General features: G+C 35.1%; 12 protein-coding genes across 33 annotated transcripts; 3 read left to right on the top strand and 9 right to left on the bottom strand.

Moving 5' to 3' along the window:
- Window positions 1–36,266: 36,266 nt before the first annotated feature.
- LOC112293748 (ABC transporter I family member 1) lies at window positions 36,267–38,809 on the top strand. The gene is made up of 7 exons (XM_024543550.3): window positions 36,267–36,719; window positions 36,941–37,019; window positions 37,228–37,301; window positions 37,432–37,542; window positions 37,800–37,886; window positions 38,080–38,198; window positions 38,442–38,809. The coding sequence occupies exons 1-7, from the start codon at window positions 36,546–36,548 to the stop codon at window positions 38,482–38,484; spliced, it is 687 nt and encodes a 228-aa protein (XP_024399318.1). The 5' UTR covers window positions 36,267–36,545; the 3' UTR covers window positions 38,485–38,809.
- Window positions 38,810–39,100: 291 nt separating this feature from the next.
- LOC112293747 (putative membrane protein At4g09580) lies at window positions 39,101–42,713 on the bottom strand. 14 transcript variants are annotated; one of them, XM_090257026.1, is made up of 5 exons: window positions 42,420–42,713; window positions 41,102–41,512; window positions 40,622–40,892; window positions 40,109–40,279; window positions 39,101–39,709 (listed from the first exon to the last, which is right to left on the bottom strand). In XM_090257026.1, exons 2-5 carry the CDS (start codon window positions 41,410–41,412, stop codon window positions 39,557–39,559), a joined length of 906 nt encoding a protein of 301 aa, XP_090113152.1. In that variant the 5' UTR covers window positions 41,413–41,512; window positions 42,420–42,713; the 3' UTR covers window positions 39,101–39,556. The 14 variants fall into 14 exon arrangements, with proteins under 14 accessions (XP_090113152.1, XP_024399315.1, XP_090113155.1 ...); XM_024543547.2 differs by having other exon boundaries at window positions 41,102–41,413; window positions 42,420–42,702; XM_090257029.1 differs by having other exon boundaries at window positions 41,264–41,413; window positions 42,420–42,582.
- Window positions 42,714–43,166: 453 nt separating this feature from the next.
- LOC112293744 (uncharacterized) lies at window positions 43,167–47,463 on the bottom strand. Of its 2 annotated transcripts, XM_024543537.2 has the most exons (12): window positions 47,257–47,463; window positions 46,678–46,724; window positions 46,403–46,527; window positions 46,085–46,179; window positions 45,719–45,924; window positions 45,370–45,558; window positions 44,966–45,040; window positions 44,538–44,747; window positions 44,172–44,325; window positions 43,834–43,885; window positions 43,531–43,677; window positions 43,167–43,421 (listed from the first exon to the last, which is right to left on the bottom strand). In XM_024543537.2, exons 1-11 carry the CDS (start codon window positions 47,356–47,358, stop codon window positions 43,541–43,543), a joined length of 1,392 nt encoding a protein of 463 aa, XP_024399305.1. In that variant the 5' UTR covers window positions 47,359–47,463; the 3' UTR covers window positions 43,167–43,421; window positions 43,531–43,540. The 2 variants fall into 2 exon arrangements, with proteins under 2 accessions (XP_024399305.1, XP_024399306.1); XM_024543538.2 differs by lacking the exon at window positions 44,966–45,040.
- A 5,272-nt stretch (window positions 47,464–52,735) lies between these two features.
- On the bottom strand, window positions 52,736–54,591 carry LOC112292986 (glucuronoxylan 4-O-methyltransferase 1). The gene is made up of 3 exons (XM_024541998.3): window positions 54,007–54,591; window positions 53,315–53,633; window positions 52,736–53,105 (listed from the first exon to the last, which is right to left on the bottom strand). The coding sequence occupies exons 1-3, from the start codon at window positions 54,448–54,450 to the stop codon at window positions 52,942–52,944; spliced, it is 927 nt and encodes a 308-aa protein (XP_024397766.1). The 5' UTR covers window positions 54,451–54,591; the 3' UTR covers window positions 52,736–52,941.
- Window positions 54,592–55,139: 548 nt separating this feature from the next.
- On the top strand, window positions 55,140–58,417 carry LOC112292985 (uncharacterized). Of its 4 annotated transcripts, none has more exons than XM_024541997.3 (4): window positions 55,140–55,566; window positions 56,459–57,181; window positions 57,446–57,859; window positions 58,184–58,417. In XM_024541997.3, the coding sequence occupies exons 1-3, from the start codon at window positions 55,252–55,254 to the stop codon at window positions 57,815–57,817; spliced, it is 1,410 nt and encodes a 469-aa protein (XP_024397765.1). In that variant the 5' UTR covers window positions 55,140–55,251; the 3' UTR covers window positions 57,818–57,859; window positions 58,184–58,417. The 4 variants fall into 4 exon arrangements, with proteins under 4 accessions (XP_024397765.1, XP_024397763.1, XP_024397764.1 ...); XM_024541995.3 differs by having other exon boundaries at window positions 58,091–58,417; XM_024541996.3 differs by having other exon boundaries at window positions 58,078–58,417.
- Window positions 58,418–60,962: 2,545 nt separating this feature from the next.
- Window positions 60,963–64,529, bottom strand: LOC112293490 (Golgi SNAP receptor complex member 1-1). The gene is made up of 6 exons (XM_024542961.3): window positions 64,165–64,529; window positions 63,478–63,973; window positions 62,461–62,685; window positions 61,928–62,098; window positions 61,592–61,705; window positions 60,963–61,360 (listed from the first exon to the last, which is right to left on the bottom strand). The coding sequence occupies exons 2-6, from the start codon at window positions 63,541–63,543 to the stop codon at window positions 61,247–61,249; spliced, it is 690 nt and encodes a 229-aa protein (XP_024398729.1). The 5' UTR covers window positions 63,544–63,973; window positions 64,165–64,529; the 3' UTR covers window positions 60,963–61,246.
- A 663-nt stretch (window positions 64,530–65,192) lies between these two features.
- LOC112293489 (very-long-chain enoyl-CoA reductase) lies at window positions 65,193–67,620 on the bottom strand. Its single transcript, XM_024542959.3, has 4 exons — window positions 67,396–67,620; window positions 66,761–66,800; window positions 65,890–66,638; window positions 65,193–65,624 (listed from the first exon to the last, which is right to left on the bottom strand). The coding sequence occupies exons 1-4, from the start codon at window positions 67,480–67,482 to the stop codon at window positions 65,556–65,558; spliced, it is 945 nt and encodes a 314-aa protein (XP_024398727.1). The 5' UTR covers window positions 67,483–67,620; the 3' UTR covers window positions 65,193–65,555.
- Window positions 67,621–71,975: 4,355 nt separating this feature from the next.
- LOC112293200 (very-long-chain enoyl-CoA reductase) lies at window positions 71,976–74,034 on the bottom strand. The gene is made up of 4 exons (XM_024542368.3): window positions 73,648–74,034; window positions 73,295–73,334; window positions 72,423–73,168; window positions 71,976–72,159 (listed from the first exon to the last, which is right to left on the bottom strand). The coding sequence occupies exons 1-4, from the start codon at window positions 73,732–73,734 to the stop codon at window positions 72,091–72,093; spliced, it is 942 nt and encodes a 313-aa protein (XP_024398136.1). The 5' UTR covers window positions 73,735–74,034; the 3' UTR covers window positions 71,976–72,090.
- Window positions 74,035–74,301: 267 nt separating this feature from the next.
- Window positions 74,302–77,703, bottom strand: LOC112293201 (mitochondrial uncoupling protein 1). The gene is made up of 9 exons (XM_024542370.2): window positions 77,242–77,703; window positions 76,444–76,662; window positions 76,042–76,120; window positions 75,697–75,830; window positions 75,439–75,537; window positions 75,178–75,282; window positions 74,953–75,033; window positions 74,715–74,801; window positions 74,302–74,583 (listed from the first exon to the last, which is right to left on the bottom strand). Exons 1-9 carry the CDS (start codon window positions 77,326–77,328, stop codon window positions 74,551–74,553), a joined length of 924 nt encoding a protein of 307 aa, XP_024398138.1. The 5' UTR covers window positions 77,329–77,703; the 3' UTR covers window positions 74,302–74,550.
- A 12,852-nt stretch (window positions 77,704–90,555) lies between these two features.
- On the bottom strand, window positions 90,556–94,123 carry LOC112293820 (preprotein translocase subunit SECY, chloroplastic). The gene is made up of 7 exons (XM_024543695.3): window positions 93,502–94,123; window positions 92,639–93,024; window positions 92,201–92,500; window positions 91,972–92,061; window positions 91,749–91,872; window positions 91,268–91,431; window positions 90,556–91,026 (listed from the first exon to the last, which is right to left on the bottom strand). Exons 1-7 carry the CDS (start codon window positions 93,830–93,832, stop codon window positions 90,790–90,792), a joined length of 1,632 nt encoding a protein of 543 aa, XP_024399463.1. The 5' UTR covers window positions 93,833–94,123; the 3' UTR covers window positions 90,556–90,789.
- Window positions 94,124–102,442: 8,319 nt separating this feature from the next.
- On the top strand, window positions 102,443–108,320 carry LOC112293419 (uncharacterized). Of its 5 annotated transcripts, none has more exons than XM_024542789.2 (13): window positions 102,443–102,540; window positions 102,855–102,996; window positions 103,109–103,335; window positions 103,471–103,595; window positions 103,808–103,880; window positions 105,013–105,247; window positions 105,590–105,662; window positions 105,904–105,976; window positions 106,325–106,444; window positions 106,634–106,815; window positions 107,255–107,465; window positions 107,659–107,754; window positions 107,951–108,320. In XM_024542789.2, the coding sequence occupies exons 2-13, from the start codon at window positions 102,900–102,902 to the stop codon at window positions 108,119–108,121; spliced, it is 1,683 nt and encodes a 560-aa protein (XP_024398557.1). In that variant the 5' UTR covers window positions 102,443–102,540; window positions 102,855–102,899; the 3' UTR covers window positions 108,122–108,320. The 5 variants fall into 5 exon arrangements, with proteins under 5 accessions (XP_024398557.1, XP_024398558.1, XP_024398559.1 ...); XM_024542790.3 differs by having other exon boundaries at window positions 102,478–102,540; window positions 103,431–103,595; XM_024542791.3 differs by having other exon boundaries at window positions 102,479–102,540; window positions 103,427–103,595.
- A 717-nt stretch (window positions 108,321–109,037) lies between these two features.
- On the bottom strand, window positions 109,038–112,815 carry LOC112293418 (nucleolar protein 56). Its single transcript, XM_024542787.3, has 9 exons — window positions 112,694–112,815; window positions 112,351–112,552; window positions 111,952–112,166; window positions 111,616–111,773; window positions 111,283–111,470; window positions 110,885–111,137; window positions 110,589–110,737; window positions 110,281–110,469; window positions 109,038–109,831 (listed from the first exon to the last, which is right to left on the bottom strand). Exons 1-9 carry the CDS (start codon window positions 112,694–112,696, stop codon window positions 109,416–109,418), a joined length of 1,773 nt encoding a protein of 590 aa, XP_024398555.1. The 5' UTR covers window positions 112,697–112,815; the 3' UTR covers window positions 109,038–109,415.
- Window positions 112,816–142,848: the final 30,033 nt, after the last annotated feature.

Here is a 142,848-nt window from a genome sequence, read left to right as displayed (position 1 = left end):
CTTGCAAGGGACAAAATGTGCCATCTTTGTAACCCGATCTACCATGACAAAGATGCTCTCAAATAAGTTCATTGATGGCAGGTCCATGATGAAGTCCATGGAAATTGAAGACCATGGTCAACGTGGAATCGGCAATGGCTGTAGGAGTCCATAAAGGCAATGTCGAGGATTCTTAGATCTTGAACAGATGTCGCAGGAGAGGACAAAATCTTTCACATCCTTCCACATTTGGGGCCACCAAAAATCTCGAGAAATAAGCTCCAAGGTCTTGTTGAATCCAAAATGTCCTGCAGCTGAAAAATCATGGCAAGATTGAAGAACTCAGAGTCGTGCTGGTCCTTTTGGGATATATAACCACTCTTCAAAGTATAAAAGATCTCCCTCCACCTTAAACTTGTCGTCATTGGCATGCTGCTTAATATCAATGGCTATTAAATCTTCAATGGTCATGGTACATACCTGATTTAGGAAGTCAACATCAATTGGCACAATAATAGCACAAAGCTGAAATTTATCTCGCTTCAACAATGTCATATATTGTTGATCAAATGCTACTTCTCCAGCCTTTGGTACAAGATACGATCTCCTCGATAAGGCATCAGATAGTCCTTGCTGCTTTTCAAGTCGATAAGTGATAACCAAATCGAACCTAGATAGCAACATATTCCACCGAGCTTGACGTCGATTTAGAACTTGAGCCGACATGAAATACTCCAAATTCTTGTGATCTGTGTATACGGTCACTGGGTATGCAGCTCCTTCAAGAAAATGATGCCATTCTTGGAAAGAATCCACTATAGCAAGAAGTTCCTTATCGTAGATCTCATAATAGATTTCAGCAGCAGAGAACTTTCGAGAATAGAATGCAACCGGATGGAGCTTCTTGTCTTCTCCCATTTGTGAAAGTACAGCTCCCAAAGCAAAATCCAAAGCATCAGTTTCTAAATAAAAGGCTTTTGTAAAGTCTAGATGTACCAAGATTGGAGCTGTAGTAAATGTGGTCTTCAGGTCTTGAAACGCCTTCTTCGCTAAAGGTCCCCATTCCAGCTTATCCTTGCATGTCAACCGAGTGAGTGGAGTAGCAACTTGAGAGTAATTCTTGATGAAGATCCGATAGAAGTTGGCAAAACTAAGAAAGTATTGTACGTCTGTAACCGTCTTTAGAACCTCTCAGGACAAGATTGCTTCCACCTTCTTGGGGACCATCTTCAAGCCTTCCATAGTCGCAACGAACTCCAAAAACTCTATCTTTATTTCATGAAATAAATACTTCTCTAACTTGGTATATAGTCCTCGCTCGCGTAGTTTCTCCAAGACCAAACGAACGTGCTTTTTATGCTCTTTCTCATTTTTGGAGAATATCAAAATATCATCTAAATAGATGACAACAAAATTATTAAGGTACTCTCGAGAAATGTCATTCATCATATGTTGAAAGATCGCTGGAGCATTGGTAAGACCAAAGGGCATGACATTATACTCAAAATAGCCATACCTTGTACGGAATGTTGTCTTCCACTCATCTCCTTCCTTGATTTGTACGAGGTTGTAAGCTCTCCTTAGATTAATTTTTGTAAAGATCCTTGCACGTCCAAGTTGTTCTAAGAGACCAAAAATCAAGGGTAATGGGTAATGATTCTTCTTTGTTACCTTGTTGAGGCCTCGATAGTCCATGCACATTTGCAATGAGCCATCTTTCTTCTTCATAAATAAGATGGATGCTCCAGCTGACGATTTTGAATGCCGGATGAAGTTCTTGGCTAGATTCTGGTCGATGTACTTCCACAACTCCGCCAACTGCATCTGCGATAGATTGTAGATTGGGCCAAAAAGCGGTTGTGCTCCTTCCTGCAAGTCTATGGCACAATCATATGGTCTGTGTTCCAGTAGCATGTCGACATTCTTCTTTTGAAATATGTCTTTAAAATCTTTATATTGCTCAGGTATACTTGTTGTCGAGATCTTCTCTCCGGTAGTTGGAGCCGCATAAATGACAAACGATGTGTCTTCCTTGGATGATCTTATAAACGTTCTTGTTCCAATAAATAAGGATTTCTCTATTCGGGATTTTCTACTAGGCTTGCTCTTGGATGGTTTTGTGGGAAAGGTCATCTTCCGCAACTTCCAATCTATGGATGGGTTATGTTTTTTCAACCAAGAAAGACCAAGAATAATAGGATTTGATGGGGTTCTAATAATATTGAAAATAATATGACTACTATGGCCCTTAAACGTCACTTCTATAGGTTCTGATTCATGGGTGACACTACCAGACAATAAAAGTCGCCTATCTATGACCTCAACGTGAATAGGTTTGGATTTTTGTACTAAAGGGATCTTATGACGCTTCACAAATTCTTCATCTAAGAAACAAGGAGATACTCTTGAATCTAATAATACCAAGGTTCTCAATTTCTGAGGGCCAATAAGCAAAGGGATTGTAAAGCAAAAGGTAGGTTGAGCAGAAAGAAAGGAACTTGGTTGTTGTTGCGATATTTCACTGTCCAGCCACACGATTCCTATTGTGGCTGAGCATCCTCGTTTTCCTGAACAAATGTGCCCCTAGTCTTGACAATATGTCGATTTTGCTTCTTGGGGCAGTTTCCAACTTTGTCGCCTTCTTCACCGTAATACAAGCATAGACCTTCCTCCATACGTCGCTTTTTTTCTTCTAGGGTAAGGGATTTGACACGTTGTCGTATTATGTGCTTTCCTGCTCGAGAACGCGTCGGGCGTCTGGCTGTAGAAGGTAGTATGGAGATTCGTTAATATTCAAGCAGTTTATGAATTTTTGATTGTTGGAATATAAATAACTGTAAGAATATACCATAAATCTATATGGATGTCCTTCGACTGCTCGCCAAAATCTTTTTTGTCCCAATCGGTAGGTCTCTAGATGTTACAGAGAACCCCGAACAACCCAAAGTGCTAATCTTTGATACCGCTTTATACTCACAATCTTGTATCCACTGACTGTCTCGTTAGATTAATCCAATAAATTTCATTCACTTTGCATACTCAATCCTATAGACACCCTTTTAATTCTTCATCACAGACGTAACTCGATTTCATAAAACAGTCAAGAGTAATTACATCCACTTCATTAAAATCCCGATTCACCAGTACAACACTGACTTCAGCAACGATTGCCTCAGTCTTCTCAAAACCCTATGAAGAAAAAAAATCCAATTCTCTGTCTTTTTTCCCCGCCCTCGAAGCATGAAGCTAGCTCTCCGACCTTTCTTCAAAAACCCTTATTCCCTCCCCTTCATTTCTTAACCTATCCTCCCCTTTAACCCTAATTCTCCCCTCTTTCAACCCTAGCCTGTGAATTTCTTCAATCTTCCATCTTGGATCCAGAATTGGCTCTTGCCGTCAAAGCTTTCTCTTCCATTTTTACCTTTAAGAGATCCTTTTATCGAAAGGACGTTCTTGGAATGGCACAAAGGACGGAGCAACGTGAAACGGAATCGGAGCCCCGTAATCGGGACAACATTGAGTCGCCCGACCAATTCAGGTCTCATATTGGGTAAGAGGCCCGTAGTAAGACTTGGATGTTCCCACAATTGGGTCAAATTGGTCCTTCGCGTCAGATTGGCTAAGAGGCCCGTAGTAAGACGTGAATTGGATGTCTTGAAATTGGATCCAATTGGCCCTTTGAACTAGACTCACCCGTCGTTGAATTGGTCCTTTTCCTTCCTGCTGACTCCCGTTATTGGAATCGAATGGAGCATTTCAGTATGCCCCGGCTGATTGTAACGGGGTGACTGAACCTGACCTCTCAGTATTTGTACTGGAATTGGTCGTTGCTCCCAATATTCGAGGTAACTGAATATTAATAAAAGTCCTCTTTCTTTATATTTTCACAATATACTCGTGTTACAATACGACAATGTATCACATCAATTTGCATGTCTTCTACCTCTGAATGTGAATTCACGCTGCTTGCCGACATAGTTGGGGCATGGCGAATTGTATGTTGTCTTGAATGTTGGTCTTGGCGACGTTAGAATAGGCGATTATTGTACTTCACAGCTTGGCTAATAGCTTTGTTGAGCGTTTGTAGATCAAGAAGAGTTAACAGTAAATCCTTCACATCATCCCTTAAATCCCAATAGAATTGACTCATCAACGCTTCTTTGTCTCAATTGATGTCGCATGCTAATTGCCTGAAGTCTGATGCATAGACTGATGTAGAGTGCATCCCTTGTCATAGTGACCGGATCTTTGTTGTAGCCCATTGAACCTTGTCGTGTTCATCAAATGCTTGTGCAAACGCCTCCAAAAAGGTTTCAAAGTTGTTTAATATGGATGATCATTTTTCACACAAAAGAGCAAACCATGATAGAGCTTGCCTTGTAAGTAAGGTTCCAACAAGCCCAACACGTGACTCCTCCGTTGGATAGCATTCGGCTTGTAAAACTGTTATCAATGTGATTTGATTAACGAATCTTCGAAACTTGGAATGTATACCATCGAACTTGTCCGGATGGCTAACTCGGAGCTCCTTATGTTGTAAAACGAGCGGTGCTTGTCGAACCTGATGCAAAGTTGCTTCTCCAAGTGCAGAAGTTTGAGGCTGGTGCAATCTAGATTGTGCCATCCCAGATACTCCATCATTATGCAGCCTTGCCACGACTCCTTCAATCTCTGCAGTTCTTTGCGATAATGTAGTGAGGGCATTCATGATAGCATTCAACTTGGACTCCAAACTTTCTGTCATACTAATGTCTTGGCCTCCGACCATTCTAAGAGAAGGACAGAAATGACTCTACAAGAAGACAATATTGGTTTAGAGGAGGGTACTCCGCAACCTCTAAAATACCTTAAGAACTTCAAGAAAAGGGGTAATCTACTCTCTCTAAGAAGAATAAGACTCTAATATTGTAACAAAAAAAATATCAGTTTAGAAGAGGGTAATCCGCAACCTCTAAAATGCTAGTACACTTCCAAGCAAAGAAATAATCCACACTCTAACGAGGAAGAAACTAGCTCTGATATCTGAGGTGAGTGAAGTCTCAACAAACTGTCACAGATCTAGAAATATAGACTCAAGATCTAACAAGAAGTTTAAGAAAAATTGGCAAGAATTAGATTAATCAGATGAATACAAGAACAACACCAGAAAGGTGAGCTAGAGCTCCAAGAGATGTGTTGTCGAGACTGAAGAACTCTTCAGCCTCGATTCCAATATATACTTCTATTTAAGAAGCTTCTCAATCAACTTCTACCAACTAGAAAGCTTCTAGAAGGTTCTAGAGACTTGCTTTTAGAAGGTTCTAGAAACTTATCTCTAGAAGGTTCTAAGGACTATGTCCCTAATATCTTCTACCAACTAGGAAGCTTTTCAAGCAATTTCCATCAACTAGGAAGCTTCTAGAAGGTTCCAGAGACTTGCTTCTAAAAGGTTCTAGAAACTTGTCTCTAGAAGGTTCTAAGGACTATGTCCCTAACACTTACTATAAGTATTTTAATATGTACTTGTTTCTATTGTGGTGATTTTTTACCATATTATAATCTCCTTGCCTCCACCATCCATGATGTTGCATAGAATAGGCTTGAAATAGGACTAATCTATCTTAAGAATCTAAGACTCTTCTAATCTACAACAACATAAAACTTCATTATAACGTAGGATAAAATATACCAGAACAAAATTAAACATAATTAAATAGAATAGGACACAAAAGTCAAAACTGTGCAAATGAAAATAGAACAAAACAAAACTGAAGAAGAAGATGCAAAAACAAACTTTACTAAGAAAGAAGGTTCGAAGCCATACGTGACAAAATACCCCATAAGGCCTTAGCCAATCTTATTTATACTTTATTCTACCACCTTGGATTTTTTAGAATATTCCTAAATAATAGATCCTACTTAAATAACTGCTTTAAATTCCTTTTAAAAGCTTTTATGGTAGACCCTACCTAAATAATTGCCCTAAATTCTTTTCAGAATGTTCCACGATAGATCCTACGTAGTCCACTAACCTAACTCTAATTCTAGAAACTTCCATAACTTCTCAAACGTGTTTCTAACTATCTATTCTTATGTGTCAATAATACAAATATCTTATCTATACCCTATTATAGTTAATCTCCTTCCACTAATGTAGAACATCCTCATTTCACTCCCGATAGTATTTCCAAATTGTCTCTTAGCAATATGTGAGGTTTTGTGCAGGTTTCCATATTGCATCGTGGATGGGATAACCTTTCCAAAGAACTTTGTACTGAAGTTGTAGATGTCCACTACCATGGCAAAGGTAGGTATACTCTAAAATGTTATTTACTTTATATTCTTCTTAGTGATCAACTACAACTGGTAGTGGTAGTGGTTGCTGTCAATCCAAAAAGCACTTTGGCTTGGTATGAAATTCCTTCAATTGGAAAACATAGAAGATTGGATGAACCTCAATATGTAGCAGAAGCGTGAGGTGAGTTTTTGTACAAGTTTTTACATTACATCATAGATAATATTGCCTTTTCAGAGGACCTTATATTGAAGTTACAAATATCTATTACCATGATAAAGGTAGAAGTGTTCTAAAATGCTATCTATTTCATACTCTCATTGATCATCAATGACAACCAATGGTAGTGGTGGTTGATGTCAATCTAAGAAGTGCCTTGGTTCAGTATAAAACTATTGAAAAATAAGTACTATGAAGTTACAGTACTTAGCATCACCAAGGTTGCATACAAAGAAAGTATGGAGTAAGATATTTCTCACTTTCAATACCTAATATTTATAAATAGTAATTATTGCCTCAGAAGATAATTTCTACTCTTTAACTTTTATACACATGGTCTTAGGATTCTTTGGCATCTTATTAACTATAAAGCTATCCTATGCCAAATACTAATTATTCTTACCTAATCTTTAGATAATCCTTAATTCATACTTTATTCTCTTAACTTTGATTTTTGGTTCTTAACCTCATCTTATATCCATAGCATGTTTTTTTAACCACCAATAGTCAATCTTTTGATCATTAATAACTTATCTAAGGTAATATCTTGTACAAGGTAACTTATTCTATTTTCATTTTTATTTATTTATTTTAATACTTCCACTTTGCTATTAGTTAAAAGGCTTTTAATTCTAATGCCTTTATCAATATGTGATGTCTATTCTTTTCTAAGTGTCTTTGTCAACCTATGAGCAAGCATGTCTTTTGTTGCACAATACTTCATATCAATCTCTCCTATTTCAATTTCTTTCTTATAAAGTGATGTTGAATGTCAATATGCTTAATTCTTGAATGATACTTTGAATTCTTTATAAATGCAAGAAATCTTTGATTTTCACACTCTATTAGAGTTGCTTTCATTTACAATACTCCAATGTCCTCTAGAAGTTGTCTTATCTATATTGCTTCCATTGTACTATGACTTACTGCCATATACTCTGCATCTATTGTTGACCTTGCAATTATTGGTTATCTCTTGTATTTCCACAAAATAGCTCCTACTCCAACAAAAAATACATATTCCATTGTTGATCATCTATCTTTTGTATTTCTAGTCCAATTCGCATCACAATAACTATGCAAACTAATGTTATTACCTCCAAGGTACAATTTGAGATGCAAAGTATCTTTTAAATACCTCATGATCATTTTGATGGTTGCATAATGAATTGGTTCAGCCTTTAATATGTATTGGTTTACAATACTCACTACATTGCATCCTTGTACCAACCATTATATACACAAGTGAATCCACTACTGCCTTGTATAGAATACCTTGTATTTGACCTTCAACTTCAACAAATTCTTCATTTGTAAGCTTCATCAACTTCAAATTGGCTTCTAAAGGTATCCCAATAGGCTTATACTCTTGCATATTGAATTATTTCAAATATTTCTTGAATGTACTTATTTTGGCTCATTGTAATGGTCTTCTTAGCACCATCTCATATAAACTCTACTTCTAAATAATAGTGAAGCTCTTCCAAATCACTCATCTCATATTCATTTTCTAATTTTATTTTTAACTAATTTATTATCCTCATAATATTAGTTAAGATGACCAAATCATTGACATAGAGGATGACAATCAATATGAGCTCACTTGATTGCATGACATACAAAGAATGATCAGATTCATTCTTTTTAAAACTTTCACTCACAAAGAATGTATCAATGTGATAGTTTCATATCCTTGAAGATTGCTTGAACTCATATGAGGCTTTTTTAATTTACAAACAAGATGTGGTTTGTCACTCCAATTGTAACAATAGTTTTAATGGTGGTGAATTTGGCCATGAGAGAAAATGTTTCATTGCAATCAACACCATCAACTTGTACATAGCCTTTGGCAACCAATCAAGACTTGTATCTCATAACATAGTCCATTGCATTTCTTTTGATTCTAAATACCCACTTACAACCAATTAAAGATCGATTTGATAGAAGTTGAGTCAATTTTCATGTTCTATTATCCATGAGTGATTTGTATTCTTTTTTCTTAGCATTATCCAACTTCATAGCATCTATGGATTTCATTGTATCACATAAATTCAATAGATTAGCTAGGAGTGTAATATTGATATTTTTTTTATTTACTTGACAAAAGATGTGGTTCTTCTATCATGCACCAAGTTATTTTTTATTTCTCAAAAGTTATCTCTTATCACTTAAAAAAGCTTCACCTTTTTTCATTTTAAGGTTTCTTTTAATCTTCTTCTCTCTAAAAACTTATTTCTTCACATTCAAAAGTTGGTACTTCTCATCATCATCATCTTCAACATCCTCATTGTCTTCATTATTGGTTCTAACTATTATATGTATATTATGGTCTACCTTCTTTAGCTCTTCATCTTGATTTAAATTTCTACCATCATCAATATCATCATCTTTTTCTTCTTCATTTGTTGAAATTAAAGATGTATCCATAAACACACCATTACTTCTACTTGGATACATCTCCAAATGCTCATAAGCACTCTTATGCTCCAAAAACTCTACATCATGATTCTTGATAATTTTCTTCATTTTTGAAAACATTAGTCTATATGCCTTGGTACCTTCACAATATCTAACAAATACATATTTTGTATCTTTTACATCAAGTTTGGACCTCATACAATTTGGTACCTTTATATAGAAAATGCATCCAAAAAACTTCATCATGAAATATAAGATTTCTTCTTATTACAAGCTTTTTATAGAATCATTGATGTAAGTGTACTTGTTGGGCATCTATTTCTTGTATACATTGCATTTACCATTGCTTCTATCTAATATTCATGTCTAAGATTTTATGCATTAAGCATACTCCTTGCCATCTCTACAATGGTACAATTTGTTCTTTGAGCAATTTTATTTTGTTGTAGAGTATAGGAAGTAGATGATTATCTTGCAACACCTTGAATCTTCAAGAATTCATCAAAATATTTTGACATGTACTCACTTCTATTATCCATGTGCAAAACTTTGAGCTTGCATTTATATTGTTTTTCTACAGGATCCTTAAATTCCTTAAACCTTGAAAAACATTCACTCTTAACTTTAATGATGTAAATCCATACTTTTCTTGAAAAATCATTAATAAATATGATAAAGTACCTTGCTCCTCCAATTGATGGTCTCTTCATTGGTCTACAAACATCAAAATGCACAATCTCCAACAATTTGTATATACATATTGTAACTCCTCTAAAAAATGAAGTCTTTTGCTATTTTCTTTATATACAACCTTCACAAGCAAGTGTCAAGGTATTATGGCTAAATGTCATGGACATATACATGTAAGCTACTAATTACTTATGTTTATAGATAGAAGTAAGTAGAAGTAGATAAAAATAAATTAATTCTATAATATCTTCTACAAAAGCTTCCTAGAAGTTTCATAGGTACTGCTTTGACTTTATAGGTGTCTATAATTGACTTTTTGGATTAAAAAAGTGGTCAACAAGTTGGCCATGTGCCGCACATATTATTAGCTTGAAGACCAAGCTAATTATGTGGCTCACAAATAGAAAAACTTACCTTGTAAGTCAAGGCATGTGTTCTATAAAATCAACACATATTGGAGGTCATATAGAACATTGTCATATAGCCCCTAGTTAGATAGTATATATAGAGATAAGAGTAAAGCCCTCTTTACTCTTGTCAACTCCTTTCTTGCTTCTAAGCTAGTTTTAAGAGTCTCAAGTTTCCTTGTCTTTTGGCAATAAGCCATTCTAGTTTCTTTTTAATATACGTACTTCCTTATTTTTATTTTTTTACTCTTTCTTTGATATGGATTTCATTGCTTTATGCATCATCTTGTAGTTCATGTCTTTGATAAATTGACAAGAATATACTTATAATATCAGAGCTTTGTCTTATCTTGATTAAGAGTAGATTATCTCTTTCTCATGATAAGACATAAGTATATTAGAAGTTATAGATTACCCTCTTTTAAACTAATATTATTCTTAATATTTTCTTTGTCTTCAAGTCCTTTCTTCTATTTGTCTTGAGTGGTATTAGGTATTTCTTTGAGTGTTATAATGGCAAAGCTTATTGAAATGAAGAATGCAATGGCACAAATACAAGAGCAATTGAGGGAATTGATGCTTGCGATACATTAACTTAGCTTACCACCACAAAGATCAACAAGAATGGCAGAAAGTAAGGATATAGAGATGATTAGAGCTACTTCAACATCTGTACCAAATCATATCTGTTGATCCACAATAGAACATTCTTCAAATGTTAGAGAACCAAGAGTTGCTTTGCCCAAGAAGTTTGATGGTAAAAGATGAAAAAATTCAAGGATTTCAGAATCAAGTATAACTTGTGATTGAACTTCAATCTCAAAGCTATCCAACTTTAGGATCATAAGTTAGATTCATTAGTACATTTCTTTTAGGTTCAGTACTATTGTGGTTTTCATCTTTTCTTAAACAACAAGATCCAATATTGCATAATCTAGAGGCATTTTTGGCAGAATTTTGATCCATGTATGGAGAATATGATGCAACTTGTGTTACAACCAACAAAATCTATATTTTACAACAAGGCAAATAATCTGTAATATTATATACTTCATATTTTTGATAACTTGCAATTGATATTAAGTAGAATGATGCTATACTTATTAGCCAATTTTTCTATGGATTACAATATGAAGTAAAGAAATTGATGCTCAACTTACCTGACCCTCAAACATTGAGTGAAGCAATTAACTTTGCTATGAAATACAACAATCAATTTTTTGAATTTTGATGTGAGAGTAGCACGAATGGGCCTCAATATTACTATAATTTGATAGCAACATCAACATCTCTTCAACACATACATTTAGAAGTAGAGGATATGCAAATTGATATGATACATTTTAAACCTCTTACCAAGCAAGAAAAGATTCATCGCTGTCAAGAAGGATTGTGCTTATATTATAGAGAACCTAAACACACTACTCAACATTATCTAAAGAAGCGACAAAATCACAAAATAAAGAGCACATCTATCAAAGAAGTCAATGTGTCAAAATACGAATTTGTCCAGCTACAATAGAAACCGTGCAGGTGAAATCTTGTACAATTTTTAATGAAGGTCCTATCTTCTCCTCAAAACCTTCTCCTTATTTTATAATAGATGTGCATTTAAGACCTAATAATTATAAAGCCTTCACCTTGATAGATTCAAGAGCCTCAGCTTATTTCTTAGAAGTAGAATTTGTTAAAAGTCATAAAATATCATTAGTACAAAAAACCAAACCTGTTCATATAGAAGTCATAGATGGTTGTCTATTGTCTTTTAGAGATGTTACTCATGAAATACTTCATATAGATGTAGCAATAAATGGCCTTATTATTTGTGTAATCTTTAATATAATTAGATCTCCTTTTAATCCATTCATTTTAAATTTATCATGCATAGAAAAATGTAATCCTTATATAGATTGGATTTCTTGTATCCTTAATTTTTCTAAAAGCATAATTAAGAGTGAAATTAATCTAGTAGAAAGACATAAGTCTAGTACAATTAAACCTATGTTTGTAGGTGCAAGAGCTTTCTTGCATGCTATAAAAGAAAGATCACATTGTGTCATTTATGCCATACGTGTTTTTAATGATGTGAAGATTGCAAGTTGAATTCTTAACCAATATCAAGAATTTCAAGATGTATTTCAGAAAAAGAATGCGGATACTCTTCCAAAATATTGTTCCTATGACAACTCAATTGACTTCAAGAAGGAGCACAACCGCCATTTGGACCAATCTATAGTTTATCACAAAATGAATTGGCTGAATTCAAAGAATATGTTGAAGAGAATCTGGCCAAAAATTTCATATGCCATTCCAAATTACTAGCAGGAGGTTCAATCTTATTTGTGAAGAAAAAAGATGGATCATTGTGAATGTGTGTTGATTATTGAGGACTCAACAAGATCACCATCAAGAATAGGTACCCTCTATCTTTGATATCTAGACTTCTCAATCAACTGAATCAAGTTAAGATCTACACAAAAATAGATCTATGGAGAGCATACAATCTAGTACGTATTAAAGAAGTAGATGAATGGAAGATTATGTTTTGAACTAGGTATAGTCATTTTGAATAAAACATCATATATTTTGGACTTAAAAATGTACCAACAACTTTTTAACATCTAATGAATGATGTTTTTTGAGATTTTTCAGACAATTTTGTTGTCTATTATTTGGACAACATCTTGATCTATTCTAAGAATACAGATGAACATAAACTTCATGTTCATCATGTATTATAAAAATTAAAAGATGTAAGATTTTATGCCAAGATAGAAAAGTGTCTATTCTATACTATTCAAGTCGATTTTTTAAGATACATCATTTCAAATGATGGACTTATGATGGATCCTAAAAAAGTTCAAATGATTATGGATTGAAAAATTCTAAAAATGGTAAGAGATGTTCAATACTTTTTGGACTTTGCCAACTATTATCGGATCTTCATCAAAGACTTCTTTCAAGTTGTAACTACACTTATATGTTTGACTTGCAAAGACAAACTTGAGTAGAACAAAGAAGTTGAAGCATCTTTTGAAATTTTAAAGTCAGCCTTTATTTTTACTCCAATCTTGTATCGTGTGAACTTTTCTAAGCCTTTTTTTATGGAAACAAACACATCAGACTTTGTTTTGGCTGTCGTATTATCACAAATGGGAATACATGGTAAATTTCATCCAATAGCTTTTCATTCCAAAAACTTTTCAACAGCCAAGATTAATTATGAAATCCATGACAGAAAACTTCTTGCAATCATGGATTCATTTTAAGAATAGCATCATAATCTAGAAGGTACTTCTAATCCAATCACTATATATATATATATATATATATATATATATATATATATATGAATCACAAGAATCTTGAGTACTTCATATCAGCATGTATTTTAAATTTTTGCCAAGGCTATTGGAGCATGTCATTATCAAGATTTGATTTTAAGATTACATATCGACCCGAAAAATAATAAGGTTTGTTAGACACCCTTTTTAGACATTCTTATCTTGCACCAAAAGAAGAAGATGTATCTTTTGATCACTAAAAAAAATAATTCTCTTGAAGCCAGAGCATTTTAATCTTCAAGTAATGAAATCAAAATTGATTGTTGATTCGACCTTTGTGAATTAAATCCAATCAAGTATATCTTCTGATCCTTATGGGCACAATATCAAAAGTCTTTCTTCCAAGTCCCAAGATACTTCTAAGTTTGAGTTCAAAAATAACCTACTCTATTTTGAAGGTCGAATATATGTTCCAAAAAGAGAAGCATGATTATGTATTTTTAAGCATGTCACAACTTTCTAGCAGCATAACATTTTGGATACAACAAGACTTTCGAGCTTACATGCAGAGATTTTTGGTTGCTACAAATGAAGAAGGATGTGAAAGACTTTGTTAAGTCATGTGACATTTATTCAGGATAAAAAACTACTCATCATTGACCTTACAGTCATTGACATAGGCATATAAGCCAGTAATTACATGTATAAATAGGTAGAAGTAAGTAAAAATAGACAAAAGTTATTTCTATAATATTTACTATAGAAGCTTTCTAAAAGCTTTATAGACACTACTTTGACTTTATAAATGTCTTTAATTGACTTCTTGGATTAGAAACATGGTCAACAAGTTGGCCATGTGCCACACATATTGTTAGCTTCAAGATCAAGCTAATTATGAGGCCCATACATAGAAAAACTTGCCTTGTAAGTCAAGGCATGTATTCTATAAAGTCAATATATATTGGAAGTCCTATAGAACATTACCACGTAGCCCCTAATTAGATAGTATATATAGAGACAAGAGTGAAGCCTTCTTCAGTCTTGTCAACTCTTTTTTTGCTTCTAGTCTAGTTTCAAGGGTCTCTAGTTTTTTTGGCTTTTGGCAATAGCCATTCTTTTTTCTTTCTTAATATATATATATATATATATATATATCAAATTATTTCTATTTTATCATCTTTCTTTGAGAGAAGTCTCACTTGTTTATTTATTTTTATCATATTCTTGTCCTTGATAGATTGACAAGAATACACTTACAATATCAGAGTTTTGTCTAGTCTTGATTAAGAGTGGATTACGCTTTTCTCTTGATAAGACATAAGCGTATTAGAAGTTGTGGATTATCCTCTTCTAAATTGATATTGTCCTTAGTATTTTCTTTATTCTCAAGTCCTCTCTTCTATTTGTCTTGAGCGATATTAGACATCTTTTTTTCTAAGTGTTATCATGGCAGAACTTTTTGAAATGAAGAGTGCAATGGCACAAATGCAAGAGTAATTGAGGGAGTTAATGCTTGTGATGTATCAACTCAATTTATCATCATAAAGATCAACAAGATTGGCAAGAAGTGAAGATATAGAAATGATTGGAGCTGCTTCAACATCTGCATCCAATCATGTCCCTTCTCCTATGGTGGAATGTCCTTCCAGTGTTAGAGAACTTAGAATTGCCCTACTTGAGAAGTTTGATGGCACTAGATCAAAGTTTAGAGGATTTATCAATCAAGTACAACTTGTGATTCAACTTCAATCCTAGAGCTATCCAACTCCAAGATCGTAAGTTAGATTCATTGGTATGCTTCTTTCAAATTCAACATTATCATGGTTTTCATCTTTTTTTAAACAATGAGATCCAATATTATATAATCTAGAGGCTTTTTTGGTGGAGTTTCAATCTATGTATGGACAACATGATGGAATTCGTGTTGCAACCAATAAGATCTGTATTTTGTGACAAGATAATTGATCAGTAATGTTATATGCTTTATAATTTCGACAACTTGCAACTGATATCAAGTGGGATGATGCTGCACTTATTAGCCAATTTCACTACAAACTACAATATGAGGTAAAAAAATTAATGTTCAACTTATCTGATTCTCAAACATTGAGTCAAGCAATTGACTTTTCTCTGAAGTGCGACAATCATCTTTTAGAATTTTGATCTGAAAACCATACAAGTGGACCTCAATGTTACTATAAATCAATGGCAACACCAACATCTCTTCAACACATACATTTGGAAGTAGAGGATATGCAAATTGATACAGTACGTTTCAAATCTCTTACTGAGCAAAAAAAGATTTGTCGTCATCAAAAAGGATTGTACTTATATTGTGGAGACCTAAGCACATTGCTGAACATTGCCCAAAGAAGCGAAGCAACCATAAAATGAAGAGTACGACGATTAAAGAAGATAGCATGTTAGAAAATAAATTTTTCCAGCTACAATAGGGATTGTGCGGCTGGAACCTTGTACAATGCCTAGTAAAGGTCCTATCTTCTCCTCAGAATCCTCTCCATATTTTACAATAAATATTATTTTAGGACTTAAATATCACAAAGCCTCTATTTTGCTAGATTCAGGAGCCTCGAAATATTTCGTAGATAAAAAATTTACTAAAAGACATAACATATTTTTAGTAAAGAAAACTAAACATATTCATATAGAAGTCATAGATGGTCGTCTGTTGCCTTTATGAGATGTTACTCATGAAATCCTTCTTATAGAAGTAGCAACTAATGGTCATAGTAGCTTTGTAATATTTAATATCATTAGATCTCCTTCTAATCCAAACATTTTGATTTTATCATGGAAAAAAAAATATAATCCTAACATAGATTGGACCTCTCGTAGTCTTGGTTTTTTTGAAAGTATACCTAAGAACATAGTTAATCAAGTAAAAAGTCATAATTCTAGTACAATTAAACCTGTATTTATCGGTGCAAGACCTTTCTTGTATGCTACAAAAGAAAGATCACCTTGTGCTATATATGCCACACTTGTTTCTATTGGTGAAAAGACTTCAAGTGGCATTCCAAGCCAATATCAAGATTTTCAAGATGTGTTTGAGAAGAAGAATGCGGATATTCTTCTCGAACATCATTCTTATGACTGCTCAATCAACCTTCAAGAAGGAGCACAACTACCATTTGGACCAATCTATAATTTATCACAAAATGAGTTGGCTGAACTCAAGGAGTATATTGAAGAGAATCTGGCTAAAAACTTCATACATCATTCCAAATCTCCAGTAGGAGCTCTAATTCTATTTATGAAGGAAAAAGATGGATCATTGCGGATGTGTGTCGATTATCGAGGACTCAACAAAATCACCATCAAAAAAATATATCCGCTATCTTTACTATTCGAATTCTTTGATCAATTGAATCAAGCTAAGATCTATGCAAAAATAGATCTACAAGGAGCATACAATCTGGTATGCATCAAACAAGGAGATGAATAGAAAACTATATTTAAAACAAGGTATGGACATTTCGAATACAACATCATACCTTTTAGACTTACAAATGCAGCAACAACATTCCAACATCTAATGAATGATATCTTTCTAGAGTTTTTAGTTGATTTTGTTGTTTGTTACCTAAATGACATCTTAATCTATTCTAAGAATATAGAAGAATATGAACTTCATGTTCATCATGTATTACAAAAATTAAGAGATGCAGGACTCTATGCCGAGATAAAAAAATATGTATTTTACACTACTCAAGTCCACTTCTTGGGATACATCATTTCAAATGATCGACTTGTGATAGATTCTAAGAAAGTTCAAACTATTATGGATTAGAAGATCCCAAAAACGGTAAGAGATGTCTAATGCTTTTTGAGATTTGCCAACTACTATCGGATCTTCATCAAAGACTTCTCTCAAGTTGAAGCTCCAATTACATGTTTGACTTGTAAAGACAAACTTCAATAGAATAAAGAAGCAGAAGTAGCATTTGAAGCTTTCAAGACATCCTTTATTTTTGCACCAATCTTATATTGCATGAATTTTTCTAAGCCATTTTTTATAGAAACAGACGCATCAGACTTTGCTTTGGATGTCGTATTGTCACAAATGGGAACAGATGATAAACTTCATCCAATATCTTTTCATTCTAGAAAATTTTCAGCAGCCGAGATAAACTACAAGATCCACAAAAAAGAACTTTTTGCAATCGTGGATTCATTTCAAGAATGGTGCCATTATCTAGAAGGTGCTTCTAATCCAATTACCGAATATACGGATCACAAGAACCTTGAATATTTTATGTCAGCACGTGTTTTGAATTGTCGCCAATCCCATTAGAGTATGTCTTTATCAAGATTTGTATTCAAGATCACTTATTGACCAGGAAAGCAACAAGATTTGTGAGATGCACTCTCTAGACGATCTTACTTTGTATCAAAGGAAGAAAATATTGTTTGCGATCAATGACGAATAATTCTCTTGAAGCCAGAGCATCTTCATCTTTGAGCAATAAAATCAATACTAACTGTTGATTCAAGTTTCATTAAGCAAGTTCAGTCAAGTATGTCTTCTGATCCTCTTATTCATGATATTAAGGAAAATCCTTTAAAGTCTCATCATACTTCCAAGTTTGAATTCAAAAAAAATCTACTATATTTTGAGGAATGCCTATATGTTTCAAAAGATGAAGCTCGATTACGTATTCTTCAAGCTTGTCATGACTTTCTAGCAGTATGACATTTTGGATACAATAAAACTTTGGAACTAATATCCAGGGACTTTTGGTGGCACCAAATGTGGAAAGCAGTCAAAGATTTTGCACAATCTTGTGATATTTGCTCAAGATCAAAAACTCCTTATCATCTACCTCACAGACTTCTTCAGCCATTATCCATTTCAGAACAACCATAGTCTTCTATTTCCATGGATTTTATCACGGATCTTCGAATCTCAGATTTTTATGGCTCTATATTCATGATAGTAGATCATTTTACCAAGATGGCACATTTTGTACCATGTACAAAATCTATCACAAGTGAAGAAACAGCTAAGCTCTTTCTTGATAATATCTATCACTATGATGGATTATCCAAGGATATTCTATCAGATATGAGAAATCAATTTGGATCAAGATTTTGGCGAACTCTTTTCAAGATTCTAAAAATGAATATAAAACTATCTTCGGCATTCCATCCTCAAATTGATGGACAAACAAAGCATGGTAATCAAGTTTTACAGCAGTATTTAAGATGCACCATTAACTACCAATAAGATGATTGGACAACTCTTTTGTCATTGGCAGAGTTTACTTACAATAATACGATACATTCTTCTACAAAAAAAATACTTTTTTTTGTCAATTATGGTTATCATCTATGACTTGATACTTTTGTTTTTTCAAAAGTTGATAATCCTACAGCAAAAGATTTGGCAAATCATTTGTCAGAGCTACATACAAAAATAAATGCTCAGTTATAAGAAGCTCAAGAATAACAAAAGATCAATGCAAATGTCTATTGAAAGAAACAACCACCATTCCACATGGATGATAAGGTATGGTTACTTCGTCACAATATGAAGACGACTTGTCTTTGTGACAAGTTGGACTATCAAAGGCTTGGACCATTTTCTATTTCTGCACAAATCAATCAAGTTCCATATTGTTTATACCTATCGGATTTAATAAAAATCCATCTAGTATTCCATATTTCTCTTCTTGAACCATACAAGATAGTGGACGTATCAAGAAGAAGACAAGCTCTACCTCCTCCTATAGAAGTAGACAATAATAAAGTGTTTGAAGTAGAAGAAGTCTTAGATTCAAGGTGATGCCGAAATAAATTGGAATATCTTGTCCATTGATACGGATATGATATTAGTGAATGCACATGGAAGCTTATAAAGAATCTTGCAAATGCAACAAAGACAATGGATGCTTTTCATCGATGACATCCATCAAAATCAAGATAAAAATCTTTCTTATAAAAAAAACAAGATCTTAGCAAGATAACTTTCTACTTTTAATCCTTGTTTATAGCTTCTTTGTAGTTGTGAGGCTTAAGAGATGGAGAATCAACAACCAGCAAATTTGACTGAAGAGCCTTCATTTTTTGACCTGCCAAGGAAGACATTACGATTGTCACAACCTTCAAAATGATGCAATCGAGATGAAGATCTTCAAGAACAACATATTCTTCCTCAAATAGATGGCGATATACAATGCATTTGCTATCACGACCTTGGAAGGGACTTCCAATGTTTGGTGATTTTAAGTAGAAGTAGGGACAACTCTTGACGATGTTCCAAATGTTTTATTTGAAGGAAGTTATGAAGGCTTCAAAAATAATCAAATAATTGGGTGGTCTTGCCGCCCTGATATGAGAGACTATCAATAGTTGAGAGGCTCTATCAATCATCTTTGAGGAGAACAAAGATTAGAGTATGTAACAAATACAATTCATCACATCATAGATTTTTTCAACATATGATGACTACTCCTCGTAGAACTTGTCTTTAGAAGGGAGGATAACATCACGTAAATACACATGTAAGCTAGTAATTACATGTATAAATAAGTAGAAGTAATAAAAGGAGGTAAAAATAAGTTAATTCTAAAATATTTATTATTGAAGCTTTTTAGAAGCTTTATAGATACTACTTTGACTTTATAGATGTCCTTAATTGACTTTTTGTATTAGAAACGGGGACAACAAGTTGGCTATGTGCCACACATCTTATTAGCTTGAAGATCAAGCTACCTATGTGGCCCATACATAGAAAAACTTACCTTATAAGTCAAGGCATGTGTCCTATAAAGTCAACACATATTGGAGGTCCTATAGAACATTGCCACGTAGCTCCTAGTGAGATAGTATATATAGAGACAAGAGTGAAGCCCTCTTCAGTCTTATCAACTCCTTTCTTGCTTCTAGTCTAGTTTCAAGGGTCTTTAGTTTTCTTGTCTTTTGGCAATAGCCATTCCAGTTTTATTTTTAATATACATATTGAATTATTTCTATTTTTTCATCTTTCTTTGAGAGAAGTTTCACTTGTTTATTTATTTTTATGAAGTTCTTGTGTTAGGGACATAATCCTTAGAACTTTGTAGAGACAAGTTTCTAGAACCTTCTAGAAGCAAGTCTCTGGAACCTTCTAGAAGCTTCTTAGTTGGTAGAAGATATTAGGGACATAGTCCTTAGAACCTTCTAGAGATAAGTTTCTAGAACCTTCTAAAAGCAAGTCTCTAGAACCTTCTAGAAGCTTCCTAGTTGGTAGAAGTTGCTTGAGAAGCTTCCTAAATAGAAGTATATATTGGAATTGAGGCTGAAGAGTTCTTCAGTCTCGACAATACATCTCTTGGAGCTCTAGCTCACCTCTCTAGTATTGTTCTTGTATTCATCTGATTAATCTAATTCTTGCCAATTTTTTTTGAACTTCTTGTTTCATCTCGAGTCTGTATTTCTATGTCTGTGACAGTTTGTTGAGACTTCACTCACCTCAGATATTAGAGCTACTTTCTTCCTCGTTAGAGTACAGATAACCTCTCTGCTTGGAAGTATATTAGCATTTTAGAGGTTGCGGATTACCCTCCTCTAAACTGATACTTTTTTTGTTATAATATTAGAGTCTTATTCTTCTTAGAGAGAGTAGATTACCCCTTTTCTTGAAGCTCTTAAGGCATTTTAGAGGTTGCGGAGTACCCTCCTCTAAACCAATATTGTCTTCTTGTAGAGTCATTTCTGTCCTTCTCTTAGAATGGCCGGGAACCAAGACATTAGTATGATCGAAAGTTCGGAGTCTAAGTTGGATGCTATCATAAATGCCCTCGCTACGTTATCGCAAAGAACTGCACAGATTAAAGGAGTCGTGGCAAGGCTGCATAATGATGGAATATCTGGGATGGCACAATCTAGGTTGCACCAGCCTCAAACTTCTGCACTTGGAGAAGCAACTTTGCATCAGGTTCGACAAGCACCGCTCGTTCTACAACATAAAGAGCTCCGAGTTAGCCATCCGGACAAGTTCGATGGTACGCGTTCCAAGTTTCAAAGATTCGTTAATCAAATCAGATTGATAACAGTTTTACAGCCTGAATACTATCCAACGGAGGAGTCACATGTTAGGCTTGTTGGAACCTTACTTACAAGGCAAGCTCTATCATGGTTTGCTCCTTTGTGTGAGAAAAGATCATCCATACTAAACAACTTTGAAACCTTTTTGGAGGCGTTTACGGAAGCATTTGGTAAACATGATAAGGTTCGATGGGCTACAACAAAGATCCTGTCACTATGACAAGGGATGCGCTCTACATCAATCTATGCATTAGACTTCAGGCAATTAGCATGCGACATCAATTGAGACAAAGAAGCATTGATGAGTCAATTCTATTGGGATTTAAGGGATGATGTGAAGGATTTGTTGTTAACTCTTCCTGATCTACAAACGCCCAACGAAGCTATTAGCCAAGCTGTGAAGTACGATAACCACCTATTCCAATGTCACCAAGACCAACGTTCAAGTCAACATACGGTTCGCCACGCCCCAACTATGTTGGCAAGCAGTGTAAATTCACATTCAAAGGTAAAAGACATGCAAATTGATGTGGTACGTGTCAAATCCCTTACTCTAGAAGAAAAAAAATGGAGGAAGGTCTATGCTTGTATTGCTGTGAAGAAGGCCACAAAGTTAGAAATTGCCCCAAGAAGCAAAATCGACGTATTGTCAAGACTAAGGGTGTATTTATTCAGGAAAACGAGGATGCCCAACTACAATAGGAACCGTGCGGCTGGACAGTGAAATATCGCAACAACAACTAGGTTCCTTTCTTCCTACTCAACCTGCCCTTTGTTTTACAATCCCTTTGCTTATTGGCCCTCAGAAACTGAGAACCTTAGCATTATTAGATTTGGCAGCATCTGCTTGTTTCTTAGACGAAGAATTTGTGAAGCATCAAAAGATCCCTTTAGTACAAAAATCCAAATTTGTTCACGTTGAGGTCATAGATGGGCGACCCTTATTGTCTGGTAGTGTCATCCATGAATCATAACCTATAGAAGTGACGTTTAAGGGCCATAGTAGTTATATTATTTTCAATATTATTAAAATCCCATCAAATCCTGTTATTCTTGGTCTTTCCTGGTTGAAAAAGCATAACCCATCTATAGATTGGAAGTTGCGAAAGATGACCTTTCCGACAAAATCACCTAAGAGCAAGCCTAGTAGAAAATCCCGAATAGAGAAATCCTTATTTATTGGAACAAGAGCATTTATAAGATCATCCAAAGAAGGCATATCATTTATCATTTATGCGGCTCCAACTACCGAGGAGAAGATCTCGACAACAAGTATACCTGAGCAATATAAAGATTTTAAAAACATATTTCAAAAGAAAAATACTGACATGCTACCGAAACACAGATCATATGATTGTGCCATAGACTTACAAGAAGTAGCACAATCGTCTTTTGGTCCAATCTACAATCTATGGCAGATGGAGTTAGCGGAGTTGCGGAAGTACATTGACGAGAATCTAGCCAAGAACTTCATTCGTCATTCAAAATCGTCAGCTGGAGCACCCATCTTATTTATGAAGAAGAAAGATGACTCATTGCAAATGTGCATGGACTATCGAGGCCTCAACAAGGTAACAAAGAAGAATCATTACTTGTTATCCTTGATTTTTGGTCTCTTAGAACAACTTGGACGTGCAAGGATCTTTACAAAAATTAATCTAAGGGGAGCTTACAACCTCGTACGAATCAAGGAAGGAGATGAGTGGAAGACAGCATTTCGTACAAGGTATGGCCATTTTGAGTATAATGTTATGCCCTTTGGTCTTACCAATGCTCCAGCGGTCTTTTAACATATGATGAATGACTTTTTCCGAGAATACCTTGACGATTTTGTTGTCATCTATTTGGATGATATTTTGATATTCTCCAAAAATGAGAAAGAACATAAAAAGCACGTTCGTTTGGTCTTGGAGAAACTATGCAAGTGAGGACTATATGCCAAGTTAGAGAAGTATTTATTTCATCAAATAAAGATGGAGTTTTTGGGGTTCGTTGTGACTACGGAAGGCTTGAAGATGGACCCCAAGAAGGTGGAAGCAATCGTGTCCTGAGAGGTTCCAAAGACGGTTAGAGATGTACAATGCTTTCTTAGTTTTGCCAACTTCTATCGGATCTTCATCAAGAATTACTCTCAAGTTGCTGCTCCTCTCACTTAGTTGACATGCAAGGATAAGCTTGAATGGGGACCTCTAGCAAAGAAGGCGTTTCAAGACCTCAAGATCGCTTTTACTACGACTCCAATCTTGGTACATCCAGACTTTACAAAGGCCTTTTATTTAGAAACTGATGCTTTGGATTTTGCTTTGGGAGCTGTACTTTCACAAATGGGAGAAGACAAGAAGCTCCATCCGGTTGCATTCTATTCTCGAAAGTTCTCTGCTGCTGAAATCAATTATGAGATCTACGATAAGGAACTTCTTGCTATAGTGGATTCTTTCCAAGAATGGCATCACTTTCTTGAAGGAGCTGCATACCCAGTGACCGTATATACAGATCACAAGAATTTGGAGTATTTCATGTCGGCTCAAGTTCTAAATCGACGTCAAGCTCGGTGGAGTATGTTGCTATCTGGGTTCGATTTGGTTATCACTTATCGACTTGGAAAGCAGCAAGGACTATCTGATGCCTTATCGAGGAGATCGTATCTTGTACCAAAGGCTGGAGAAGTAGCATTTGATCAACAATATATGACATTGTTGAAGCGAGATAAATTTTAGTTTTGTGCTATTATTGTGCCAATTGATGTTGACTTCCTAAATCAGGTATGTACCGTGACCATTGAAGATTTAGTAGCCATTGATATTAAGCAGCATGCCAATGACGACAAGTTTAAGGTGGAGGGAGATCTTTTATACTTTGAAGAGTGGTTATATATCCCAAAAGGACCAGCACGACTCCGAGTTCTTCAATCTTGCCATGATTTTTCAGCTGCAGGACATTTTGGATTCAACAAGACCTTGGAGCTTATTTCTCGAGATTTTTGGTGGCCCCAAATGTGGAAGGATGTGAAAGATTTTGTCCTCTCCTGCGACATCTGTTCAAGATCTAAGAATCCTCGACATTGCCTTTATGGACTCCTACAGCCATTGCCGATTCCACGTTGACCATGGTCTTCAATTTCCATGGACTTCATCATGGACCTGCCATCAATGAACTTATTTGAGAGCATCTTTGTCATGGTAGATCGGGTTACAAAGATGGCACACTTTGTCTCTTGCAAGAAGACATCGTCCAGTGAAGTCACAGCAAGACTCTTTCTCAATAATGTGTATCGATATCATGGACTATCCGATGATATCGTATCAGATCAAAGAACCCAGTTTGTATCAAAGTTTTGGAGATCTCTCTTTGAGATACTAAAGGTGGATATCAAGCTTTCTTCGGCTTTTCGTCCTCAAACTGATGGCCAAACGGAACGGATGAAGCAAGTCTTAGAATAATACTTACGATGTAGCATCAACTATCAGCAAGACGATTGGACCACATATCTACCGCTAGCCGAGTTTGCATATAACAACACACTCCATGCGTCGACTCAATACACACCATTCTTTTTCAACTATGGGTATCATCCAAAGCTTGATTTATTGAGCCCATCAACAAATAACAATCCAGCAGCTGAAGGATTTACGAAACAACTATCAGAGCTTCAAAATACGTTGAAGCTTCAATTACAATCCGCTCAAGAATCCTATAAGGCATCTGCAGATAGATTTCGGAATCAAGCACCTACTTTCAAAATTGGAGATAAAGCATGGCTTCTTCAACGGAATATCAAGACCAAGCGACCATGTGATAAGTTGGACTATCGAAGATTGGGACCATTTATCATCCAGAAGCAAATCAATCCAGTGGCGTACCGTCTAGAATTACCGGCTTCTAAGAAGGTACATCCAGTCCTTCATGTTTCTCTGTTAGAGCCTTATCAAGAGTCGTCTTTTCCTAGAAGAGTACAATGTCTGCCACCTAGTATTGAGATCGAGAACCATGAGGAATATGAGGTTGAAAAGGTGCTGGATTCACGACGAAGGTGGGGTAAGTTAGAGTATCTTGTTCATTGGTGCGGCTACAACATTAATGAGCGAACATAGGAGCTAGCTGAAAATCTTGCCAATGCGCCGCATAAGGTATAGGAGTTTCATCAACAACATCCTCATAAACCTAAGCCGATTTGACGATAGCTTCTTTCTGAAGCTTGCTCACCCAAAAATATAAGAAAGGGGGAGAGCACCACCAAAATTCGTAGTTGATGTAGTTATTTTCTCCAAGATAAAATAGAATTTTTTCAGTAGCCATAGTTTGGTCTTCTAATATGGATAGCTAAGAGATAGATACTATGTCAATCAGATTATCTCAACCGACTAGCTCTTGAAGGCGACCCCGAGATGAAGAACCGCCTACACCACGATGACGACGGAAGATCACTGGTGATTGTATTTGAGTCCGAGCCTGCTTACGATGGTCACCGAGAAGGCGTGTTTGCAGGACAATTTCATAATGAGGACACGAAAGTTCATGCTTGGTTAGAAGTTGAAGGAGTAGGCCACTACCGTTGGCTTCAAGGGCCGATGAACCACTTGCCTCGTGAACAACAATTGGAGTTCATAGCAGACGTTATTCGACAGATCTTCATTTTCTTGCGTTGATACTGATCAACAACATTGCTTCTCAGAGACCTCGAAGCTAAAGGAAGGGGTGATGTTAGGGACATAATCCTTAGAACCTTCCAGAGACAAGTTTCTAGAACCTTCTAGAAGCAAGTCTTTGGAACCTTCTAGAAGCTTCTTAGTTAGTAGAAGATATTAGGGACATAGTCCTTAGAACCTTCTAGAGATAAGTTTTTAGAACCTTCTAGAAACAAGTCTCTGGAACCTTCTAGAAGCTTCCTAGTCGGTAGAAGTTGCTTGAGAAGCTTCCTAAATAGAAGTATATATTGGAATCGAGGTTGAAGAGTTCTTCAGTCTCGACAACACATCTCTTGGAGCTCTAACTCACCTCTCTGGTATTGTCTTCATCTGATTAATCTAGTTCTTGCCAGTTCTTCTTGAACTTCTTGTTAGATCTCGAGTCTATATTTCTGTGTCCGTGACATCTTGTCCTCGATATTTTATCACAGATCTTCCAATCTCACGTTCTTATGACTCTATATTCATGATAGTAGATTATTTTACCAAGATAGCACATTTTTTACCATGTACATAATCTATCACACGTGAAGAAATATCTAAGCTCTTTTTTAATAACATCTATCGCTATGATAGATTATCCAAAGATATTATATCTGATTGGAGAACTCAATTTGTATCAAGCTTTTGGCAGACTCTTTTCAAGATTCTAAAAGTAGATATAAAACTATCTTTGATATTCTATCCTCAAATTGATAGACAAACGGAGCATATTAATCAAGTTTTGGATCGATATGTAAGATGTACTATCAACTACTAATAAGATGATTGGACAATTCTTTTACCATTGGCAGAGTTTATTTATAATAAGACAGTACACTCTTCTACATGAAGTAGACGTTGCCATTTCTAAGGTCTTTGATAATATGTTTTGCATCCAATGTCTTGATTAAACATCGATTCTTATTAAATTGAATCGTACACCACGTGATATAAGTTTCCTCACCAAAATGAGGTTTTTTTTCATCTCTAACATATGTAAAACTTCCTTCAATATAATCCTCTTGGTTTGGTTCTTCACAACAATTTCTACAACAATAGATTTAATTTCAATGGCTTGTACCATGACATTGTCTCCCAACCAAAATTTGATTGTTGAAATTTCTTCATAAGTATCAAATGAATATTTATATGATATCATGTACTTAGTAGTACTCCAATCTATAATCTACTTGGACATAGCAACTATGGAAGCTCCTTCACTTGCTATGAAAGGATAGTCAACTCTATCAAAGTTATCACGAGCATTGTTTGCATTCTTAAATTTCTTTTCTTGGCTTTGTAGCAATTTATAGCAAAGTGACATAGTTTTTTATAATTATAGTAATTTTTTGTATTACTTTTTGAATTATTACATTGATGATAATAACTACTTTTGCCTTATCTTGAAAATAGAGCCGAATCATCACTTTGAAGCTTTTTTTTTCTTCTTAGTTACTTCATAGACAAGCCTTAATGTGACATAATTCATAGTAAGTTCTTTCATGTTGATAGACTCCAATGCCACATTGAAGTAGTTATAGGAGTCAAAAAGGCTCATCAACAATGTCAACACAATGTCTTTATCATCAATTGGCTTGTCAATAATTGCTAGTTGATTTATAAGTACTTTTATCTTGTTAATATGAGCCATGAAGTCATCTCTTTCTTCTATCTTTACTATTAAAACTTCTTCCTTTTCCATAGAATGTTGACAAGGTTTCTATTCTAATAAATATTATAAAAATTCTTCCATGCTTCTGCTGGTCTATTGCAAGCAATTACATGTGAAAATTTGGCATCATCCAAATTTGATACAACTATACCAAAAGCCTTCTTTTTACAACATTTACACTCTTTTTTCATCTTGATATCAATTTTGTCACTTGGAAGCTCTTCACTTTCATCCATGATGTCTCAAAGATCCAATGAAGCCAACAAAAGCTCCATTTTTTTCTTCCAATAGAAGAAATTGTCACTCCTAAACTTCTCAATCACTCTCAAAGCTTCACCCTCACTTAAAGCCATATCTAAGAAAAAGGTGTATCAAAGAATTAAAAAAAGAGAAAAAAAACTTTCAAAATTAATAAGAATGTGTTGTTGCCTTATAAATCCAAAATACCTTTTTTGTAAGTGAATTAATGATATCACTCTTTAATCACTCTGAACTTTATTTATAAGACTTTTTATAATTCTTATACTTTATTTAAACCTCTTGTATAAGCTTTCCTACTCTTTAATCTCCTCTCTTCTTTCGTAAAATACTTCTAACTTCAAAAAATACTTTTCATTACTATAAGAAGATTTCAAGAAAAGTTTATAATATAAAACTACAATATTAGATTACAAATGATATAAACTACCAAAGAAATATAACACTAGTATTTTAAAATATAATTCTAAGGTAATTAACAATCTCTAAGTTTATTAATATACTTAACATCAAGTAAGAGCAAAACTACATCAATAACTAGATACAATAATAGAACTATATGATATCAAATCCTAACATCAGCAACAACCAAAAGTTCTACTCTTCTTAATAAGTAAAACTTCAAAGAACTTCAAAACTCACAACTAAAGGTAAATGGGCCCATAACCTATTGAAGAACAAGTACTATAAAGTCACAATACTTAACATTAGTAAGGTTGCAAACAAAGAAAGTATGGAGTAAGATATTTCTCACCTCTAATAGTCAATACTTATAGGTGGTGGTTGCTCTCTTAGAAGACAACTTCCACTCTTTAATTTTTACATACATGGTTATAGGATCTTTTGGCATCTTACTAACTACAAGGATACTTTATGCCAAACACTAATTATTCTTACTTAGTCTTTGAATATTCTTTATTTTATACTTTATCCTTTTGATTTTAACTCTTAATTCTTGACCTCATTCCATATCCATAGAATGTCCTTTTTAACTATCAAAAGTCAATCCTTTAATCATTAGCAACTTATCTAAGATAATATCTTCTACAAGGTAACTTATTTTGTTTTTATTTTTACTTACTTATTTTAATAGAAATTCCTTGCATTAAAAAATTTAGAAGACCGGATGGATCCAAATCTATGGTGGAAGCTCAAGGCAGTAGGCAACATCATTAATCATTCCAATAATACAGAAAAGATTCAAGCCATTCATGTACTAGCTTATGGACTTAAGTTGATGTAGCAAGTAGAAAGTTGGTATTGAAGAATAATACTTGATCACCTTCTTGGAAGATTTATGTTACACGTGGTTATCTACATATTGCTTCTATCAATTCTATGTGGTAAAGAAGTAGCATTGTGCCTCTTGCAAGGTAATTGTAAGCCATTTATAATTCTTTTATTCTTAGATTATTGGTATGAATGAGATGATGGAGAGCTGCTAGTATAATCGGATGTTAATCAATGTTAAAGAAGAATGGTCAATGATTGGTACTTGCTTGAATACTATCATTATAAGCAAACTCCAAAGGCATCATATATTCATTTTTGTTATTATGGTGAACTGCTAGAAATACCTATAGCATATCTTACAATTTACACGCTTTTTTGTCCATCCATTTAAAGATAAAAGATTGTGGATTTGATAAGTTGTGTGCCCAGTAGCTTAAATAAGGCCTACTAAAAACACTCCATAAAGTGTGAATCTTGATCAAAAATGATGATATAAGATAATCCATAGTGATAAAAGATATTATCAAAGAAAACTTGTACAAGTGTTGGAACATCAATATTAAATTGCATTATAGCTAAGTAAAGTTGTTTTAAAATTTGGTCCATAAATACAACAATTATGGTATGATTTTGAGGTGTTTGTAGCAAACACATAATGAGGACCATAGTCACTTACTCTCAACATGCCATAGATAGTAGAATTGGCTGCAATAGCCTAAGAAATATTATGTTACGTCCTTTCTAATATTGACATGACTAACAAGAGCACAAAAAAGTTCAAACATCAAGGTTCAAATCTATCCAAAATCATATCTTTGAGATTCATTCTAAAGTCTTTTCATGCCCTAGATGTTGAGATATTAAAATATTGTGTCCTTCTTAAAGAATGCACGTCTCAAATATAGCATTATCAAATATATAAATCTATTTTTTGAAATAAAATAAGCCATCACTAAGATTGTAATCTTGATATTATACATTATTCACCTTGAATCAATCGCTAACCATCTTGAAATAAGCCTCCTAATACAAAGTTTCTTCCTATTATGCCTCTTTGGTTAGATTTGAAATGACATTATTAATGGTAGTAACTTTTGTCTTGTCTCTCAATTCAACCTTGAAGTCTGATCTTCATAATAAGTTATCTGGTATAGAATATTATTGCCCTTGCTTGTACTTAAGCTGAATGTTAAAAACTTGCAATTGTTCTTCTTAAAAATGATGTCATAATTTCATATTTTTCAGATGCAAATCATATAATAAGGGTCAATGGTGAGTCCAAACAATCACTAGCTTCTCTAACAGATAGTGTTGGTAAGTCACTTGGAAAAACATTGTAATATTCAAGTATGAGTTATTTTGCTTGCTCTACTCTTTTAATTGTCTTTCTCACCATTAAGGCAAAATTTAGAACCACCATATTTATCAGTTATTTATATTATATTTATTTCTTCATAAAGATTATTCTTACAAGTAAGTTTTTAGCCACAGATCATTTTGGTATCTCACTTGATGTAGACATACAAAGAATCACCTTGCATCTATTGTCTTTGAATGAAATCAACTTTGTTAGCTAATTAACTTGCTTATTTTCCATCTTTAACTATGGCATATCAAGGATAACATCATATGTAAGCTTTGTTATCTTAAAATTTTCTCTTAAGGCATAAGTATCATTCAACCTTAAGATTTCTTCTTCACATGTCTCATTTAATATATTTTATTGGTCATCAGCCAGATATATACTTCTTCATTTAATCACCTTGATTTTAATTCCAAGTTAATTAGTAATCTTACTGAAGATGCAATTTTTTGTAGGATCGTAAGTACTTGATAAGGTTGTTTTCTTACTCAATCCACTAGACACACCAGTCAACTCTTCAGATAATTGTTCAAGGTCATATCGTTTGTCTTTGAGAGATAATAGCTATGCTTAGTATTGGCCTTTGGTGCTTTTACTGAAGAACTCTGTTTTTCTACTTGACTTTTTTATTATCTTGGTGAGCCTTAAGATTGTGAATCCACCTTGATTTGTTGGTACCTAAATTTTGATGCTTTGGATAATCTTCAATGTGATAGCCTAGCTCTAGGTAATAATAACATAATTCCTTATGTGCCAATATTTATTGTGTGTGTGGTGTCAATGGTCCTTGCAAGGTATCAATCTCCATTCAAATTGGTTATTGAGCCATAGTATTGAATAGTGGCATAAGACTTTGCTCTATAGGTCATGCTCAATAATTTTCGAAATCTATAGCATCAACCTTCTCTGCAATCCTAATTGCTTCTACAAATATTTGTGAATCTTTTAATTCTACATCTCACTTAATCATAAGTTTCAACCCTCATACAAATTGATCAATCATCTTTGCCTCTAAAACATTGCTAATTTGGAGACATAGGGACTTGAATTAGTGTCATAAGATGTATTGTCTTGTTTGAGAATGCACCAAGCATGTGGTTATAAAAAATGAAGTTGTATTTTACAAATATTCAAGAAATCCTAATAGGTTTCACCCATATAAGAAGAATGTAATTTTAATTTTAATTCAAAAGTACTTAAAGCTAGTACAAAGTACTCAAAAATATTCTTTTTAGAAACCTCAACCATATGTAAACTCCGATTGCCTTATTAATTAGGTAATTTTGACTTTTCTTTGCATGCTCTAATCCTAGTTAATGAACTTTGGTAAGTTGTAACTTCTAATCTAATCATCCATTTGATAAAAAAATTTATACACAAATGCCAATATGACTCTTCTATATGCTAAAAAAATTTAGTCCAATCCAACTTACAAATTGTAAGAAAAAGTCCAAAAACTACACTAACGTTACTTAGCTGCCAATTTGAAAGTTGATATAGATATTCCAATAGTGATTTCTCCTTCTTCACTTATTAACTTCAACTCAAAATCAATATATAGTTTGATCTTAAAAGCTTCTACCACTATGCCAAATTTCACCTTAATCCAATTAGTAGACCTTTAGATATCATAAAAATCCTATCCAACTTCAAACTCCCAACTTCTAATATCTTCTTATACCAAAACCTAGATATCTCTTAATTGCATTATTAAATTGATATAAAATTTTATATGTACTTAATATACCTAATCAACCAAGCAGTATCAAATTTTGAACTATAGATGTGATACCAGTTGCACAAACTAGCCAAGAGTATTAATCCTAATTATATTGTATAAATTCCAAATCACCAATACAAATCCTAACTTTAAATAATAATTGCAAATTCATTCAAAGCCCTCTTAAAATAAATCTTTTACTTTCAAAATTAACTTGAAGCTAGTTCACCAATCCTAATTATCAATCTTTAAATCTTTCTCTACTTTGCCCAAAGCAATTGTTTTAGTGGCTGAAGGTCAAATTTCGACCTTGTTCTACAAATGGTTGACTCTTGAGTATCTATCTAACCTAACTTAGGGATTTTTTAGCCCAACCTTGCCTTCAATTTAATCTTAGTATCAACTATGCTAGTTATTTATTATTTTTAACTTATTTTTATTAATTCATGGTCTTTTTAAGATAATAAAATAATTTCTACAATATTAAAGATAAATTTACCAACCAATCTTTAATTTACTAGCTATTAAAATAAAAAAATAAATTAAGTGACTTTTATAAAAGCCATGTTTAAATATCTTAAATTATTATTGAATCAAGATGATTAAATATTAATTAAAATTTTATTTTTGATTATATTTTTAATATATAATTGTGTTATAACATGACAATGTGAGATATAATCTTACATTGATCTAGATTGTATAAGATTAGAAAATTGATTGTGTGCTAACTTCTTTATATTGATGGACCAAAATTGATTCCTAGGTTTGGTTTCAAACTCCTTCGAATTACAAAATCTACCTTAAGCTCCATAGTTTTTAGCTTCGTGTTGCCACCAAATAGCTATCATATCTCTCAAATAGCTAGTTGCACACATAATTCCTTGAATGGTACTTGTTGGAGATAGATAGAGGTATTGTCATACACTAAACAACCATTAGCATATATCTTCTTCCTTTGAAGTTTCAAAATATATTTTAAACTTACTTAATTTCAATTTAGCAAGTGTCAACTTTCTTGTACTAGAAGCTTTCATTTGTCCTTGTAAAATAGCTATCTATTCTAAGAGGTGTTGCACCTGCGCCTCCATCTAAGCTTGCTCTACCATGTCTTCCATGTTGCAATTTCTTTTCCAAACTTTGCTACTATAATACCTTCTATCCTTTTAGTTGAATTCTTAAAAGCAGCTTATGCTAGCCCCAAAATAGTAATTGGTGTGATTACAAAAACTAACCTCTAACTAAATAATGGCTATTAATATACTACTAAAGAACAGACTAATATTTGCTTTGATATCAATGAAATGAGACTGAATTGTCTTAAAGATCTAAAATCTTGTCAATCTATAATAACATAAATTTCATCACAAAGTAGAAAAAAAAAAATCAGAACAAAATTGAATAGAATTGCATAGAATAGAAAATAAAAGACAAAATAGAACAAAATATAATATAAAATATAAACCAAACTTTACTAAGAAAAAGACATTGAAGCCATATCTGACCAAATGTCCCAAATGGCCTTAGTTAGTCCTATTTATACTTTGTCCAACCATCCTAGAACTTTTTAAAATATCCTTAATGGTGGATTCTATCAAAATAACCACTCTTTTAGAAAAATTTAGAAGTAGGCTCCACTTTAGTAACCACCTTTAATTCTTTTAAGATGTTATATGGTAAGTCCTAAATGAACCATCAATTTAGCTCTAATTCTAAAAACTTCTAAAAACTTTCCAAAAACAACTCCAATTACATATCTACACATGTAAATAATACGATTATCTTATCCATGCTCCATTATAAGCTATGAATATCCTAAGCTATTATATTAACTTAAAATCTAGACATAAGTAAGACTGAAGGACAAGAAGAAGAAAGAAGGGGGGTTCAATTTTCATTAAAGATGGAGACAATAAGATATTATGTGCAATTAGATAGGTGGTATAGAATTTCATATTTCTTATCTATTTTATAATAAAATTAATATAAATAGATAGAAGATAGATTACTACCAAATGTTGATTTTTTACTTCTAATATTTTGATAATTCAAAGGTGATGGACTTTGAATAAGAATGTTTTACCAAAAGCATCTTTTAGAGGGAATCAAGAAATAACTTTGCCAATAAAAGTAATCTTAAGGAGATTTTGATTTTACTAGCAAATAGAAGGAATCTTTTATGTTAACTAAGTAATTCTATTACTATTAATATTAATAGTAATAATTTTTACAGCTTGTCTAGATATAGCTCTAAGAATCAAATTGATCTAAAGTAGGACCAAGTCCTATAGAACTTATGGGATAGTTGGTGATAGAAGGTATAGAAGAGATAGTCCATGTATGTGTGGTAAGTTGTCAAAGCATCGTAGTGAGGTCTTTGGATAGTCACTTAATATTTGATGATGCATTTGATTGAGAACAAATATATCTTTGGAAATCTTTCTATTTAATGATGTAATACCATCAAATAAATTAATGATGTAAGTATCATAATCTATTGAAAGGAAGTTGCTTATTGCTATTAAAGTATATAAATAAATATGAAAGTAGAATAAGTAACATTATAAATGATATTACTTTAGATAAATTGCTATTAATTAAAGGATTGGCTTTTGGTATATAAGAAGGCCAAGAGATAAAGTAGATCACTGGACAAAAGATCTTAAGAGTATAAAAAATATGCTGAATACATATTTTTATAATAAATAAAATAATAATGAATATTCTTCATAGAATATTGGATGGATGTATTCATCAAAAGTTGGAAGTTGTTTAATAAGGTAGCAGCCACTACCTATAAGTAACAGGTGTTAGAAGTAAGAGATATCTTAATCCATACTCTCTTTGTATGCAACCTAGTTGATACTAAGTATTATAACTTTATATTACTTGTTCTTCAATAATTGCTAGTTTTTCATGACCGAATAGTTAGAAGAGTCAAATTCAATGGATGATCTATTCGAAATTATTTTGATCATCGTGCCTATTGATTGGATCCTTTCTCTTATTTCTCGTAAAAATTCTCATGTTTGTGCTAGCATCTAAAGAAAAAATTTGTCTTCTATGACTATGTTCCAATCCAAATATGTTCATACTTTTAAATCTTATACCTCCATCTATTAGTGACTAGCTTTGTTGAAGAAGAAAGAATAGTTTGTAAGAGGTAGCTCCATTAATTCAAATACATAACACATTAAGGTGCCTTCGAGCATGTATTGCTATTGATCAATCTATTGGATTGATTTCTATGGATAAAGTATGATACATTTGCTACCAAGACCAAGGTTGGTAAATATAGTCATTTGTAATTGTTTCCAACAAGAGTGTGATACATTTACTAACAAGACCAAGGTTGGTAAACATAGTCATTTGTAATTGTTCCAAGCAGGAGTGTGATACATTTGCTACCAAGACCAAGGTTGGTAAATATAGTTATTTGTAACTGTTCTGAGCAGGAGTGTGATACATTTGCTACCAAGACCAAGGTTGATAAACAGAGTCATTTGTAACTATTCCCTACAGGAGTGTGATAAATTTGCTACCAAGACCAAGGTTGGTAAACATAGTCATTTGTAAGTGTTCCCAGCAAGAGTGTGATACATTTGCTACCAAGACCAAGATTGGTAAACATAGTCATTTGTAACTGTTCCTAGCAGGTTGTTCTTTTGCTTTAGTAGGTGTATGGTGTTTTTGTGGAGAGGATGATGTGAGTGCCTTGTAGTTCTCCCTGAATCAAGTTGAGATATTGCTTTAGCGTGGTGTAGATGATTGGCCAGATTTGCATTCTTTTTTCATCCAATTCGTACATTCGCAAGCAACTATTATCATCCGATGGACGACATAAATTCACAAGTTAGAGCCTCGCCGGACGTGCAACCGACGAAAACCCATTTCACGTGACTGGCAGTTGATGCCAGCTCGACCATTCCGGGTGGAATTCGTCATGGTGACTGTGTTCCCAACCCGAGAACAAGGGAGCATGCGTTCCCACTCATCGAGGCTGCATGCTTTTTTCTCCCATCCTCCGAGAAGTTCGTCTTCGAGGTTTTGCTCTCTTTAACAACACTCGAATTTCCCCGTGTTTCTATTTGGCTCAGGCAGCGGTACGTGATTTCGAGTTAGCGATCGAGGAGGATGCATGGGTCCTGATGATGCGTAGAGCGTGAATGTCGATCGGTGTTGCGCGTGCGAGGAAGAAGTATTGCGATAGGAAGGGGTTTGGGGTTTTAGCGGCGGGTGTGACAGATTGCTGTGTACTGTGAAGAATTGCGACGCAAGTGTATCTTAGGGTTTGGGGAAATTAGTTGGTGGAATGGCAACGAGAATCAGGCGAGGGCCGCCTGCGCCCTGGCTTCTGGGAAGCGGACTTGCGTGCATGCGAAATGAGCAGGTGATTGTTCGGGATGTCAACTTCACGGTTCATCGAGGCTCGGCGGTGCTTCTGACGGGACCTAATGCTTCGGGGAAGTCCAGTTTCCTCCGCTTGGTATGGTGCCCTCTACTCTAGGGATGATGGTAATTGACGTCGATTTGTTGTTAGTGGTAGTTGGCTTTTTTCTTTTTTTGTTTCGTTGAGGCAGTTTTTCTGCTCACAATGTGTACATACGTTCTTGAATTGTGTCCTAGAACTGGAACTTCGATTATTTCATTTGTATCTACGTGAAAACCATCTTGTTGCATCGCTCATTGTGCTGGTTCACCTGACAGTTGTGCGGATTCCTAAAGCCTAGTGCCGGTCGACTCTTTTGGGATGGCAATGATTTGTCTCAACCTGGTCTCTATGATTGTAAGCTCATTTTCTTCTACCTCTTCCATGGATGTCTTGATATGAATTGTTCATGAATTTCAGAGTTTTCCCCAAAGGTTCGTAGGCATATGATTGAGTTTGAACTTTCTTATACTTTTGCATGTATTTTAATGAAGATAGCTAATTAGCTGCTTTAAGTAATTGCTGGTGTTCGTGGGGAGCGGCCGTGTGGGCATGTGAAGTACAGTGTACCGGCCCCAAGTACATTTGATTGCTGCGAAAGACGCCATAAAGAAAGCAATGACAGTATATGAGAATGTGGTGTGTTCTCTTTCTAACTCTCTACATTACGAATTAGCACAATAAAACTGAATATGTTTTTGTACATGTTAGCTGTTACGCATGTTGTGAACTGGTGTGGTGTTTTGAGAGGTTTGTGAATTGAGCGCAGCATTTTTGGGAGGTGCTGGAAGGTGGTGAAGGACGAACACAATGGGCATTGGATAGAATGGGTTTAGGACCCTTTGCTCAAGAGCAGGCCGTCGTTCTGTCAATGGGGCAGGTATTTGCTCATCGGCTAGGAATTAATTTGGAGACGCTTGGTAGCTGTTGAAAAGATCTCTTGTCTAAACGAATATATCTTCACTTGTGAACTAAGTCGCAACACTGCCACAGTGAATTCTCTGGCTTATCCAAATAATTGGACGTGAGATATTATCCCAGCAGAGTGGTTCGAAGAGAACATTAGAGTTTTGGCACTGTAGTTGATAATGTAAGTAACGTTCTCAACGACGATACCTACACGTTTCATTTTTGCAGAGGAAGAGATTACAGCTTGCAAGGATGCTAGCTGTACCTAGACCATTGTGGCTATTGGATGAACCCTCTGTTGGCCTTGATGTCGAGGTAATGCACAAAAATGTGCTTTTGAACTTGTATATTTGTGCCTACATGTTGGCTTTAGATTTCGGATTTGCCGAACTCCTCATCTAGTGACGATAATGAATAACAAGGCAATGGTTGTGGCATATTCTGCCTGGTACCATTGATTACAGAATGACATTATGGAGGACTTTTAACTCTATTTTTCCAATATTAGGGCGTTGAGATTCTCGAGGAAATAATGGCTGAGCACCGCAGCAAAGGAGGAATGGTGTTTGTTGCTACTCACGTCCCAATAAAACTCAAAGATGCAATGCATTTGAGACTCCCTCCCAGGTATGTTTGAGCTGTAAATCCTATTTGCTAATTGTGTAAGATTGCCTTAGTCTCAACACCTCGATCGTGTGTCTTGTGTTGGAAAAGATCTCTCATTGGCATGGATATGATGTAGTTTGTTGGGAATTTGCGGAAGGGTGTAGTTTGCTATTTTCACCAGTTGACAAATTTTACACTTGTATTCATTTTGTAATTAAATGACCTAATTGGAAGCATTTATGCTACGACTGCCTGTCATTTTAGGACCCCACAATTCCGACAATATAATGCTGGGGATTTCGTTTGAGGATTTCAAAGTCTGCTCGAATGTTTTATTCCATGCACAACGGATTTCAACTCTCGAACAGGCCAACACGCTCGCACCGTAAATGTTTAGAAATGCCTCACTAGCTATTTATCTAGTGGCTTTCCTTCTGTCTACGAAAGGGAAGATTGGATAGATTGAACTCAGTAGTAGCACATGGTGCAGCAATTAAACGTCACTTGAATTGGGTAATGAAGATGCAAAACTGACGTAGTGCTTTTCATATCTTCCATTTGCCCCGCCACCGTTGTATGAACCCTGTTTTGATCAAAGGTGCAAATATATTTGCCAAAAAATTTAACAATTACTCTGTTGCAGCAACAGAAACTGCCCGTATCACAAATACCGTTGAAGTGTGTATGGATATACGTACGTGTTTAATATGTTAAAATCGTTCGTTTGCACTATTAACCGACAACTGCAAAAAGAATGTGCGGCACCACAAGATAGTGTTCATTACATGTGATCGGACCCATTCATTAAGAAAAATGTACAGATAATTACAAGGTATATTCTACATTCTAGTGTGCAATTGGAATTTACCCAAAACCAGTGGTTTTCATTCACTGGCCTGTTAACAATCGTCTGGTTTATGAGCTACAGGTCAATGGTGTTCCTTAATTGATGAGCTGGCGATCATATCACCTTGGATACATATGTCATCATCTAATGGACGTCTGCAAGAATCTGTTTAATGAGGCTTTATTTTAGCCTGGTTGCAGGGTATAGCGTGCACTTCTTTCAAGGAAAGTATCCTACCATTATCTAAGTGTATGTACGATATTTAAATCTGCTGAACTAGGTTCCTAAAAAATGAAGTAAATGAAAAAATAGGACATACAATGTTTCTCAGGGTGTGCATATCCTTTTGGTAGGCAAGTCGATGGGACAGAGAAATCCACATTCCTCTATGTTCAAAGGTTGCAGGTGAAAGCCACCCGACACACAGACTAATCGTAGCGTAAGTGTGTCGTCACTCCTGTCAGAAACTCGATGTTGATGCAAGGTTTGTACGTCGTGGCAAATAAATCAGCAGAAAAGGGACCAGTACGAATCACCTGATGTGAGGCCCGTCAAATACCTGGGATTGAGATCTTTTCAATATCGTTGGCACAATGGAAACCAGGCCAATGCAGAACAGAGCAGATACAGTCTTGACGTCATACAGCTCATTGAAACTGCTGAGGGTGTTCAGGGCTAAACCGGCCTGTTGGGTTCACAGCATTGTTTAAGTCAGCAGAAAGTCAAAAAGATAGCTCAAGGTAATTGCGCTACCAAACAGAGAGCAATTTAAAAATTTGTGCCGACAGCACAACTATACTCAGCACTACCGCATTGATGTTAGGAAACAAGGTTAGCATACTGTCATCTGAACACGTAAAATAAACTAAAAATAATTAAGAAAATTAATATGGTCATTTACCAATTACTCATCACAAAATGCCAAACAATGTATGTCGCATTTGACAATTAGAAGCTGAAGAATTCTAAGATTAGGATGGTGGGATCCCAAGAGTCAGCTGGGGCATTATTTAGTCCACAAGTACTCTCTACAACTAGCAACATTGTTATAATACTTCTCCAGAAGTCAGCTGAGATGTCTTACTCGAACAGTCACAAATGTGGCAGGCATCAAACCAATAACTGTAGCCCCAATGAACGTAGGATAGGGAACATTAACAATTGGAGAACAGACGTTAATAAAAGTATTTGGCAATGTTGGTGTAACCCTTAAAAAGATCATGTAGTTGAACAAGTACTCTCTTCTTTTAGTGACCTGCACATGTACACATCCGTCAACTGAGAACTTGCGAAAGGACTCGGCACGGATTCAATGAAGAAATTTCAAAGCATTGTATCCATGTATGCCAAAGAATCTCTACTCAATGGCTAGCGGCGATTTCGTAACAGAGACACTCTATCAGCAAATTACGAATGTACACGAGTAGCCAGATACACGTGATTAGAAGGTATCGAAATCTGATTAAACTAATGATACAAAATTCTAGGCATTTGGATGCGCAGGTTGGTCACACCACCCCAAGACGACAATTGCAGGTTCGAAATTGTTTCTTGCATACAATCAGCGCACAGTTGAGATAATGATGGAAAGACAAACCTCCCGGGTAAAAAAGTTGAGTTTGTCAGCCCACAACCACATAGCAAGGGGGCGGCCAATAAGTCTGGATAATAAATAGCAACAAGAAGCTCCTGCGGAAGCCGTGAATATCACAAGCGTCATGCCTTGGACCACACCAAACAGAGAACCCGCCAGAAGAGACATTACGATTGTTCCAGGGATCATAAAAGTCTGCATAAATATGTAGACTGTGCAGTAACCCAATAACACCTGTAGCCTGTAGTCATCTGTGTATTTTGAGACATAATCCCTGCAGAGACATATGCAATAGAATCAATTCGTAAATTCAAATCGATCAGTATAGTTTCTAAACACCAATTGCTTTCGAGTGAGACGAAATTACCTCAATCACAATCAAAGAGGTTCGCTCTACAGTCTAAAGAATGACCAATAAAATTCATATCGACGAAGACAAAATACCAGCAACATTACAAGTCAAACACATTCATATCGACTCACGTCAAAGTGCGCAACTCTGCAACTGTACGAGGAAGCTTGAGAAAACTTGGATCCACACTAGGCATAGTGACATATACGCATAACAATGCAATTGTGAACATCCCAAATATGCCAAGCACAACACTCGTTTCAAACGTGGTCAAAGGCAATTGAGATGTGCGCCTTGAATCCCCGTTACTTATTCCTTGATTAGGTGGAAGCAGCTCCTCCCCAGTGGTACTAGGCTTCTTCATCACGTCCGTGGGTACGGTAGCCTTCTCCATAGTGACGAGTGCGGCGAGAGGGAAGGGACTAATAGTTCTTGGTTCCATTCTGTTGCAACGTGCAGGAAGAACACAAAATTGTAAACATTTCTCTCAATATTCTATGCATTCATTGAACGAGAGATATAAGATGTCAGCCAAGCATAACCTGCAAAGCTTCCCACCATTGCACAGTAAGATTTCTCGAGATCGATCTCAATATAGAAGGGTACAATTTCAAGTATACAAGAATATCTTGTGATCGAAGACAACTAAGAGCGTCTAACTTACATAACCTCAAGCGTGCACGTGTTTCTCGTCTCGTCAATGGAGCAAGTTACTTCCAAACTTAAGCTAGGCACAGGCTAAGAAGTTCGTAAGGACAATGAAGTATACAAAGAGGCAGGAGGGCAACCTAAATGAGAGGCAAGGAAGAGCGAAGCCGAGAATGAATTACAGTGCTGAAAAACACAGTCGAAGACCGAAAATTTGACCAACTCAGAGCGCAAGATTGCGACAACAAAAGAGGACCCACACAGACCAACAGAGAGACGATACACAATCACAGCGGCAGAAGATAAAGGGAGAGCACAAAGTAATAGGAAGAAGCCTCGACGGCGTCTGCTACACCGTACACACACCTACGCTGTAGTAAAGTCCTTCCACCATGCGGGACAACAACAACAACAACTCATATAATTCCCCGCTACTTAGATCGTTCAAGGCTCCTATCCCTTCCTGTTTCCTCTCCTCTACACCCCAAAGATCCGCTGATCTCCCACCACTATCTCCTTCACTCGGGAATCTGCCGCATCAACTTGCAACCCTGATACAATCCAACACCATAGGCACCAATTGACCGCGCCTTCGCTGCCAACGCGCCCTTAACACGACATTATCCAAAGACGTGGATTCATACTTCCTACCGCCGTCTCCTCCACGCAAACGAACGCTTCAGCCGAGGATCCAAAGCGAAAAACAACCAATGCTGAGAAAAACGTGTCGTGAGGTGAAAAATGGTGCCCTCCGTTATTTATAGCACGTTTCCGCAGGAACCAAAGGGAAGCATGGAAAACCTTGCACTCGGTGTCTCCCTTCAAAAAGCCGAAAGCTGAGATGCAATTAGATGTGCGATTTACTCTGTCTCCTGCCTGCCGCACCTCGACGTGTGTTCCACCGCTAAAAGCAGGCCACAGCATTCCAAAAATTAAAAGGCTCTGGAGCCAGTCGATCCGATGCCCCCGCTTAGAGTGTTCCGACCATGTGGGAAGCCCTGGAATGCAGACACAGCCGCGTCTACGAACGGCTCCGAAACTCTAGCTTACTGTTCCATCTCCCTGCAAGCAGCGGGAGATCAGCAATCCATCACAACACAACTATCTAATTTAGGGTGTGGTGTGGTATACCATTTAGATGGAGTCGACACAAGACGGTGAAATGTTTCGCAGTGGATTCTAGCGAGTCTCCTCCAGTGGCACTGCATCCATTTTTATTTACATAGATTCCTTGGCGATACATCGATTCTTACATTTTGCGGTGAAGCAACATGCAGTACACTAGAGATTTGAAGTTGAACACCTAGGTTTGTCGTTCAGACTCAAGTAACAAATCTATTGAGATTTACTGCAACTGAATCGAAGGCGTGACGGGAAGAAATTTGGTTTGAGAGTTGAACAAGGCGAGTCATTACTACGGTGTCCTGAAGATGAGAAGCACCGGGAGAAGCCAGAACTTCGCAGTGGTAGACGCCTTGCGTTAGGATGAAAATGAAGAACGAGGAGTTTGTAAATTTGGAGAAGACGGAAAACCAAGCACCGATCAAGTGTCAGTAAAACGTAACCCACCATTTTGCATTTATTTAACTGAGGGCATGATGTACCCTTGAGACTGAATCAAGACAACCGGACTCAAGCTTGTCCTTTCCTTTGGAATGACCAACTAATTTACAGCAAGAAAATAGTTCCTGATGTGATGCTATTGATCAGCATATCCTCGTCGTCATCAAACATTCAACTCCTTTGGCAAGCCTGGAAACCTTCTGTCGACGAACTCCTTGTACTTCGACCTAAGAGCGTTCACTGCAAGTACACGGGCACGTTCAGCGATGGTCAAAGGTTTGGCACACGTTGGTCTCGTTTAATAATAACACAGTCGCTAGCCAAAGGACAAAATAAGATGTTTACTTACCTTAAAGACCTTATTGAGGTGTCTTAGATTCAGAGACAGGGGCAGCGCTTGGCTGCCCAGTACCTGCTGTGACAGAAGGCTTCTTCCCCTTGCTCTTGGGCAATTTCTCCGAAACTGTTGATTCGATGTAACTCAGGAGGTCATTCTCTGCAAGTCCACAGTGACAGTAACAGGCATGGAGCCTGGTAAGATCCCTCACACAGCAACCACAACATGCTGGTTCACCAAGGAATCGCCAGTGGCAGTGTTGAAAGGAAACCGCATTGTGATGCATAAGTTGATCATACAATAAAATCTACGTACCTGCTAAGACGCTGGCGTTTACCAAAAACGCTGGAACGTTTGTGCTCTCCAACTGCGTAACATACGACCAAATCGTATATAAACACTAAACCCATAGAGAGAACTATTCTCTACATAAATAAACAGCGTCAGGAGATATCGGGAACTGTAGATATGTAGAGTTAATAATTAGAGATAGACGATACGACCTAAATTTGAACTGTAACTGTTTAAAATGGCGGCGTTAGTCGGCTGAACGCCATCAAGAAGAATACTACTCGAACAACCAACATTAAAACAAGACCCCTCAACTTCATTTACAAACAAAAACGACAATCAGTCCAGATAAAAAGGTGTACCATTGCTGTAAATCCCTTTCCAAGCTCAACTGGATCCACTGACCCTGGACCTGCTTGATAACCGGGTTGAAAATCATCTCCATTGTAGCCTGCTACGAACAATGCTCCCGCCTTTTCCGGCGTGACCTTCGAGATTTCAGGAATAGCTCCAGAACTGCACACACAAAAAGTAATAAACAAATAAACAAATTTGAATAAATAAATAAATAACAGGATCTTCAAATAAGCTCTTAAACCAGATCCGCAAACAAAAAAAGACCATGAAGTCTTTCCACACCTAATGAGCACTAGTGAATATTAAAAAATGTAAAAAAAAAAAAAAAAAAAAAAAAAAAAAAAAAAGTCAAAAGCCAAAATGTTGCAAACCTGTCGGCGGTTACCAACACCACGGAAGAAGGAGCTTTGTAAAGGTTGGGAGCCCCAGCGTCTTTGCTCGCAAAAAGGCGGGCCACCCCTTCCTTGCTCCAAACTACACCAAGATCAGGCGATACTGCTGCTTTCAGAACTCCAGCGTTCTTTTGGATCACCGACTCTGGGGCAAATACGACGACTGTTGCTCCTCCCTGAATTACGAGCCTGCAACCTCCCGCCAAAATATTTTACGTAAATGTTTTATGATCCTGTAAAACTGTGTTTTACGTTTATGTAGACTTGTAAACGATTATGCAATTACGATTGTATTCAGAGAGTTTCTCTCACCCAATGTTTGATCATTAAAATGTTCATCACCTTGAATTTATTACAAATTAGAGCGAATCCAATCAAACCGACACAAATATGTGCGTGGTTGTAACCTTGTTGATGTATTTTCACAAAATATAGTATCATACCGCTCCTGCTTGTACTTCAATGCTAAATTTGACAATATACTGACAATACCCCAACAGCAGGTGAGGGTGAGGATATCAAAGCTAATACATAATCTCAGTAGGTATCTATGACATTTCAAAGTTTGTTAAGTTTGATGTTTTAAAATTTGTATTAATATAGAGGTCACAAGTACGAAGAGCACCATGTATTCACTTGATCTAATAAATATTATTCTTTTTCATTTAGCCGATAATAATAAATAAGTTTTATTTTATTTTATTTTCTTCGTTTTCTACTTTGGGATAGTTATGACCTAGTATAAAATAAGGCATGCGTTCCACAGAAATATTGTCCATGTGTTAAATCATTAACAGAATAGCATACTGACCGTGCTGACAGCGGAAGGGCATCTCGAGACAAGACACTGGGTGCCGTTAAGGCAGCCAAAGCCTTTTTGATAGTTTCAACATCTGTAAATGCACTCCCCACCAAGATCATGGCCGAGCGATCATAATCGATCACTACAAAGGCTGCCTTATCCTCAGCAGAAAGTCCAACACTGCCAACATCAGATGGACTGCAAGGCAACACCACATCCGACTTCTTATTATTAATCGCGGACCAGTAACTCTTACAATGCGTGACGTCATCGCTGAGAATGAATGTAATCTTCGAATGATAACAAGTATGAGCAAAGGAACTTCAAATACATGCCGGGATTTATAAGGTGACGATACCTGTAGTTTGATGCAATGTAAACTGTAAAAGGAAACACTTGTGAAGAAACTTGGCGAGTAGGAACTGGTTCTAGAATGCTTCGGAACAGCAATGCACTTGACGGATTGTCAGAAATGGTCCGCACTTTGGCATCAGACAAAGGTGATGAACCAACCGCACCATCATGGACATAAATCTTTTGAGAGTTGGCAAGGAATGCTGTCACCTGCATAAATGACCTCTTTCTGTTGGTTCGATACAAATATAGAGCAATTGGAAACAGATAACAGACCAATACAACCAGGGTTATCCCTACAATGTCCACATACAATCTCGTAAAGAAAAAATTTGAGCACCCAATAGCAAGATAACTTTGGCACACTCACCTCTTTGAAAAGTCGATTGAACTGAGCTTTGCTAATATCTGTAGCTCCCGCGGTGTATGAACCACGAGCATAAACCTTGGTGGTTGAACTTGGCTCTGTGGATGATGAATGACGTGAGCTGTGTTAGAGCTGAAAGTGCAGCTTCTAATACAGACGATAAAGCTATGCACTTGGATCACCCTAAAGAACCCTCGCATACACATTTGCAACAACTTCGAAGCAACATCTACAATTTTCATGATACTGAAGAAGCGATTCTTATCAAGTGACTTTTTATGCTGAAATGGGTGTTATATCCAGTGCGTCATGAAGCTGTACTTGGAATACTAGCATTGAGCTTCTTCAGCTCGGACCCTCTCAGATTACGATACGCCTCTCCTTTTGGTGCAATGCCCTTGGCGCAAAGAGCCCAGTTAAGTGCATAATTCACTCCTGGACCCTCCCTGACAGCAATGCGCACAATCTTCAGTACTCTAATGACAACCCCATGATTGTCATCCTGATTAAATGAGACAAATAAGAAGTATAAAATTACATATCACCGAAAGAAAAGAAAAAAATCATGTCGAAGCAAATGGAAACATTGAGCAAACCTAGGGAAGATGATTTGTTGATTTTGTCCAGTGGCTGACTCTGCCGACTGCAAACGAGCAACCTTCACATTAGAGAGCACTCGTGCGAAATGCATGACACTCCCACAGCTTCCAAATGCCCCCAGTATAGTTGTACATTGATGATCAACGCTCGTACCGCAAATTCATTGTGAAGGTACGAGCGCGTAACAAAATTGAATAGAAAATAAGTCATTACACGAAACCCAGAGTTAAACGAAGCGTCCATGGTGACAACACGTGACATTTCAGTGGACAGCATCGACAACGACAAAAGCCAGAAACCCTAGCGACGACTAAAATGCGAAATTAACAAGACCATTACATCCCCATTTCCCACTTCGTAGTTCGAAACTCCTGTCATTGAACCCTAAAAATTACAAAGACCCACCCACATTCCACCCCGGATCTAATAAAAGACCTTACTGAGCACTAATTCGCAGGAAGGATCTCGTCCCGGCAAACTTTCCACGATCGAAACCCTACACGAGCCCCATCCATGCCCGACCTGCGGAAAATTGAGGTAAAGGGCGACTGACCCCTCAAATGCGAGGCGCATACCTTCTCAGCGGCGCCTTGAGCAGCAGCAGAGGACAGTGGCGCCGAGGCGTGTGTGTAGCGCGAGGAGAGGAGCGCGAGGCGCTGCACTGTGACCCTCCTCATGGTGTGTCCCTCGATAGATCCTCCTCCACGAGCCCTGGCGAGACAAGGCAGCAGCAATACACACACACACCCACACACCCTTCGGTTGCTAGCTCGGCAACCCGCCTCCGATAACTACAAGCCCTCGGAAGACAAGAGCCTGTCGCAAAAAAGAGCTTGAAGCACGGAGGCCGACGGATGGATGGATTATTGTGTAGATGAATGAAGAGCTTGGTTGAATGAATGTGTGTGTCGTCGATGAGGTTTATGTATTTCATCCATCCGCGGATGTTGCTGTGAATCAAGTTAACCCTAATTCTCCTGCTTTGTCAGGCTCGGGGCTTCATCCACTCATGTGTCGTAGATTTAATGTTTATGGTTTTTCCATGTAAAATATAATTTGTATATTGAGATTTTAGGAGATTTTTTTCTGATTTTTTTTTTGAATTATATGTTTTTTTGCATGGTTTTGCTATGTGTTTGATAGAAAATAATAAGATGAGTGTGACAAAAGATGTTGAAGTGTGCATGGAAAGAAACCTGGCCAGTTACTTTTAATTGTTGATTATAAAATTATAAAAAAATAGATAAAAATATTTTTGAACACTGTTAATTTTTATAAAAAAATACAAGTTCATTTTGAATAATATATAAATACTTTTTATATAACATAATACATAAATATCCTAAAATTTAATAACTATACAAACTTGTGCAAAACAATTATGTTACATTCAAAGTAAAACAAGGGCTCTTTATTCAATACTTTATGACAATAGGTATTAAAATATTAAAGAAGTTATATATAGGGGAACGAATGCAAAAGTACTTTCAAATTAGGAAAGGATTTGAAAATAATTACATATAGGGGAACACTTATGTTATCCATTGGTAGAGGGTATTAATGAAGGACCATCAAAGACTAAGTAACCCTAAAAATTGTTGTGCTAATTGTCTACTATGCTTTATTGCCACTCTTCTCTACACCTCTCCATATTCAAATTGTTTTTTATCTTAAAAAAATACAAAAACTTCTATGGAGGTAGGTGATAAACATGTAATGTATAGAAAGTAGACATCTTAAGATGCTACGACAACACTAGACAAATCTAACTTTTTAGAAAATAACCTATAATCAATTGAGAACATAATTTGTGCAAGTACAATGCAAAAGAAGGAGTCTTACAATCATGACTAGCTATAATATTGTGCAATCAATTTCTTCCAATTGCACTAAGCCATCACGTATAAACAACCCCTATGGATTATTTTTGCATCTAGTATTATCATCAAGCTTAAGAATGAGCTCATAATCACAAGTTTCAAGACTAACAATGTATTTAGCATACAAGTTTGCATTATAGGAGGTGGTGGGCTCACAATTCAAAGCATGAGCAATATCATCATATATAATCTCTTCATCCACAACATTAAGGCCACTAGACTCTTAGATATTATGAATTCAACAAAGAAAGTGGAAAACTGTCCTTGATGCAATGGTGATGTGATATCGATCTTTTCTTCTAGAAACATCTAATTGGATCACTATTGCCTATTAAATGCTACCAATAGGTTGATTGATGTGATTTATGGCTTAAACAGTGTTTCCATAACTAATTGCTAATTCATTAGATATAACAAGGTGATGCTTCCATGAGGAGATGCAAGTCAATAATGGATTGGAATATGCATGTTATTGTGCCTTACAACATTGCTTTAGAAAAAAACTTGGATGACAAACATTAAATTCCAATAAATCTTTTGCAATAATAGATTTCTCTTTGCTCTTGATAGCAAATGGTCTTACTTCTTAATGAGAGGTGTATATGCATGTTTGGATGCCATGCTCAATATTCAATTGATTGCTAAAAATTTAAATATGAAAAATTTTTAGGCAAAGTTACAATGTAAAGTGATATGAGTACTTATAAAGTGTGATTGTGATTCTAGTTCAACTACCCTCATCTTCTATAAAAGTACTAGCTACATCAATGGCAGTGCTTACATATATAAGTATTATGATCTTTTTTATGAAAAATACCATAAGTGACTTAGTATTTAGCATCAACTTTTCCATGGCTTTAAAGACAAATTTTGCAGAGATGGCCTACTTGCTTAATCTTAAGAGATGGCCAATTCATGTTGTCATCACTCAAAGTTTCAGTGCCAATAGATATAACAATGCTAGCATACATAGGACAAAATTTGCTTAACATATAAATTTGGTGTAGAAATTATTCAACCCACTCTTAGGATTTCATTGCTCTAGTATATGTGTGGATGCATGGCAATTGATATTCTTCAAACTTTCTATAGGAACAAAAGTAGCCAACAAGATTGATAACTCGGAACATACTACTACTACTATTATTATCACTGCCATAAACCTCAAAAACATATGTGTCTATTTGGACCATTAGCCATGTTCAACCTTTCCTAGCCTTTGTCTAAAGTTCAAGTATTGTTGACTATGGCAAATGGTCTATAAGCTCAATGTACTCTTCTTGTTGGATAAAGAAGAGGCCACATGATTTGCGGAAAAGCTATACAAGAGCATTGAATGGCTCAATATTGCAAACAAAAAGAATCCATGCATTTGTTATGTTTGACATGTTTGATGTGAGCACCTCAAAGCATAAAATCTTAGTATGGCTTAATATCCACGTTTCTGCTAAGATTCCATTGATATTTGCATAAGCCTCAGCATGCATCTTCTTGATCTATGCCATGGCAAGTAGATAAGTGACTTTGATGAATGCTTTGGCAGCAATTCAAATCTTATCATTTAGCTACGTTTCATAATGGATATTTATATTCTTCTCAATGTGGTAGATACATGTTGTATTTGCTGCCATGGAAAGCATGGATGCAATACTATTCTTAATGCCTTTTTTTATAGTCATTGACCACTAATTGCATTGGTGAATTAAAGAAAGACATTACTTCTACCACCTTTGTACAAAACCATGTCTAATTTTCAATGTTCTCAATTGGTGCAATGCCAAAGGGAATTGGAACTAGGTGTCTTTTGACATCAATTACTAAATACATGTCTTTGTATGTAGCTTTGGAATAGACTATATCTAATAAAATGATTGGATGGTAGTGTGTCACGGCAGCCTTCTATACCATCAAACAGAGAAAGGTATGTTTAAACCATCCATGGTTGTTAATATTAAATGCAAAAGAAGTTCCAGGATTAACAACTTTTAGCTTATGAAGGAAGCCATAGATCTTTTAAAATCTTATATTGTACTTACCAATGGAATATTTTCTATGGGCCTCTTGGCTATGCCAAATTGCTGGGTATGATGTATCAGAACCAACTTACATCCTAACATGGTTGGTGATGTCTTGTGGATATAGACCATAGCTGTTATGGACAAGAAGTTTGATAATGATAGCTAGAGCATGTCAAAAAAGCCAAAAAAAATCAAAGATTATCATACAATTCTCATAGTAGGGTATAAATTTGATAATATAAAGTAATCCATGCTTTTAATAATTGAAAGAGACATAGAATGCACACCATCTAGCATCATTCTTTATCAACCCGTAGATTGCCACAATGTTAAAAGGCTTATTATTTTTGAAATGGTATGGAGCAGACACCTTTTGAGCATATGCATTGAGCATTGCATATGCTTCTTTTGCCATTAAAAGAATAACACTAATATGAACATCCATCTGATTTAGATACCAATCTTCATCTTATTATAATTTTTGCAATTTCTTCCTTCTATGTAATTAAGACAAAGATGCAAGTTAGCAAATCTGAATTTTACACTAATATCATGTTAAGCTAAAGAAGATTTGTTATCAAATTGATACATGTGATGCTTGCAATAAGTATTGTCAAGGTCAACCATAACATCAATTGCCTTTGATTTAGGTAATTGGTTGGGATTACCCTTCTTAAGAAAATAGCTAAGCCGGGATAACTAATGCATATTGTAATAAATTAGCACTCTTTTGCTAAAATTTCACCTTTCTTCCTTGATTCCATGCAAGAATGTCAGAATAGCCAGTTGAATTGCCTACCTTGATGACACTTATTATGAGAGCAAAAATGAAATTCTCTCTAAAAGGAGTATAGTAAAGATACTTATTAATTAATCAAGCTATCACAAAATTAGGAGAAATTAATCACACAGCATTATACCTTGTCGCAATTATTATACTCCCTCATGTATGTTATGCTTCTAGAGATTGTGTTCTCAATTGTATTAGATTAGTCTTTCAAATATTAGATTTGTCTAGTATTATTGGAGTATCCTTAGAGGTCTACTTTCCACACATTGCACGTTTATCAACTATTGGTGAAGAAGCTATTGCATTGTTTAATACAACAAAGAAGTTTTTGTATTTTTTAAAATAAAAAAATAATTTGAATGCAGAAAAAGTGTAGAAAAGAGCAACGGCAAAGTGCATCAAACAACCAATACAATAATTTTTAGAGTTTTCCTGATCTTTGACAATCCTTCATTAATGTCTTTTGAAAATAGATAACATGAGTATTCTCCTATATGTAATTATTTTCAAATCCTTCTTTGATTTGAAAGTACTTTTGCATTTATTTTCCTACATGTAAATTCTCCTAAAATATTGGCTAGTATTTTTTTTGTTTAAAGTCCTATTATCACAACATTATTATAGACAACTATTCTACTTTATTTTTTTGCAAATAAAATGAAACTCTAAATAATTAATTAAATTGAACTAACATGACAATCAATAAAGCAATAAACTTTTTGATTGTTTCATTATAGTAGAAACAAATAAATATAAAACTTAAAATTATTAATATCATTGTTTATATAAATTTAAAAATTAACCCAGTTAAATAATAATAATGATCATCTCAAGAAGTAGAAGATCCATTCTTGATGCAAAAATATTGTGCAAATTTTTACATCAAATTTTTAATATTTAATATTTAATTTCTTTTTGAAATTCTATAAAAAAATTATTAAATGAGAGTAATAAAATCTGTGAAATTCTCTCACGAAAAAAAAACAACATGAAAATTGAATCTTATCAAATACTTCATAAAATATTACATAAATCAAACTTTTGACTTGAAATATTAATACTTTAATGAAATATAAATAATACTGTTCTATTTAAAGCACCATATGGATAGTATACTACTTTTCAAATATCTCTTGCATTTGTAATTTTTTGTTTTATTAAAATACTTAAATTATCAAGTATAAAATTTTAATGAAGTGAAAATATTTCCATCATATTTCTCAGATAATATATATATATATATATATATATATATATGCACCAATGCATATATTTGAAAAGAAAAAAACTATCATTTGAATCAACAAGTTTGATGATAGTTTTCCAAACCCATAAATCTTTTCAATCTTAAATTTTAAAATAAAAATTTGAAAAAATTGCCTCACTTTGATTGATATTCACGTCTTTCCAGACTTCCCATTGTATGCTTCGACATTCACAAATCTCAACAAGCTGTTTGAATGTTTCAAAAGCAAGCAGCCTGCACATATATCAGAGCGGCACTTATCTGCTAGGAAGTGAAATGAGATGCAGGTAATATTGAATGTTTCCAAGTTATGAACCAGAAAGACTTCAATGGGTTTTATCTGAACAAAATCGAGTCTTCCTGCCTGGATATACTTGGAAATGCCAGAGGTCTCCAATGCTCTTCACTAGATTGGTTGCGCACAAAAACTCTTCACTGAACTGCTTCTCGAGTGGCCTTGAAACGTCATGAAGAAAGATGTCTGTGTACTCTGAGATCACAGCAAACAAAATACATCCTCACACGGCAGATTTGTAACACAGAAATAGCATAGAAAAGTCGAATTTGCTAAAAATCCCTCTCATATTTAGTGTGAAAGAAAAGCATAGGTGACGATTTTACTGATAGTTTGAAACACATCGTTTAAATAAGGGGATGTGAATAAAAGCTATCAAAATCGTTCAATGAATTTCTTTTTACCTGAAGCAGTTCTTGTGTGCGCTACAACCGCAGAAGTGAAAATAGGGCTCATTCGTCCCGGAAAGTTGGAATACTTAGGATAGCTTCGGGGTCCGTCAATCATAATCACATCCCATTGCACAGAAAGTATTTCTATCGGCAGCTGACTCATGGCCAGAGCACACTCGGAGGTTTCAATTGGCTGATATGGTCGACATTTAGTTGAGATAGTCTCTCTTGCCTTCTGTAGCAAGTCCGATGCATCTTGTAGCGTTGTGCTGTATTTAACTTTGTAGATCTCTAGCTCCGGATGCTTGACTCTCATGCGATCAATCCACTCCTGTGTAATGCAAATAATGGAGGTTTCAGCAACGGTAAGAAAAATTGTGGAGTCGATGTGGTGATTGACACACTATCAGAGTAGCCATGCTTACGTGCACCTCATTTGAGAATACGCCAGCCGGCTACATCAAGGCGGTTGACAGGCAGACGAGGTCAATTGAACATTTGCAAAGATGATAACTAGCTTTTTGGTATACATCACAAATCCAGCACCACTATCAGGTCACCGGGAGTTCATTTGATCAAATTAACTCCAACAAGTGATGAATACTTCAAGGGAGTTTTCAGAAGTAATGGTTTCTACCGCTACGACATAAGATAACAGTGGAACAAAAATCGAAATCAGAAGACAAAATGTTAGAAATAGATACCTGGCTCTCGTCGAGGAAGACAGTACGACCTCCGTAGTTAAAAGTGGCCCACAGCAAGCTGTCATACCACATTCCAAACACAAGGAAATTGCACGGTGCACGTTGCAACAGCACTCCCAATGTCATTGCAATCTCGTCCTTCGATTGCTGCGGTAGTTCTTTTGTGGTGGCAAAATGTAACAGAGCAAGCGCAACGTCATGCGGCATAGCTCCGCCACCCCCTCTCTCTCGTTCATGATCGTTTACTTGAGGTCTTCTATCTCTTTCACCTCCGAGTTCTTCAGCCCATATCAGCTCCTTCGCAGCGGGATTCCACGTAGCCAGCCCGAAAAACACAGCCAGTAATCCGACTGAGAATAGAAGAGGTGCAATCACAAACAGTGTCGAGTTTCCCTTCTTTGAGCCCTGTGCCGACTGGAGAACGGTTCCCTTCGCCATCTTCATGAATATAATGTGGCCTATACTTGCGGTGATCAGTTCGGACGAGACATGATTCCGTAGACGTCCAAAAACACTACATCGTGAGCGTTGCCACTCTGCAAGATGTTTATCAGCTAACCTTGCTTCGTTTCTCCGTATCCATCTTAATCACGAGGGCAGGGCACGGTAATTCCGCTAGCATTGAACTCAATATGAACTTTGGCAGCCTGCAACCAGCAAGCTCTGCTTGCAGGAATATACCTGCCCCACGTCTAACTCAAGTCAGCGAATAGACGGATTCGAATCACACAGTAGCTATACACATCCTCACATGCACAGATCAGTAGCGAGATGCGAGAGTACACAACTGAAACGAGATGGCGTGGTTGACAGGGATCGAAGGCGGCAGCAGAATTCACACATGGCGGAATTCCAACTTGCCAAGCAGCACCGTTTCACGCACCATCTCTTTCGTCTCTTGTCAATTCGGTGCCTGGTCTGACGATGATTTTGGGCGGACCATATTCGTCCCTACATCGTTGACCATCGCCTCCCCTCTAACATCCTCCGTCCACGTTGTGGCCACCGTCGTCCATCGTCAAGCAGGGTTTTGACAAGGTATGCACTGCTGTAGGATTGAGGTCCGGCGATGGTGTGGCGTGTTCGCCTGGGGAGGTGGGAATCACCATTGGGTTCGCACAAAAGTTTCATGATGCTTTATTTCGATGGGGAGAATTTACGTCGTTGTGGTCACGTCAGAAAGTTGGAAGGAAGAAGCCGAGGTTGGCGCGGTAGCGGTGCGTGAAGGTTGATGAGGCACCCGCCATGGCTATGGAGGCTGCGGAGTTCAGCTTCCTGTGGGAACCGACTATCAATTCTGACGTGCTTCGCCTTATTCTCAGCCGCTTGCCGCTCTCCTTGATTGCCAGGACCGCTTGCGTTTGTCGTAGCTGGTACATAGTCGCCACAGATCCAGAATTGCTCATGGGGTGCTTCAAGGTGGAGTGGAAGCTTGCGGACGTGGTTGGTAAGCCATCGGGAAAGCAATTCTTCGACCGAGGGTTGCATCGGTTCGCAATTTCGCATCCTCTGCAACGATGGGATACTGTGGACAGCTTGGCGGTGAAGTATGATGTCGAGGTCAGTGATCATCTTTCTGTCTGTGTGTCTCTGTGCTCTGTTCTGTGCTCCTGTATCCCTGGAGAAACATGCTCTATAATAGCGCATTTTTTACGTGTGCTGAAAGTGAAATTGAGGAATTTGGAGGCTCTCAAAGTATGTTTTGGATTTATTTCTCAGAACCTACTTCAATTAACTAAAAAATGAGAGGGTGTATATAACCACTCCTTTTGTTTGTGCATTGATTTTCTAGTGAATAAAAATGAAATCCTGTCTTTTTGTACGTGACCCTGCACTAGTTGTCTTTATTGAAATCTCGTGGAAAATTAACAGCAGTTGTCCTCTTTTGTCCATGAATGTGACCTTGTAAATGTCGACCGACAGCTTACTTGGACCATTTGCTAATTGGAGTGTTTCATTCTAACTCTATTATTCCTTCAAATAGATTGGACCACTACTATATATATATATATATATATATATATATACATATATGTATTGTGAGGTTGTGAACCTATTAACCCGTTCATGTTCATCGGGAATCGCTCACCCCTCATCATGTATTATGACGATTGGTGTAACGATCAGAACGATAAATTTCGGAAGAAAATTGAAAACAAGGTTGCAGGATGCTATGGTGTGGTCGGTCTATCGTGTCCACTTGGGGATGATTTGGCTGCTTCTTAGGGTCAGTAACTGTCGACGGCGGTTAAAGGGCTATTGTATCGGTGTTTGTTCATGTCACTAATGTGCCTGTCCGATATACTATGTTATCATCCATCTGTAGAAGAAAGAACGCCTAGATCATTGATAGATATGATTTTTCAAACAAAGTCGCATAGATTTACTCAAGTGGAGTTTAATTAAGAATTCTACACAATGATGGCTTATCATGAGTGGTATTAATTTGCAGGCTTCCGAGATTAGAATGCTCAATAGAATGAGCAGCGATCATGACGTACATCGCCGCAAACGGCTGTTGATACCGGTAAAAAATCCGCAGCTTCTGGCTGGGAAGATATGCTACATTGAGTCCGATGAACACTCGAAGTCCGAAATGGCAGTGTTATATTTGCAAGGAGAACGAAACAAATCCGAAAACGCTCAAAGAATTGTTGAAACAAATATTTTTCAAGGCGCAAGCAGTTCAGCAGGTCCTAGAATGGACCAAGTCAGCGCAATTCCAGATGTATTAACTGAAATTATGACAGAAAGAGGTGATATGGGAGGAAGTCATGCTAGGTTTCGAGAAAGAGTTGTAGATAAGGCAAGCTATTTTACAAACGCTCAAGAAAAGGGTAAGCAAATTGAAGGTTTTGAGAACAGAATTTTTCCGAATCAAAAGGTTGAGGGCAACGCTTCAGCTTTCACGGATGATTTATGGAGGATAATCTTGGAGCTCTTGCCAGTCACTGCGCTGGGGCAGGCTGCATGTGTGTGTCGCCTTTGGCACACCATCGCAACTGAGCCTGCTGTGTTAGCAGCTGCGTTCATGGCACCTTGGGGACTGAATAAGGTTGTTGGAACCCCGCTTTCCAAAACCTTTTGGCGCGGCCAGCTAGGACAGTTTGTTATATCTCACGCACTGCAACGTCAGGATACAATTGCAGGCTTGGCTGTGAAGTACGGAGTGCAGGTAAATTAATCGTTAATCAGTTTATCGACGCTGAGAGTGAGTTATTTGTCATTTCTGAATAGCATGTATTGTTGGGTACCTAATTTAAACGTTAGAGGTATGCAAATAGCTTGGAGTGTTGGAATAGTTTTGTTGCTTCTAAGGTCAAGCATTGCAAGAGAATGCTGTTTTGGCCCTCTTTGAATTGAAGATCGAGGTCACAAGTATTGATTGGTTTCGTGTCATTTTCAGTAACAGTGGCGAAGCTTTGTTATCATGGAACAGGTGCAAGGGATCCGAAGAGTTAACAATATGATGAGCGACCATGGTATTCATTCGCGGGAGCGTTTGTTGATCCCAGTCTCCAGGCCTGAGTTACTTGTGGGGCAAACCTGCTTCATTGAGATGGACGCCCACGCCAAACGAGAGGTTGGAGTGCTGTATCTGGATGGGTCAAAACCCAACAGGAAGGACGCTGCGCGTGCTGAAGCTCGGGCACAACGCAGGCTGAAGACAGAAGTCATGGAATCCTTGAAGAGGAGTATGAGGGTCGACGACAGTACAGCTCAGTATTATCTCGCTCTTGCTGAAGGAGACGTTCGAGGTGCCCTGCAGGAGTTCAGCGAGGACCTTCAATGGGAACGCACAGCACAATAAGCTTGTGCTGTAGCTTTCAACGGATCTCGCACATTGCAAATGGTACTTATTCCTGCCAGCTGCACATGACAGTAATTGAAGTAGTAGTTCTATCAGATTGTAAATACCCATTCAAACTACCACCGTACTGCGTCTCATATTTACCCATTTGACTTGACGACCATTCATATCAACAGCTCAAAATGTGGTGTTTATGCAATTATATCATCATACAAGCTGAAACTCTTTCACGACCAAGGAACTGATTTCCTGTGTAAAAGTTTTGTGTTACAGGGTTATCAGAGCAACAGCATTGAGAATCTATTGCTTAACGTATCTAGTAGTAAACCATGTTGAATAGATGTTGAAACAATTTTGATTCTGCAGGCTTACCTCTCAGCTCACACCGCCACGTCGAGGGGCTGCAGAACGGACACATAGTTCCGTTATCATTTCTACGCTTAAAAACCCCTATTTTCACTGACCAGGCGTTCCTCTACATTCGGCAGTCAATGACATTCTGTACTTAAAGGAGAGATTAGGTTCTTATAATTGTTGTATACCTGTCTCGGAAATTTTAAGTTGCAACGCAATTTCATAAAGGCCAAAACATTTGTTCCAGGAGCGAATCCTACAGTAACTGCTAGATCATTTGTTAATCTCTATTCCTAGCCTCACAATTTATGCTTCATTTATTTTATTTTTTTATTTTTTTTGAAGTGGGAACGCTTGTGCTATCTAAAGGAAAGACCTAGTGAATGAGTTTGAAAGCTTTTTGATGACACAATTTTGGCTACATTTTGTTTAAATTATTTCTAAAACCAAGAGCATTATATGTTAATTGTATCAATGTAATTTTTAGCATGATTATCATCAATGTCATAATTTTGTAAAAAGAAACATACAGATTTGAAAAATAATAATAAAAAAATTTAAATAAAACTTCATCAAAAGTTTTAATTATTGTGAATAAGACACATCAATATGAAGAATTATGAATATTAATATTATATACAAAGTATATAGTAGTTGGGATAATAAATAATGATTCATAGATTGGAAATAAAAAGTTGTATGTAGAAGAATATTTTATTTATTTATTTATGAGTTATTTTAAACTCGTAAAACATATATATATATATATATATATATATATATTTCTAATTCAATATATGTAAAACTAGCTAACACAAACAAATTATTCAAGCCTCTTCCTAAAGTCTTTACATTTGTGTTTTATTTGAAGTGTTTATAGCATTCTCCTCATTAATTAATATTGTTAGTTGTAGAAAAAAATATAAATTATCAAATGTCATTAATTATCAAAGATGGTGCATCAAAGATAGGATAGAAATCATTTTTACTAGAATCATGTAATCTAGGCTACTTGCTTTTGACCACTAGGCTTTGCCTTGCTCAATCACATATAGCCATGTGATCTTTTTTAATTATCTTTGTTAATTTATAAAATTCAATAAAAATAAATAAATTATTAAAAACCAAAAGTTATTGATAATGCATCATGGAATAGAGTTGGTTTTCAAAATTTTAATTAATTATTGGAGATTATTAGTATGGAAAAGATTAATTTTTATGAGGAATACTATTTATATAAATGGTTTCCAAACCTATTAATATGACACAAGTATTTCACTATTTTATATTCTTAATCCTTGGGAATAAACTTTGCTTAGTGCAAATCAAATAAAGTTCTTTAAAAAATTACTTACAATTGTCTTAGTAATATTTAGTTTGGTAGTAATTTAATGGTCAACTCAATTCTATGGCATGTTGAATAATTATCTTTCTAGTTTGAACCAAACATGGTCTTTTTGATATTAAAATAGTAGAAATGTCAATCTTTTGCAAAAATGTTGTACTTGTGTGACAAGGATTCAAAAAACTAAAGTGGACCTTTACTACTTTATTGGTTTAACAAAACACACACACACACACACACACATATATATATAGATGCTTTAGGATATTATATTAGCTTGAAGAAGCTTAGTTAATAATTGTCCTCTCATCTTCTTGTCTTAATCTACCATCTTAGATAATTAGTTGGACACAATTATAAAGATTGAGATTGCATAATTATTTAATTACTTAGTAGAATATTTTGTTATTTTTAAAAAAAAATAACTAAAAATAATTTATTTAGATTAAAACTAGTTATGTTTTTAAAACTTAAAAATTATCAATTACTACACTAAATTGTAAGAAGATAAGAGCAATTATGTGGTATTAATTGGAGATGAAATTACTCATGTTTATGAATTAAATAAGATTTAAGAAATAACTCTATGTAAAAAAATTACTATACATCTTAAATATGAAAAATGTAAGAATAGTTACCTTTGATACTAATAGTACCATTAAAGAAATAACATTGTCAACCGCGTTTTGTGTTTTTGAAAAAACAATAAGAGCTTTTACTATATTCTTATTTCTCAAATTATTGCATAATTAAATCACGTTAAAAACGAAATTGTGATGACTTTTTTAAACTATAAATTTGCTTTAAATTTGTATTGTTCAAAAACATCTTTACAACAAAGTTTCTTAGCTATCTTTGCATTCATCATTTTATTTTACTTAGCTTAATTTCCTGCTATTATAAAACTTCATTGAGTAGAAATGTATTTTCAATTGAAGTAAAATTCAAAAATAATAAGAATAAAGCTATCATGCATCTCCCATCTGTAACAATATATATATATATATATATATATATATATATACATATATTTATAATATCTCCTTCACTTTTCCCGTTGATTCACGTTGATGATTCAGAATGTCAGAGAATTCTTTGCTTTGCAATGATATAGTTGAGCATTTGAGCTCTTTATAGACTGGTCCAATCCGTTTTAACCACCTACTGAAGCCACCATTGCCGAAACCCAAAGAAACAATTATTTTCTTTTCACCAATACAAGAAAGGCCTTATTATAGGACTACTTCTCAATGCGAAATATAGTATGAATTTAATGACACACCGCCATCTATAAGTGGGTGGAGGTCATTTTTGTTTCCAGCGATGTTTTTAGGAAAGTAATTGCAAAGAAACAAATTGTCGAGTTATGTACCAAAATTGGAAGTTGTATGATTTTCTGTACTAGTCAATAACAAACCAAGCAATAAGTGTAATGAGACTCAAAGGTTGCAAAGCAGAGGAATACAATAACAGCGCCAATTTACAATCAGCAAAATAATTTGAACCCTTGGAAGGTTCATGCAAACTTATTACTACGTTCGGAGGTCTCAGTGTGAACAAAGATTGGCAAGGTCAAGCGATCAGTTCAACACTGTTCCACTCTTGATGTCAAACTTCGATCGTGACAATGAGAACCATCACGAGCATTCACTACCAGGGCTGAATATAGTAATGTCTGTCCACATATCTAATCAATCAAAATCTGGGAGTGTACTGACTCGAAATGCAAATCACTTAGTTATCCAGTATAAAAGAATTAGTATAGTGCACAGTGATGCAACAGACCCAATGATGATCGTATCACGTGACCTTCTCCTTCGAATGGCTGTCAAAACCCCATTTACCTGCCACGACCACCAAATGTCATGAACAGATTCAGTTGGTCAAGTTGCAATAAGCCTACAATCTTCTGCTCAAATTAGCATTCGAGTTTGCCCTAAACCTCTATGCTACAAAGGAAATTGGGGTCGACTCAGCAATTTTGAATATACAATTAAAAGCGTACCAATATCATCTGTAAACGATCTGGGAGCTCACAAGAGGTGTGAAGATGACCAAGAGCTCAAAAGGCTTACCGATGGTAACCTGCTACCGATGGTGTTTATTTTTCCCGAGATGTCCCCGAATGTGGACCGTTGATATCTCAAGGCACTGAATGTTTCGTGAGCATGACCGATCATAGAATCCATCTACGCATGGAGCACCACAGACAATACCGTTACAAACTTGTTTCCAATTTCGATTTGTACACTCCCAATGAAACTACACTCGATACATTAGGTTCAGTGCTTGATTGTCCGCTAAACCTGAAATATCCTTTTAATGAGAACCAAATTTCGCACAGGTAAAATTCTACCTATCCAAACGGAGAATCAACTCATTTCTGAGCATTACAAGATAGCACTTGGTACCTGAGAAGTACTCCTACTTATTGCCCCTTGTTCCCGCAGAAGAGCTTGTTGTTGTAGACCAAAGCCCCCATCATCCATGACGCTATTTCTCTCATCACCTCTGCTAAAATGTTGCAATAGCTCTGCGTGTTCGCGGTTGACTTTTGCGTTGACACGGATCCTCGCAAACTCCTACGAAATCGAAAACCACAAGGACTATGCTATAAAAGCGCCGGCAACCAACAAGGCGAGAATGACAATGACACCTTGCCTACTTATATTGGTATCCAACGATGGCATTAAGGGACAACGCAACAGTAAATAACTTTGACTCTTGATTACCACAGATGTGATATATGATGTTTAATTCTCGTAGTTTAGATGGTAACCCAGCCAATAATATCTCGAGATTGAGAAACTATCATGACTGCAAAACTTACAAGACTTAAAAAGTCGCTGGGACGCAATACAACCAGTGAATAATCCCCTTACCCTTGACAGTCAATTCAAGGCATTATTAAAGAAAAGCATATCAGAATGTTGGGAAACTGCACCTGACTTAATTCGTGTAAAATGTTCCTGTGTCGTGCAAGAGTGTGCGAGAGGACATCGGAACCTGCATTTGAAACCCAGTTTTGCATGTCCTTATTCACTTCATTGAGGTGCTGCAGCAGTTTCTCTATTTCGGCCTCACTGCCATCTCCCTGACCGTCTTTTGGTGTACCGATTCTTCGAAATGATGCTAGCTTCACGTCAAGCTCACTTTCCAGTTTCCTTGCCTGCAAGTAGAAGAAAAAGATTGTATCGACACCTTTAGACAAATATGTGGGCCTGTACGAAACAGCGGCATTACATTTGAAACTTGTGGCCTAAAAAATCTACAAATATTCGACGCAATTAGTAGAACAGAAGAATAAAAAATTGCATGTCCATGGAGGAAGATGGAGGATTAAGTTGTCAAACTACTTGAGACTTCAGTACCGCCCTTGATGTCGCACCGTATATGGGGAAAAGAAGACAAAGGAAAGCCATCGACCACTGTTCCAATTACAAACAAATGGTTTTTCTATAATTATGGTGTTCGCTCGTAAAAGCTAAGGCACAAAAAGATAACCTTCACATTGAGGAAACTATCCCTTGAGTATTGACATGACAAACAAAAATATAAAAAAATTGGGGTAAAATTCAATGGTCAAGAGTAGAACAAAAGGCGACATCAAAGAGAGTTCGGTGATGCTTTGGCGTGCTTAAAGAAACCCCACAGGTCTACCTAATTCCTTGCGCATGTCGGAAGAACAGAGAAGAGCGAACGAAGTAAAACTCTCTTAGATATTTGCTTCATTGTTTTCCTTAAAAATCTTCCGAAAGCGTATCAGATAAAATGTACCTTGAGTGCACGTAGAATCCTGTAGTGTCTGAGTCGGTCATCTCCAAATGAAGGAAATTAGGTCACAAGCACAATGATATCTACTTCCTTCGTTGCACAATCCGCATTGGACTAATCGGCTTACTCCAAATCGACCATTAGCACAAACAAGGCAGATGATGTATTTGGTTCGGTGATCTCCTACCTGTTTGCGTAAATCATCCCAACCAGCATTTCTAGCCTTGGGCGACCACCCAGCTCCCGACGCCATCGCCAGGTTGACTCCGCCCCTGGACGTCCTTACGGAAGCTTTTCCTTTCTCCACGCCACTGATCGCAAGCACGTCGTCGGGGAAGAATTGATCTCTATGTAGAACTTACCGTCACTTGAATCATCGTAGGCACCCAACCCTCTCCCAACTGACTGCTCACCAAACCCTCCTCGTAGAAGGCGCTGAAGCACTAAAACGCGAGATCTACCCTAAACACCCAACACTAATATCACAACCCTTATCCCACACTGGTGCAAACAAGCCCCGCCTCGGAGGCGCTAATCACCAAACGACCTCAGCGCCACCGCAGATACGATCCGTGACACTTCCTCTTCAACGAAAATTCTCGATACGCCACAGTTAGAACCCAAAAAATCAACAGCCCTCAGATCGAAAGCGCTCGACCCAAACATGAAGGTAGCAGAAAGTCCTGCGTCGTTCACACGAGTAGCGATGAACCACGGCCATGAGTAGTGCGAGACTTAAGACAGAGAAAACAGGAACAACACAGCGTGTATTGATTGATTGCAACAATCAGCGTGGGACAGAAGTGGGGTTCCTTGCAGGACCTCAATAAAGGAGCGCACGAGATACCCTCACACAAGCTGTGTTACCACTCACCTCTTTCCCTCCCCCTTTGTTTTACACACACATGAGTAAAGCCTCGCCAGTGGACCCTGTCACTTTGTTCCGTTTTCACGGCGCTGGCATCGCAGGCTTGGAAATTTTGGAAGTGGGTTTGCACCGGCAGCTGGCCTAAGGGGATGCTCCTCAACAGTTGAACTGATGGGTAAAGATGGGTATCAAGGGGCAGAAGTCTAGAGTCCTTTTGTGGGCGTCTCAGAGCAGCTTCACAATGTTTGCCGAGGCTCCGGAACGTTCGGATCATGTCGTTGAATGCAGTATACATGATGTTTAGGTTTCTTCTCCACGATCTGGGCACGCTGGCCCATCATCGCTGACTATTTCATATCCGTCTTTATGACCTATCGGCATGTGAAGGGCTTCTTGCGATTCCTGGGCTTGATCACTTGAACCTACATCCTCCGAACAGTGTCTGAACAGTGTTCTTCTACGTTTACAAGTGAAACTTTTTTCGTGCTGGACAGTGTCTGAATGTATTCTCATTGCGAACTTGGTATTCATAGCAAATGTATTGATTGCACTTACTGATACATACTACGGCTTAATGGAGTGTGGAGGGAGTTGTAACTTCGACTACAGGCTTGGAAGATAGCGAATTTCGTCGTGGGAATGAATTTGACAACGTCCCTTCAGAGAACAGGGTTACTTCGGAGCACGCAAGTAATCTGGTCGAGTGGACACAAATCCACAGCATGGTGAGATGTGGGGCCCCGAGGATTCCTGAACTAAGCGAAAGAATCGTTCCAATCCCATGGCACTGCGAAGGAACACTAACGAACCATAAGTGTAATAAGTTAATCAGTGCTTATTTTAAATCACACATGCTTAATCAAGTTCGTAGAAAAGAGGATTACAGTTTTCTTTCGGCTTTTCAGACTGATCGACTGATGGGTAGATTCAATCGGCGTGTGATACCGTACATGTATACAAAAATGAAGCTGTAGCTATAAACACTAGGAAAAGAACAATGAATTCCTGCTTCAATTGTACTGGGATGCTGAAGGTGAGATAAATCCTCTTATCACAATTGTATTCAAGCGATCTGAACGCGTGCCACTTGAGTATAAAAGTGATCAAAAACATGCCAATTGCACCGAAGTCATCGTTTACTTTCTGCTCTCACCAGAGGACGTATAAATGAGATGGCATACAAGCGACTGCGCATTGAAAGAAGAAAATGCAAATGCTCTACCAAATACAAATTAAACTGCTTCTCCATCTGCTTCTTTACACAAGCAGAAGTATCAAATAAATCGAGAATCACGCTTTAAAATATCACTTAGCTGAATCCTATACAAAAGCTCATATGTTTCGCCCCCAACTAAGCTCAGAGGTAAAGACAATATAAGAAGTCCCAGTTTATCTGCTCACAAAAGCGGGGGGAAGATCACAAATCTTCGAGGGTACTTCTTCCGACCATCTTTCCCATCAAACGTCTGCACAGATGTCATCTCCCAGAATGTCATTAGAAATTGGACAAAATCGGAAAGCATTAGGACTACTAAATACTCCTTCCACATTCCAGTTAGAATAACACTATTGAAAATTGGGTCGTGCAATACAAGTCATATCTGAGAGAGGCAATAATAGTCTTTGTAGGGACAATCGAGTCGTCCATTATTTCACGTACAGATCATATGAACAAGAAGGGACACAGAATACTGTTGGAATGAGTAGTTTAAATCTACAACGAAAACTCACCTTCTTCAAGCGCTTGTGTTTCTGAAGAGCCCACACAGACATGATGTATCCTGCCGCTGCCAGGAAGAGGTATCCTGCCACCGTCTGAGTCGCAATGTTAAACCCAATCCACTGCCAAATCTCGGTGGTATAGTTCGCACAAGTCACATAATTGAACAGGAAACCGTAGGGTATCTGGTATCCTCCCTTTCCATCCGGAGACCTCAAATTCTTCAAGATGATGTGACAGTAGAAATTGGAGAGCTGGCTCACGATGGAAATTGCCAACCCCACGTACATTTGCTTCTCACTCACAGGGGTGTACAATGGATGGTTCACAAAGTAGGCAATGAGGGCCCCGAACAGCCAGTAATAAGCACAATTCCGGTAGACGTTGGAGAGAGGGGAAGTGGCATGACTGAAGCGGTGGATGCAAAAGGTTTCAAATTCTCGTTTGGCGTAGTGGAAGCACCATGCATATAGAGCGTACGTCTGCACGGGGTGGGTGACCTTGCGAAGTGGAAGACCAACGTAGGTGTAGATTTGAGGGAAGAAATAAAAGAGAGGGTAGATGACTAGAGGGCCAAGGTACTCGAAGCAGAAGAGTATTTTGTAGGATACTTGGGGACCTAAGTCTTTGAATACCACCTGGGGCTGATCAGAAGAGAGCTGGTCTTTCAGTTTCTTGGACTCGTCTACTGGAGTCGGACGGCTCTGTCCGGGTTGGAGAGGCAGAGTGAGTCGTTGCCTCTCCAGGTAGAATTTTTTATCTGCGCCGACACCATCAAGACAGACCACGTCAGTATTGCAATTGCATTGCAATGGAGACGACGACGGTAAAAGAAAAGAAAGACGCACGCAAAGCATGTGTGCATTGATAATGAATACTTACTTCGGCTGTAAATGACCTTCTTCAAATCCTCCAATGTTGCCTGCATTTCATTTCGGCCAAACAAAAAATGTCACAGGAGGAACTCATCTCCAGGCTTCATCTCATTATGGTAAAAAAATAAAAATAAAAATAAAAATAAAATCAGCAACCAACCCAAACGAGGACATCTAAAGCCCATAAAACCTCTGGATGCCTATTTTCCAGACACAAAGAACGGCCCCCAAATGGAGAAAGTGACCACCCACTTCATGCTAGTTGAACATCGGCACATTGGTCATAACTACCATACACTGAGTCATTGAGTAAGAACAGCGCTAACGCTATGCTGAATAACCACGTCTATGTCTGGCTCTCTTTACAGGGGCAGACACCCAAAGCCAGTAACCTAAGAAAGCGTGCTCAGATCGTCACATCGGCAGCATTCCTTTCAAAGTAGCACACTCAAAAACACGGAGAGGATAAGAACAAAAGCCAATCACTGCAACACACACTTCTATAACCAGACTTAGCCAACATTGACCCAACACTCAGAAGTCGGCTCTTTCTCTATGGCCCAACATGAGAAACTATCGTCACTCAAGACTGAAAAGCAACGCCCACCAAAACAAAACACGAAGCTCGCAGGGGGTTCTGACCTCTGAAGAGACTTCCACTCCTCCCTTGATAATCTCTTTGCCATTCCGACCCACCACTTGAACAAGCAGATTCTTCTCGGTCCCCATTGTCCACCGCGCTGGGATTGTCTGTGTCGCAACGCTCAATACATGGGACCCTAGAGCTAGCTGCAAACTCGAATCCTGACTACGTGATCCCCCAAATGGAGATTCAGGCAAGAGCTCAAAATGGAGATCCTGGAGGATAGAAGACCCACTGGTGAGTTATCGCTCTCTCTCTCTCTCTTATTATCTCCTCTCCTTTTGGCGACAATGCCGATGCGAAGCCGCAGAACACGCACGAATCTCACGTCCTCCAGCCGCCGACACACGACTGCGGCGACGTCAGCGACCTAAATGGTGCTGAGCGTTTAAGAAGCATTTTTCGTGGTGGTAGGTGCCACGGAGGTCGGGCCTCTTTATGAAACCCGGTTTTAGGGTCATCATCTGGGGAGTCTCCCACAATAGTGGATGTGTGATTCTACGGTTGATGCATTTTCTTTAAGTTATCGTTCATCCGTCTATCTCACCAGTAATTTGTTGGGGAAATATCATATATACCCCTCAAATATGCTAAAATATCAAGAACATCCATATATTCTTGATAATAGCAAATCTATCCCATACTTTTGTGATAATAACAAATGTATCTTCAAATATAAATAAGGTATCATCAAACTTCTTTTTTTAGTCATCATCATAGCCCAAACCATGTACATTTTGTTGTACAAATTTTGGCCTTACTCAATTTTCATCTTTTCGACAATTGCAAATAATTTGCCTCCCTTTCTTCTCTCAATTTATAGAGCGCAAGGATGATATGACTTGTACACTTTAAACTTGTCAACATGCACAACTGATTCAACCACATCTTTGACACGCCTTCAGTAATGGATTGGCATTAAGAAAAATGTGCTAATCGAATCCTTTATACACTGCAAAACTCTCACAGCTCATAGCATGAATATAATATAAAAACATCTAAAGTGAGGAGTAATTATTTTTCTCTCAAAGGTGAAGAGAATAGTTTCATGGACGTTAAGATTAAAAGTTAACAAATTAATATAAGATTTGACTTGATACTAGCAACTTGTGATTGCGAGATCTAATTTTTTGTAACTTAGAGCTTTCACGATTTGGAGATGGAGATAATTAGAAAAGGTGTTGAATAAGTTGAGATTCCCTCTCATGACCTTACATTTAGCAAGTATGTATCATATATACAAAAGCATGAATTATACAAGATATAAATACTATATTAGAATCAATATCAAATCAAAGCTTACATCTTTTATTTATAGCTGCGCTTGAATTACATGAGAGGGTAAACCTTACATATTGAGGTTGTCAAGATTCTACAATGGATGCATGATCCATCAATTTTTTTCCTCCAACTTACTTCCATATAGAAGATGTCATCTAAATTGGCCATAACTTGCATAATCTAAAGGCCCTTCTTGAGCATCATATACTCCACCATGCAAAAGTAAGTTCCTACAACAACTTAGTCTTTTATTGGGATGTAATTCTATTTATATTGAAAAAAACTTGATAATGTAACAATTACTATTTTGTGCCTCTTGTAGACTATATGAAAAATTAACAAAAGAGTTTGTTTGTATATGAATGGAGATGAACTTTCAATATTTAAATGTGATAAGTAGTTGGCCATCACTCTATACAACAGATTGTCACATAAGATGGTTAGTAATGAAGGAATCATATGGAACTTGATGCAATGCTTGTGATTTTAATCCAAAAAGGCAAGCTAGATTCTGCTAATCCCTTCAAGATCCCCATGGCCTAGATTATTGGCAAATAAGCTGCTTTGTAAAGTAATAGAATTAAGTCATATATTTCAGCAAGGCATTACCACGTGCACTCTATTGTCATGTTGCCTTGAGCTACTGTAAAACCTATGAGATTACCCAAAAGCCAAAAATTAGATAAGGTTGAAATCTTTGTAGCGAAATGCATATAGTTTGGACCTTAAATGAAGATTAAAAAAAAAGATTGGTGGTACCTTATTACATTTGAGGATACATTTGCTATTTTTACAAAAGTAAGGATAAATTTGACATTATCAAGAATATAGAAATATTCTTGATATTTTAGCATATTTCAAGGATGTATATGATATTTTTCTTAGTTTGTTTGGTATTAACAACTATGCATTCGTGTCCAACATTCTCTTTGAAATTATAAATGTATTTGAGAGTTTGTTTCTTACATCACATTTTCACTTAATTTTTTGCAACATTTTTTTTTTAGTCAAATTATTGGGAAATAGGAAACACAAACAAACAATATGATTATCAAAGATATTCCATGCTTTTAACTACTCTCTTTCATTTACAATTCCTATCATTTTTTTCTTTTTATTTATTTTTTATTCAATCCAAATGACTTGAAATAATAAAATAAAATTTTATTTATTTAAAAAAATTGTAAAAATTATTATCATTTCAAAAAAAAACTTCTTAGTATTTTGATGTGAATTAACATCTTTTTTTCCAACATACACACACATATATATATATATATATATATATATATATATATACACACACACACACACACACATATATATATATATATAGATATTAAAATAAGTAGATAAATAAATAAATAAATAAGATATTATTAATACTACTACAATCTCCCACTTATTCTATATATTCTTTTAGTAATTTTAATTCTAATCTTAAAAATTAATTATATTTCTATTATATATGTGGAATTACTAAAGCAACACCCCTTTGGATTCTCATGATTAATTTAGTCTATCTTCTATATTTCTTCCATATTTCCAACCTCAATATCCAATTCTCAATCCATCGTCTTCATTCTTTGTTTTTAATTTCCAATCCCTTTTCTTGTTTCTTGTTTCCAACACTTGTCTTTCATTTCTATTCTTATTTTATAAAAAATAATATACAAATTTTAAAATAATTCATGTTTTTTACTCAAGAAGTCAATCCTAAAATTTAAAGCTTTTAGCTATGGATTTTATACATAATTTCTATTTCAAAAGACTTGTATATATTAAATTTTAGTTGAAAAGGTTTAGATTCTATAGGTACACAAAATAGAATTAAGTAAGCCAATTTGTGTTTAAATTTTAAAAAAAAAGTCTTATCTTCTAAATATAATTAAAAGATTGCAATGCAATATCAACTATGTTTTAGTCACAAAATAATTTTATATATAAAAAAATCTTTTTTCAAGGTTATTGTTTCCATTTACAATAATAAAGAATAGAAATAAGAGATGGGTGTTGGGAATGGGGTTAGAAACAAGGGACTAGGGACATAGAACAAAGATGGAGGAAAGAGGGGATTAAAACCGGAGATGGGATGTAGACTAAATTATTCATAAGAACCCAATGAGATGTTGTGTTGATAATATAGAGATGTTGCTTTAAAATATATATTTTAAAAACATAAAAAATGATTGTGATAAAATTAAAAAATAATAATAAAACTTTGACTAAAATTTGAAAAAATATTTTCATGAAGTTGAGGTGGTAATAGCAAAAATTGTGATGACATTAGCAATATCCAATAAAAAACATAAATTACGATACAAAAGTAATACTTGATTTAATTAAGATGTAGTGTTAGTACTTGAAAGAATCAAGAATATCATATGTTGTTAATCTTGTTTATCTTTTAGGTGAATATCTTATTTGCTTTAAAAGTTATTTTTTGCTTTTTTTAAACTTCCAACATTATAAGAAATTGAGCATTAAAAATCAACTAGGAGTGTATGCTCCATGTAATTTCCATATATTAGATATACAGCAAACACAACAGATTTAATTATGCACTAACAACATAAAAAAGAATAAAAGAATAAAGCAACAATAACAACAAGTGTGTAGCTAAATTTTGATGAAACTCTACTTGATCCAACTCGGGTTAGAAGACTCATATTCCCACCAACATGCATTTGTACTACAACTCTCCATGGTCTACTTATCATTGTCCCCATACAATATATTTTTTGTATAAATGTTAGGTATAATTAAATCATAATCTGATGAGTTTTTTTTGCTTTTGTTTTGGTTTGTTTACTGACAGATTGCAGAGTATGTTGTGGATTAAATGGGTAGAAAAGCAACAGAGAGTGCAAAAAATGCATCATTCAATTACTAAACCGTTAAGGCCAAAGTCTCCAATCATTAAGGTTCTTAAGATGAAAACTGTTATTAAGGAAAATATATTTGCCTCCCTTAATTTGTAGTTTACAAGATATTCATAAAGGAATCTTTACACTTGTGAAAGAGGAAAAGAATTCACAATTTTGAAGTCTTTTCATTGGTTTAAATCAATGACGCTTCACATAGCTAGCTTTACATTTAGAAAAATTAACCCTTAAGCCCTGAGACATATCAAAGTGAGATTAATACTAAAGATACCAAATTATTGATGAAGTGTTAATAAGAAAAAAAGAAAAAAACAGGACATGAAGAAGAAGAAGCACAAGATGATGAAGCCTAGATTACGAACTGACACCTTCTCACGACCATTAATTGAATGTCACGATGCATTCACTACCACTGAAGCAAAAATATTTATTATATTGCGTATCAACCACCAAACTAGTGCTGCAGGGTACATCGAGTAAATCAGTGGGTCGGTTGATTTATGCTGCAATGGTATCAAAACAATGTCTTTAAACAAAAGGGGGTAAAATAACATATCTCTGTGGATACTTCCCACGCCCATCCTGGCCATCGAACATCTACAGAGACACACAAACAAACAGTAATGATATGAGCTACAGAGCCCAGTTTCAGAGGGGCAGAACCTCTGACTAACAATTCCACACCACAATTAAAGCCACTACTATTATGAAATATATAAGTGCTAGATCAGCAGCTCGTGAGAAAAAGCTGATTGATTGATCTAACTTCCTTAATGTTAAGATATGAAACATGTAGACAGAATTCAAGCAATTGACAGAAAAGGATGGTGGTTGATAGTTTTTTTTTTTTTATAAATTACCTTCACCAGCCGACTGTGCTTTTGGACAGCCCAGACAGTCATGATATACGTCCCTGAGGCTATGAAAAGGTAGCCCGCCAGGGTCTGCGTGGCCACATTGAATCCCAACCACTGCATGATTTCGGTGGTGTAATTTGCACATGTCACGGAGTTGAATAAGAAGCCGTGGGGGATATGGTGACTGTGCTTCCCCTCTGATTTCCTCAAGTTCCTCAGTATGATGTGACAATAGAAGTTGGAGAGCTGGCTCACAATGGAGATGACAATCCCCACGTACAATTGGGTTTCCCCCACAGGATTGTAGTTGGGGTGGTTGAGAGAGTAGCCAATAAATCCTGCAAATGCCCAGTAGTAAATGCAGTTGCGGTACACATTGGCAAGAGGGGAAGTGGCATGGCTGAAACGATGCACAAAAAGCGTTTCGAGTTCACGCTTGGCGTAATGGAAGCACCAGGCATAGAGGGCGTAGGTCTGGGCAGGGTAGACGAAGGTACGCTTAGGCAGACCAAAGTGAGTATACACTTGTGGGTAGAAGTAGAAGATGGGGTAAATGATTAATGGGCCAAAATATTCAAAGAGGAACAGCGATCTGTATGACACTTGGGGTCCCAGATCCTTGAATATCACTTGCGGGCGATCCGTGGTGACGTAGTCTTTCAGTTTCTTGCTGCTATCTATTGGTGCGGAGCGCCCCTGACCCTGGTGAGGCAGCGTGATTCTTTGTCTGTCTGGGTAGTATTTTTTATCTGCATCATCATGGGTGGGAAGCAATGTTATCGAGCATCACATTCTTCACAGTGTGTATAAGGATTTGTAATCTAAGAGGGAAGCATAAGGCAGCAGTAATTGTAGTTAAAAAAAAGAATACTCACTACGTCTCTGTATAGCTCCTTTTAAATCTGAAAAAGTTCCCTGCAGATTAGCAACACAATTCAATGTGAAGTTGAACGAAAAAACAGGGCATAAATAGTTACAGTGAGCGCAGAACTATCAAACACTGAAGATTAGATGACCACTTGAAGAGAATAACCCGATCTATCACGAGTAGAAAAGTTGTGGAAGTTTGTGACCTACGGTTCAACAGCGCCATTCAAGAAAAAGAAGAAAATAAAATTAAAATTAAAATAAAAACAAGCAGTAGTGGAAATGCACAACTTACAAATCAAAATCCAGTGCACCAGAAAGACAAGCAACGGGGTTCGGGCATTGCAAACCCCTCGCTTACCTCCTCAGGCACTTCAACGCCACCCTTGAAAATCTCCTTTCCATTACGGCCTAATACCTGAATCCGCAAAGACCTTTCGGTCCTCATGTTTGAAATTCACTTTCACAGACCACCAACAATGCGAAAATTGATTCTTACAGTACTAATGTGTCACCACTTTGGTCGTTCGCAACCTATCACTCAACAACAATGTCGATGGCCGCAGCATGCATTACGATGACAATGACAAGTTGTCATAAGAGAAAAAGGAAGAGAAGTTCTGCGATAAAATATGCCTGGCGAATATGACACATCTCAAATAGCAATCAGATTCCGTGGAATCAGCACAGTGCTTCAGACAATGTGACTAGTTCTCTTTCGTTCGCAAGAGGTGCAATTATGCTGCAAGTTACATTTCTGAAGCAAAAGAAGTAAAATCTCGGATTTGCAAGCTGCAGTTACAATGCATATAAATAACTTCCAATCAGAGGATAGCTGAAACGTGACTCCATGGAACATATCACATTGGCAGAATCAAATGTCATGTCTAGGTTTAGAGACATACTTTCATAAATACGTAAGTAAAAAATGAATAAGGGTTTTTGAGATACAAGCACACGAGGAGAAAGCAAAGATGATAAATGTAGGCGGACAACGAAGACAGCTAGAAAATGGTGACCTCAAAAAATTATTGGTTTTATTAATGACTTGGACGATTGCGAACAATTTTTTTAAATAAACCTCCACCAATACCATCTATAGGAATGTTGCCACAAAATTGGAGTAGCCGAGAATATTTGACTCTTCATTACCTCACTTTCCTTGCTGAACCCTAAAGACAGTCGAATGATGATACCACTAGAACGATCCTACGCCTAACCCTTTTTGGACAAAGAATCCAAGTTTCACAACAGAGACCCAGTTCTATTCGTCCTTCGGGAAGAAAGCCTTCTTGGTCTGCAAAACAGTCCAACTACTTAGTTAATTTCCTGAATATAAAGAAATAAAATCAAATTATGATTCAACTTTGTTGAAAGTATAGTCTGATACGCACACCGAAGAAACTAGGATATTCAGCGGGAACAAACCTGCTCCAAAGTCAAAAACATGATAACGTTCCAGGAACCAAGTCGACCAAAATTGGGCCAGAACCCCTTGTAAAAAGCTCCAGCACCCTGTACACCAAATTCACAACGTCACTCACAGCAGACAAAATAACTGGAATAGGCAATTGCAGCTGCTCAAAGAGAACCGAATATTTGTGGCAATCTAGGAACATCGAAGGGTCTGAAAACATCACAAAAAAAGGGAAGTGGAGGCACGGACGTCATTCTTAAACGTCTGGACGAAGCAGTCTATTGTGCCCTTGTAAGCACCCTGCCCTCCTCCCATCATTCTAGACTTCACCTGGACAATATTACATGATCAAACTTCAGTAATGCAACGGATTATAAGAAACTAACAAATTTTATCGAAGTAAGAGTCTGCAAGTCCCAAGTTTCTAGGCAATCCAGATACGAGGTCTACACAGATAGAAATGGAGACACTAACCACATCAACAGGAGAGCCAACGCAAACAGCAATAAAGCCAGCTCCCAATCCGGAGAGGATGTGCGTAACAACGTTGTCTGTAAAGCCAGGGAGCTTTAACAATGTCTGCAAAGCTCAACTTGTCATGTTAGTAAAACAAACGTCCTGCCCGATTGCGTAGTGCATTTCCTGAATTAACAATACAACACCAACTTTCCTAAATAAAAGAGCAGAAAATAAAACAATTTATCAACAAAAATCAGGATAAGGAACACGCCTAACCTGCTTGACTTGGTCATAACTGGCCAACTCCGCAGCATTGATGATAGCGTTACGAGCGACATTTGGACCAAGCCCAGTCCACAATTTTGTGAATCCTTCCTAAAACACAAGATCCTTTTAGTTAGCGTGGAAGCTGGAAAGGAAAACAAGACCATCTCAGAGTTCATTGAAAGTGACGTCAATCAAGAAAAGCTCTGTATCATGAGTGTAAATTAGAAAGCTCAGATTTATTAAAGCTATAGATCATGGGGCTCAGACCTGCTTGACAATGGTCGAGTAAGCATTCATGGCACCGCTGTAGCGGCGGGGAACACCAGGAGGGAGCTTGCCCTCGGATTGAAGACGCACTTTCACTAGATCTGTGGGACTCGCCACACAAATAGCCAATGCACCTGCAGTTCAGACCATAAAAAATCATGGTTATAATCTTCTCTGATATCAGACATAAGATGATAAAAAAAATATGAAAAAGTAGAGAGAAGAAACAGAAAGTGGAAATTTAGATTTGAATTATTTAACAAAATAAAAAGTGAAGAGGAGGAGGAAGAAGAGAAAATCAATATACACCATTGAGGAGGGCACTTCAGAGGAGCGTGGCCCAACCTGTAGTAAGACCAGCAGCAATCTTCTTAATCAGTGGAGCATCTCCTACGTGATCTTTTCCTATGTAAACGTTCTTAACCTGCTCCCCAGATTTTGCATTGGGTAATAACGTTAGCACATTGAAGGCAAACGTATAACTGAAGCTTCAAATCATAGTCTTATCGTAACGCCCACCAACACAGGCCTCATTCGTGATAGGTAACGCATGTCAACCTTCAACCTAAAAATTTCCAATAAAAGCGACTAGACGCCTCGAATTTTTAGGAACTTCGCGATCCTCACAACTTAGAACATTTTGCGAATTAGGCGATGACTACATGCGCGAGAACCAACTTGATGCTAGCAAATGATCTCTCAGGCAAAGACGTTATATACTGATAAGTGAAAAGAAGAGAAACTTACCGGTTCATAGAGACCAATTCGAAGACCCCCGAAGAGGCATTGCCGGTGAAGTCCTGGAACAATACCCTTCCAAAGGGAGGCTGCCCCTTCTTCCCTTGCTATGGTGGCCATGGTCCCGAACATTCCCCTGTACTTGGGTGCAGCATTGAGTTCACCTGCTAGCGCTTTCCCTTGCAGCTGCAACCTCACTTTGGCCGTATCTAGAGGGATTGTACAAGTCTGCCATGTCCAACGTCCTCGTTAGCTCCCACACCACTGAATACCAATCTACATAACGCCATACATTCACTGCTCATGACCGAACTTATTTTTGCAGTTTGGAGCTCAAATCGTTGCTTAGAAAATTGAAGAATACAATCTGAGCAGCCGAACACTTCCTCGCTCTAAACACCACATGGAAAGCGTTTAAAATCATGTATGAGTGCTCTCATGTGACCCAATTTCGCAAGAAAAAGAAAAGGAAAAAGAAAATTACAAGTACTTAAGAATATTTAATGAAAAAAGGAATGAAAGGAATGTGTAACCCAACAAGGAAATAATAACCATAGCAACTCAAAACTGACGATCTCCACAGAACAGAACAAATCCGACAAATTATAACCGCAATCGGCACCTCACCAATTTATTTACTGGTTTTGTTTTGTTTTGTTTTGTTTTTTTTAAAAATCTCATACGCTAACAATCCGTGGAAACTGACAATAAAATCCGACTCGTGTGCAACTTCACCCAACCCAACTAAGCTGCGAGGAATCGCAATAAACCAAAACCACCCAGAGGGAGAGAGAACAGTGCTAGCACCTCGGCCCAACAAGCGCTGAATGCAGACGCAGCGAAAGTGCCATAAAGTGGTATGGCCTTGGCCGGCTTGGCATCACCCCCGGTCATGTTGACAGAATGAGTGCTCCCGGGGTGTGGTACTAGAGGAGATGGACACAATAACAAGCCAGGGAAGAAGAGTGCATCCACCGAAACAGAAGAAATAGGCGCAGGCACTGCTCCTATACCCAGGATCCACCGCAGTGAGCAATCTCTGGGGGACCAAAGGAGCACGACGAAGCGGCCAGGTCGAGCGTTCTCACGGTGGGAAGAAGAAACAGGGACCACCGGCAGTTGTCGATTTCTGCTGCCTCGGCATTCTACGCGACCGAAAGAACCGATCGCTTGGTGTCGTTTGCGTGATTCTGAGAATCTCGTGATTCCGAGGACATTCTCTAGAACAGGGTCACCTTGGAATCGTCAAGAGGAAGTTGCACCTGACCGAATGGTTTCTTCGGAATAGTTTATTGTTCGTTTCTAGTATGCCCTTTTTATTTAGCAAAACTGAAGGGTTTTCAGGAGCAAATACTGCGAGGAACTGTGAGTCAGCACATCCTCGGCGAAGTAGTAGATTGGTTTGATTTCAGGCGGTCATTAGTGGTAAGCGCAAGAGCCTAAGTGGCATGCTCTTCATTGCAACATTCATGAGCAAAGCTTTCCTAATTAGCCAAGTGAATCAACCAAGAGCATGATAAGTATGCGAAAGCATCAACGTCCTCCAATGGCACAAACCATCCTCTAAACGAGGCTGATAGACTCGAAACAACGCCAGCACAGGCTTCATAATCAACTGATTCGAACACCCTGAATAGCTGTATAAGTACATGTATAACTATGTTCCCTATGTTGAGAACCTGGTGGGAACATAGGGGGTGATGTTCAATACCCCCTCTCACCCCATAAGTTCTAAACAACAGACTTAAGAACTACGTACTTCTATCTGAAAAGAAAGTTTTCAGCTTCATGTAGTGACACTAAACCTTTGTATCTTACACACTTGAAGTGTTTTACTAGAGGTTTGCATTCATTCCAAGAACATTAGATTCCTATTCTACATCCTATTTTGACTACATAGAATTTGAAACTCCTAAAACATGGTGAATGATGAAGGTAGGTTGAAGCTCTTATTGGAACAAAATAGTTGATGTTGGAGTTGGAAATAGATCAAACTTGAGGTTGAATGAACAAAGTGTCTATACTTGTGAGGAGGTGATCAATTAAAGTTTTGAGTAAGGCTAGGAATGCCTCAATAAGAATAAGCAAAGATTCCCTAATAGATTAATTGTTGCAAACAACATCAATCATAGCAGAGGGTAGTATAAGAGAAAAACGACAAGTATTTAACATTATATAAGAAGGCTTGTAATACACACAAGGTTGAGCTTGCTTCTAAACTTCTCAAACAAAGATCGATCAAGAAGCTTTGTAAAGATATTAGTCAATTGCTTAAGATTTGAAACATACTCAAGTACTAGTTTGTCATTTCAACCTTTTCACAAGTGAAGTGGTAGTGGACAACTATATAGTCAGTGTAGTGTCATATTACATGTGTTCTTATTTGAGAATGCACGGAGTACCTAGTTGTGGAAGGTAAGTAGAAATGCAACAACAATTGTATCAAGTCCAATAAAATCTTAAATAAACTTTAAATAAATCTTAATAATCCTAATCAAATTTTGACCAATTCAAAATAAATTTAAAAGAAGTTATAAAAGAAACACAATGAAGTCTTAAACTAATCTTAAAGAAAAATAATAAAAAATCTTAAAGAAATATAAAAATAAATCTTTAAAGAAATATCAATAATCTTAAAGAAATATTAGTAATAGAAACTTTTAAAAAAAATAATCTTAAATAAATATTAAAAATAAAAACCATAAATAAATCCTAACCAAATCCTAATTTAATCTTAACTCAAATCCTAATGAATCTTAACTAAATTCTTGGTCAAATCCTAATAAAAATCCTAATTGAACCTTAACCAAATCCTAAATCAAATCTTAATTGAAATCGTAATGAAATCCTAAATCTTAGACAAATCCTAAACCAAATTCTAAGCAAATCCTATGTCAAGGACAAGAACTCGATGAAAGCTAAAGAGTAAGTGAGACTTTTCTCAAAGAAATAGGACAAAATAGAAATATGTATATTAAGAAAGAAATTAGAATGGCTATTGCCAAAATACAAGAAAACTAGAGACCCTTGAAACTAGACTAGAAGCAAGAAAGGAGTTGACAAGAGTGAAGAGGGCTTCACTCTTGCCTCTATATATACTATCTAACTAGAAGCCACATGGCGATGTTCTATAAGACCTCCAATATATGTTGACTTTCTAGGCCACATGCCTTTGCTTACAAGGCAAGTTTTCTATGGATGGACCATGTAGTTAGCTTGTTCTTTAAGCTTCCAACATGTGTGGCACATGGCTAACTTGTTGACCAAGTTTCTAGCCTAAAAGTCAACTATAGACTCCTATAAAGTCAAAGCAGCGTCTATGAAGCTTCTAAGAAGCTTCTCTAGAAGATATTACACAATTAACCTACTTTTATCTACTTTTACATACTTTTATCTATTCATATAGGTAATTATATGTATGTCCGTGACATTACCCCCCCTTCTAGGGACGAGTTCCACGAGGAGCGGTGATTATATATTGAGAAAATCTAATATGCGGCGAATTGTATTTGCTACATACTCTGATCTTTGTTCTCTTCGAAGATAGTTGATGGGTCCTCTTAGCCATCGATAGTGTCCCATTCCAGGGCGAGAAGACCACCCTGTTATTTGATCATTGTTGAGGCCTTCATAACTTCCTTCAAATAATACATTTGAAACACCATCAGGAGTCGTTCCTATCTCCAATAATATCACCAAACATCGAGAATCTCTTCTAAGGTCGTGATACCAAATGCGTTGTATCTCACCATTTATTCGAGGAAGAACATGTCGTTCTTGAGGATCTTCATCTCGGTTGCGTCGTCTTGAAGGTTGTGACAATCGCAATGTCTCATCCGGTAAGTCAGCAAACGAAGGTTCTTGAGTTGAATCCGCTGGTTGTTGGCTCTCCATCTAATTAGCGTCACAAATGCAAAGAAGTTACAAACAAGGATAGGAAATTGAATGTTATCTTGCCTCAATCTTGTCTCTTTTATAAGAGAGGTTTTCATCTTGGTTTTGATGGATGTCGTTGATGAAAAACTTTGACTTTAGCTGATGCATTTGCTAGATTCCTGGATGGCTCCCATGTGCGCTCACTAATATCATATCCGCGCCAATGAACAAGATATTCCAGCTTATTTCGGCGCCGCCTTGAGTCTAATATCTCTTCCACCTCAAATTCTTCATTATTATCTACTTCTATAGGAGGCGGTGGCATTTGTCTTCTTCCTTGTATATCCACTGTCTTATATGGTTCAAGAAGAGACACGTGGAATACAAGATGGATCTTCATTGACTCTGGTAGATGTAACCGATATGCAACTGGGTTGATCTGTTCAGAAACAGAAAAGGGGCCAAGCCTACGATAGTCCAATTTGTCACAAGGTCGAGTGGTCTTGATATTGCGACGAAGTAGCCATACCTTATCACCCACGTTGAGTTGTGGTTGCTCTTTACGATATACATCTGCATTTATCTTTTGTCGTTCTTGAGCTTTCTTCAACTGCGCCTTCATTATTGCATGTAACTCTGACAACCGATTTGCCATATCTTCTGCTGCAGGATTATCAACTTTTGAAAAATCAAAAGTATCAAGTCGTGGATGATAGCCATAATTGGCAAAGAAAGGTGTTTGTTGCGTGGAAGAATGTACTGTATTATTATAAGCAAACTCTGCCAATGGCAGAAGGATTGTCCAATCATCTTGTTGGTAGTTGATGGTACACCTTAAATACTGTTCCAAGACTTGGTTTACACGCTCTGTTTGTCCATCAGTTTGAGGATAGAAAGCTGAAGATAGCTTTATGTCCACTTTTAAAATCTTGAAAAGAGTCCTCCAGAATCTCGACACAAATTGAGTTCCCCTATCCGATATGATATCTTTAGGTAATCCATGATAGCGATAGATATTATCAATGAAAAGCTTAGCTGTTTCTTCACCTGTGATAGATTTTGTACATGGCATAAAATGTGCCATCTTGGTGAAACGATCTACTATCACAAATATAGAATCATAAGATCTTGAGTTTGGAAGATCTGTGATGAAATCCATAGAAACAGAAGACCATGGTTGTTCTGGTATAGGTAATGGCTGAAGAAGTCCGTAAGGTCGATGTCGAGGAATTTTTGATCTTGAACAAATATCATATGATTGTACAAAGTCTTTGACTGACTTCCACATTTGTGGCCACCAAAAATCTCTTGATATGAGTTTCAGAGTCTTATTATATCCAAAGTGCCCTGCTGCTGGAAAGTCATGACGTGCTTGAAGAACACGCAAACGTGCTTTTCCTTTTGGAACATATAGGCGTCCTTCAAAATATAATAGATTATTCTTGAACTCGAACTTAGAAGAATCATGAGACTTGGAAGAATTATTCTCGATATCATGAACAAGAGGATCTGAGGACATACTGGACTGGATTTGCTTGAGAAAAGTTGAATCAACAGTCAGTGTTGATTTCACTGCTCGGAGATGAAATTGCTCCGGTTTCAAGAGGACCGTTCTTTGTTGCTCAAAAGCTGCATCTCCTTCTTTTGGTGCAAAATAAGAACGTCTAGACAGGGCATCGGACAAACCTTGTTGTTTTCCTGGCCGATAAGTGATAATGAAGTCGAATCTTGACAAAGACATACTCCAACGAGCTTGACGACGATTCAACACGCGTGCTGACATGAAATACTCGAGGTTCTTGTGATCTGTATACACAGTGACTGGACTAGAAGCACCTTCTAGATAATGACGCCATTCTTGAAAAGAATCCACGATTGCAAGAAGTTCTTTATCGTGGATCTCATAATTGATCTCAGCTGCTGAGAATTTTCTTGAATGAAAAGCTATCGGATGAAGTTTGTCATTTGTTCCCATTTGTGATAAAACTGCACCCAAGGCAAAATTCGATGCGTCTGTTTCCATAAAAAATACCTTGAAAAAGTCAACACGATATAAGACTGGTGCAGAGACAAACGATGTCTTCAAGGCTTCAAATGCTGCTTCCGCTTCTTGATTCCATTGGAATTTATCTTTACTAGTCAAGCGTGTAAGTGGAGCTGCAACTCGTGAGAAGTCTTTGATGAAGATCCGATAGTAATTGGCAAATCCCAAGAAACATTGGACATCTCTTACAGTTTTTGGAATCTTCCAATCCATGATTGTTTGGACTTTCTTAGAATCCATCATAAGACCATCATTTGAAATGATGTATCCTAAAAAGTCAACTTGAGTAGTGTGAAATACACACTTTTCTATCTTGGCGTAAAATCCTGCATCTCTAAGTTTTTGTAATACTTGAGGAACATGTATTTCATGTTCTTCAACATTCTTAGAATAAATCAGGATATCGTCTAGGTAGCAGACGACAAAATTGTCGAAGAATTTACGAAATACATCATTCATGAGATGTTGAAAAGCAGCTGGTGCATTCGTGAGTCCAAAAGGCATGACATTGTATTCAAAGTGTCCGTACCTGGTTCGAAACGCAGTCTTCCATTCATCTCCTTCTTTGATCCGTACTAGATTATATGCTCCTCTTAGATCTATTTTTGTATAGATCTTAGCTTGATTTAACTGGTCAAGGAGTCCTGATATCAAAGGTAATGGATACCTGTTCTTGATTGTGATCTTGTTGAGTCCTCGATAGTCAACACACATTCGTAAAGATCCATCTTTTTTCTTTACGAATAAAATTGGAGCTCCTGCTGGAGATTTTGAATGGCGTATGAAATTCTTCGCTAAATTCTCGTCAATATATGTCTTGAGTTCAGCCAACTCATCTTGCGATAAACTCTAAATTGGTCCAAATGGTGGCTGAGTTCCTTCCTTGAGATCGATTGAACAATCGTATGGGCGATGCTCAGGAAGAATATCTGCATTCTTTTTCTCAAAAACGTCTTGATAATCCTGATATTGACTTGGAATGCCACTTGAAGTCTTTACGCTTTCAGAAATAGGTGCAGCATAAATAGCAAAAGTTGATCCTTCTTTTGCTGCGTGTATAAATGCTTTTGCACCTATAAGTGCGGGTTTTACTATACTAGACTCATGGTTTTTTACTTGATTAATAGAACTGTTACTAATGCTCCGAGGAAAATCAAGTTTACGAGAAATCCAATCTATTCGAGGATTATACTTTTCTAACCATGATAAGCCTAAAATTACTGGATTAGAGGGAGATCTAATTATATTAAAAATTACGCAACTACTATGACCATTTATTACTACATCTACAGGAAGTGTTTCGTGAGTTACATCTCCAGAAGACAACGAACGACCATCTATGACTTCTACGTGTACAGGTTTAGTTTTTTGTATTAATGATATTCTATGACATCTAGCAAATTCTTCATCTAAAAAACAAGCTAAGGCTCCTGAATCTATCAAGGCAGAGGCTTTGTAATTATTAGGCCCTAAACGCACATCTATTATAAAACAAGGAGATGGTTCTGAGGAGTGGATAGGACCTTCATTAGAAGTTGTACAAGATTCCAGCCGCACGGTCCCTATTGTAACTGGACGTACTCGTTTTCCGACATACTGTCTTCTTTGACAGCCGTACTCCTCATTTTGTAGTTACGTCGCTTCTTTGGACAATGTTGAGCAGTGTGCTTAGGTTCTCCACAATATAAGCACAATCCTTCTTGTCGACGACGAGACTTTTCTTGCTCAGTAAGAGGTTTGAAACGTACCGCATCAATTTGCATATCCTCTACTTCTGAAGGTATGTGTTGAGGAGACGTCGGTGTTGCCATTGAATTGTAGTAACGTTGAGGCCTACTTGTGCGACTCTCGGATCGAAATTCAAAAAGTCGATTGTCGCACTTCACAGCAAAGTCAATTGCTTGACTCAATGTTTGAGGATCAGGTAAATTAAGCATCAATTTCTTTACCTCATATTGTAATCCGTAGAGAAATTGACTCACAAGTGCGGCATCATCCCACTTGATATCAGTTACAAGTTGTCAAAATTGCGAAGCATATAATGTTACTGATCGATTGCCTTGTCGCAAAATACAGATCTTGTTGGTTGCAACACGAATTGCATCATGTTCTCCAAACATGGATCGAAACTCCGCCAAAAAAGCCTCCAGATTATCCAATATTGGATTTTGTCGTTCAAGAAAAGATGAAAACCATGACAATGCTGAACCTGAAAGAAGTGTACTAATGAATCTAACTTGTGACCCTGGAGTTGGATAGCTTTGGGGTTGAAGTTCAATCACTAATTGGACCTGATTGATGAATCCTCGAAACATTCTGGGAGAAGGGACATGGATTGGTGCAGATGTTGAAGCAGCCCCAATCATCTCTATATCTTCACTTCCTACGATTCTTGTTGCTCCTTGTGGTGGTAAATTGAGTTGATGCATCGCAAGCATTAACTCCCTCAATTGTTCTTGCATCTGTGCCATTGCACTCTTCATTTCAACAAGCTCTGCCATAGTAGCACTTAGAAAAGAGAAGATGTCTAATAACGCTCAAAACAAATAGAAGAGAGGAATTGATAACAAAGAAAATACTAAGAACAATATCAGTTTAAAAGAGGGTAATCCGCAACTTCTAATGCGCTTATGTCTTATCAAGAAAAAGGGGTAATCCACTCTTAATCAAGAAAAGACAAAGCTCTCATATTGTAAGTGTACTCTTGTCAATCTGTCAAGGACAAGAACTCGATGAAAGCTAAAGAGTAAGTGAGACTTTTCTCAAAGAAATAGGACAAAATAGAAATATGTATATTAAGAAAGAAATTAGAATGGCTATTGCCAAAATACAAGAAAACTAGAGACCCTTGAAACTAGACTAGAAGCAAGAAAGAAGTTGACAAGAGTGAAGAGGGCTTCACTCTTGCCTCTATATATACTATCTAACTAGAAGCCACATGGCGATGTTCTATAAGACCTCCAATATATGTTGACTTTCTAGGCCACATGCCTTTGCTTACAAGGCAAGTTTTCTATGGATGGACCATGTAGTTAGCTTGTTCTTTAAGCTTCCAACATGTGTGGCACATGGCTAACTTGTTGACCAAGTTTCTAGCCTAAAAGTCAACTATAGACTCCTATAAAGTCAAAGCAGCGTCTATGAAGCTTCTAAGAAGCTTCTCTAGAAGATATTACACAATTAACCTACTTTTATCTACTTTTACATACTTTTATCTATTCATATAGGTAATTATATGTATGTCCGTGACATCCTAATCAAACTTTAAATCTTAAACAAACTCTTAACAAATCCTATAGTAGATTGAAACATCAATATTTAATGATATAATTGTTAATATTAGTTAAAATTTTGTTCACTTCTTAATAACTTAGATAGAAATAAGTATAAGAAAGATAAAATTGATTTCACTTACCAATTGAAAGAAATATAAGATAATCCAATCAAATGTTGGATGGCCTCCTATTTCAACATGAATGTTAAACTTCCAGTGCCAACATTTTCTTCTTGAAATATTGAATAAATCTCAAATTTCACTCAAATGTTGCAAATCAAGTCTAATATCTATATAATTTTTTTTTATTTTAATCCAATTGAAAAATTAATAAAGATCTTAAAAATACTCACTGACCTTCAAACTCTAATTTCTAAGACCTCAATCTAGAAGAACCCTCATATACTTCAATCTAATCATTTGATTAACTTCAAAATTTGAATAAAAATTTATAATTAATACATCAATATATTTTCCAAATTTTATTTGTACACATACTACAAAACTTAAAGAACTCTCAAATTTGTAAACATATTTTTATTTTTCAAACTTTATTCCCACCAAGAATATCACTAATTTTGAAAATTCTTCAAAATCTCAATATTGGTTCAAATGATATGAAACCAATACCTAAGAACCTTTCTTCAAGTTTTCTCTTAAATTCTACTCTCCAATTTATTAAAGAATCTCAAAGTCATTATATGGATGTAGTTTTGTGCCTTGGAGTCTGATTTTATCTCAAGTTGACAACATGTTCTTTCCCGATATCAATTTTAGGTAATGTTAAGTAAGTTTTATTTTAACCTATTTTTAACTCTCTTCTAAATATTTTTATATAAATTTCTTATTGCATTTATTTTGATTTGGTTTATTTATATCTCTATAAAGTAAATAGAAGTTTCTTCTATAAAAAGTAATATTAAGACTAAATCTTACATTACCTTTCTATTATTTATCTTTATTTTTCTACTACATCTGTATTTTTTTTTATTTTTTATATAGTCATGTTATCAAATGACAATAGAAATTTATTCTAAAATTGAATACCATGCAAATATAACTAATGTTATCTTAGTAAATATAGATCAATTATTTGATATAGAAGTAAAGGTCTTAGAATAGTATGGAAATACAATTTTGGAATTTTTGGCTTAAGGATAATATTTTGCTTCAAAAGATGACAATTCTATTATAGATTATTTTTTTAAATACTATGTAATAAAAAACCTCTCTAGTCAGAAAATAAAATCTATAGTTGACCTAAGATCATGTGAATTACTAATTCAATCAAAGTTAGCATATTTTTGTACCATGTTGCACTACTCTTTTATTGAAAAAAATACTAAAATCCTTAGTACTTCTTATATATCTTTGTGTTTGTTTTGCAATAAAAAGATGAGGTAATTGTGGTTTATGCATAAATCTCTTATATATGTTTGTAGAAAAATTGATGTTAAATCATATAATAGTGAGATGTAGTAGGAATTGTACTAGTCCTCAATAGAATATGAGGTCATGTTTTTTCTCCTTCATATTTGTGGTAAGTTTATTCTACTCATTTATTAGCATAATTATTGGTTGGTAGTGCTTCATATTGTATGTTTCAAGAATCTTCCTTAAATAATTCTTTTGGCTGGAAAAAAATATCTTTTTCTATGCAAATACATTTTGCCTTCAAATAGATTAGTATATCTTCTTTTGAAAGTTTAATCATAGAAAATATTGAATTTAATTTTATCTTAAAAGCTCTAATAGAAAAATTTGAGTTATCAACCATGACTAGGTTGTCCATACATAAGATCATAAGAATGATGTTTAGATCTTCTACCTTGTTGTAGAAATTGTGGTCACCGATACTTAGTTTAAATCCAATCTTTTTGAAAAAATTGTCTCTCTTTGTACCATGATTTAAGAACTTATTGTAAGCCAAAGAATGCCTTACTAAATCTATAAAATAAGTGATATTTTCTTAAAACTTGGAATCTTTTTTGTTGTGTGATGTATACTTCTTCTTTGCATGGGCCATGTAGAAAAGTAGTAATTATATCCATATGTGCAATAGTTTAGTTGTTTTGTAAAATAATGGATATAAGTGATTGTATTGTTTGATATGCTAATACAAGTGTAAAATTTTCTACATCCATCCCCTCTTATTATTCAAATTCTTATACAATAAGTCTAGATTTATGCTTTTGAACTTTACTTGGAGTTGGTTTTATTCTTGAGAATCCAATGAGTTGAGATTTTATTTTTACAAAGAAGAAGTTTTGTGACGTACCATATCTTGTTTTTGATTGTGGAATTGTATTCATCTTTAATTGATTTCTTCTATTTTAGATAGTGCCATGCTTCATCAAAGGTAGTAGATTTCAATTAGATTGTTGATGCTATTCATACATAGTAATCCTTGAATCATCTTAGAGGTTGAGTGGTATGACTTGCTCTTGTGGTTTTTTGTGTTGTCCAACTTAAATTGAGTTAGATCAATTGTTGCTATAATAATCTATTGGATTGTAATACAATTAGATTCTATTTCAAACTTTCTTATTTAGACTTGGTATATATTGTGGGATTCTAGTTTGTGGTCGTCGACGATATTGCATGATGGAATTTTATAAATTGTGGAATTAGGGAGGTAATAGATGGCATCTAATGGAGCGTGATTGAAGTACCAATATTATAGGTTTACTCTCCACTTGGCATGCCAATATTAAGCATATGTTTTCTAGTAATTGTAGAAGATTTTGGATTAGATAAAATAAGTGATAAATTTGATTTTGCTACATCATGTTTATGCTCTATTAAGAAATAAGGATATAAATCTAGGTTTGATGATAGATAATTACTATGATAAAATCAAGTTTTTTCAAAGATTACATCCTTTGAAACAACAATTTAGTTTGTTGATGGTATATAAATCATATAGGCCTTTGAATGATCATCATAGCCAATTAGACTTCCTATAATGGATCTAGATTCTTATTTTTTTTTCACATGAGGATCTATATGCACATGCAAGGAAATTTTGAAAATTTTGAGATGGGTTAGATTTGGACATTTACTAAAAAAATATTTTTTTAAGAGAGACTCATTAACTTTGATTGTTGTTTGATTTAGTGAGTAGACTATAGTTTTAGTTGCATCGAGCGACAATAAAATTGAAATGTGCTTTGATAGTAATATTGTTTTGATCCTTTCAAAGATTGTTCTATTTTGCTTTTCTATACCATTTTGGTAGAAAGTATGGTCTTATATTAGCTATCATAATATACCATGAATCTTATAGTATTTTAAAAATATAATAGAGAGAAATTTGTCACCCCTATTTATCTTCAAACTTTTCATACATTGACTTGTTTGTTTCTCTATAATTTTTTTGAATTTGTAAAATCCCTCAAAAACTTGATTTTTTCTATTTCAAAACATAAATCCACATTTTTCTACTATAGTCATCTACAAATATTATGAAATATTTATTTCTTGCAATTGAAGGGATTAGAAGAGATCCGCAAATATTTGAGTGGACCAAACCTAACAACTAAGTAAATCATGTTGTTGTTTTTGTTGGTATTAATTCTCTAGTCTATTATCCCATGAAACAATATTGACAAACTATAGATTTTGCTGCAAATTTTGGTATACCATAACAGCTATCCTTTAAGGCAATTTTAGTGAGGGTTGGAAATCCTATGTGCCTTAGGTGACAAAGCCATCAATACAAGAGGAAGTTTGGATATTGACTAGATGAGGTTTTTAAGTCTAGTTGATCTACTAAATTTCAAACTACTAAGGTAGGTAGTTTAAAATTATTACTATTATTAGATTGAGTATTTTGGAATCCCATGATGAATTGACTACCATTATAAGTGAATTTACACAATTATGACTTTTCATCCAAATATCCTATTTTTATTAACTTCAAGTATTGGATTCTTATGAGAATTGAATATTATTCTTTGCCAAAAATAATGATGTTGTTGCTAATTATAACAAACTATTCCATCAACATCATGGAATATAAAAAATATTTTAAAGTTTATTAATATTGCATGAGAGTGCATTCTAAAAATAAAATATTAAGTATATATTCTAAATTTTCTCAAGGATAGGTGATAGGGCTAGTTGAAATAATTTTTAAAGATGTGAGTTTGGGTTTTGAAGCAATCTCCTTGTGGTGATGGAATTGGAGCTGACACTAAGTAATCTTGAGCTAGATGTCCAATTTTGTGCCATCTGTGATACTCTATTTCCTCCATTCTCCTTTAAAAGTTGTATCAATCATCTTGCTAAGGGTCGTGAAATACTCCATAACAGTGTTAATATTGGATGGTATTTTTGATGTGGAATACAAGGGCTTCAAATAGACGAAACCAAGATGTGGAATACAAGGGTTGCATTTGTGTGATCGGAGTCTAAAATCTCACTATCGCAACGGTGAAGTGTTGCACAATCTTTCGTGCAAATTGAAGCCAGGCCCATCGACAGCAACATGGCAAATTTCGGCAGATGCGAAAAAAATGCGAGCGGGTTTCGGGTAGAAAGTAGTGCTGCTCATGTAGAACCTGAGGGTTGTTCAAAGGTTAAACACAAAGGGCTCCAGGATGGCTATGGACATGCAGCCACAAGGGAAACCAAACGGCAACCTCAAAACAGACCCAGTGACTCAAATGGTGTTGAACTCTTCACGACCAACTCGTACTGGAAGAAGATACATGAGTTTCCGAAGGCATGAGTGTCAGTTGCAATAGATTCTTACAGCAATCCATTCAAGCCCTAAATACAGGCTTGATAGCTACAGGCTTGCATTCTAACCAACAGACTTAACTTAGGATTAACAGAGTTTATAGACATGAAGAATCATCCTGCACTGAAGCAAGTTTGATTGTGAGGCATATATTGTTGCTGATACAATCTGAAAAAATGCAAATTTTAGTGTACAAAGCAAGAATCATCTTTATTCCGCATAGTTCTACACAACGGCATATCTAAAAGCTAAAAGCTCACACATACCCTTCAGTAACCTGTTCCACACTTAAGGATTGGTCCATTATCAGCTTTGCTGATGGAGAACTCAATCAATCTAGAAGAAATAACCTCAATAAGGCCTTCTTTAGTTCTGGACTCGGCTACAAAATGTAAACGGATGACGGACCCATTCCCACTACTTGGGTCCGTTCAGGTTATCCACATCGTAAAATTCAATCGTCTTGTACTTCTGCGACACAAGCTCGGCTTGGACTTTTCGGGCTGTATCAGTGGCAGAACCTACAAGAATGAGAACAGAGGTGCCTGCAAAGCCGCGGAAAGTGGTCAAATGTGTAACACCTTCAACAAGAAATGGAGCCAAGGCCATGATACCAAGGAAAGCTGATCCAAGCACAGATATGCGCCCCAACGTCTGCACAAGAACACCAAACACGTAAGCAATACCTGAGACATTACACCAGTTTGCAAGGTCGGGGTTCCCTTGAACTGGCGTGACTTCTAAAACTCTTGCGGCATCGTAGAATGCTTTAACGAGATCATTGTTTGAAACATTTCAAGGCCCATTTGTGTGTCTACGAAGTAGTATGACAGTTACACTCTGAAACACAAATCAAGTGCTAAAAATACAACTGCAAAGAAGAGGGTAAACATACAGTTTCAATGAAGGCAGCGGTCGCTTTTCCAGGCCGAACCGAGGGAATGGAGGCACCTTGACGCTTTAATTGTTCACTTACATCCTTAGGATCGAGTTGCAAGAATGTGTAAAAATAATTGAAAAATGCAATCAAAAGAACGTTCGCAGGTAGATACAAGGAGCCTGCAAAAAGCCCAGATAGCACTGTCAGTTGCATGTACATATAAACACACTGTCATATCCTGTGCAATGCTAAAGAAATGCCTTTTACTGCACAAGGACTCGGAGACAAAGCAATGAAAAAATGAAGATTGTCTCAATCATTGTACTGCATTAAAATGGGGAAGTGAAAAAGAACCACCAATCCAGTCCTTACTTGCTTATACGAGCTAACAAAATCAGTTTATCATTTGTTGCTCATTCTGGAGCGGATCATAATAATTCGAATGATCATTTCCTACAGAGCAAGAGGAGAAAAAATTGAGTACCAAACTACGTACCATTAGGATAAAACGCCACGGCCGCATCTTTCAAAAACGAAAGCCCAGTGAACCGTGCTGCAGAGGCAGGGAGGGCGAGCAACGAAGAGGAAAAGATAATCGGCATCACGCCAGAGCTGTTAACCTGCAACAATTAAACAATGCGTAAGTTCATTGAGGATCGATTGTGAGCCAGAGTTCAGCATTCTGAAGTTGTGATTGCAAGAGGTTAGGATAAATCTACCTTGAATGGAAGATATGCAGATTTTCCTAAACCCTTGCTGCTAGCTTTAAACCGTGAGGCGTAGTTAATGGGGATTTTCCTCTCCGCTTCCTGCAGCAACACCAATTTTGCTAGGAAATTAATATCAACACGTATGCTAGCAGCTCATTTATTTGTCAGTTTGTTTGTTTATTTGCAGAAAATCTAAAGGGAAGAAGATACAAAATCGTGTAAAAGAATGATCTCCTACCTGCACATACACGATGCCCAGCACAAGTAGAAGAAATGCTCCAATGCTGCCTGCCAATCCGGGATAGTTGCCATCGTTTATAGCTTGGGCTACAGTCTGACCAATTGACGAAGGCAGGTAAGAGACAATGTTGGTGAAAATGAGCAGCGATGTGCCGTTGCCAAGCTTCAAATCGGAGATTTTTTCCCCGATAGACATAGTTATCACCGCTCCTAGCGTAAGAGCTGCCACTGCTGATATCGCCCATTCAACGGAGAAGTCCATCACATAAGGTCGAATGTACGTAACTTGTCCTACTGCCTGTCACGCATAATGTTGAGTGTACACAAAATGGAGGATAAAATGTTTTAACGAAACATCAATCACGATTGATCCTGAGGAAGGTCTCGGTGTTCGAAAACTAAAGAAAATGCTAATTATAAGGAGCACAAGACACACCTGGATAACACCAAATCCTACTGAAGCCCACTTTGTCCACCGAAGCACCTTCTTGCGCCCAGCCTCTCCCTCCTTTTTCTGAAGATCCTGCAGTTTAGGGAACACGGTTCCCAGGAGCTGCACCACAATCTGGGCATTGATAAATGGTACAATGCCTAACGATGCCAGACCAAGTCGGCCAATACTGCCTCCAGAAAATGTGTTCAATGTTCCCAAAAGACTGTTGGTGTCTATGCTCCCTTGAAAGGCAGAGCGGTCCACTCCCCATAAAGGAATATAAGTCCCAATTCTTGATAAAATTAACCATCCCAATAGAATCAAAAACTTCTCGGGCAATTTTCCCTTAAAAAAATCGCCGAAATCCACACTTTTATCCTCCATGGCCGCTGCGGAAACAAATTGACGGGTTAGTCAATCTATTGGCTGGCCTAAGTAAGTTCTAAAGCGAAATTCTAGGGCATAAAGAAAGTGATTCGTGATAAACAATTTGCGAGTGCAAAAGTTCTTGTAACAACGTTTCAAAAAAGCCCTAATCCTTCTTCAATTAAAAATTACAACAAATGCCTTTCAAACCAACAATTGATGAACTATAGGCAATGCGAGAAGACTCACACTGTTGACATAAGAAGTAACAACAAGTAAGTAAATTCTTTCAAGGTATGTGAAGAAATGAAGAATTTCTTGTAACGTAGTGTCACTCTTCAAGAAAGAAAGAAAGAAAGAAAGAAGGAACAAAAAGTTAAATAAAATAAAAACCAATGGATTTCCAACGTCTGTTTATCCGGTCTACTTAAATTCCAATCCACGCTCGCAGCAGCGCACAAGAGAAAATGGAATCTGAAGCGTTGTGATTGAGAGCAAACCTGCTGCGCCTTTGGACGAACTGCCAGACCCCGACCTCGACATCATGAACGCAGATTGAATAGCATTCCAAGAAAATGATTGCGAATCATCTTCGAGGCCCAGAGGATCAAACCTCCAGTCACCTTCCGAGCTCCCCTCTCTGTCAACCGCGAGAGCTGCCCTGCAGCTGAATGCATGTCTGGCTCTCCACGGTCCCACCTGGAATTTGTTCCCACTATCCAAACTCCGCAACCGAGCGCCATGAAACGAACTACGCGCTACAGAGCTCCCGCAAATTACTCTGTTAGCCGCACTTGTGGAGACGAGCCCCATTACAGAAGCCATTGCCATACTCCCCCACACCTCAGTTACGCCTATCGACTTGAAACTATTTCCTCATGAGCAGGCGCTCCACCTTATCCCAACTTCTGAGATACACTTCCAAGAAGAAAAAAAAAAACACAAAAACACAAAAACAAAACAAAAACAAAAACAAAAATAAAATTCGGAAACCCGCGCGTATTCTCTTAGAAAAATTTGTGAAGTCTATGGCTCAAAGAAGAGCTAAACCGTAACTGATGGCTATCGAATAGAACACAGCCCTGCGGGCAAGCAATCCACCGCAGTAGAAGACCGATGGTGATTTGCAAGCACAGCCTTCGGAGACAGGGGAGGATGGAAAAAAGCTTGTGTGTGGATGGGGTGGGAGAACCACGGACGAGCCCTGACACCTGGTCCGGTTGTCTGAGGTCCGGGTATCTGGGTCCGGGTATCTGGGTCCAGGTATCCGTATCCGGATATCTTGACGTCCACGTGGAATCAGAATTCCTGCCCCATGTTTAATTAAGTTGTGGATGTCGGTGGTAATAAGATTACTTGTTATCGAAAAGAAGACCATCTTACACAACAAAAAACTACATTATTTGTTCCGATTCAGGAACATGATTTTTTAACGACTTTTCTATTTTAATTAACACTACTCAAAATTAACATTAAAAATTAGCTGCAGAATGATGTGTGTTTGTTTCTTTCTCTTTTTCATTCAAGTTTTGAGTAGAATCCATGATTTTTTTTTTATTATCTTTGAGTGTTATTTTTTTCATTTATTTTTTTTTGTATAAAGATCTTGATTTATATACAAAATTTAATAAGATTAATGTAACAAATCTAGATCTATATTTGGGTGTGTGAATATGTACATATGTGACTATATATTTGTTTCAGTAATGTTAAACTCAAAAAACTACGAGGGCTTGGCTCTTACTGTTTTAATGTGTTTATGAGACATATATATAGATATATATATATATATATATATATATATATATATATATTTTCTTTTCATAACCAAATTTCATTCATTTAATGAGTTATGGTTACCTGTCAAGGATAAGAACATAATAAAGAAAAATAAACAAATGAGACTTCTTTCAAAGAAAGATGACAAAATAGAAATAACTTAATATGTATATTAAAAAAGAAACTGGAATGGCTATTGCCAAAAGACAAGAAAACTAAAGACCGTTGAAACAAGAAAAAAAAGCAAGAAAGAAACGAAGCAAGAAAGGAGTTGACAAGAGTGAAGAGGGTTTCACTCTTGTCTCTATATATACTATCTAACTAGGGACTATGTGGCGACGTTCTATAGGACCTCCAATATGTGTTGACTTTGTAGGACACATGCCTTGACTTACAAGGAAAGTTTTTTTACATGTGGGCTACATAGTTAACTTGGTCTTCAAGTTAACAATATGTATGGCACATGGCCAACTTGTTGACCACGTTTCTAATCCAAAAAGTCAATTAAAGACACCTATAAAGTCAAAAGAACATCTATAAAGCTTCTAGGAAGCTTTCATATCAAATACTATAGAATTAACTTACTTTTACCTATTTTTACTTACTTCTATTTATTTATACATGTAATTATTAGCTTATATGTGTATGTCCGTGACATTACTCCCCCTTCTAGGAACGAATTCCACGAGGAGCGATAATCATATGTTGATGAAATCTATGATGCGACAAATTATATTCGCCACATACTTTGATCTTTGTTCTCTTTGAAGATGATTCATAAGGCCTCTCAACCATCCGTAGTATCCCATACCAAGGCGGGAAGACCACCCAATCATTTGATCATTGTTGAGGCCTTCATAACTTCCTTCGAGTAAAACATTTGGAACACCATTAAGAATTGTTCCTACCTCTAATAAAATCATCTAACATTGGCAGTCCCTTCCAAAGTCGTGATACTAAACGCATTGTATTTTGCCATCTATTCGAGGAAGAACATGTCGTTCTTGAAGATCTTCATCTTGATTGTATCATCTTGAAGGTTGACACAATCGTAATGTATCATCTGGTAGGTCAGCAAACGAAGGCTCTTGAGTCAAATCTGCTGGTTGTTGGTTCTGAATGTCCTGAGCGTCACAACTACAAAGAAGATACAAACAATGATTGAAAGTAGAATGATATCTTGCCTAGATATTGTTTCTTTTATAAAGAAGATTTTCATCTTGATTTTGATGGATGTCGTCGATGAAAAGCCTCCATTGCCTTTGCTGCATTAGCAAGATTCTTTACTAGCTCCCATATGCATTCAGTAATATCATATCCACGCCAATGGACAAGTTATTCAAATTTATTTCGGCGCCATCTTGAATCTAAGACTTCTCCTACTTCAAACTCTTCATTATTGTCTACTTCTATAGGATGAGGTAGAGCTTGTCTTCTTCTTGGTATGTCCACTGACTTGTATGGTTCAAAAAGAGAAACGTAGAATACTAGATGGATTTTCATTGACTTCGATAGGTATAAACGATATGCAACTAGATTGATTTGTGTAGAAATAGAAAATGGTCTAAGCCTTCGATAGTCCAACTTATCACAAAGACGAGTGGTCTTCATATTGCGACGAAGTAACCATATCTTACCACCCATGTGTAATGGTGGTTGTTCCTTTTGATAGACATCTGCATTGACCTTTTGTTATTCTTGAGCTTCTTATAACTGAGCCTTTATTTTTGTATGTAGCTTTGACAAATGATTTGCCAAATCTTTTGCCACAAGATTATCAACTTTTGAAAAAACAAAAGTATCAAGTCATGGATGATAACCATAATTGGCAAAGAAAGGTATTTTTTTTGTAGAAGAATGTATCATGTTATTGTAAGCAAACTCTGCCAATGGCAAGAGAGTTGTCCAATCAACTTTTTGGTAATTAATGGTATATCTTAAATACTGCTCCAAAACTTGATTACCATGCTCTGTTTGTCCATCAATTTGAGGATAGAATGCCGAAGATAGTTTTATATTCACTTTTAGAATCTTAAAAAGAATTCGCCAAAATCTTGATACAAATTGAGTTCTTCTATCTGATATAATATTCTTGAATAATCCATGATAGTGATAGATATTGTCAAGAAAGAGCTTAGTTGTTTCTTTACTTGTGATAGATTTTGTACATGGTACAAAATGTGCTATCTTGGTAAAACGATCTACTATCAAGAATATAGAGTCATAAGAATCTGAGATTGGAAGATCTGTGATGAAATCCATAGAAATAGAAGACCATGGTTGTTCTCGAATGGTTAATGGCTAAAGAAGCCCGTAAGGTTGATGACAAGGAGTTTTTGATCTTGAGCAAACATCACAAGATTGTATAAAATCTTTGACTGCTTTCCACATGTAGTGCCACCAAAAGTCCCTGGATATTAGTTCCAAAGTTTTATTATATCTAAAATGTCATACTGCTAGAAAGTCATGACGAGCTTGAAGAACACATAATCAAGCTTCATCTTCTAGAACATATAGGCGTCCTTCAAAATATAGTAGATTTTTCTTGAATTCAAACTTGGAAGTATCATGAGACTTTGAAGGATGTTCCTTAATATCACGAATAAGAGGATGAGAAGACATAATTGATTGAACTTGCTTAATGAAAGTTGAATCAATAGTTAGTGCTGATTTCATTGCTCAAAGATGAAGATGCTCTAACTTCAAGAGAATTGTTCGTTATTGATCGCAAGCAACATTTCCTTCCTTTGGTGTAAAGTAAAATCGTCTAGAGAGTGCATCTGACAAACCTTGTTGCTTTCCTCATCGATAAGTGATCTTGAATTCGAATTTTGATAAAGACATACTCTAACAGGGTTGGTGACGATTCAAAACACGTGCTGACATAAAATATTCAAGGTTCTTGTGATCCGTATATTCAGTGATTGGATTAGAAGCTCCTTCTAGATAATGGCGCCATTCTTGAAATGAATCCACGATTACAAGAAGTTCTTTGTTGTGGATCTCGTAGTTTATCTCGGCTGCTGAAATTTTTTTGGAATGAAAAGATATTGGATGAAGTTTATCATCTGTTCCCATTTGTGATAATACGACATCCAAAGCAAAGTCTCATGCGTCTGTTTCTATAAAAAATGGCTCAAAAAAATTCATGCAATACAAGATTGGTGCAGAAACAAAGGCTGTCTTCAAAGCTTCAAATGCTACTTCTGCTTCTTGATTCCATTGAAGTTTGTCTTTGCTAGTCAAATGTGTAAGTGGAGCTGCAACTTGAGAGAAGTCTTTGATGAAGATTCGATAGTAGTTGGCAAATCCCAAAAAGTATTAGACATCTCTTACCATTTTTCGGATCTTCCAATCCATAATAGTTTGAACTTTTTTAGGATCCATCATAAGTCCATCATTTGAAATGATGTATCCTAAGAAGTCGACTTGAGTAGTGTGAAATACACACTTTTCTATCTTGGCAAAGAGTCTTGCATCTCTTAGTTTTTGTAATACTTGGCAAACATAAAGTTCATGTTCTTCTGTATTCTTAGAATCGATTAAGATGTCGTCTAGGTAACAAACAACAAAATCATCTAAAAACTCCAGAAAGACATCATTCATTAGATGTTGGAATGTTGTTGGTGCATTCGTAAGTCTAAAAGGCATGACGTTGTATTCAAAATGTCTATACCTTATTCAAAACGTAGTCTTCTATTCATCTCCTTCTTTGATGTGTACCAAATTGTATGCTCCCCATAGATCTATTTTTATATAGATCTTAGCTTGATTCAATTGATCAAGGAGTCCAAATAGCAAAGATAGCGGGTACATTTTTTAGATGGTGATTTTGTTGAGTCCTCGATAATCAACATACATCCATAATGATCCATCTTTTTTCTTCACAAATAGAATTAAAGCTCCTACTGGAGATTTGGAATGATGTATGAAGTTCTTAGCCAGATTCTCTTCAATATACTCTTTGAATTCAGCCAACTCATTTTGTGATAAATTTTAGATTGGTCCAAATGGTAGTTGTGTTCCTTCTTAAAGGTTGATTGAGTAGTCATAGGAACGATGTTCTGGAAGAGTATCCACATTTTTTTTCTCAAATACATCTTAAAAATCTTGATATTGGCTTGGAATGCCACTTGAAGTCTTTTCACCAGTAGAAACAGGTGTAGCATAAATGACACAAGGTGATCTTTCTTTTGCAGCATACAAGAAAGTACTTGTACCTACAAATATATGTTTAATTATACTAGACTTATGACTTTCTACTTCATTAATTACACTCTTAGTTATACTTTCAGAAAAGTCAAGACTATGAGAAGTCCAATCTATTTTAGGATTATATTTTTCTAGCCATGATAAATCTAAAATGATTGGATTAGAAAGAGATCTAATGATATTAAATATTACAAAGCTACTATGACCATTAGTTGTTATTTCTATAGGAAGGGTTTCATGAGTAACATCTTCTGAAGATAATGGATGACCATCTATGACTTCTACATGAACAAGTTTAGTTTTTTTTACTAAAAATATGCTATGTCTTTTAGCAAATTTTTCATCTAAGAAACATGCTGAGGCTCCTAAATCTAACAAGGCAAAGGCTTTGAGATATTTAGGTCCTAGAATAACATTTATTATAAAACATGGAGAGGGTTCTAAGGAGAGGATAGGACCTTTACTAGGCATTGTACAAGGTTCGAGCCCCACGGTCCCTATTGTAGCTGGACGAATTTGTTTTCCGACATGCTATCTTCTTTGATCGTCGTACTCTTCATTTTATGGTTGCGTTGCTTCTTTGGGCAATGTTGAGCAGTGTGCTTAGGTTCTCCACAATATAAGCACAATCCTTATTGACGACGACGAGTTTTTTCTTGCTTAGCAAGAGGTTTGAAATGTACTACATCAATTTATATATCCTCTACTTCCGAACGAATGTATTGAAGAGATGTTAGTGTTGCTATTGAATTATAGTTACGTTGAGGTCCACTTGTATGGTTCTCAAATCGAAATTCAAAAAGGTGATTGTTGCACTTCACAACAAAGTCAATTGCTTGACTCAATGTTTAAGGATCAGGTAAGTTGAGCATTAATTTTTTTACCTCATATTGTAATCCGTAGAGAAATTGGCTAACAAGTGCAGCATCATCCCACTTGATATCAGTTGCAAGTTGTCAAAATTGTAAAGCATACATCGTTACTATTCGATTACCTTGTTGTAAAATATAGATCTTATTGGTTGCAACACAAATTGCATCATATTTTCCATATATGGATCAAAACTTTGCCAAAAAAGCCTCTAGATTATGTAATATTGGATCTTGTCGTTCAAGAAAAGATGAAAACTATGATAATGCTGAACATAAAAGAAGCGTACCAATGAATTTAACTTGTGATCCTAGAGTTGGATAGCTTTGGCGTTGAAGTTCAATCACAAGTTGTACTTGATTGATAAATCCTCTAAACTTTGATCTGGTGCCATCAAACTTCTAGAGTATGGCAATTCTTAGTTCTTTAACACTGGAAGGGCGTTCCACGATAGGATGAGGGATATGATTTGGTGTAGATGTTGAAGCAGCTCCAATCATTTCTATATCTTCACTTCCTGCCAATCTTGTTGCTCCTTATCGTGGTAAATTGAGTTGATGCATTACAAGCATTAACTCCATCAATTGCTCTTGCATTTGTGCCATTGCACTCTTCATTTCAGCAAATTCTGCGATGATAACACTTTGATAAGTGAAGATGTCTAATATCGCTCAAGACAATAAAAGAGAGGACTTGAGAACAAAGAAAATACTACAAAAAATATCAATTTAGAAGAGGGTAATCTGCAACTTCTAATATGCTTATATCTTATCAAGAAAAAGGAGTAATCTACTTTTAATAAAGATTAGACAAAGCTCTGATATTGTAAGTGTACTCTTGTCAATCTGTCAAGGACAAGAACATAATAAAGACAAATAAAGAAGTGAGACTTCTTTCAAAGAAAGATGACAAAATAGAAATAACTTGATATGTATAATAAAAAAGAAACTGGAATGGCTATTGCCAAAAGACAAGAAAACTAGAGACCCTTGAAACAAGAAAGAAAGCAAGAAAGGAGTTGACAAGAGTGAAGAGGGCTTCACTCTTATTTCTATATATACTATTTAATTAGGAACTATGTGGCGATGTTCTATAGGACCTTCAATATGTGTTGACTTTGTAGGACACATGCTTTGACTTACAAGGCAAGTTTTTCTATGTGTGGGCCACATAGTTAGCTTGGTCTTCAAGCTAACAACATGTGTGGCACATGGCCAACTTGTTGACCACGTTTCTAATCCAAAAAGTCAATTAAAGACACTTATGAAGTCAAAGCAGCATCTATAAAGCTTCTAGGAAGCTTCCATATGAAATACTATAAAATTAACTTACTTTTACTTAATTTTACTTACTTCTACCTATTTATACATGTAATTATTGGCTTACATGTGTATGTCCGTGACATTACCTTATTGTAAGAAAAGTTTATTTTGTTCAAAATATAATATACCTCACAATTGATTTATCTTTTGTATTGATATACAATTGAAATTTTCATTCACAAAATAAATATAAAGAAATTTTTCAATCAACCAAAGTAAAGCTTAAATCAATCCACTTTTGATCTTATTGCCTTATATTACATTTTGACTATTTCACTCATTCATTAATCAGGGCAAAGACGACCTAAACAAGGCTTTTATCAAGATGGATGTCAAGGACATGAATCTCAAAGAAAGAAAATCTCAATGCACTTTTATGTCACTAGAAAAGACTAGGAAATCCTTCAAAGATGGTAATATATTGAACTAGAATGGCTATTACTAAAGATAAGAAGACTAGAAAGTGTTGAAATAAGACTAAGGATTAGAAAGGCTTCATTCTTGCTTCTATATGTACTATCTTAGAGCTACATGGCAATGTTCTATACAACCTCCAAAATGTGTTGACTTTGCAAGACACATATCTTAACTTGCAAGGTAAGTTTGCTATATGTATGCCACATAGTTTGTTCTGCAAGCTACCAACATGTGTGGTATGTGTTTAATTTATTGACTAAGTTTTTAACTTACTAATTAATTACAAACACATATAAAAGTCAAAGTAGTATCTATAAAGATTTTAGAAAGTTTCTTTAGAAGATATTATAAAATAAATTTACTTTTACCTACTTCTATTTAGTCATAAAAGACAAACATTAGAATAAATATGCATGTCCATAACAATGGATTCCATTCATTTCACAAAAGCCTAACATTTTTCCAATTTTATTGTCTTCAATACCTCTCTTGCCTTGCATAGGAAGGACTAAAATTTCTAGAAATTTAACAATTATATATGTATATATATATATATATATATATATATATATATTATTACATTCCTCTCATTATTTAATACATTTTATTTTAATGAGTATCTCTCTCAATACAAATGACTCGTTTTTGCAATCTAATTCCCACTTTATTCACTGAAACATGCATTGCTATTTATAATAACGAAGCTTAAAATGAATGGAAAGAAGAGAATGTTGCAAACCGCCTTTTCAATCATCATTTCTTTTTGGCTCCCCACTTTGTTCGCTCTTTCTTTACCCTTTCCTTCCTTCCGGGTCTTTTCATCTTTTTCTTCTCCCCGTCTCGAATGTCATGGTTCTCCTTCGCGCATCTTTCTCTGTGCTAGAGAACTCGGAGTGATGCACATGCGTGCAGTTGCGCTGCTTTGCAACCATTTTTAGGGTGTGTCTCTTTGATCACCTCGAGCATCACGAGGAGTGGGATTGGAGTTCTTTTTGTAATTGCAGAAGAGCTTCACATCTCTCACTACATGCTCCGTGGGCTTAGGAACTCCTCGTTGTTAAAGTTTTGGAACAGGCGGACGAGTCTTGTTGAGATTGAGTCCTTGCATCAGAACTTGTGAACCAGCTAGTCCATTGTCTCAAGCATTCCAGATTTGATGCAGTTGTGTCATTGCCTAGATAGAATGCCGCAATTCAGGTCACCTGGTCGAACTCGATACGTGCTTTAAAGGTGTGCCTCAATTGTGTTTTCAGTCGGAAGGCAAGGGAGTTGAGCAACGCACCTGCTCTTCTCCCGGAATGGCGAATTCGACAATGCTTCGCTTGCCTCATTCTCCCTTTCTTTTGCGATCCTCTGGCTCCCCCATTCTCGCTACATCACCGCCTAATTTTGTGTGTAAGCTCTCTACGTCTAATTCCTTCACACTCCTCTCTTGCTTAATTACGTTTATGGATTTCCAGTTAAGCCTGACAGTTTGCTTGGTTACCTGGCTTCCTTTTGCTACCAGGCTTGTTTGCGTCGCCTCCACGCTCCAGGTTTGCAATCCAAATGCTAGCAACCAGGATCTTTTGTAAATCTCTGCTTCGCGATGTCAAAGTAGAGGATGACCAACCGGATTGTAGTTTCCAGCTCCCACTGCTCACAGATCACCAAGGCGCCCCCCATCCAATCTTGTGCCTTAGTAACGGCCACGGGGAGGATTCCATAGCTGCATCTATTCTTACACAACTCATGGTATGCCCATGCTCAATTTCTCTTTTATACGAAGACATTTAATCTATACACACTTTGTTAGGTTGAGGAACTCATAATGGTGGTTGTCAAGGCAGATCTTGATGCACTCAGATGTACATTACTGCCATGCTTCAGGCGCTTGGAGAAGAAAGTGAGATGGACTTGAAAATTGAAGCATTGCCTTTAGTCGGCGAGGGCCATACATATCGTCGCAGAGGGATTGCAACGCTAGGCCCCGCCAAGAATATGCCTAGTGGCGGGTAACATTTCTCACATCCCTAAATCTGTGGCTGTAATTTTGTCAAAAATATTGTGGACTATTGCGGTATTCGAATATTTTTAATGCGTGTCTTTTTCGCTGGATCTGATGCTTAGATTTTATCTAATCCTGGACATTTCGATCGGAGATTTGATCGATGTTAGAGAAGCCTCTTGGACATATTATATACCAATGGCATGAAGATGTTGGCAGGTTTATATACATGGACCTTTCCCAGCTGATCGGGGATGTCCGAGCAGGTCTATTATCACTTGTGCTTGAACAGGTAGTCGCTGGGTCTTTGAAACTTTTGAAGCTCGCTAAATTTAGTTCTTGTCATATCAACATTTGAATGTACGAATCAGCTGTCTGACCATAATCTTGCTGATTATTCTTTTTCTTTTGAAGTACTATTGGATGCTGAATCTTATGGTACTCATGTGGTCCTAGAGCGTGTATTGTGCTCGGTTTAGAATTTTCGTATCGTGGTTAGCCAGCACAGGTACATTACGCGTGTTTGATCATAGTTAAGGAGATAAGGTATACGAATTTGAAATGCACACGTTTTCTTCACGTTGAACTCTATCTAGCTTCTCAGCTATTTAACAGCAGAATAACCTCGTCTTCACCACAAATCTCTCTAACGGTTACCCCGAGTTCTTGAAATAGATTGTTCATGTACGCATGTGACCATTTCAGCTCGGAAAATTGACTCATGGTCAATTTCACAAATGATGTAAAACAAATGGAGTAGTTGTGCTAGAATGTGACATCCTGCTTGCTCTTTCACCTTTTGCAGTCCTGCTTCCTTGCGCATTCGTGTTGTGTTGAGAAGCGATGTCCCTCTCTTATACATGTAATCAACGAATTATGGTTCAGCGAAGATGAAGTTTGTCGTAACTTTCAGGTGGTTGCCTCTATTTTCGCAATTTGATTAGACAACATTGCAACGGAGGCAGATCCTGGTTTCCTTGAGACCTGAGGCCTGGATTTGAAATGATGTGCATCAAACTATTAATACTTCCAATGAGCAGTAACCGAAGCCTTGAAGAGCAAAGTTCACAAGTAGATAACCAAGTTAACATAGATGTTCCTTTAGCCACCGGGGTTTGGTGAAGCTTGAGCCAGTACTGCGGGTACGGCTGAATTTGTGACGCTCTTCGTGTTGCGAGTATCTTCTCAGTTCAAGCCACAGAAATAATACTGGACGACTCTTCTTCCATGAACAGAACAAGCACCTGGTCAAGGAATATTTATTGTGGTTGTCATGGCTGACTTGTAAATGTATTTGAATATATCCTTCTACATAATTTTTTTCGTTTTTCTTTCTACTTTCAAGTCTCTCGCGTTTTAGCTGAGCACTATGAATCCCTGCCGTTAACGCCATTACACATCTCATTACTTATTTGTGAGAACAGTGGGATGTGGTTGCAGATTGGGTAGATAGAAATTCAGGTGGAGTTATTCTTGCTGTAGGGGATGTGTTCCCTCTTGCTCTTGCATGGCTAGCTTCACAGCGACTGAAAAGAAACTCAAGCGTGAACAGCTCATCAAGGTCAAGAGGTTTCTTTGCTTTCGTCGGCACCGCAAAAAGTGAATTCTATGTGCGAGAAGATGATGGCACTCGCCTCAGATCTGCTTGGTTTAGAAATCGTGAGTTCAAATTACCCTTGATAACTGCATATTGGAATATGTGATAATCGCTCACCTACTTTAATTTCTCATAAGCAGGTGCGGAATATCTGTACATTTTTGGCCCACCATCCTTGGGAAGGAATTTTCTTGTAGTTCATGATGAATGCTACTGATTGTTTTCTCTCTGTTTTTTCTTCTTTATTGTTATTTTTATTTTTAATCGTTTTCCTTGTCCACTGTACACACATCTTGTTTATGTTCAGTACTCGAAGATGTCCCCTCCACACTGCTTTTAGAAAAGGATAAAAGATAGTGTTTTCGTTGAAGTTTGCACTGGAACTGAGACTGCTTTCGTGGCAGTGGAGTTGCTGCTTTTCCCAGGGAGTGTGTATTTTCCATGGGAGCGTGCGCTGATGTCGGATTCATACTGCAGGTAATTCCGATTTTGTTTAATCTATGTCCAACAGAGCACTTGCTGCTTGTTCATGTCAAAGAGCACTCTCAAGTGCGGCCTTCATTTAATTTTCAGAACTATGCAAGAATAAGGTTTCATGCTGCAAAGTGATGGCTCTGAGGTTCATTTAATTGCTTTCATTCATGAACTCCACGTTACATTTTTCTTATGCTTCAAATTGTATGTATTTGTAACGCTACGATTAATTATCTTATTGCAGGCTGGTGGTACCCAGAGATAACTTGACTGCTCAGTACCTCCAAAAGTACCTAGCCCAATCTGATCGAATTAAGGTAAGAGTTTTTATTAATTTTACGGCAAAGTAACAAAATGTTCTGTAGCAAGGTGAATTGTGGAAAATATCTTAAATGTATAAGATATCCTAAGAAATGGATGTGAAAGTGGTGCAAAACCATCCTTTTATGTTATGTCACAAGTTGATGACGGTTTCGTTCATTGTCAACAGCAATATTTACAACAGCTTGTAGCATTTTGGTATACATTTCATGTTGTCGTTTCATGTAAGGTGCGTGTGGTTAAGTCCGCCACTTGTTGGACACCTAAACCATGAATCTTTGTACTACGTTGCTTCACTGAAAAGCGTGCCTGCTCCTATGGGTTTCTGGTATATTGACTGGCAGGTTCAAAGTTTAGGAAATCCAATGATGGATGACCTTGAGCCAACTGGAGTGCTTTCCTTTCTTGCGAACTACAAGCCGGCAAAGTTTATTGCTGTTCTTCCAGGGTCCAGAACACCAGAGGTCTTGACTTTTGACCCTATTGTTAATCTTTTTGTATACGGTTTCTGACTTCAATCATTTTGTGTTCGATGAGAACCTATAGCCTTCAGATAGAAAGAAAATTGCACCTCAGAGAAGGATCTCAATTACTTATTCTACTCTATTTTAGAACATGCAGCTAACTTCCACATAGTTTCAAATTTTTGACAGGTTCACAGTAACTGGACACAGCTGTTGGTTGTTGCGCAAGAAGTATCATCCTCTTTCATTCACGATAAACTTGTATTTCTCGTGCCACTTGTACCATCTTTAGAACCAGGTCCATTTATGGAAACGCTTCTAGAAGCACATTGGCAGCCTCATTTGCTGAGCCTTCATGCTTACAACGCTGGGTGAGATTTCTTGATACGCACTGTTATTTTCTTCGATTTTAAAATCATTTGTTGGGATAAATGAAGGCATCCATCTGTTTCTGTCTCAAACTCAGTGAGGATTTTGTTATAAGTCTCTCAAGCTACTGAGCGTTTGTACAAGGATTTGAAATGTTCATTGGGGCATAGTTTCCCGCTCATTGAGCTGGTTTACGATGTTACCTTTTTTTCCTTTGCTTGAAGAGCTTATTAGGAGTTGTTCCAAAATCACGGAGGCTGGGCGAGCCAACCGTACTTGGCTCGTTATTAAAATGCTTGTTACGAATAGCATGAAGACATTGTGAATTTGGCTTGACATTTTTGAGGTACAGGGACGGTTGCTTTATGTTTTCTCTTTGACAGTTTTGATATGTATAATGAAGGGTGGTTCTGATTATTGATGGTGAATTTGGAAATGAAGCCAATCTGTTTCAGCATGGGCTTACGATATCAGGATTCTTCAAGGACCTTTATTGGAAAACCACCGAATTTGGCCTGCTAATAATGGCGCGGCATTGGTAGCATTTGAAAAAGAAAATGCCGTATTCGTACTGATTCGGGGTAACTTCAACGATGTAGCGGATTGGGCAGTGGCAGGAATTGCTATGGCGGGGACTGCAACAGAGCAGCTTGTATGTGTGGAATATCCGTGTTTGCAAGAATGTGTAAAACATTCATGTTATCATCCTCTTTTGATCATCTGATTATTTTAATGCTGGTGTGTCATGATGTTTTCCAGTGATTTTTACTCGACAGAGCCACATGCCAACATTTAGTGAATCGATGTTGCTTGTTCTAATGTTACCGTTCCCATCCTGCATGCAGGTCGGACAAGGAAAGCCTGTCTTCACGATTCCAGGTCGTGGGCCTCAATTCACTGCTGCATTTGCCGAGGCTCAATCACGTCTACTTGGAGAATCTGTGAGTGCAAATACCTGCTGTACAAAGGTCCTTTGCTTTTATATTATCAATATAAGTTTCATGTTAATGGTGGTTGCTGTTAGAATGTTGTCTAACAAGTTATAATACCTCTTCTGTTGGTCTTTCTTGAACTGCACGTTCAATGAATTCAAAGCTCGATCTACAAATGTGAACCGCTATGGAACCTTCCTTGCAGATCATCCTGAATGCGAACGCCAAAGACCTGGCTAATAGTATGAAGGATGTGATGTCCAAGGTCGATCGACTAGCACATATTGCCAGCAACGGTTGCAGGCGAATGGGACAAAGAGGTGCAAGCAAACGAATTTCTCAAGAACTCTGCAGACTGATGACAACTCAAGATTGAGGGGTCATGTTCTTCATACAAAATTTTGAGTCAACTATATCGTGGTCACTGGCTTCTTTTGAAACCTATGTGAAGGCAAGTGTTCGTGAGCAAGTTTTACAAGTCTTTGTTAAACTTGTACAGAAAATTCCACTGTGAACAATTTTTTTCGGAAAGATGACTAAATGGGGGAATCTAATTGATCTTCAGTTTATTGCAATTGGTATCATATATTAACTCAAGCAGGTTCTTGATTGGAATTTATGAAGTTTTCTGTCTGTTAATATCAGAGTAAGTTATTCCCAAATATAGTCTAAACCAGAATTGTGAATTCACGAATTCAACAAGAATTAAATAATAATAATATAATTTAACTTTATAAATTCAACAACTGAATAGGTTAGAACTTCAATTACATGAATTCGACAAGAACTGATCATTACAATATGTTGATTTCATGAACTTTACGAGGACTGACCAATACTAAATCAACATACTTGAATCCACACACCAAATCCTTTGCCCTTGTATCGTTCCACTGCTCTAATTGCACTTGCTTAGGTGAGGTACATTTATCGCTAAATTCGCACCTCAACAACTATCTCAAAAATGGTCAAACTGGTTAAGACCAAGCTTGTTAAACCAGATCTTCGAGCCGAATGGACATGTTTTTTCCAAAATTCATTCCCTGGACTGCCCAGTGAGTTTGCCCTAGCGCAAGCGTTGCATTACGATACCAAATTTTAGCTTAATACTCCCGTTTTTTTCAAGTGCAGAGATTATTTTCTGACCAATTGCAGAAGACCATCTTTGTATCAGGAAGCGAAAATATGTTAACTGGGCAGTGCAGAATTGTGATTAAGACAAGAGGGTGTCGAAACGTATCACCCTTCGATGGAAAGGGTGTATCCTTGTTGCGGGCAACACGGGAGTGATCTTAGTGAAATAAATCCCCACTGCGTTAATCCCAAAAGTATTACAATCAACTAGTCAATGGTTTAAGTCACGCAGAAACCTGCTGAGCTAGATCCCGTATGGATTGGGTCTTAAAGCCATTATCTCATGACATATCGAAGTAATAAAAAGGGTACAAGCAGCAGTGTACAGTCGGTCAAGGAGCCTGGCGACATATAAGACGAGAGCATGCACTACGATCCGCGGATCACCTGACCAAAAAGGGATGCTGTAAGACAGCTCTTTCTGCTCTATGATTTCTGAGCTAGGTTCTAGCAAAGCTGCGTGTTGGAGAGCCCTTAAATTACGTGAAACAAAAAAGGGTACCTCTTTGAAAATTCCTAAATACTCAATAAAACACCTAGTCCTCGGTTTTTTGCTTCTTTTTCTTCTCTTTCTTCTTCTCCGTCACAACAGCCACCGGGGTCGCCTCCTCTGCGCGCTTTTGCTTCTTAGACTTCTTACCATCAGTCGTCGGGGTCACGGGAAGAGCAACAGCAACAGCAACAGCAACTTCTTCATCAGTCTTCTTTTGCTTTTTTGACTTCTTCCCTGTCACTGGAGTGACTGGGGCAGCTTCGGGAACATCTTCGGCAGCTTCGTCTCCGGACTTCTTCTTCTTCTTCTTCTTCTTCTTCTCCTCAGTGGCGGATCCGTTTACAGCGGCTTCTTCGTCATCAGCTGATGCACCGTTTGCAACTTTGGTTCCATTTGATTCGGTTCCATTGGCCTCTCCATCTTTCTTCTTTTTCTTTTTCTTGTCCTTCTTGCTACCATCTGGAGAATCATCAGACAGAAACATCAACTAAAATTGAGTATATGTTACTAAAAAACTAGCAATGATATTGCAGAGACGAATCCCAATTGACACAGAAGAGTAATCCAAATTAAAGCCCTGTAGATATGCATACATAAAATCTTCAGATCAGCGGAAATTTCAACCACGTCGGTTCTCGGGAGCCATTCCTATTTGTGCCAGACTAAATTTTAAATGTCGAAATCCCCAAAATAAGTTAAGGCCATTTCGTAGGGTAGCACTTGCTCAAAATTGCTAATTCGCCTCAAACACGGAATGAAGCCCTCATACCAAATAATTGAGGAGAAGTTAAGTATCTGACGGAACAAAAGTGAGCAAAGCCTTTTAAGAAACTTCTGAAACCAACATGCACAGAACGCGAGGATAATCACGTGGACTGAACCTATGCACCAAGAGTCCGAAGTCTTACTCTCTTCTGCGGCGGGTTCGGCATCAGTCATGTCCAAGTCATCAGCACCATTTGACGTCTCATTCGCGTTCTTGATAGCGTCTTTCATGACATCAATGTTCTTCCTTGGTGCAATACCCTTGTCGTAAAACTCAAGGCGTTCCTCAACCTGCTCCCGCAGCTTCTCTCCGAAGGCACTTGTGTTGACCTCTGTAAAGAGCAGGAATCATCAGAAATTCGTAAGATAAATTAAGTCACGTTGAGATCTCCTCTGTATGAGAAAAGAACACACAAATACACACGCAGACAAGGGGGTAACAGATCCTAACCAGAGAAACAATCGATTCGTGACGCAATTGAGCACTTGTTGGCGAGATAACGTGAAATACGCCCCTTGTTCTTTGTACTAGCTCTACCTATGAAAGAAGAGTGAAAGATCAACCCATACTTCGGGGTGTTCCCTTTCGTCTTCAGCGCTCTGCACGAAGCATATTCAAACTCTATAAGTATCCAAAAACTCAAAGAAACCACATACGAGGCAGCCTAAGCCGTCACGATACTCAAATTACAGAAACGAAAATGGTGGAAGACAAAGCAGTATCGGTCCAAAATAGCCGAGAATCACCTGAAAAGTGCTTTCTCGGCACCCAATATCTGCACGGTTGAAGCAGGATACTTCGCAAGGTTGGTCAAACTTCCAGCATGGGAAATGAGACGAGCTCCGACCATCTCTCCAATCAACACAGCCAGGTTGGGGGCCACATCTTGCATCTTAGACACCAAGTAAGAATGCAGTTGCTTGCGGTACTCCACAAGAGATATCACTCTCGAGGCAAACATTTCGATATTGATCAGATCAATAGGTGAGATGTCTTGACCTGATTGAGTCAAACTATAATAAGAAATCGGTGCTTAACACGCAATTAAGAGTACAAGAATATACGCATAGCAATAAGACCCTGTTTAGAACCTTTTAAATGACACGGAAGGTAACAGTGTTAAGCAAAACGGATGAATTCATACCCATGGATGCTTTGGCAGCTTCAATGACTTCGCGAGCCTTGTCTTCATCTCCAATAACCTCAGTGAGGTCTTCCAAGCTAGCATCAGTAATAGAGGACTTATCCTTGATGAACTTGACGAGCTTAGCGTAGGAGTAATTGTCATTCACAATCTTGACAAGCTCGGGAAAATGCCATGAGTACCACTCACTACACGACAAACAACCCACGTGATGGATTACAATTCCATTTGAGGAACGTATAATGCTAACCATGCAGACAAACATTTGAGCGATTGTTTCACAATCAAATAAGTGGTTGGTACTCAAATTAGGTCAGCGAAGTAAAAACCTACCGAACGCGCATGCAAAATGTGTTGACATCTTTGTCAAGAGTGTCCAACAGACTGATACTTTGAATGATCATGTTGTCTACTCGGTTCACATTGAACTTCACTTTACTGCGACTGTAACTGTGAGCCAGACCTAGTTGTGCTTTCTCAATATCCCCCTCCTGCAAATCCCACAAATGCCTTAAAACTCTGTTGGGAAAGAGACAAGCACATTGTGCCACGAGCTGGTGCGGACTGTTGAAAAATTACATGTTTCCACCATTTACTGTTCGCATACCGCTAACAAACAGAATTGTGATTAGACTAAAAAGTCAACAGAGGGAAAGAGTCAACCCTTACCTTCAGATCCTTAATGAAACGACTGAAATGGAAACGAACACCCCTGAGAAACTCGTTCACATAGTCGTTGCTTTGGCAGGGAATGCTTGTAGCCTCCAAGATAGCCGAACCAAGCTTAGGTTCAGCAACACCGAGACTCACCTTCGCCTTCTTTCCAGCCTTAGCCTTGGGCAAGTTCAACTCCAGAAAATTCTTCAACTCCGCAGTCATGATTCCTACAGATACCAAAAAAAGTACGCAGCAGGATTTTAACATCAATGTCTACGTGCTGAGTAGGCGGTCCCAAAACGACAGTAACAAATACCACCATTGCATTAAAGTGCAAGTGAAATGCGAAGGAGAGATGGAGAAATGGTGAGGTAGAGAGAGACAGCAAACATGCCATCAACCAAGACTTACCTTCAGTAACAGCGTTACATTGCTCCAGAGCATCGGCGGCGGAGGTGAACGGACTAAAAGCCAAGAGCTTGACCACCTTCCCAAACCGATTCAGGTCCATGATGGACTCCTGAATCGCCTCCGCGTTTTGCCCAATTTCGTCCAAGCCCATGGTCTCGAACAACGCATACCCGGAGGCAGACTCATACAGAAGGTGAAGCGTCTGTCAAACAAAACAAAAAAAAAAAAACAACAACCACAGCTCCCAGTTAGCCACACAAAAACCTCTCGCCCAATTTCCAAAACCCCTAAAATCCTTTCAAAGGAACGCAAACAAAAGCACACGAGGAATTCACAATATTACCATTGTTTCGCAATGTGAAGTTCACGAAGAGAGCTCTGGCGTGGAATGGGAAGGAAGGGAAAGGAGGAGGAGAAGAGGGGGATCGGTGCAGCGGCGACGAGGGTGGAGAGGTGACCCGCTCGTGAAAGAGAGCTGGAAGGGGAGTGAGGGGCTGCCCTAGACAACGATCCTGGCCCCGCTAAACCCTAAAACCCTAAAACAGCCTTCCATAGCGACTCGGCCGCCAAAGCCCATTTTGTGCCTCCGTGCCTCGGGTCTGTTCATCCTCTTTTGTGCTTTCATTCGCACGGTGGAGCTTATTCAGTCGTCGGGGTTCTCATCTGGCTGTGGAGGGTTGATGTTTGAACTGGAAAACGATTTTCTGAAGTTGAATAATTTTTTTAAAATAATTATGAATATTCGAAATAATAATAATAATAAACAGTGTGATATGGTATAGATATGTATATATACCCAAGTTTTCACTAAATTGGCCCACTCATTCTATCCATTGTGAAAATAAAAATGACTACTAGATTCATTTCTCTACTATTAAATCTGCAACCAATGAAAACAAACCACATTCATTATGATTATCATATTCTTCATCATGGGTGGGTTGATTTAGTAAAAGTCTAAGTTTATTTAAATTTTTCATATATATATATATATATATATGTATATTTAACAAACAGAGAAATTAAATATGTTCAAAAGATTTATAATGATTATGAGGATATTATTGAATCCAACAAAAATGCATTTCGAAACAATGAAAATTTCAATTTTAATCCAAGAAACAAGGTGGGTTTACTATTATTATTAATAAAAAAATACTCAATATTGGCAAAAGATATTAGAAATGTAGTTGAACAACCTTAAGAATCATAATAAAATCATTGGCAGATATAGATGTGGTAAAACTTTAAATCCTACTCTAACAACATGAATTGTTGAAATCTTGGAGGACTTTTAAAGAACTCAATTTCCTCCCAACAATTAATCTGAAAAAAACATGTCTCCACCTATTAATGATATTCCAGAAGATATATAAAACTACACTGTGATAATTCCTTAATAAAAATAAAAATTTAAACTGGATTGAATATCAAATTGATAACACCACTAAAAGCACTTTACTTTGTATGAATGTAATATCAATATGGTATCTAAGATAAGTATTGAAACATGTATTATGCTTCAAGTAATGTAATCGATTGTATTAATAATGCAATGTTTTAGATTAGATTAGATGTTGTACAATTCAAATTAAAAATAAGTAGATTAGATTCAAAAATAAATAAATGTATTTGCTGGTGTATATTGTTTGCTGCTATTACTAGAATTTACAAAAAAAAAAAATCGTCAACAATATGTAAAACAACTGCACAAAACACATTTCTACAATAATCTTCTGTAACCTCTTCAACATTAAACAATGTTCCAAAATTTAAATTGTTGTTTTAAAAGATTCTATGAAAAATTCTACAAACTTCGACAATCTTTTATGATCTACTAAAACTTTCTATAAGAGAGTAAATGGAGATTGAATTCTAAAGAAAGAATGAAAGAAAATCAAGCTATATATCCTAATCTTTATCTTATTCAATTCCATCAGAAGAACAATCAACAATATTGTCTTTTAAATTAACTTTTTTAACCATTCATAGTATTGATTCAATTTTTGTATATATATGTTTATATATTCTTCTATCTAATACAATTGAAAACCAAATTATGCTTAATTTTTGTATAATGAGACTATAGTTTTTAGATTTATAGAATAAATAATTAATTTTTTAAATCCAACACTAATACTATTATATTGATATCTTCACACAAATAGCACTTGTATGCAATTCTTTTAAATATAAATATGTTTATTTTGCTTTGTATTATTAAAATTTTATAATTCATAACTATTCATACTTTAGATTCATTTATAGAAGAAATTGTAATTATGTATAGAGATAATTTTTTCAAAAAGAAATATATATATATATATATATATATATATATATCATGAATTGTTTGCCACCAACAACTTATATTTTTGATTAAAATAATAGGATTTATTTAATTTAAAATTTATGAATTTCATATTATATTATAGATTTATTTTATTTTATTTTGTCAAATATTTCTTTTAAAAAATTGTCATAGGATTATAAATCAATAAAATTTTGATAATTTTGAATTCATTAAAAAATCTTATTTTATGTACAAATTTAAAAAATAAAAACTTGTTTGTTAATAAAAACATCTTCAAAAAAAAGTATAGAATGATTTTAAAATCTAATTGTGAAGATTATATAATCTTTAATCTTAAAATATACTTATTTATAATTTTTTTATATAAATATTTTTTACTATTATATTGACTTATCAAAGCAATAGAAGGAGTAAAATTGTTTTTGTATTTTGTTTTGCTACACTTCAACAAAAAGTTGAGCCATCCTTTGATTGCTCAAGCACTTTATTATAAATGACATTGTGTATTAATTTGGCAACTCTTTTTTATTGTTATCTAGCAAAAAAATAATGTTTTTTTTTGGCATCCTTGAACTAGAGAATGCAACATATAAATAGTGGTGAAAGAAGACATCTTTTGTTAAATTTAGTCCAATATCTTTTATTGTCTGCTCTTGAAATTTGTTTATTGTTGTATAAGCTATGCATTATCAGAACAATTTTGACTTAAATTATAAGAAAGATTTAGCTTTTTTGTAATTAATAAGATTCTAAAATTTAATACAATGCAGCCAAAAATTTTCTTCATCGTCTTTTTAGCTTCAATAATTTAATTAATAAAATATTTAACATTTAGCCAAGTTCTATTACAAAAAAAAAATTGCTGAGACAAGATTATATAGAATCATCAAGGATGTACTAACTTTTAACATGAGATTATACAATGGCCACATGAATGCCTCCAATGTATTCATATATTCTATTTGAATCATCTTTATGACTTTTGGTTTTTGAATCTTGTCAACATCCTAAAATCTTAACTTTTTCTAATATGACTTTTAATTTTTGTTGTGTTTATTGTAACAACCTCATTATTGCAAATAGTCAAAATAACATATTTTCTTGAAAATTCCTTGCCTCCAAGATTAGTCTATATTCCAAGGTATGTCTTGTCAATTAAACTCACAATATCTTGCTATTCAAATAGTATGTTTGGTGGGCAATAAAATAATCTCCTTTGATAGATATGAATTTATTTTTACCAAAAATGAAAAGTTAATTAATAGACGTTCTATTTCAAAACTTGTAATGCATAGCATGTACATCAATTGTATACATATTGTTTTACAAACAAAGAATATGAACATATTTCCATATTTTGAACTTATTTATTGAATATGATACAATCTCTGATTTTGTGTCTTTTGGAATCATCAAGACGACTTGTTTGAAATTACATAATATTAAAAAAACAATGCCTCTAAATGACTCATTATTTTTTTATTATAGCTTAAAGTATTTTGTCTATTCTTTCAAATGCCATCATATTTATCATTGGAGCTTATTTGAAAGGATTAATCTAATTTTGGAAAAATATTTCTTAAAAGTGACTACCTCCAAATATTTCAAATCAATGTGCAATCTAATTCAATTGAGATTTTAAATCTAAAATTTGTCGTTCAACTTTTTTGCAACAATCAAATAATAATCCTCAAAAATGCAACTGCAAATGTAATTTTATCATGTATAATTTTTAATAGAATATTTTTGAAGTAATTTTTAAAATTTTTCTAAAGACCAATAATAGAAAAAACCTTTAAATCTAGTACAATGCATGCTTTAATTATTACTTCGTACAAATTAAGCTATTTAGTATTTAGAAAATGGATCTTTTATTCAATAATTGCATACAATTATACTACATTATTGTCAACTTATTGTTTAATAAGACTATTGATTTGCAGTTGCTTAAGAAGAACTAAAGGCAAAAGAAGGTTGAAATCAGCCATTTTTTTTTTCAAATATTTCTTATTCTTTTCTCAAAGGCAACAATAAAAGACTTTTGATTTTTTCTTCAACTAACTTTCTAATCCCATGTTGATAGAGCTTACGCTCCCATTCAAATAATAAGATTCATGTATTAAAGTTGTATAGTTTGAAAGGGTCTATTGATACTTCATATGTCAATATTGTAACAAAAAGAAAATGAAAAACTTTGTTTGTATTTTTACAACTTTAATTAGCCATTATTTATACTTATTATTATTATTATTATTATTATCATGCATATTAAAAACTACATATACAACCTTAAATGTCTTAAAGAAATGACCATCTAAATTTTGAAGTTCTTCAAACAATGTTGCTTTTTTCACTACCATAAAAAGTATTTAGACGATGTATTATTTATTGACTAAGGAGTTAATAAAGTATAAGCAATTAGCTGCAAAATATATGATTAATGCTTCTTCTAATCTTGATGTTCATTATTCTATTAAAATTTTATCAAAAAATCTTCATGTAATACTTCTCATACTTCTTATATTACCTTATTTTCTTCAAAGTATTTAATCAATATTATTCTCTTCAACCTCTTAAAATTCAAAATTTCTCTAACATCCTTATTTACATTAAATATATTTAATTTCTATTTGGATAAGTGGCACTATAATTGCATAATGGATGGAAATTTTTTATACATTCCAAAAATATTTAAGCTTAATATTGCTGCATATGCAAAGTGTAGAGTCTAAATGCAAAGTATAGAGTTATATACACGTTTGCAGATGCAAAGATATAGTGAACATCTAAATATTATTTAATTTTGTTACAATTATTTTAAAAAATGATACAATTGTGATTCTTTTAAATATACTTGATTTAAATTTTAACCACAAAAATAGAAGAATATTTATATATTTAAGATAAGAAAAAAAATAAATTTAAAAATATAAAAAAAATTAAATTAGATTTAAATTTTAAAATAATGCATTAAAAAGGGAAAATTTGCCTTACCTTCTTATTATTGTATCTAATGTGTTTTTAAATAAAATATAAATTTTAAGACACAACTTAGTAATTTTTTAGATTACATCCTTCTTATTCTTCAAAGAAACAACCATTATTATATTGTTAATTCATCAAATACTTATCTTTATTGCATTATATCTCTAAATTAAAATTATAGTGATAATGCTTTGTACACTAGTTGTTTTTTGTACAAAGGACATTTGAAGTTTGAATGCCACAAAGGCAATAAATCATACAACAAATTATTATGCTATAGGCTCTAAGATGTATACCCAAGTCTAAAAGCTCAACAAAAACTAATAAGTTATATTTCTTTAGAATAAATATTTTTTATGCTTCTTTAAAAATAATAAAGACATGCATATCTAAAAAAATACTCATGTGATATTCAGTTAATTATAATTTTATACTAATTAACATAACAAAGTTACCTCAAATTTTTATAAAAAACCTAATTTATTTAAATAAAGTTACTTGATTCACTATATAATATTTGTACTTTGTTCTTTTGCTAAATATGATTTTTTTTTAATATTCAATTATTTGGAATTATAAATTAAGATAAAAAATATATGAGGTTATTCAAACTTAAAAATTACTGGAATAGCATCTTAATATAGTTGTATCATATGGCATATTTTACTTAAGAATGAGTATAGAAACTTTTAAAGATATCTTTAGATTCTATTTGTCTTTCCTATTTAGAAATAACAATATAAATTAAATAAGTGAATAAAATAGATATAACTTCAAAATATATTAAAGATCCATATCAATACTTTTAATAAAAATGTGTTACAAATATATATAATAATATATATTAAAAAAATAATTATAATTAAGTAAAAGTAAATAAATTTAATAATATCTTATAGAAAAACTTCTTAGAAGCTTTATAGATGCGGATTTGACTTTGTACATATTTGTAGGTAATTGATAGGTTGAAAACTTAGCCAATAAGTTAGCTACGTGTTGCACATATTAATAACTTGTGGTACAAGTATGCCATAGGATGCACATGTAATAAATATATCTTGCATATCAATGAAAATTTGCAATTAGGATGGAAATTTCACAAATTACATGCATTAATTATGGAGTCATTATTCTTACGCCCATAAAAGAAGTCAATAATGAATTTAATGTCTATGTCAATAAGTTGTACAATTAAGAGAAGCAAGATGATCAACCTTACAATTGAATCTAAGAAGTCTTACTATTACAAGTATAAAGAAGTCAAAGATTACCATATTAGAGAAGTTTGATGGAACAAGATCAAAATTTTGAGGATTTTTACAACAAGTCAATGTATATCTAAAATTATATCTTTCTAAATATCTTCATAAATTTACTCAAGTTGAATTCATAGGTGCACTCTTATTTGGAATTGCTCTCTTTTAGTTTGCACCTTTGATGGAAAACAATTGACAACTCCTATATGATATGAATTCATTTTTTGAAGTATTTTTAGCTACATTTGAAAAAAATGATTGAAAAAGAATAATAAAGATAATTCCTTTTGCTTACCATAAAGATCACAATCATCTATAATATATACTGTTTAATTCCAAATCCTTGCTTGCAATGTAGATTTAAATAATAAAATTATTAAAAATTAATTTTAATATGAATTAAAAGATAATATCAAAGAATTATTATTAACAATGCCATAAGCAAAGTCCTTAGAATAATTTATTATTAAAACCATTCCATGTAATAATTAAAATTTTAAAAGATATTAAGAATAAAGATTTAGTTGAAAAAAAAAATTAAGTCATAATGATAATTCCTAAGTTTTTAGAAATTTATTTATAAAGATCAAAATCAATAAAAAATTAATATTATATATTTTAAACTTCACATTGAGTAAGAAATAAATCAATTTTATTAAAAAAAATATTATGCTTATATTATAAAGAACCTAAGCATACTACTTAATATTATCTAAAGAAGCAACACAACTACAAAATTAGAATTATTGTTATTAAAAAAGAAAATGTGTCAAAGAACATATTTATCTTTTTATAATAGAGATTGTGTGGTTGGAATATTATGCAACATTTAGTAAAGATCTTATTTTTTCTTCAAAGCTCTTACTTTGTTTCAAAATAGATGGTTTGTTAAGACCAAAAAATTATAAAGTCTTTGCCTTTGTGAAGGTAGATTTCACCTCTCAATTCAAATTACAAGATGGCCTCAATTAAGTATTGTTTTTAATTGGTGGCATAAAGTAGAAGTAGCAAGAATAAGAACAAAAGAAGCACAACATAAAACAAGTGAAATAAGTGTAATTAAGTAATTATACACTATAAAACTAGTCATAGTTTATTCATTGAATTTTTATCTAATAAAATATAAAAAATAAAAGTATATATATATATTTATATATATATTTATCTTTTCAATAATATAAAAAATATGTAAATATAAATTATTATGAGTAAGTTATGAAGGTTTAAAATTACAAGTAAATAAATAATATTTATCTCAAGGATAACTTAATTAAGGAATTAAGAATTTGAGCCTCACAAGTAATGTATATGGTTGTTAAGAGAGGCTACAAGGCCTTAGTCTTATCTTCCTACCTATATCCAAGGTACTATAATCCATATGGAGACTTATATATCTCCCTATTTATAAAGACTAAACTAGATGTTGGTATCACAGATATATATTTACTGTAATTTTTACTTAGATAATATGAATAAATATAAGTAAATAAAATTAGATTAATTTCATAATACTTTCTAGAGAAGCTTTCTAAAAGCTTCTTAAACACTATTTTGACTTTATATATGTTTGTAGTTGATTGATAGATTAGAAACTTGATCAATAAGCTAATTACATATTAAATGTGTTGATAGCTTGTAAAACAAGTTAACTATGCTTTCAAGTCTTCTCTTCTATTTTTTTGAGCGATATTAGACATCTTATTTTTTTTAAGTATTATTATGGCAGAGCTTTTTAAAATAAAGAATACAATAGCATAAATGTAATAGCAATTGAAAAAATTAATGCTTGCCATGAATTAATTCAAATTACCACCATAAAGAGCAACAAGAATGATAAGAAGCAAAGATATAGAGATGATTAGAGTTGCTTTAATATGTGCACTAAATTATGTTCCTTTTCTTGTATAGGAACATCCTTCTACTATTAGAGAATGAAGGATTATACTGCTTAAGAAATTTGATGGCATAAGATCGAAGTTTCATGGATTTATCAATCAAGTATAACTTGTGATTGAACTTCAACCTCAAAGCTATCCAACTCTAGGATTGCAAGTTAGATTCATTAGTACACTCCTTTCAATTTCAATATTTTCATGATTTTTATTTATTTTTGAACAACAAGATCCAATATTAGATAATGTTGAGGCTTTTTTGGTAGAGTTTTGATCCATGTATAGAGAACATGATGCAATTTATATTGCAACCAATAAGATCCATATTTTACAATAAGATAATTGATTGGTAACATTATGTACTTTATAATTTTGATAAATTACAATTAAAACCAAGTAGAATCATATTACACTTATTAGCCAATTTTTTTATGGATTATAATATAGAATAAAAAAATTGATGCTCAACTTACTTAATTCTCAAACATTGAATCAAGTAATTGACTTTGTTGTGACGTGTGACAATTGATTTTTTGAATTTTAATTTGAAAGTTGTATAAGTGCACATTAATGTTGTTATGTTGTAGTTCGGCTACCATGTGAAAATAATGTGATTATGTATTTAATATATAATTTACTTAGCAACATGGTGAGAGCCATGTTACTGGATTTTAGTTGGTTGTAGAATATGGTTAAATTACTACTTTAAAAAGAAGTTATTTAAAAAGATTACTATTAGAATTTGTGTAACTTTATTTTCTTTTGATAGTGGTTTTTAAGATTGATTTTGTTGGTAGTAACTTTAAATATTTAGAATCACCTTTGTTAGATATTGGTGACCCTTAAAGTCTTATTTTATTTCTTTTATATGGTGTTTAGGACATATATTGAGTAAATCTTCTAAAAAAAGAATTGGAGAGGAATTTTGGTAGTAAAAAGAGAGTTTAGGGCATCCATATAGATGAATGGAGATAGATGATGGAAATCTCCATTCCTATTGGTCAAAAATCATGACCAATGGGCTTTGAGGAGGCTACTCGAGGCCATATTAGAGAGTAAAGTTAGTTTTTGGAGGTATTTGAACTTTGAAGGCTAATGTCAGCAAGTTTAGGTTTTTGGCTACGGTTTTGATGTAAATTTTGAGTGATTTGGAGTTTATATAAAAAATATATGGACGCTCAAAGTTAGAGTGTTGATTTTGTACCTACTATCACTCTTTTGGATATAATGCACGTGTATAAAAAGCAAGAGAGGATTGGAGAGAGCACTCTCTCGGCTATACTTTTGGTATACTATTCGATGGATTTGAAGTTTGAATGAAGGAGATATTAGAGGTTGAAGTTAGCTCTTGTAAATCTAAGGATTAGGTATGAATTTCTAAACTTCGGGAAGAAGAAATCATTTGCGGAAATATTATATTTTGAAGGAATTAAATTATAATTTGAGCATTTGATACAAAATAAAGGAATATTTTTGGGAGCGAAGACTTTATATATATATATATATATATATATATATTTATTTATTGAAGATGGATATATGGAGCTATGGTTGAATTTTTGTATAAAGAGGAGCTTTTGAGAGGAGATTGTCGATTTCTTTTGAAGTTATTAAAAATCTAATCTACTAGCAAATAGTTAGCTATGATTTGGTATAGCCAAGAATTTTAGAAAATTTCTAGATATTTTAGAAAGTCTTATGTACAAACCTTCTTAAATATAAAAAGATTTATTAATATAATATCTTTTTGATATTGTAGTATTTATTTGTCTTCTACTTTTAAGATTAAATAACTTATTGGAGCTTGGTCAATAAGTTAAAACTAAATTCTCTATAGCTAAGTACCTAGTGTATTCCTAGATAGAAAATCACATAATACGACAGACCTGGTGAACCTAACATGAAACATCTGAGGTAGAGAGTTTTTAAAGAGTAATTTTTGGCTTTATCTTATGGCTAGAGAACAAGGAGATGGTAGTAGGAGTTATACTAGGACATCACCATTGCAGCTTGATCTTGCCACAACTCAAATGTTTCAAGCATTTGCTATGTTTATACAGCAACAACAAGTAATGAAATGTAAAGAATCAATAGCTACTAAAGCTTTGCAATCTGTGGTTGGATTATTGGATTAGTTTAATAGTAAAAATATCTCTACATATTTGAAATATTATTAGTATGAGATGGAGCTCAACAAGGTACTAGAAAAAGAAATAATCCTTATATTTTAGCTTCTAGTTGTACCAGAGCTATGAGAGCATATAAAAGGGATTATTGAAACTCATGGAGCAAAATGGGAGGATTTTATCTTTCAGTTAAAAGAAGACTATTCTTTGGAGGATATTGAAAGGATTACAAAAGAATCATTCATGGAATAGGTTAATAAATCCAACAAGGGATTGATTGTAACAGAGTTACTTCGAGAGTTTGAAAGGAAATTTTTTCAATTATCTTAGGTAGAAAAGCTTATACTTGAAAATAACAAGATAGAATTATTTCTTCAATCAGCCAACAATAAATTACAAAGAGAGTTGGAATTATTGTTGGAAGATAATACAAAAGACAATGGACTTACCACTGATTGGAAGAAGATTTCTGAAGCAGTGGATATACTTGCTAAAAGAGAATACCAGAGAGGTAAGGTGGTAATAAGGGAAGAAACTAGACCTCCATTAATTACAATATCTTGTAAGCAACTACCAGAATCTACTATATTGATATCCACTACTCCAATTCCTATATCTATAGTTGCACAATAGAAAGATGCAATTGAAGAGTTGATGAAAGAAATAAAAGACTTACAAATCAAATTGGCAAAGCTAGAAGAAAAAAGATGAATATCTAAGATCAAACATGCATCAAAGTAAGGATATATATAGAGATATATTTGATATGATAGTATTGAGCATCCTTGTAAGAAATGTGGAAATTTTTCTGATATTCTATAATAAAGAGTAATTTTATGGAAAGATGGAAAAATTGTATTGTGAGCTACATGTGAGTTTTTTAAAACCAATTTTGGAAAGGGAGGGATGAAGAAGGTTTTGAAAGAACATTTATTTCAACAGGCTATAACATCAAGAGAGGCTATTAATAATGGCATTGAGGTTGTAAGGAAGAAGAATGATGTTTTTGAAAAGCATGTAAACACATGGGACCTATGGAATCATACTATTATCAGCATAAATAAGAAAAAAATAATAAGACATGAATTACTAAATACAGCCATAATAATCAAAAATGTCACAAGATGGGATGATCCTATAGATCCTATGTTTGTACATGCTTATTTAGCAAAATTCCACCATGAAGCTTTGATGGAAATAAAAAGAGATAGAAATGAGACAAAAGAAGATTTTGAAGAACGAATCAATAAGAGTAGATCTCAAAAGCATACAAAAGCAACACAAAATAAAGAAGTACCAATACTATATGTTAATAGACTATCCAGAGGTATGCCATCAACGTCACACCTTGGAAATGCACCACTACCAAAGGACAAATGGGAAGAAAGAATGGAAGCTGATAAAAGCAAAGGAAAGAGTAAGCTTATTACTTATAAGCTACAATCATATATTCAGGGAGCTACAGTGTGTTAAATGTCAAAATTGAATTTACTTTACGAGAAATTTTGGGTATCACAAAAATAGAATTTTATGATATCATTATTGACACCATTAAGCAAAAGAGGCAATTGACAGGAGAATCTGTTATATCTAATGCTCTAGATCCAATCTTGATTAAAGAAGAGGAACAAGAATTGGCAAAATGTTGTACCAATAGAAAGGTACAATTAGATTTGGATGAATATAAGGATGATGACAAAGGCCGTGGATACTATACCAAAGGACATTTGGCTAGAGCCACGATATAAACTTTAGTAAAAATAGAAGACTTGGTAGATTCAATAATTGGTCTCATTGACCATGGACCTGAGATTAATATTATATCAAAAGAAATCTACAAATATGGCAGGTGGCCCATTGATATTGACCAAGGTTGGATGATTAGGATAGCAAATAATACACAAAGACATCTTTATGGTACTTGTCTTGATATGAAGGTAAAAATTGGGGATGTGACTATTGAATAAAATTTCTTTGTTTAAGTTACTACTTTATATTCAGTGATTCTTGATCAATCATATATTGCAGCTGTGAAAATAGAAACTAAGGTATTAAATGATGGATCGGTATGTGCCCGTAGCAAAAGCTTAGATGGCAAGAAAGCAATACAGTTCCTAATTATACCTGCAAACCATGAGTACAATCGAGATTATCTATGGAGCGGTTCATTACCAAGGATTAATGAGAAATTTAAAGATTTTTGCAAGGTACCATTATAGAGCGAGAATATAGTAATACATTAAAGAAAATATTCTTACATGAAAAAAATAATATCTTTTATATAGGTGTTATAAAATTATCTAGGAATAGATTTGTTGTACATACACAACTTAATGGCTCACAAAAATGGGAGCAAAGAGATGTGAAAAATTTTAAAAAAGATCTAGAAAAAGTGAATGTGCTTGATAAAGATGCTTAAATAGCAAATATATATATGAAGATATATTCAGAAGATTTTTGGGAGAAATAAGCTGGTGTCACGGACATACATATAATTACCTATATGAATAGATAAAAGTATGTAAAAGTAGATAAAAGTAGGTTAATTGTATAATATCTTCTAGAGAAGCTTCTTAGAAGCTTCATAGACGCTACTTTGACTTTATAGGAGTCTATAGTTGACTTTTAGGTTAGAAACTTGGTCAACAAGTTAGCCATGTGCCACACATGTTGGAAGCTTAAAGAACAAGCTAACTACGTGGTCCATCCATAGAAAACTTGCCTTGCAAGCAAAGGCATGTGGCCTAGAAAGTCAACATATATTGGAGGTCTTATAGAACATCGCCACATGGCTTCTAGTTAGATAGTATATATAGAGGCAAGAGAGAAGCCCTCTTCACTCTTATCAACTCCTTTCTTCCTTCTAGTCTAGTTTCAAGGGTCTCTAGTTTTCTTGTATTTTGGCAATAGCCATTCCAGTTTCTTTCTTAATATACATATTTCTATTTTGTCCTATTTCTTTTTGAGAAAAGTCTCACTTACTCTTTAGCTTTCATCGAGTTCTTGTCCTTGACAGATTGACAAGAGTACACTTACAATATCAGAGCTTTGTTTTTTCTTGATTAAGAGTGGATTACCCTTTTTTCTTGATAAGACATAAGCGCATTAGAAGTTGCGGATTACCCTCTTTTAAACTGATATTGTTCTTAGTATTTTCTTTGTTATCAATTCCTCTCTTCTATTTGTTTTGAGCGTTATTAGACATCTTCTCTTTTCTAAGTGCTACTATGGCAGAGCTTGTTGAAATGAAGAGTGCAATGGCACAGATGCAAGAACAATTGAGGGAGTTAATGCTTGCGATGCATCAACTCAATTTACCACCACAAGGAGCAACAAGAATGGTAGGAAGTGAAGATATAGAGATGATTGGGGCTGCTTCAACATCTGCACCAAACCATGTCCCTTCTCCCAGAATGGAACACCCTTCGAGTGTTAGAGAACCGAGAGTTGCCTTGCCCGAGAAGTTTGATGGTACCAGATCCAAGTTTCGAGGATTCATCATTCAGGTCCAATTAGTGATTGAACTTCAACCCTAGAGCTATCCAACTCCAGGGTCACAAGTTAGATTCATTGGTACACTTCTTTCAAGTTCAGCATTGTCATGGTTTTCATCTTTTCTTGAACGACGAGATCCAATATTGGATAATCTGGAGGCTTTTTTGACGGAGTTTCGATCCATGTTTGGAGAACATGATGCAATTCGTGTTGCAACCAACAAGATCCGTATTTTGCGACAAGGCAATCGATCAGTAACATTATATGCTTCGTAATTTCGACAACTTGCAACTGATATCAAGTGGGATGATGCCGCACTTGTGAGTCAATTTCTCTACGGATTACAATATGAGGTAAAGAAATTGATGCTTAATTTACCTGATCCTCAAACATTGAGTCAAGCAATTGACTTTGCTGTGAAGTGCGACAATCGACTTTTTGAATTTCGATCCGAGAGTTGCACAAGTGGGCCTCAACGTTACTACAATTCAATGGCAACACCGACGTCTCCTCAACACATACCTTCAGAAGTAGAGGATATGCAAATTGATGCGGTACGTTTCAAACCTCTTACTGAGCAAGAAAAGTCTCGTCGTCGACAAGAAGGATTGTGCTTATATTGTGGAGAACCTAAGCACACTGCTCAACATTGTCCAAAGAAGCGACGTAACTACAAAATGAGGAGTACGGCTGTCAAAGAAGACAGTATGTCGGAAAACGAGTACGTCCAGCTACAATAGGGACCGTGCGGCTGGAATCTTGTACAACTTCTAATGAAGGTCCTATCCTCTCCTCAGAACCATCTCCTTGTTTTATAATAGATGTGCGTTTAGGACCTAATAATTACAAAGCCTCTGCCTTGGTAGATTCAGGAGCCTCATCTTGTTTTTTAGATGAAGAATTTGCTAGATGTCATAGAATATCATTAATACAAAAAACTAAACCTGTACACGTAGAAGTCATAGATGGTCGTCCGTTGTCTTCTGGAGATGTAACTCACGAAACACTTCCTGTAGATGTAGTAATAAATGGTCATAGTAGTTGCGTAATTTTTAATATAATTAGATCTCCCTCTAATCCAGTAATTTTAGGCTTATCATGGTTAGAAAAGTATAATCCTCGAATAGATTGGATTTCTCGTAAACTTGATTTTCCTCAGAGCATTAGTAACAGTTCTATTAATCAAGTAAAAAACCATGAGTCTAGTATAGTAAAACTCGCACTTATAGGTGCAAAAGCATTTATACACGCAGCAAAAGAAGGATCAACTTTTGCTATTTATGCTGCACCTATTTCTGAAAGCGTAAAAACTTCAAGTGGCATTCCAAGTCAATATCAGGATTATCAAGACGTTTTTGAGAAAAAGAATGCAGATATTCTTCCTGAGCATCGCCCATACGATTGTTCAATCGATCTCAAGGAAGGAACTCAGCCACCATTTGGACCAATTTACAGTTTATCGCAAGATGAGTTGGCTGAACTCAAGACATATATTGACGAGAATTTAGCGAAGAATTTCATACGCCATTCAAAATCTCCAGCAGGAGCTCCAATTTTATTCAAAAAGAAAAAAGATGGATCTTTACGAATGTGTGTTGACTATCGAGGACTCAACAAGATCACAATCAAGAACAGGTATCCATTACCTTTGATATCAGGACTCCTTGACCAGTTAAATCAAGCTAAGATCTATACAAAAATAGATCTAAGAAGAGCATATAATCTAGTACGGATCAAAGAAGGAGATGAATGGAAGACTGCGTTTCGAACCAGGTACGGGCATTTTGAATATAATGTCATGCCTTTTGGACTCACGAATGCACCAGCTGCTTTTCAACATCTCATGAATGATGTATTTCGTGAATTATTAGACAATTTTGTCGTCTGCTACCTAGACGATATCCTGATTTATTCTAAGAATGTTGAAGAACATGAAATACATGTTCGTCAAGTATTACAAAAACTCAAAGATGCAGGATTGTACGCCAAGATAGAAAAGTGTGTATTTCACACTACTCAAGTTGACTTTTTAGGATACATCATTTCAAATGATGGTCTTCTGATGGATTCTAAGAAAGTCCAAACAATCATGGATTGGAAGATTCCAAAGACTGTAAGAGATGTCCAATGTTTCTTGGGATTTGCCAATTACTATCGGATCTTCATCAAAGACTTCTCACGAGTTGCAGCTCCACTTACACGCTTGACTAGTAAAGATAAATTCCAATGGAATCAAGAAGCGGAAGCAGCATTTGAAGCCTTGAAGACATCGTTTGTCTCTGCACCAGTCTTATATCGTGTTGACTTTTCCAAGGTATTTTTTATGGAAACAGACGCATCGGATTTTGCCTTGGGTGCAGTTTTATCACAAATGGGAACAGATGACAAACTTCATCCGATAGCTTTTCATTCAAGAAAATTCTCAGCAGCCGAGATCAATTATGAGATCCACGATAAAGAACTTCTTGCAATTGTGGATTTCTTTCAAGAATGGCGTCATTATCTAGAAGGCGCTTCTAGTCCAGTCACTGTGTATACAGATCACAAGAACCTCGAGTATTTCATGTCAGCATGCGTGTTGAATCGTCGTCAAGCTCGTTGGAGTATGTCTTTGTCAAGATTCGACTTCATTATCACTTATCGGCCAGGAAAACAACAAGGTTTGTCCGATGCCCTGTCTAGACGTTCTTATTTTGCACCAAAAGAAGGAGATGCAGCTTTTGAGCAACAAAGAACGGTCCTCTTGAAACCGGAGCAATTTCATCTCCGAGTAGTGAAATCAACATTGACTGTTGATTCAACTTTTCTCAAGCAAATCCAGTCCAGTATGTCCTCAGACCCTCTTGTTCATGATATCGAGAATAATTCTTCCAAGTCTCATGATTCTTCTAAGTTCGAGTTCAAGAATAATCTATTATATTTTGATGGACGCCTATATGTTCCAGAAGGAAAAGCACGTTTGCGTGTTCTTCAAGCACATCATGACTTTCCAGCAGCAGGGCACTTTGGATATAATAAGACTCTGGAACTCATATCAAGAGATTTTTGGTGGCCACAAATGTGGAAGTCAGTCAAAGACTTTGTACAATCATGTGATATTTGTTCAAGATCAAAAATTCCTCGACATCGACCTTACGGACTTCTTCAGCCATTACCTATACCAGAACAACCATGGTCTTCTGTTTCTATGGATTTCATCACAGATCTTCCAAACTCAAGATCTTATGATTCTATATTTGTGATAGTAGATCGTTTCACCAAGATGGCACATTTTATGCCATGTACAAAATCTATCACAGGTGAAGAAACAGCTAAGCTTTTCATTGATAATATCTATCGCTATCATGGATTACCTAAAGATATCATATCGGATAGGGGAACTCAATTTGTGTCGAGATTCTGGAAGACTCTTTTCAAGATTTTAAAAGTGGACATAAAGCTATCTTCAGCTTTCTATCCTCAAACTGATGGACAAACAGAGCGTGTAAACCAAGTCTTGGAACAGTATTTAAGGTGTACCATCAACTACCAACAAGATGATTGGACAATCCTTCTGCCATTGGTAGAGTTTGCTTATAATAATACGGTACATTCCTCCACGCAACAAACACCTTTCTTTGCCAATTATGGCTATCATCCACGACTTGATACTTTTGATTTTTCAAAAGTTGATAATCCTGTAGCAGAAGATATGGCAAATCGGTTGTCAGAGTTACATGCAATAATGAAGGCGCAGTTGAAGAAAGCTCAAGAACGACAAAAGATAAATACAGATGTATATCGTAAAGAGCAACCACAACTCAACGTGGGTGATAAGGTATGGCTACTTCGTCGCAATATCAAGACCACTCGACCTTGTGACAAATTGGACTATCGTAGGCTTGGCCCCTTTTCTGTTTCTGAACAGATCAACCCAGTTGCATATCGGTTACATCTACCGGAGTCAATGAAGATCCATCCTGTATTCCACGTGTCTCTTCTTGAACCATATAAGACAGTGGATATACAAGGAAGAAGACAAATGCCACCGCCTCCTATAGAAGTAGATAATAATGAAGAATTTGAGGTGGAAGAGATATTAGACTCAAGGCGGCGCCGAAATAAGCTGGAATATCTTGTTCATTGGCGCGGATATGATATTAGTGAGCGCACATGGGAGCCATCCAAGAATCTAGCAAATGCATCAGCTAAAGTCAAAGTTTTTCATCAACGACATCCATCAAAACCAAGATGAAAACCTCTCTTATAAAAGAGACAAGATTGAGGCAAGATAACATTCAATTTCCTATCCTTATTTGTAACTTCTTTGCATTTTGTAACGCTAATTAGATGGAGAGCCAACAACCAACGGATTCAACTCAAGAACCTTTGTTTGCTGACTTACCGGATGAGACATTGCGATTGTCACAACCTTCAAGACGATACAACCGAGATGAAGACCCTAAAGAACGACATGTTCTTCCTCGAATAGATGGTGAGATACAACGCGTTTGGTATCACGACCTTGGAAGAGATTCTCGATGTTTGGTGATATTATTGGAAATAGGAACGACTCCTGATGGTGTTTCAAATGTATTATTTGAAGGAAGTTATGAAGGCCTCAACAGTGATCAAATAACAGGGTGGTCTTCTCGCCCTGGAATGGGACACTATCGATGGCTAAGAGGACCCATCAACTATCTTCGAAGAGAACAAAGATCAGAGTATGTAGCAAATACAATTCGTCGCATATTAGATTTTCTCAATATATAATCACCGCTCCTCGTGGAACTCGTCCCTAGAAGGGGGGGTAATGTCACGGACATACATATAATTACCTATATGAATAGATAAAAGTATGTAAAAGTAGATAAAAGTAGGTTAATTATGTAATATCTTCTAGAGTAGCTTCTTAGAAGCTTCATAGACGCTACTTTGACTTTATAGGAGTCTATAGTTGACTTTTAGGTTAGAAACTTGGTCAACAAGTTAGCCATGTGCCACACATGTTGGAAGCTTAAAGAACAAGCTAACTACGTGGTCCATCCATAGAAAACTTGCCTTGCAAGCAAAGGCATGTGGCCTAGAAAGTCAACATATATTGGAGGTCTTATAGAACATCGCCACGTGGCTTCTAGTTAGATAGTATATATAGAGGCAAGAGAGAAGCCCTCTTCACTCTTATCAACTCCTTTCTTCCTTCTAGTCTAGTTTCAAGGGTCTCTAGTTTTCTTGTATTTTGGCAATAGCCATTCCAGTTTCTTTCTTAATATACATATTTCTATTTTGTCCTATTTCTTTTTGAGAAAAGTCTCACTTACTCTTTAGCTTTCATCGAGTTCTTGTCCTTGACAGCTGGAAATACAAGGACAAAATTGATATGCGACATTGATTAAGGCAACAAGCAATTTGTGAAGATATTAGAGAAGACATATATTTCTTTACAAATGAAGAAGTCGAAGTCATAGATAAAAAAAAAAAAAAACAGTATTTGAAAGGTGATATGACATCAACTACAACTTTGATTCTTCTTGGTGCATATTGCAGAATGCACAAATTTGGAGGAGATAGATGTTGTGTTGTGGTAAGGCTACCATATGAAAATAATGTAATTATGTATTTAGTGTACAATTTATTTAGTAACATGGTGAGAGCCATGTTATTGGATTTTATTTGATTGTAGAATGTAGTTAAATTACTACTTTAAAAAGATGTTATTTAAAAGAATTACTATTAGAATTTGTATAACTTTATTTTCTTTTGATAGTGGCTTTCGAAATTGATTTTATTTTTAGTAATTTTAAATATTAAGAGTCACCTTTATTAGACATTGGTGACTCTTGAAGTCTTATTTTGTTTCTTTTATTTGGTATTTAGGGCATATATTATGTAAATCTTATAAAAAAAAAGGTTGGAGAAGGATCTTGGTAGCAAAAAAGAGAAGTTAGGGCATCCATATGGAAGAATGGAGATAGATGATGAAAATCTCCATTCCTATTGGTCAAAAAATATGACCAATGGGCTATAAGGAGGCTGCTCAAGGCCATATTAGAGATTAGGATTAGTTTTTCAAGGAGATTCAAGCTTTAGAGGCTAAGATCAGCAAGTTTAGGTTTTTGGCTATGGTTTTGGTATAAATTTTATTTCATTTGGAGTTTATATAAAAGAGATATGAGCACTCAAAGTTAAGGTGTTGATTTTGTACCTACTGTCACTCTTTTAGATATAACGCACGCATTTGGAAAGAAATAGAAGATCGGCAAGTGAAATTGGAGAGAACACTCTTTCGGCTACACTTTTAGCATATTATTTGATGGATTTTAAGTTTGAATGAAATAGATATTAGAAGTTGAAGTCAATGCTTGCAAATCTAAGGATAGCAAGTGACCCGAATTGTTAGTGGTTGTATTTTGAGTTATATCTTGTGCAATTTGACAAGATTTTGGCTAAACATTTCCAAGAATATGTATTTTTATGTAATCAAAATTTGTACATAAGTTTTGTGACATTTGGATTTTGGGTTTGAGAGATATGAGAAAAATAGTACTTAGGTGCTTATAAATTAGGATTTTAGAGCACCTACTAGGATTTTTAAGATGCCAGACGATTGGTAGAGAATTTATAATTGAATTTTTTTAAGACAAAGTTTAAGAGTAAATTCTATAATATTCGTGAATTTGACAAAATCTGAACGGTTAGATCAAGAGATATGAATTTTTAAAGTTCAAAAAGAAGAAATCTTTTTCGGAAATATTATATTTTAGAGGAATTTTATTATAACTTGAGCATTTTATATAAAATAAAGGAGTATTTTTGGAAGTCAAGACTATATATATATATTGAAGATGGATATATGGAGCTATGGTTGAATTTTTGTATAAAGAGGAGCTTTTGAGAGGAGATTGTCGATTTCTATAGAAGTTATTGAAAATCTAATCTACTAGCAAATAGTTAGCTATGATTTGGTATAGCCAAGAATTTTAGAAAATTTCTAGATATTTTAGAAAGCCTTATGTACAAACCTTCTTAAATATAAAAGGATTTATTAGTACAATATCTTTTTGATATTGTAGTATTTATTTGTCTTCTACTTTTAAGGTTAAATGATTTATTGGAGCTTGGCCAATAAGTTAAAACTAAACTCTCTATAGCTAGGTACCTAGTGTATTCATAGATAGAAAACCATGCAATATAATAATATTACTATAATTCAATGAAAATGCCAATGTTTTTTTTAATACATACATTCATAAGTAGAAGATATGTAAATTGATGCCATACATTTCAAACCTCTTAGTAAGCAAAAAAAGACTCATCATAGTCAGGAAGGATTGTACTTGTATTGTGGAAAACCTAAGCATAGTACTCAACATTATTTAAAGAAGCAATGCACCACAAAATAAGAAGTATGAGCATCAAAAAAGATAGTATGTCAAAAAATAAGTTTGTCTAGTTACAATAGGAACCATGTAGCTAAAACTTTGTACAACACCTAATAAAGGTCATTTTTTTTTAAATCCTCTCATTTCTTTTTATAATAAATATAATTTTAGAATCTAAACATCTCAAAGCCTCTATCATTAGATTCAAGAATCTCGACATATTTTTCAAATAAATAATTTGCTAAAAGACATAGCATATTTTTAGTAAAGAAAATTAAACTTGTTCACATAGAAGTCATAGATGGACATCCATTATCTTCAAAAAATGTTACTTATGAAATTCTTCCTATAGAAGTAATAACTAATGGTTATAGTAGCTTTGTAATATTTAATATCATTAAATCTTTCTCTAATCCAATTGTTTTAGATTTATCATGGTTAATAAAATATAATCTAAAAATAGATTATATTTTTTATAGTCTTAATTTTTTTTAAAGTATAACTAAGCACATAGTTGAATAAATAGAAAGTTATAAATTTAGTATAATTAAATCTATATTTGTAGGTGCAAGAGCTTTTTTGCATGTTACAAAAAAAAGATTACCTTACATCATTTATGTTGCACTTTTTTCTAATGATAGAAAGACTTCAAGTGGCATTCCAAGCCAATATCAAGATTTTTAACATATATTTTAGAAGAAGAATGCACATACTCTATTTGAACATCATTCCTATGACTACTCAATTGACCTTCAAGAAAGAGCTCAATTGCCATTTGGACCAATTTATAATTTATCTCAAAATGATTAGCTAAACTTAAAGAGTATATTAAAGAAAATTTGGCCAAGAACTTTATATGCTATTCTAAATTTCTAGTAGGAGCTGTAATTTTATTTATAAAGAAAAAAGATGGATCATTGTAGATATGTGTTGATTATTGAAGACTTAATAAAATCACCATTAAAAATAGATATCTGCTATTTTTGATATCTATATTTCTTGATAAATTGAATTAAGCTAAGATCTATACAAAAATAGATCTACAAAGAACATACAATCTGATACACATCAACAAAAGAGGTGAATAGAAGATTACATTTCAAACAAAGTATGGATATTTTAAATACAACGTCATATCTTTTGGACTTATAAATGTATCAGCAGCTCTCTAATATTTAATGAATGATATTTTTTGAAATTTTTTAGATGATTTTGTTGTTTGTTATCTAGATGATATCTTACTCTATTCTAAGAATACAAAAAAAATATGAATTTTATGTTCATTGTGTATTATAAAAACTAAAAAATACAAAACAAATTACTAGGATAAAAAAATATGTATTTCATAGTACTCAAGTTGATTTCTTAGGATACATCATTTTAAATATTAGACTTATGATGGATCTTAAGAAAGTTTAAACTATTATGGTTTGGAAGATCCTAAAAATAATAAAAAATATCTAATTTTTTATAAGATTTGCTAGTTACTACTAGATCTTTATTAAAAACTTTTCTCAGGTTGTAGTTCTACTTACACATTTGACTTTTAGTGCAAGATAAGAATGTCTAGAAAGGAGATCTGACAAACTTTGTTGTTTTTTGAATCAATAAGTGATCTTAAAATCAAATCTTGATAAAGACATGCTCCAATGAACTTGTCAATAATTCAAAATACATACTAAAATAAATATAAAATAAATAAAATATAAAATAAATATTTAAGATTCTTATAATCAATATGAATAGTGAATAGAATAGAAGCTTCTTTTAGATAATGGCACCATTTTTTAAAAAAATCCATAATTACAAAAAATTCTTTATTGTAAATCTTATAGTTAAGCTTGACTACTAAAAATCACTCTAGCTTCAAAAAAATCGCTTATTGTTGATCAAAAGATGCATGAAAGACTTTGTCCAATCATATCATATTTTTTCAAGGTCAAATTTTTTTTCCATTGATCTTATAGACTTTTCCAACTATTATTTATTTTAGGACAACCATGGTCTTTTGTTTCTATGGATTTTATTATATATCTTCCAATTTTAAGTTTTTATGATTCTATATTTGTGATAGTAGATCGTTTCACCAAGATGGTATATTTTGTACCATGTACAAAATTTATCATAAATGAACAAAAAATCAAGTTTTTTTTTTGATAATATCTATTGCTATTATGAATTACCTAAGGATATTATATTGCATAGGAGAACTCAATTTGAATTAAGATTTTAGAGGATGCTTTTCATAATTCTAAAAGTGGATATAAAACTATATTCACCTTTTTATCCTCAAACTGATGTATAAACAGAGCATGTAAATCAAGTTTTAAAGCAGTATTTGAAGTGTACCATCAATTACTAAAAAGATGATTGGAAAACTCTTTTGCCATTGGTAGAGTGTTCTTATAATAATATGGTATATTTTTCTATGCAATGAATATATTTCTTTGCTAATTATGGTTATCATCTATAACTTGATGTATTTGACTTTTTAAAAGTTGATAATCTTGTGGTAAAAGATTTGGCAAAGTATTTATTTGAGCTATATATAATAATGAAGGTACAACTAAAAAAAGCTCAAGATTAACAAAAGAGTAATGCGGATGCTTATTGCAAGGAACAATATCATCTCTATGTTGGTAATAAGGTATAGTTATTTTGTTATAATATTAAAATTATTTGTACTTATAACAAGTTGAATTATTACAGACTTGGACCCTTTTCTATTTGTGAATAAATCAATCAAGTCTCTTATTTATTACATCTATTGGAGTCTATGAAAATCTATCTCATTTTTTACCTATTTTTTTTAGAGCCATGTAAGACTATGAATATCTCAAGAAGAAGATAAATACCACGGCCTCCTATAGAAGTGGATGATAATCAAGAATTCAAGGTGGAAGAAGTCTTAGACTCAAGGTGGCACCGACATAGGTTGGAATATCTTATTTATTGGCGCGGATAAGATATTAACAAATGTATATGGAAGATAGCAAAATATCTTATAAATGTAGCAAAGACAATGGATTTTTTTCATCAACAACATCCATCAAAACTAAGATGAAGAATAGCAAATCTTTGTTATAAAAGAAACATAATACATGAAAGATTGCATTCTATTTTTTATCCTTGTTTGTAGTTTTTATATAATTGTAGCATTAAGGAAATGGAAAACCAACAATTGATGGATTCAACTCAAGTGCCATCAATTGTTGACTTATTGCATAAGACATTGTAATTATCACAGCCTTCAAAACAAAGTAAAAGGGATGAAGATCTTTAAGAACGACATATTCTTCCTTAAATAGATGGTAAGATACAATATATTTAATAATACAACTTTAGAAAAGATTTTCAATATTTGGTGATTTTATTGGAGATAGGCATGATTCTTGATGGTGTTACAATTTTTTTATTTGAAGGAAATTGCAAAGGTTTTAACAATGATCAAATCACAAGGTGGTCTTTCTCTCCTAGAATGAAATATTACTGATGGCTGAGAGGACCTATCAATTACTTTTAAAGGAAACAAAGATTAAAGTACGTGGCAAATATAATTTGTTGTATCTTAGACTTCTTCAACATATAATAATTGCTCCTTGTGGAACTTATTCCTAGATGGGAAGATAATGTCATAGATATATATCTACTATAATTGTTATTTAGATAATATGAATAAGTAGAAATAGATAAAAAATAGATTAATTTTATAATACCTTCTAAAATAATTTTTAAAAGCTCTTAGACATTGTTATAACTTTACATGTGTTTGTTGTTGATTGGTAGGTTAGAAACTTAATCAATAAGTTAACCTCGTGTCACATGTATTGATAGATTACAAAATAAGCTAACTATGTGTCACTTATATAAAAAACTTATCTTACAAATTAAGATACAAGCTATGCAAAGCCAACATATTTTTGGAGGTCTTATAAAATGTTGCCACATAGATCTTAGGTAGATAATATATATAGAGACAAGACTTCTTTATTCTTGTCAATTCCTTTCTTGCTTCTAGTCTAGTTTCAAGAGTCTCTAATTTCTTTGTCTTTTAGCAATAGCTATTCCATTTTTTTTTTTTTATAAACATACAATTCTATTTCTATTTTTTCATATTTCATTAAAAGGATTTTACTTGTTTATTTGCTTTCATTGAAAACTTATCCTTGACATTTGCTCCTCTTATTTTCTACTAATAAAACTATTTTTTTATATTTTTGACTTCACTGTGATATTTAAAAATATCCAATTAGCTTAAGAACTATAAATGGTCTTCAAATCTTGTATCATTTCTTTATAATGGCTCCTAAGGTCGTAAAACTCAATTTCACTAAGGTCTTGAAATTTTCTTTAAAAATTCCTAAAATTTCTAAATAAATTCTAAAAAATTATATAATATTTTTATAATACTAATATCTTTTTAAAATTATATTTTTTTTATCTTGGTCATTTTTTATAATAATAAAATCAATTTACATCTATTAAAAATTCTATTTTCTATATAATTAACTTGAAAGACATGAAGTTGTCTTTCATGCTTTTTCTAACTACTAACTAATATTTATAGCTTTTTTATAAATAATACATATAATTATAAGACCAATGCAAATATTGATCTTAATAAATAATCCTTAATATTCAATGATAAGCAAAAATACTAAATCAACTAAGAGAATTACCTTTTAGACTTATTAAGATTCCATTTCTATAATTAATATTTTGATTTTCTATTTATCTAAGGATTTCTACACTATTCATAGTATATTATGATTTTAAGCACTCTTAATGCATCTTTTTGTCCTAAAATAACTAATAAGTCAATTTAATGGCTCACAACCTTGTTAGAATTAAGAGCCTCAACTTTTTTTATTGACAAAGATTTTGTTAATAAATTAAAAATATTTTTAATACAAAAAATAAGCTCATATATATAAAAATTATAGATGATCAATTATTATATTTTAAAGATATTATTTATAGAATTATTCTTTTGGATATATCAATTAATAATTATAATAGCTTAATAATATTTAATATTATTTGATGTTCGTCCAACCTAATCATTTTAGGTTTATTGTAAACAAAGAAGCATAATCTTCAAATAGAAAAAATTTCTTATAATCTTAAATTTTATCATAATATAACTCAAAATTTTGTTATTCAAGTAAGAAGTTATAAGTCCAATATGGTCAAACTTACATTAATAGGTGCAAGAACTTTCATATATGCTATAAAAAAAGAGATGCATTTTTTATTTACAATACACTCATTTTTAATAATAGATAGACTTCAAGCAACATTCTAAACTAGTATCAAGATTATGAAGATGTATTTGAGAAGAATGTGTATATTCTTCTAAATCATTGTCATTATGATTGTTTAATTGATTTTTAAGAATAAATTCAATTATAATTTAAACCAATCTATAGCTTATTGCAAAATAAGTTCATTGCATTTAAAAAAATATACTAATGAGAACTTAACTATGAATTTTATACATCATTCAAATATTCCTACAATAGATCTTATTTTGATTGTGAAGGAAAAATACAAATCATCATAAATATGTATGTATTATCAAAGATTCAATAAGATAACCATCAAAAATAAATATTATTTATTTTTTCATATTATAAACTTTTGATCAAACTAATCAATAAAAGATTTATAAAAAATAGATTTATAAGGAGCATATAATTTTTTACATAGTTAAAAATAAGATAAATAAAAAATTATAATTTAAATCAAATATAGATATTATAAATATAATGTTATGCCTTTTGGATTTATAAATATAATAATTAATTTTTAATATTTAATAAATGATATAATTTGAGAATTTTAAAATGATATTGTTGTTTTTTTTTAGAAAAAAATTTAGTCTAGTCTAAGAATACAAAACAATATAAACTTTATATTTTTTGCATATTACAAAAACTTAAAAATAAAAGATTATATGCCAAGATAAACATATGTGGATTTCACACAATTTAAGTTGATTTCTTATGATATATCATTTCAAATGATGGCCTTATAATGAATCTAAAGTAATTTCGAAGTATCATGTATTGCAAAATTCTAAAAAAACTAAGAAATGTCTAATGTTTTACAAGCTTTATTAAATAATATTGGATTTTAATAAGAATTTTTTTAAGTACAACTCTACTTATATATTTGACTTTTAAAGATAAATTTGAATTAAATAAAGATTTTAAATCATAATTGAAAGCTTTATAGATAATTTTTACAACAACTTCAATTTTATATTAGGTTAATTTTTTAAGGAATTTTTATGGAAACATAAGCATCAGATTTTGCCTTAGGAGAAATATTATAAAAAATATGAGCAAATGATAAACTTCACCTAATGTTATGGATATACATAATTATTCCAAAAATTATTTTAAAAATAAGAATATGTAAAAATAGATAAATTTACTACTATCTTATCATAAAGCTTTTTAAAAACTTTATAGATGCGACTTTGTCTTCATATGTGTATATAAGTGATTAGTAGATTGGAAACTTGGCCAACAAGTTAACCAAAAATCATACACACTGGCTACTTGTGATATAAGTTGGACATGTATTAAAAGTCCTATAAAGTGTTGCTATATAGCTCTTAGTTAGATAATAAATATAGAGACAAGAATGCAACTTCTAGTTTAATTTCAAGAGTCTCTAGTTTCGTAATCTTTGACAATAATCATTTGAAATTTTTCTTATATATATATATATAGTCAAATTTTTTTGAATAATATTTTAATTTTTATTTATATTCTTTGATTTCTTGTCTTTAATAATTAATATCTTTTTAATTAAAAATATTTTTAGTAACCAAGATCAATTATAAGATCCACAAAAAAGAGCTTCTTGAAATTTATAGATTTATTTTAAGAATGGCATCATTATTTAAAAGATGCTTCTAGTCTAGTAACTAATTATATAAATTATAAGAACTTGTAGTCTTTTATGTCAATACTTGTTTTAAATTTTTATATAGCTAATTGAAACATTTTTTTGTTAAGATTTGAATTTAAGATCACTTAGAGACCATAAAACAAAGATTTATCAAATAAAATTTCTAAATGCTCTTATCTTGTACCAAAAAAAATATATAACTTTTAATCAATAACAAATTATTCTTTTAAGTCAAAGCAATTTCATCTTTGAGCTATAATATTGACATTAGTTATTGATTCAACTTTTTTTAAGCAAGTTTAATCTAGAACATCTTTATTTTATTTTTTTTATTCATGATATTAAAGATGATACTTATAAATCTCATAATACTTTAAAGTTCAAGTTTAAAAATAATCTACTTTTCTTTGAAGGACACTTACATATTATAAAAGGTGAAGCACAACTACTATCACGAACATACTCACGTAAGCTAGTAATTACATATACAAATAGGTAGAAGTAAGTAAAAGTAAGTAAAAATAAGTTAATTCTATAATATTTAATATGAAAGCCTTCTAGAAGCTTCATAGACGTTGCTTTGACTTCATAGGTGTCTTTAATTGACTTTTTGGATTAGAAACGTAGTCAACAAGTTGGCCATGTGCCACACATGTTGTTAGCTTGAAGATCAAGCTAACAATGTGGCCCACATGTAGAAAAACTTCCCTTGTAAGTCAAGGCATGTGTCCTACAAAGTCAACACATATTGGAGGTCCTATAGAACGACCCCACATAGCCCCTAGTTAGATAGTATATATAGAGACAAGAGGGAAGCCTTCTTCACTCTTGTCAACTCTTTTCTTGCTTCCAGTCTAGTTTCAAGGGTCTCTAGTTTTCTTGTCTTTTGGCAATAGCCATTCCAGTTTCTCTTTCAATATATATACTTGTTTATATATATTTTGTTACCTCTCTTTGAGTGAAGGCTCACTTGTCTGAATTATTTTTTCATCGAGTTCTTGTCCTTGACAGATTGACAAGAATACACCTATAATATCAGAGCTTTGTCTAATCTTGATTAAGAGTGGATTACCCCTTTTTCTTGATAAGATATAAGCATATTAGAAGTTGCGGATTACCCTCTTCTAAACTGATATTGTCCTTAGTATTTTCTTTATTCTCAAGTCCTCTCTTCTATTTGACTTGAGCGATATTAGACATCTTCCCTCTTCTAAGTGTTATCATGGTAGAACTTGTTGAAATAAAGAGTGCAATAGCACAAATGCAAGAGCAATTGAGGGAGTTAATACTTGTGATGCATCAACTCAATTTACCACCACAAGGAGCAACAAGATTGGCAGGAAGTGAAGATATAGAAATGGTTGGAGCTGCTTCAACATCTACACCAAACCATGTCCTTTTTTTTATTATGGAATGCCCTTCAAATATTAGAGAATCAAGAATTGCCCTACCCTAGAAGTTTGATGGCACTAGATCCAAGTTTCAAGGATTTATCAATGAAGTGCAACTTCTGATTGAACTTCAACCCCAAAGCTATCCAACTCCAGGATCGCAAGTTAGATTCATTGATACGCTTCTTTTTTTTGTTCAGCACTATCATGGTTTTCATCTTTTTTTGAACGACGAGATCCAATATTGGATAATCTAGAGGCTTTTTTGGTGGAGTTTCGATCCATGTATGGATAACATGATGCAATTCATGTTGCAATCAATAAGATCCATATTTTACGACAAGATAATCGATCAGTAATGTTATATGCTTCACAATTTCGACAACTTACAACTGATATCAAGTGAGATGATGCTGCACTTATTAGCCAATTTCTCTACGGATTACAATATGAAATAACAAAATTAATGCTCAACTTACCTGATCCTCAAACATTGAGTCAAGCAATTGACTTTGCTATGAAGTGCAACAATCGCCTTTTGGAATTCCGATTTGAGAACCGTATAAGTGGATCTCAACGTTACTATAATTCAATGGCAACACCAACACCTCTTCAACACATACATTCGGAAGTAGATGATATGCAAATTGATGTAGTACGTTTCAAACCACTTATTGAGCAAGAAAAGACTCGTCATCGTCAAGAAAGATTATGTTTATATTGTGGAGAATCAAAGCACACTGCTCAACATTGTCCA

The sequence above is a fragment of the Physcomitrium patens genome, chromosome 16 (assembly GCF_059467195.1).
Source record: "Physcomitrium patens ecotype Gransden chromosome 16, ASM5946719v1, whole genome shotgun sequence".
In the NCBI taxonomy this organism is placed as follows: domain Eukaryota; kingdom Viridiplantae; phylum Streptophyta; class Bryopsida; order Funariales; family Funariaceae; genus Physcomitrium; species Physcomitrium patens.
The sequence above is the reverse complement of the archived record's forward strand: the minus strand, read 5'-3'. Positions and strand labels throughout refer to the sequence as shown.

What these genes read in the sequence shown, in the direction of transcription:
- LOC112293748 (XM_024543550.3), top strand. Translation starts at nt 36,546, where the DNA reads ATGGCAACGAGAATCAGGCGAGGGCCGCCTGCGCCCTGGCTTCTGGGA. An exon ending in TGACAGTATATGAGAATGTG is followed by an intron (nt 37,302 to 37,431) that starts GTGTGTTCTCTT and finishes AATTGAGCGCAG; the next exon opens with CATTTTTGGGAGGTGCTGGA. An exon ending in TCGTTCTGTCAATGGGGCAG is followed by an intron (nt 37,543 to 37,799) that starts GTATTTGCTCAT and finishes TCATTTTTGCAG; the next exon opens with AGGAAGAGATTACAGCTTGC.
- LOC112293747 (XM_090257026.1), bottom strand. Translation starts at nt 41,412, where the DNA reads ATGGAACCAAGAACTATTAGTCCCTTCCCTCTCGCCGCACTCGTCACT. An exon ending in GCAGAGTTGCGCACTTTGAC is followed by an intron (nt 40,893 to 41,101) that starts GTGAGTCGATAT and finishes ATGTCTCTGCAG; the next exon opens with GGATTATGTCTCAAAATACA. An exon ending in CCACATTTGTGACTGTTCGA is followed by an intron (nt 39,710 to 40,108) that starts GTAAGACATCTC and finishes TGAACCCAACAG; the next exon opens with GCCGGTTTAGCCCTGAACAC.
- LOC112293744 (XM_024543537.2), bottom strand. Translation starts at nt 47,358, where the DNA reads ATGAGGAGGGTCACAGTGCAGCGCCTCGCGCTCCTCTCCTCGCGCTAC. An exon ending in GCTCAATGCTAGTATTCCAA is followed by an intron (nt 46,180 to 46,402) that starts GTACAGCTTCAT and finishes CATCATCCACAG; the next exon opens with AGCCAAGTTCAACCACCAAG. An exon ending in AAACGCCAGCGTCTTAGCAG is followed by an intron (nt 43,678 to 43,833) that starts GTACGTAGATTT and finishes GTGGACTTGCAG; the next exon opens with AGAATGACCTCCTGAGTTAC.
- LOC112292986 (XM_024541998.3), bottom strand. Translation starts at nt 54,450, where the DNA reads ATGAAGATGGCGAAGGGAACCGTTCTCCAGTCGGCACAGGGCTCAAAG. An exon ending in TCTTCCTCGACGAGAGCCAG is followed by an intron (nt 53,634 to 54,006) that starts GTATCTATTTCT and finishes TGCATTACACAG; the next exon opens with GAGTGGATTGATCGCATGAG. An exon ending in GCACACAAGAACTGCTTCAG is followed by an intron (nt 53,106 to 53,314) that starts GTAAAAAGAAAT and finishes CTGTGATCTCAG; the next exon opens with AGTACACAGACATCTTTCTT.
- LOC112292985 (XM_024541997.3), top strand. Translation starts at nt 55,252, where the DNA reads ATGGCTATGGAGGCTGCGGAGTTCAGCTTCCTGTGGGAACCGACTATC. An exon ending in CGGTGAAGTATGATGTCGAG is followed by an intron (nt 55,567 to 56,458) that starts GTCAGTGATCAT and finishes ATTAATTTGCAG; the next exon opens with GCTTCCGAGATTAGAATGCT. An exon ending in CTGTGAAGTACGGAGTGCAG is followed by an intron (nt 57,182 to 57,445) that starts GTAAATTAATCG and finishes ATCATGGAACAG; the next exon opens with GTGCAAGGGATCCGAAGAGT.
- LOC112293490 (XM_024542961.3), bottom strand. Translation starts at nt 63,543, where the DNA reads ATGGCGTCGGGAGCTGGGTGGTCGCCCAAGGCTAGAAATGCTGGTTGG. An exon ending in TTTTACACGAATTAAGTCAG is followed by an intron (nt 62,099 to 62,460) that starts GTGCAGTTTCCC and finishes TCGATTTCGTAG; the next exon opens with GAGTTTGCGAGGATCCGTGT. An exon ending in TCGGTAGCAGGTTACCATCG is followed by an intron (nt 61,361 to 61,591) that starts GTAAGCCTTTTG and finishes TGGTCGTGGCAG; the next exon opens with GTAAATGGGGTTTTGACAGC.
- LOC112293489 (XM_024542959.3), bottom strand. Translation starts at nt 67,482, where the DNA reads ATGGGGACCGAGAAGAATCTGCTTGTTCAAGTGGTGGGTCGGAATGGC. An exon ending in GAGTGGAAGTCTCTTCAGAG is followed by an intron (nt 66,801 to 67,395) that starts GTCAGAACCCCC and finishes AATGAAATGCAG; the next exon opens with GCAACATTGGAGGATTTGAA. An exon ending in GAAGGTCATTTACAGCCGAA is followed by an intron (nt 66,639 to 66,760) that starts GTAAGTATTCAT and finishes GTGTCGGCGCAG; the next exon opens with ATAAAAAATTCTACCTGGAG.
- LOC112293200 (XM_024542368.3), bottom strand. Translation starts at nt 73,734, where the DNA reads ATGAGGACCGAAAGGTCTTTGCGGATTCAGGTATTAGGCCGTAATGGA. An exon ending in GCGTTGAAGTGCCTGAGGAG is followed by an intron (nt 73,335 to 73,647) that starts GTAAGCGAGGGG and finishes GCTAATCTGCAG; the next exon opens with GGAACTTTTTCAGATTTAAA. An exon ending in AGGAGCTATACAGAGACGTA is followed by an intron (nt 73,169 to 73,294) that starts GTGAGTATTCTT and finishes ATGATGATGCAG; the next exon opens with ATAAAAAATACTACCCAGAC.
- LOC112293201 (XM_024542370.2), bottom strand. Translation starts at nt 77,328, where the DNA reads ATGACCGGGGGTGATGCCAAGCCGGCCAAGGCCATACCACTTTATGGC. An exon ending in TCAGCGCTTGTTGGGCCGAG is followed by an intron (nt 76,663 to 77,241) that starts GTGCTAGCACTG and finishes TGGACATGGCAG; the next exon opens with ACTTGTACAATCCCTCTAGA. An exon ending in ACTCGACCATTGTCAAGCAG is followed by an intron (nt 75,538 to 75,696) that starts GTCTGAGCCCCA and finishes CTTGTGTTTTAG; the next exon opens with GAAGGATTCACAAAATTGTG.
- LOC112293820 (XM_024543695.3), bottom strand. Translation starts at nt 93,832, where the DNA reads ATGGCAATGGCTTCTGTAATGGGGCTCGTCTCCACAAGTGCGGCTAAC. An exon ending in CTGCATATCTTCCATTCAAG is followed by an intron (nt 91,873 to 91,971) that starts GTAGATTTATCC and finishes TAATTGTTGCAG; the next exon opens with GTTAACAGCTCTGGCGTGAT. An exon ending in CGTGGCGTTTTATCCTAATG is followed by an intron (nt 91,432 to 91,748) that starts GTACGTAGTTTG and finishes GGCTTTTTGCAG; the next exon opens with GCTCCTTGTATCTACCTGCG.
- LOC112293419 (XM_024542789.2), top strand. Translation starts at nt 102,900, where the DNA reads ATGGCGAATTCGACAATGCTTCGCTTGCCTCATTCTCCCTTTCTTTTG. An exon ending in ATCACCGCCTAATTTTGTGT is followed by an intron (nt 102,997 to 103,108) that starts GTAAGCTCTCTA and finishes TTTTGCTACCAG; the next exon opens with GCTTGTTTGCGTCGCCTCCA. An exon ending in GGACTGCAACAGAGCAGCTT is followed by an intron (nt 107,466 to 107,658) that starts GTATGTGTGGAA and finishes TCCTGCATGCAG; the next exon opens with GTCGGACAAGGAAAGCCTGT.
- LOC112293418 (XM_024542787.3), bottom strand. An exon ending in ACATTTTGCATGCGCGTTCG is followed by an intron (nt 111,471 to 111,615) that starts GTAGGTTTTTAC and finishes TTTGTCGTGTAG; the next exon opens with TGAGTGGTACTCATGGCATT. An exon ending in CGAACCCGCCGCAGAAGAGA is followed by an intron (nt 109,832 to 110,280) that starts GTAAGACTTCGG and finishes ATGATTCTCCAG; the next exon opens with ATGGTAGCAAGAAGGACAAG.